Source organism: Salminus brasiliensis, chromosome 9, assembly GCF_030463535.1.
Source record: "Salminus brasiliensis chromosome 9, fSalBra1.hap2, whole genome shotgun sequence".
Lineage (NCBI taxonomy): Eukaryota > Metazoa > Chordata > Actinopteri > Characiformes > Bryconidae > Salminus > Salminus brasiliensis.
This window is the reverse complement of record NC_132886.1, coordinates 2391934-2524433: the sequence shown is the minus strand read 5'-3', so window position 1 is coordinate 2524433 and position 132500 is coordinate 2391934. Positions and strand designations below refer to the sequence as shown.

General features: G+C 41.9%; 4 protein-coding genes across 7 annotated transcripts in view; 3 read left to right on the top strand and 1 right to left on the bottom strand.

Moving 5' to 3' along the window:
* The window catches only part of greb1l (GREB1 like retinoic acid receptor coactivator), a 76747-nt gene extending 73839 nt beyond the window's left edge, over positions 1-2908 (top strand). For all 3 annotated transcript variants that reach the window (XM_072687140.1, XM_072687137.1, XM_072687139.1), the window contains exon 34: positions 136-2908. In XM_072687140.1, coding sequence (XP_072543241.1) covers positions 136-299 — 164 coding nt within the window. In that variant the 3' untranslated portion in view covers positions 300-2908. The remainder of the gene's footprint in view (positions 1-135) is intronic.
* A 16306-nt stretch (positions 2909-19214) lies between these two features.
* Positions 19215-62909, bottom strand: abhd3 (abhydrolase domain containing 3, phospholipase). Its single transcript, XM_072687136.1, has 9 exons — positions 62698-62909; positions 59806-59969; positions 48668-48850; positions 44834-44879; positions 33136-33248; positions 31548-31721; positions 29461-29509; positions 29188-29353; positions 19215-27644 (listed from the first exon to the last, which is right to left on the bottom strand). Exons 1-9 carry the CDS (start codon positions 62845-62847, stop codon positions 27463-27465), a joined length of 1227 nt encoding a protein of 408 aa, XP_072543237.1. The 5' UTR covers positions 62848-62909; the 3' UTR covers positions 19215-27462.
* A 33953-nt stretch (positions 62910-96862) lies between these two features.
* On the top strand, positions 96863-119310 carry kiaa0232 (KIAA0232 ortholog). The gene is made up of 8 exons (XM_072687135.1): positions 96863-96927; positions 102822-103381; positions 107022-107162; positions 107377-107446; positions 107532-107619; positions 107741-111083; positions 114622-114730; positions 115727-119310. Exons 2-8 carry the CDS (start codon positions 103145-103147, stop codon positions 115741-115743), a joined length of 4005 nt encoding a protein of 1334 aa, XP_072543236.1. The 5' UTR covers positions 96863-96927; positions 102822-103144; the 3' UTR covers positions 115744-119310.
* Positions 119311-122563: 3253 nt separating this feature from the next.
* Positions 122564-132500, top strand: part of tbc1d14 (TBC1 domain family, member 14) — a 43729-nt gene continuing 33792 nt past the window's right edge. The window contains exons 1-4 of one of the 2 annotated variants that reach the window (XM_072687132.1): positions 122564-122857; positions 123279-123429; positions 130522-131167; positions 131329-131428. In XM_072687132.1, coding sequence (XP_072543233.1) covers positions 123369-123429; positions 130522-131167; positions 131329-131428 — 807 coding nt within the window. In that variant the 5' untranslated portion in view covers positions 122564-122857; positions 123279-123368. Of the gene's footprint in view, positions 122858-123084; positions 123430-130521; positions 131168-131328; positions 131429-132500 lie in introns of those variants that run through there. The other variant, XM_072687133.1, reaches the window with a different exon arrangement.

The following is a 132500-nucleotide window of genomic DNA, read 5'->3' as shown; positions in this document are numbered from 1 at the left end:
ACTGGACGGTTACTCCAACAAAAGCAGAATCAGCTTTTCTAAGACCAGTGATACCCTTTTGATACCCTTGTGTCCCAATACTTTTGTCCAGTGTGATTATTGACTAACGATTTCTGACCGTCGGTGTGTCCTCAGGTGCGACGCTGTGCGTGGTTTCTCAGGACCGCAGCTCATTGCGGCAGACGATCGTACGCTTGGAGCTGGAGGACGAATGGCAGTTCCGCCTTCGGGACGAGTTCCAGACGGCCAACTGCAGCGAGGACCGACCCCTCTACCTTCTCACCGGACGCCATATTTAGAAGATAATCCGACGGCAGACTGACCGCCACCACTGTCCACAAGTCTGAGGTGTCCGATCCTCTCCGTATAGAGCTGGAGTGGCTGCAAATTTCCCGGAGGGTCTGACTCTCACTTCAGAGGGACCACAGTTACGGTTCCCCAGTGAGGGGGAGCAGCTGATGTTCTCCGGCTCAACCTCACTGACCCTCAGCAGATCAAACTCTGCCCAGAGCAACGACTGTCCGCTGGTGGTAAATGGCCTGCAGATTGTGGTCTTCTTCGAGATCAGTTGTGGGTTGATGGACGTTTCTCCTCATCACTCTTTCTCTGATGTTCCAAACAACCTCCTATGATGGACACACCTCCTGGGACAGACTTTGGACCCCGAGGGGGTCTTGCCCACACCCACGGACTGGCCTACACACCTTCACTGCTCATATCAGACTTTAAGAAGATTGATCGTGAAGACTGTGCTTTTTTGAGATTGTTTTGGTAAAACCCAAAAAGGACACCGTTTCGTAAATGATTGTAACGTGCGGACCCGTTTGGTGTCCCCTGACTGTCCCCTGTGGACATATATACCTCATCTCAGGGTTTATTTTTTTTGCCAGACGGCAAGAAATGACTTTGTTACTACTGCTGATTCTCTCCTCTTATTGTCTTTCTTGCTTTTTAAGGTTTTGGTAGCTAAACCATACCGAGGACACCTAACCCCACCTACCGAGCACAAGCCATGCGATGTGTCCAAATGTTTGTGAACACTCCTTCTAATGAACAATGCATTCAGCTCTACCTTACTTTACGTTGCACCCATTGCTGCCGCAGCTCGTACAGCTTGTCCAGTCCCTGTAGAGAAGTATTGCCAATAGAGTAGACAGACTTGATAAACAAGGGGGGGATAAACCTGATGCCTTAATGCCAGGTGTGGGCTAGAAGGGTATAAAGCCGGTGCACCTGTGTTCTTCATCTCATACTTTTGGGATAAGTTGAGAAGTTGGGGATGAGAGGAGGAGGGGGGTCGCTGAATACAATCAAATTCTCACAGCAATGCTCCTCCACAATCTAGTAGGAAGCCTTCTAGCCTTCTTCTTCTCTGGACAGTAGAGACAGTTCCTCCAACACAAGCAGGATCAGCTCTTTTTAATAGCTTTGATTTCAGAAGAAGCAGTGAACGAGCAGGTGTCCCAATACTTTGGTCAATTTAGTTCTGCTAAACTCTCAGATGGTTCGTTTTTGTAATCAATGTGCGTCGTGCCTTTCAAAACGTGGCATCAATCAGCTCCCGAGGAATCTAGTAAATCTACGAATCGGGTGTAAAGCGTCTGTAAATCCACTGCCACGTTTATCTGTGTATGTCTGCCACAGCTCTGACCGCAACGCCAGGCTGGACGGGACGTGCCTGACAGTTGCGCTTGCTTCAGCCGCCAAAGCTGAAGACTGCATCTCACTGCCGCCAAGCTCGAGAAGACTGAACCTCCAACATTCGCTGGGAATGAACCTCGTTGGGATCGCACAGGGTCACCCGAAGTAGCTGAGATCACGTCCTGCTCCAGGACCGGTCAGGTACTGTAGGGTCAATCAGAACAGAACGTGAAATGTGAATGTTTTTACCGGTGGGACTGGTGGAATGGCTTTTTGCGGGTAGGACGTTTTGGATGTGAAAAAACAAAGTTGTTTAGAGTTTAAAGTTATGGAATGCTGATATTAATATATTTAATCTTTGTCGCTTTCGGGGTCCGAGGAGTCGCCTTTGAGCCATGTGTCCATGCCGACTCCGCGTTCTGTCTTTTTTTTTTCCAAGGCACAAAGCATCTACCTAAGATAACCCAGGAGAATTTTTTCGAGAACCTGCTCCCCAGCCTTTCGTTTGGGGTTCTCTTTTTATTTAAGATGAAAGAAACGGGTCCCGTTTTTGAGGGACTGTTATTTATTCTACAAGCTTCTCGGACTGATAATCGCGAGGGGTGTCTAGACGGCACGCTTAGTCGGCAACATCGAGGAATGCGACCCTCCAGATTGATCAGCGGAAGTCTTTGCACACGTCCGTAGAAGCTGAATTTGTGTCGTGGTTGAATTAGAACTTGTACTAGAAGAGAAGGTTGTGGGTTAGGATTGTGAACTTGCACTATACAGTCGACAGTCTTTGCATCTAGCCAGGCTGATGTCTAGCCGGGCTGGCGTCTAGCCAGGCTGATGTCTAGCCGGGCTGGCGTCTAGCCAGGCTGATGTCTAGCCGGGCTGGCGTCTAGCCGCGCTGATTGTTTTGAATGGGATGTATTGGGAACAGTATTAATTTTAATGAAGAATAAGAGAGAAAAACGACGGAATGTCCTCGTGAAGTACGACCCTGTGTTACGACCCCTAGAATGTGTCTCGTTTGTACATATAGAAAGATGTGCACATAAATTATGCAATTTGCTTCTCACAATCTTTTCATGAACACTGTCTGTCTGCTGTACGTAAACGAACCCGAGAGCACACCAAACCCTCTCTGAGCGTGTAATCGACTCGGTGGTCTACCTCATGATCTGCTGGTTTGGTTGTGGGTTTGTTAAAAGCTTGTTTCTATAATGTTCTCTTTTTGTTGTTGGAATTTCTGAATGTAATAATAAAGTGACGGTGAAATCCATCAGAGTCTAGAATTATTATTAAACTTGCGAACTTAATAAAATCGACTGGAACAGGGGAAGAAGGGCGTCTCCGTCATTCTCACTCCGGGCCGGAGCGCTGCTGCTGCTACTGCACTATGGAGGTTTGGTGGTGGAGCTGCAGGAGGAGAACCTCTCTCCAGAACTGCTGTGTCAGAAATCATGAAGTAGCAGGTGTCCCAATACTTTTGTCCCAATAATGTTTAGACAGTGTTTGTTGAACTGTTCAGCTTCTGACATCATGGCAACTAATAAACAACAATCAGAAAATCAACTGATGAGCCATCGCCAAGCAGTTCTGAATAAACCGACTGCAGCCCAACACAATTCTGTTTGAACCTGATTGTAGCCCAACACAGTTCTGTCTAAACCGACTGTTACCCAACACAGTTCTGTTTGAACCAACTGTAGTCCAACACAATTCTGTCTTAACCGACTGTAACCCAACACAGTTCTGTCTGAACCTGATTGTAGCCCAACACAGTTCTGTCTGAACCGACTGTAACCCAACACAGTTCTGTCTAAACCTGATTGTAGCCCAACACAGTTCTGTCTGAACCGACTGTAGCCCACACAATTCTGTCTGAACCGACTGTTACCCAACACAGTTCTGTTTGAACCGACAGTAGCCCAACACAGTTCTGTCTGAACCGACTGTAGCCCAACACAGTTCTGTCTGAACCGACTGTAGCCCAACAGAATTCTGTTTGAACTCGACTGTAGCCCAACACAGTTCTGTCTGAACCGACTGTAGCCCAACACAGTTCTGTCTGAACTGACTGTAGCCCAACATGATTCTGTCTGAACCAACTGTAGCCCAACACGATTCTGTCTGAACCAACTGTAGCCCAACACGATTCTGTTTGAACCCGACTGTAGCCCAACACAATTCTGTCTAAACTGACTGTAGCCCAACACAGTTCTGTCTGAACCGACTGTAGCCCAACAAAGTTCTGTCTGAACCTGACTGTAGCAGAACACAGTTCTGTTTGAACCAGCTATAGCCCAACACGATTCTGTCTGAACCGACTGTAGCCCAACACAGTTCTGTCTGAACCGACTGTAGCCCAACACGATTCTGTCTGAACCGACTGTAGCCCAACACAGTTCTGTCTGAACTGACTGTAGCCCAACACGATTCTGTCTCAACCGACTGTAGCCCAACACAGTTCTGTCTGAACTGACTGTAGCCCAACACAGTTCTGTCTGAACCAACTGTAGCCCAACACAGTTCTGTCTGAACTGACTGTAGCCCAACACAGTTCTGTCTGAACTGACTGTAGCCCAACACGATTCTGTCTGAACCGACTGTAGCCCAACACAGTTCTGTCTGAACTGACTGTAGCCCAACACGATTCTGTCTCAACCGACTGTAGCCCAACACGATTCTGTCTGAACCGACTGTAGCCCAACACAGTTCTGTCTGAACTGACTGTAGCCCAACACGATTCTGTCTCAACCGACTGTAGCCCAACACAGTTCTGTCTGAACTGACTGTAGCCCAACACGATTCTGTCTGAACTTGACTGTAGCCCAACACAGTTCTGTCTGAACCGACTGTAGCCCAACACAGTTCTGTCTGAACCGAATGTAGCCCAACACAGTTCTGTCTGAACCGAATGTAGCCTGAACCGACTGTAGCCCAACACAGTTCTGTTTGAAGCAACTGTAGCCCAACACGATTCTGTTTGAACTCGACTGTAGCCCAACACAGTTCTGTCTGAACCAACTGTAGCCCAACACGATTCTGTTTGAACTCGACTGTAGCCCAACACAGTTCTGTCTGAACCGAATGTAGCCCAAAACAATTCTGTTTGAACCGACTGTAGCCCAACACAGTTCTGTCTGAACCGACTGTAGCCCAACACAGTTCTGTCTGAACTGACTGTAGCCCAACACGATTCTGTCTGAACCGACTGTAGCCCAACACAGTTCTGTCTGAACCAACTGTAGCCCAACACGATTCTGTTTGAACTCGACTGTAGCCCAACACAGTTCTGTCTGAACCAACTGTAGCCCAACACGATTCTGTTTGAACTCGACTGTAGCCCAACACAGTTCTGTCGGAACTGAATGTAGCCCAAAACAATTCTGTTTGAACCGACTGTAGCCCAACACAGTTCTGTCTGAACCGACTGTAGCCCAACACAGTTCTGTCGGAACCGAATGTAGCCCAAAACAATTCTGTTTGAACCGACTGTAGCCCAACACAGTTCTGTCTGAACCGACTGTAGCCCAACACAGTTCTGTCTGAACTGACTGTAGCCCAACACAGTTCTGTCTGAACCAACTGTAGCCCAACACGATTCTGTTTGAACTCGAATGTAGCCCAACAAAGTTCTGTCTGAACCTGACTGTAGCAGAACACAGTTCTGTCTGAACCAACTGTAGCCCAACACGATTCTGTTTGAACCCGACTGTAGCCCAACACAATTCTGTCTAAACCGACTGTAGCCCAACACAGTTCTGTCTGAACCGACTGTAGCCCAACAGTTCTGTCTGAACCGACTGTAGCCCAACACAATTCTGTCTAAACCGACTGTAGCCCAACACAGTTCTGTCTGAACCGACTGTAGCCCAACACAGTTCTGTCTGAACCGACTGTAGCCCAACACAATTCTGTCTAAACCGACTGTAGCCCAACACAGTTCTGTCTGAACCGACTGTAGCCCAACAGTTCTGTCTGAACTTGAATGTAGCCCAACACTGTTCTGTCTGAACTGATTGTAGCCCAACACAGTTCTGTCTGAACCGACTGTAGCCCAACACGATTCTGTCTAAACCGACTGTAGCCCAACACAGTTCTGTCTAAACCGACTGTAGCCCAACACAGTTCTGTCTGAATCGACTGTAGCCCAACACGATTCTGTCTAAACCGACTGTAGCCCAACACGATTCTGTCTCAACCGACTGTAGCCCAACACAATTCTGTCTGAACCAACTGTAGCCCAACACAATTCTGTCTGAACCGACTGTAGCCTGAACCGACTGTAGCCCAACACAGTTCTGTTTGAACCAACTGTAGCCCAACACAGTTCTGTCTGAACCGAATGTAGCCCAACACAGTTCTGTCTGAACCGAATGTAGCCTGAACCGACTGTAGCCCAACACAGTTCTGTTTGAAGCAACTGTAGCCCAACACGATTCTGTCTGAACTCGACTGTAGCCCAACACAGTTCTGTCTGAACCAACTGTAGCCCAACACGATTCTGTTTGAACTCGACTGTAGCCCAACACAGTTCTGTCTGAACCGAATGTAGCCCAAAACAATTCTGCTTGAACCGACTGTAGCCCAACACAGTTCTGTCTGAACCTGACTGTAGCCCAACACAGTTCTGTCTGAACCGACTGTAGCCCAACACAGTTCTGTCTGAACTGACTGTAGCCCAACACGATTCTGTTTGAACTCGACTGTAGCCCAACACAGTTCTGTCTGAACCAACTGTAGCCTAACACAATTCTGTCTGAACCAACTGTAGCCCAACACGATTCTGTTTGAACTCGACTGTAGCCCAACACAGTTCTGTCTGAACCGACTGTAGCCCAACACAGTTCTGTCTGAACCGACTGTAGCCCAACAGAATTCTGTTTGAACTCGACTGTAGCCCAACACAGTTCTGTCTGAACCGACTGTAGCCCAACACAGTTCTGTCTGAACCGACTGTAGCCCAACAGAATTCTGTTTGAACTCGACTGTAGCCCAACACAGTTCTGTCTGAACCGACTGTAGCCCAACACAGTTCTGTCTGAACTGACTGTAGCCCAACATGATTCTGTCTGAACCAACTGTAGCCCAACACGATTCTGTCTGAACCAACTGTAGCCCAACACGATTCTGTTTGAACCCGACTGTAGCCCAACACAATTCTGTCTAAACTGACTGTAGCCCAACACAGTTCTGTCTGAACCGACTGTAGCCCAACAAAGTTCTGTCTGAACCTGACTGTAGCAGAACACAGTTCTGTTTGAACCAGCTATAGCCCAACACGATTCTGTCTGAACCGACTGTAGCCCAACACAGTTCTGTCTGAACCGACTGTAGCCCAACACGATTCTGTCTGAACCGACTGTAGCCCAACACAGTTCTGTCTGAACTGACTGTAGCCCAACACGATTCTGTCTCAACCGACTGTAGCCCAACACAGTTCTGTCTGAACTGACTGTAGCCCAACACAGTTCTGTCTGAACCAACTGTAGCCCAACACAGTTCTGTCTGAACTGACTGTAGCCCAACACAGTTCTGTCTGAACTGACTGTAGCCCAACACGATTCTGTCTGAACCGACTGTAGCCCAACACAGTTCTGTCTGAACTGACTGTAGCCCAACACGATTCTGTCTCAACCGACTGTAGCCCAACACGATTCTGTCTGAACCGACTGTAGCCCAACACAGTTCTGTCTGAACTGACTGTAGCCCAACACGATTCTGTCTCAACCGACTGTAGCCCAACACAGTTCTGTCTGAACTGACTGTAGCCCAACACGATTCTGTCTGAACTTGACTGTAGCCCAACACAGTTCTGTCTGAACCGACTGTAGCCCAACACAGTTCTGTCTGAACCGAATGTAGCCCAACACAGTTCTGTCTGAACCGAATGTAGCCTGAACCGACTGTAGCCCAACACAGTTCTGTTTGAACCAACTGTAGCCTAACACAATTCTGTCTGAACCGACTGTAGCCCAACACAGTTCTGTCTGAACTGACTGTAGCCCAACACGATTCTGTCTCAACCGACTGTAGCCCAACACAGTTCTGTCTGAACTGACTGTAGCCCAACACGATTCTGTCTGAACTTGACTGTAGCCCAACACAGTTCTGTCTGAACCGACTGTAGCCCAACAGAATTCTGTTTGAACTCGACTGTAGCCCAACACAGTTCTGTCTGAACCGACTGTAGCCCAACACAGTTCTGTCTGAACTGACTGTAGCCCAACATGATTCTGTCTGAACCAACTGTAGCCCAACACGATTCTGTCTGAACCAACTGTAGCCCAACACGATTCTGTTTGAACCCGACTGTAGCCCAACACAATTCTGTCTAAACTGACTGTAGCCCAACACAGTTCTGTCTGAACCGACTGTAGCCCAACAAAGTTCTGTCTGAACCTGACTGTAGCAGAACACAGTTCTGTTTGAACCAGCTATAGCCCAACACGATTCTGTCTGAACCGACTGTAGCCCAACACAGTTCTGTCTGAACCGACTGTAGCCCAACACGATTCTGTCTGAACCGACTGTAGCCCAACACAGTTCTGTCTGAACTGACTGTAGCCCAACACGATTCTGTCTCAACCGACTGTAGCCCAACACAGTTCTGTCTGAACTGACTGTAGCCCAACACAGTTCTGTCTGAACCAACTGTAGCCCAACACAGTTCTGTCTGAACTGACTGTAGCCCAACACAGTTCTGTCTGAACTGACTGTAGCCCAACACGATTCTGTCTGAACCGACTGTAGCCCAACACAGTTCTGTCTGAACTGACTGTAGCCCAACACGATTCTGTCTCAACCGACTGTAGCCCAACACGATTCTGTCTGAACCGACTGTAGCCCAACACAGTTCTGTCTGAACTGACTGTAGCCCAACACGATTCTGTCTCAACCGACTGTAGCCCAACACAGTTCTGTCTGAACTGACTGTAGCCCAACACGATTCTGTCTGAACTTGACTGTAGCCCAACACAGTTCTGTCTGAACCGACTGTAGCCCAACACAGTTCTGTCTGAACCGAATGTAGCCCAACACAGTTCTGTCTGAACCGAATGTAGCCTGAACCGACTGTAGCCCAACACAGTTCTGTTTGAAGCAACTGTAGCCCAACACGATTCTGTTTGAACTCGACTGTAGCCCAACACAGTTCTGTCTGAACCAACTGTAGCCCAACACGATTCTGTTTGAACTCGACTGTAGCCCAACACAGTTCTGTCTGAACCGAATGTAGCCCAAAACAATTCTGTTTGAACCGACTGTAGCCCAACACAGTTCTGTCTGAACCGACTGTAGCCCAACACAGTTCTGTCTGAACTGACTGTAGCCCAACACGATTCTGTCTTAACCGACTGTAGCCCAACACAGTTCTGTCTGAACCAACTGTAGCCCAACACGATTCTGTTTGAACTCGACTGTAGCCCAACACAGTTCTGTCTGAACCAACTGTAGCCCAACACGATTCTGTTTGAACTCGACTGTAGCCCAACACAGTTCTGTCGGAACCGAATGTAGCCCAAAACAATTCTGTTTGAACCGACTGTAGCCCAACACAGTTCTGTCTGAACCGACTGTAGCCCAACACAGTTCTGTCGGAACCGAATGTAGCCCAAAACAATTCAGTTTGAACCGACTGTAGCCCAACACAGTTCTGTCTGAACCGACTGTAGCCCAACACAGTTCTGTCTGAACTGACTGTAGCCCAACACAGTTCTGTCTGAACCAACTGTAGCCCAACACGATTCTGTTTGAACTCGAATGTAGCCCAACAAAGTTCTGTCTGAACCTGACTGTAGCAGAACACAGTTCTGTCTGAACCAACTGTAGCCCAACACGATTCTGTTTGAACCCGACTGTAGCCCAACACAATTCTGTCTAAACCGACTGTAGCCCAACACAGTTCTGTCTGAACCGACTGTAGCCCAACAGTTCTGTCTGAACCGACTGTAGCCCAACACAATTCTGTCTAAACCGACTGTAGCCCAACACAGTTCTGTCTGAACCGACTGTAGCCCAACACAGTTCTGTCTGAACCGACTGTAGCCCAACACAATTCTGTCTAAACCGACTGTAGCCCAACACAGTTCTGTCTGAACCGACTGTAGCCCAACAGTTCTGTCTGAACTTGAATGTAGCCCAACACTGTTCTGTCTGAACTGATTGTAGCCCAACACAGTTCTGTCTGAACCGACTGTAGCCCAACACGATTCTGTCTAAACCGACTGTAGCCCAACACAGTTCTGTCTAAACCGACTGTAGCCCAACACAGTTCTGTCTGAATCGACTGTAGCCCAACACGATTCTGTCTAAACCGACTGTAGCCCAACACGATTCTGTCTCAACCGACTGTAGCCCAACACAATTCTGTCTGAACCAACTGTAGCCCAACACAATTCTGTCTGAACCGACTGTAGCCTGAACCGACTGTAGCCCAACACAGTTCTGTTTGAACCAACTGTAGCCCAACACAGTTCTGTCTGAACCGAATGTAGCCCAACACAGTTCTGTCTGAACCGAATGTAGCCTGAACCGACTGTAGCCCAACACAGTTCTGTTTGAAGCAACTGTAGCCCAACACGATTCTGTCTGAACTCGACTGTAGCCCAACACAGTTCTGTCTGAACCAACTGTAGCCCAACACGATTCTGTTTGAACTCGACTGTAGCCCAACACAGTTCTGTCTGAACCGAATGTAGCCCAAAACAATTCTGCTTGAACCGACTGTAGCCCAACACAGTTCTGTCTGAACCTGACTGTAGCCCAACACAGTTCTGTCTGAACCGACTGTAGCCCAACACAGTTCTGTCTGAACTGACTGTAGCCCAACACGATTCTGTTTGAACTCGACTGTAGCCCAACACAGTTCTGTCTGAACCAACTGTAGCCTAACACAATTCTGTCTGAACCAACTGTAGCCCAACACGATTCTGTTTGAACTCGACTGTAGCCCAACACAGTTCTGTCTGAACTCGACTGTAGCCCAACACGATTCTGTCAAAACCAACTGTAAATAAAATCTCAAATTCTTAAAGTCATGAAGGACTTGATGATCTCCAGATGAGCTGGATCACGTGTGATGGGGCAGGGAATAGCTGAAAGCTTTGCACAGCCGTGGGTTTCCAGGACTGGAGAAGTTCTACTATAGACCATTAACCCCTGCTGCCCTCAGCTTCCATCATGAGGCCTGTGTGTATTTTTAGACTCTGAGATTAGGAGAGGTACTAGTCGCGGAACAGCAGCCATTAGAGGCTTCTCTATACGACACTAGACATTTATAGCACCGCTGGTTTCCCCAGACAAGACGACTGCAGCCCTGGTTCAGAAAGCCCTGGTCCGGGTTTCATGCCTTTCAGTAGGTTCTTGAGTTGTTTTTGAAGGTTTGGACTGGGTGATCTGCTGCGTTCTGAACTGATGGAGGCGACTACAGCTTGACCAAGAGACTGCGCAGCCGGTCAGGGAGGGTCTTACTGTTCCGAAAAGTGATCTGCAGGATCTGGTGATCAGAGAAATGAAATTGACTATACTACATGTCCAAATGTTTGTGGACACCCCTTCTAATGAATGCATGCACATACTTTAGGTTGCGCCCAAATGCACACACACAGCTTGTCTAGTCCCTGAGAAGTACTGCCATCTCTGGAGCAGATCAACATTATGCTGTCTAATGCCAGGCGTGGGCTAGTAGAGGGGTATAAAGCCCCCCAGCATTGAGGAGCTGTGGAGCAGTGGAAGAACTGTGTTCTCTGGAATGATGGTGGAGGAGCTCCATCCAGTACTTGGACAGTGGGACGGGTTGAATGTTCAGGCAGGCTGGGCACCTGGACGCTTGTTTACAGTGTGTATATATGTAGAATAGAGCAGTGTGGGTGAAGGCTGCTTCCACCTCTTCCTCAGCTACCTTTCTAACCTTCTTCCTGACGCACTGATCTGCTGAACTGTGAGACCTCTGGACTGATAGCAGGTCTGACCCCCATACACACACGTCCCTGTCAGGTCAGTGCGTTTACTCTATACACATCCAGTCAGGCCTAATAATAATAATAATAATAATAATAATAATAATAATAAGCTTTTAACTGATAACTTTAATACATTAAAACTGAACTGAATTTAAACTGAATCCAGTTTTATATTAAAAAGGTAAAAATAGCTCTAATAAAAATAATATATTTCTAATAATATATAACATTTTTCAAACAAAAGTGAGAGTATTAATGTATTAATACATAAAGGATAAATACAAACAAGCCCCCCCCCCCTACACACATGCTAAGATTACTAGCCTGTGAGATTAGGCTCAAGTTTTAGATTAAAGGTAAAACTAGTCCTTTAGATTTTGGGTTCAGGTTTTGGGTGAAGTTGAGGTCAGGATTAGGTTCAGGTTTTGGGTGAAGTTAAGGTCAGGCTTATTTTTGGGTGAAGTTAAGATCAGGATTAAGTTCAGGTTTTGGGTGAAGTTAAGTTCAGGATTAGTTATGGGTGAAGTTAAGATCAGGATTAAGTTCAGGTTTTGGCTGAAGTTAAGTTCAGGATTAGTTATGGGTGAAGTTAAGATCAGGATTAAGTTCAGGTTTTGGCTGAAGTTAAGTTCAGGATTAGTTATGGGTGAAGTTAAGATCAGGATTAAGTTCAGGTTTTGGCTGAAGTTAAGTTCAGGATTAGTTATGGGTGAAGTTAAGATCAGGATTAAGTTCAGGTTTTGGGTGAAGTCAAGGTCAGGCTTATTTTTGGGTGAAGTTAAGATCAGGATTAAATTCAGATTTGGGGTGAAGTTAAGGTCAGGATTAAGTTCAGGTTTGCCGTGAAGTTAAGGTCAGGATTAGGTTTGGGTTTTTGGTTAAAATTAGGCTTAGGGATAGTTTCAGGTTTTGGGTTGAAAATAATCTCAGGACTAGTTTTAATTTTGGGTTGATGTTTTGGGTTTGGGTTAAATTAAGGCAGGGATTAGTTTTATGTTTAGGGTTGAAAGGATAGGTTTAGGGTTGATGTTAAGGCTAGGATTAGGTTTAAAGTTAGAACTAGTTTGAGTTTTAGATTGTTTAGAAGTTAAGGTAAGGTTGTTAAAATATTAGTAGTTGAACTTTAGTTAAGGTCAGGATTAGTCTTGAAGGTAAAGTTCGGATTAAGATTAGGTTAAGGGTTGCTGTTAAGGTTATGATTGGGTTTAAGGATAAGGTTAAGGCTAGAATTACTTTAAGGTTTGAGTTAAAGTTCAGTCAGGATTAAGTTTAGGTTTTGGATTTAATACTGTTATATTCAGTGTAGAGTTCAGTTATTGTTAAAAGATAATTAGTTGAATGTGGTCAGGATCAGGATCAGGATTAGTCTTAGGGTTGAAGGTAAAATTCATATTAGGATTAGGTTGAGGGTTGAATTTAAGGCTAGGATTAGGTTTACGGTTGAAGTTAAGGTTATAATAATAATAATAATAATAATAATAATAATAATCATCATCATCATCATCATCATAACAATAATAGAATAATAAGGTTGAAGTTAAAGTTCAGTCAGGATTAAGTTTAGGTTTTGGATTTTATACTGTTATATTCAATGTAGAGTTCTGTTGTTGTTAAAAGGTAGTTAGTTGAATGGTGGTTCAGGTTGGGATTAGGTTTAGGGTGATGTTAAGGTTAGGATTAGTTTAAGTTTAGGATAAAAGATATCAAAGTAAAGTGTATTTATAACCACACACACTCAGTGTAGCCTCATTCAAGCAACTCGGGTACTGTGATAATCTGACCTGCTGTCATGCCACCCTGATGCCCTTTTGCCTACTTTGGGATAAAAGATATCAAAGTAAAGTCTAACCACAAAAACTAATTGGATTAAAAGCAAAGTTGAAGGATTAAACTTCAGGCACCAGCTTTGAGACGTCCTCCGCCACCCTGCCAGGTCGTCCAGCTGTGTTTTTGTTTTGTAATGGTCCGACGCTGAGAGTCAGACCGATCGTCCACAGATGGACTTTGTCTTGAGGAAACTTTGATCTCCAGAAGTGTATTTATAACCACACACACTCAGTGTAGCCTCATTCAAGCAACTCGGGTACTGTGATAATCTGACCTGCTGTCATGCCACCCTGATGCCCTTTTGCCTACTTTGGTCACTGAGATCATGGCGGGTGCTCAGTGTGTCTGCCTGAGTGGAAGGAGGGCACTGCAGTGTTCTAGATCTTTCTCCATATTGCTTCTGCAGGACCTGTAAACCAGGCCAGTTACAGTCAGACAGCTCAGGGTGAGTCATTTATGCAGATATATCACCATCAGGTTTCTGCAACTGTGTGGATGAAGAGTGTTCGACCTCTAGGGCAGCCTTACCCTCGCTGGCCTTAACAGCGCACTCCTGGCAATGACAGCTGGTGTCATGCTAACACACAACAGCGGATACAATCAAAACACAGACGAGCAAAATTCAGATTCATACTGGATTAAAATCAGTCCACAATTATTACTGTTGGACTGTAAAAAATACAGTACACTGCAGATTCATACTGGGTTAAAAACATAACAATTATTACTGTCAGTCTGAAAAAATACACTGAAGATTCATAGTGGATTAAAACATGACAAATATTATAGTCGGGCTAAAACCACACACCGCAGATTCATACTGGATTAACACATAATTATTACTGTCAGTCTGAAAAAATACACTGAAGATTCATAGTGGATTAAAAACATGACAAATATTATAGTCGGGCTAAAACCACACACTGCAAATTCATACTGGATTAACACATAATTATTACTGTCAGTCTGAAAAAATACACTGAAGATTCATAGTGGATTAAAAACATGACAAATATTATAGTCGGGCTAAAACCACACACTGCAAATTCATACTGGATTAAAATCAGTCCACAATTATCACTGTTGGACTGTACAAAATACAGAAGACTGAAGATTCATACTGGATTAAACACATGATTATTACTGTCAGGCTATAAAAACTACACACTGCAAATTCATACTGGATTATAAACATTGCAAATTGTACAGTTGGACTAAAATTACACACTGCAGATTCATTCTGGATTAAAAACATAACAATTATTACTGTCAGACTGTAAATCTACACACTGCAGATTCATACTGGATTAAAACAACAATTAAAATCACTCTGCAGTTTGTAATGTGTGGTCCTGTCTTGCCCTTCCATTGGTCTGTCATGTGCATAATAGTAGCACATGGCTCTGTTTGTGCTCTGTCCTTATCTCCGCCCCTAGCTCCGCCCAGTCACCTGTGCCTCCTTTGTAGCCCTGCCCTCTCTTTATCCTCCACAGGTGTTCCTCATTGTGTCTTGTGCTCTTATACCCCTGTTTGCAGCTGGTTTCTGCAGGTTTGTGTCTGTCCTGCTGATAAATGCGCTGAGCTCTATGATATCTGACTCTCTTAAAAGCCTAGTAAGGTAACATTGTACCTGCATCCTGCCTCCTCACCCCAAATTTACGTTTACATTTTATGGCATTTAGCTGACGCTCTTATCCAGAGTGACTTCCAGGGTTACTGGTATTACAGAGGTGGGTCAGTGTAGTGTTAGGAGTCTTGCCCAAGGACTCTTATTGGTGTAGCGCAGCATAGTCACCCAGACCGGGAATTGAACCCCAGTCTCCCATGTGGTGTGGTAGTACTGTCAGACTGTAAAACTACACACTGCAGATTCATACTGGATTAGATTACTGTCAGACTGTAAAACTACACATTGCATATTCATACTGGATTTAATTCTCTATGCAATTATTACTGTCAGACTGTGAAAACTACAAAACACTGCAGATTCATACTGAATTAAAAACATAATTATTACTGTCAGACTGTAAAACTACACAATGCAGATTCATACTGGATTAGCTTCACTATGCAATTATTACTGTCACACTGTAAACCTACACACTGCAGATTCATACTGGATTAAAAACATGACAGATATTACTGTCAGACTGTAAAACTACAAACTGCAGATTCATACTGGATTAAATCCTTTATGCAATTATTACAGTCAGACTATAAGAATGACAGAACACTGCAGATTCATACTGGATTAAATTGACTCCAGTTATTGCCATCAAACTGCAAAAACTTTGCATTCTACAGATTCATACTGGATCAGATTCCCTATGCAATTATTACTGTCAGACTGTAAACCTACACACTGCAGATTCATACTGGATTAAAAACATGACAAATATTACAGTCAGACTATAGGAATGACAGAACACTGCAGATTCATACTGGATTAAATCCTTTATGCAATTATTACAGTCAGACTATTAGAATGACAGAACACTGCAGATTCATACTGGATTAAAAACAATTATTACTGTCAGACTGCAAAGTACAAACTGCAGATTCATACTGGATTAAAAACATGACAGATATTACTGTCAGACTGTAAAACTACACACTGCAGATTCATACTGGATTAAAAACAATTATTACTGTCAGACTGCAAAGTACAAACTGCAGATTCATACTGGATTAAAAACATGACAGATATTACTGTCAGACTGTAAAACTACAAACTGCAGATTCATACTGGATTAAAAACATGACAGATATTACTGTCAGACTGTAAAACTACAAACTGCAGATTCATCAAACTGCAAAAACTTTGCATTCTACAGATTCATACTGGATTAGATTCCCTATGCAATTATTACTGTCAGACTGTAAACCTACACACTGCAGATTCATACTGGATTAAAAACATGACAAATATTACTGTCAGACTGTAAAACTACACACTGCAGATTCATACTGGATTAAATCCTTTATGCAATTATTACACTCAGACTATTAGAATGACAGAACACTGCAGATTCATACTGGATTAAATCCTTTATGCAATTATTACAGTCAGACTATTAGAATGACAGAACACTGCAGATTCATACTGGATTAAAAACAATTATTACTGTCAGACTGTAAAAGTACAAACTGCAGATTCATACTGGATTAAAAACATGACAAATATTACTGTCAGACTGTAAAACTACACAATGCAGATTCATACTGGATTAAAAACAATTATTACTGTCAGACTGCAAAGTACAAACTGCAGATTCATACTGGATTAAAAACATGACAGATATTACTGTCAGACTGTAAAACTACAAACTGCAGATTCATACTGGATTAAATCCTTTATGCAATTATTACAGTCAGACTATAAGAATGACAGAACACTGCAGATTCATACTGGATTAAACTGACTTCAGTTATTGCCATCAAACTGCAAAAACTTTGCATTCTACAGATTCATACTGGATCAGATTCCCTATGCAATTATTACTGTCAGACTGTAAACCTACAAAACACTGCTGATTTATACTGGATTAAAACATAATTATTACTGTCAGACTGTAAAACTACACACTGTAAATTCATACTGGATTTAATCATCTATGCAATTATTACAGTCAGACTATAAGAATGACAGAACACTGCAGATTCATACTGGACAAATATTGTCAGTATTTACTTTAAATAATAATAATAATAAAAAAAACGATAAACAGCTGAACTAATCCAGCTGCAAAAGGCTTAGAATATCAGGCCGGGATACAGCTGCTCTACAGCGGCTCCTGGGAAGCTGTTACATAAGCGTTGATATTCCTGAACTGCTGAGTCCTGCAAAACCAGCCAGGAGAGAATAAACCCCAGCTGGGAATCAGACTTACACTTACACTCAGAGACCGGTCCTGTCCAAGTTACTGTCCTGATTCACCAAATGTGTTCACCAAAGCTACAAATGTTAACAAATAATATACACATATACTACATGTCCAAATATTTGTGGACACCCCATCTAATGAATACATTCAGCTATTTCAAGTTACACCCATTGCTGACCTCCAATCTCCGTGGAGAGAGTACTGCCAATAGAATAGGACTCTCTGGAGCAGATCAACATCATGACCCTATTGGCTCCATGCTGCCTAATAATGCCAGGCGTGGGCTAGAGGGGTATAATACAGCCCCCCAGCATTGAGGAGCTGTGGAGCAGTGGAGGAACTGTGTTCTCTGGAGTGATGGTGGTGGTGGAGCTTCATCCAGTACTTTTAGCATGAGTTGGGGATGATGAGGTGGGGTGGTGACCAATCATCCAACACCCTGACCTCACTAATGCTGCTTTTGTTACTGAATGAAATCAATCAAATCCTCACAGCAATGCTCCTCCTCCAAAATCTAGTAGAAAGTCTTCTTCTCTGGACAGTAGAGACAGTTACTCCAACAGAAGCAGAATCAGCTCTTTTTTTATACTCTTGATTTCCGAAGAAACAGTGAACGAGCAGGTGTCCCAATACTTTTGTCAATTTAGTGTATATTAAATTGTATCGCATTGCCAGGCCCTTGCCACTACACAGCCCTAGTGTGTGTGTGTGTGTGTGTGTGTGTGTGTGTGTGTGTGTGTGTAATAAAAACAAAAAGACAGAGGCTGGTTTTAATTCCATAATTTACTTAAGACGGCAGATGCACTCATAGTCCATACAAGTACATGTGCATAACATCATCTACACAGACAGTCTGATAGGAAAACCTTATTGCTGCACATGTTAAAGAGGACGGTCCTTTACTCTCCTATAAAAGGACAGACGGACGCTGCGTCATGGACAAACAGCTGTGTTGTGCTACGAGGACGGTTGACCGGCTGCTGCTGTTAGTATTGTTAGTAGTACGCTTTCTCAAGACACTCTAAAGAACGGGACCGGCGGAGCGGCGGGAGCGGGGCGCGGTCTGCGGGAACACACTCTCGAAACGGACAGCTCAACAACCACACACTCTGAGACCGCCTCAACACAACCAGCGTGCTGCCCTCAGGTCTCCCTCAGACCAGGCCTGGGGTTCTAGCACCCCACCCCGCGTCTGACCACAAGCCGTGGTCAGGAAAACGGCCCAGCTTCACTCTGAAGCTGGTTAGACTGGTGAGACTGGTGGACCAGCTCGGCTAGATGGAGTTAGATGGGACCAACCTAACCAGTATGAGCTAGCCTGTTGACCAGAGCTGGGGTCATGACACATCCTACCCCTAGATATAAAACACTGGGGGGCAACTCGGCTGGCTAACTAGTAGCATGATAGCTAATACAGTTGAGGGGCATCAGTTTGACTGGCTAACGAGTAGCATGATAGCTAATACAGTCGAGGGGCATCAGCTCGACTGGCTAATGAGTAGCATGATAGCTAATACAGTCGAGGGGGCATCAGTTTGACTGGCTAATGAGTAGCATGCTAGCTAATACAGTCGAGGGGGCATCAGTTTGACTGGCTAACGAGTAGCATGATAGCTAATACAGTCGAGGGGGCATCAGTTTGACTGGCTAATGAGTAGCATGATAGCTAATACAGTCGAGGGGGCATCAGTTTGACTGGCTAATGAGTAGCATGATAGCTAATACAGTTGAGGGGCATCAGTTTGACTGGCTAATGAGTAGCATGATAGCTAATACAGTCGAGGGGGCATCAGTTTGACTGGCTAATGAGTAGCATGATAGCTAATACAGTCGAGGGGGCATCAGCTCGACTGGCTAATGAGTAGCATGATAGCTAATACAGTCGAGGGGGCATCAGTTTGACTGGCTAATGAGTAGCAAGATAGCTAATACAATCTAAGGGGCATCAGCTCGACTGGCTAATGAGTAGCATGATAGCTAATTCAATCTAAGGGGCATCAGTTTGACTGGCTAATGAGTAGCAAGATAGCTAATACAATCTAAGGGGCATCAGCTCGACTGGCTAATGAGTAGCATGATAGCTAATACAGTCGAGGGGGCATCAGTTTGACTGGCTAATGAGTAGCATGATAGCTAATACAGTTGAGGGGCATCAGTTTGACTGGCTAATGAGTAGCAAGATAGCTAATACAATCTAAGGGGCATCAGCTCGACTGGCTAATGAGTAGCATGATAGCTAATACAGTCGAGGGGGCATCAGTTTGACTGGCTAATGAGTAGCATGATAGCTAATACAGTTGAGGGGCATCAGTTTGACTGGCTAATGAGTAGCATGATAGCTAATACAATCTAAGGGGCATCAGCTCGACTGGCTAATGAGTAGCACGATAGCTAATTCAATCTAAGGGGCATCAGTTTGACTGGCTAATGAGTAGCACGATAGCTAATTCAATCTAAGGGGCATCAGCTCGACTGGCTAATGAGTAGCAAGATAGCTAATACAATCTAAGGGGCATCAGTTTGACTGGCTAATGAGTAGCACGATAGCTAATTCAATCTAAGGGGCATCAGCTCGACTGGCTAATGAGTAGCATGATAGCTAATACAATCTAAGGGGCATCAGTTTGACTGGCTAATGAGTAGCACGATAGCTAATACAGTTGAGGGGCATCAGCTCGACTGGCTAATGAGTAGCATGATAGCTAATTCAATCTAAGGGGCATCAGCTCGACTGGCTAATGAGTAGCATGATAGCTAATTCAATCTAAGGGGCATCAGTTTGACTGGCTAATGAGTAGCACGATAGCTAATACAGTTGAGGGGCATCAGCTCGACTGGCTAATGAGTAGCATGATAGCTAATACAATCTAAGGGGCATCAGCTCGACTGGCTAATGAGTAGCAAGATAGCTAATACAGTCGAGGGGGCATCAGTTTGACTGGATAATGAGTAGCATGATAGCTAATACAATCTAAGGGGCATCAGTTTGACTGGTTAATGAGTAGCATGATAGCTAATACAGTTGAGGGGCATCAGCTCGACTGGCTAATGAGTAGCATGATAGCTAATACAGTCGAGGGGCATCAGTTTGACTGGTTAATGAGTAGCATGATAGCTAATACAATCTAAGGGGCATCAGTTTGACTGGCTAACGAGTAGCATGATAGCTAATACAGTTGAGGGGCATCAGTTTGACTGGCTAATGAGTAGCATGATAGCTAATACAGTCGAGGGGGCATCAGTTTGACTGGCTAATGAGTAGCATGCTAGCTAATACAGTTGAGGGGCATCAGTTTGACTGGCTAATGAGTAGCATGATAGCTAATACAGTCGAGGGGCATCAGTTTGACTGGCTAATGAGTAGCATGATAGCTAATACAGTCGAGGGGCATCAGTTTGACTGGCTAATGAGTAGCAAGATAGCTAATACAATCTAAGGGGCATCAGTTTGACTGGCTAATGAGTAGCATGATAGCTTATACAGTCGAGGGGCATCAGTTTGACTGGCTAATGAGTAGCATGATAGCTAATACAGTTGAGGGGCATCAGTTTGACTGGATAATGAGTAGCATGCTAGCTAATACAGTCGAGGGGGCATCAGTTTGACTGGCTAATGAGTAGCATGATAGCTAATTCAATCTAAGGGGCATCAGCTCGACTGGCTAATGAGTAGCATGATAGCTAATTCAATCTAAGGGGCATCAGTTTGACTGGCTAAAGAGTAGCATGATAGCTAATACAGTCGAGGGGCATCAGTTTGACTGGCTAATGAGTAGCATGATAGCTAATACAATCTAAGGGGCATCAGCTCGACTGGCTAATGAGTAGCATGATAGCTAATACAATCTAAGGGGCATCAGTTTGACTGGCTAATGAGTAGCACGATAGCTAATACAGTTGAGGGGCATCAGTTTGACTGGCTAATGAGTAGCATGATAGCTAATACAATCTAAGGGGCATCAGCTCGACTGGCTAATGAGTAGCAAGATAGCTAATACAGTCGAGGGGGCATCAGTTTGACTGGCTAATGAGTAGCATGATAGCTAATACAGTCGAGGGGCATCAGTTTGACTGGCTAATGAGTAGCATGATAGCTAATTCAATCTAAGGGGCATCAGCTCGACTGGCTAATGAGTAGCATGATAGCTAATACAATCTAAGGGGCATCAGCTCGACTGGCTAATGAGTAGCAAGATAGCTAATACAGTCGAGGGGGCATCAGTTTGACTGGCTAATGAGTAGCACGATAGCTAATACAGTTGAGGGGCATCAGTTTGACTGGCTAATGAGTAGCATGATAGCTAATTCAATCTAAGGGGCATCAGCTCGACTGGCTAATGAGTAGCAAGATAGCTAATACAGTCGAGGGGGCATCAGTTTGACTGGCTAATGAGTAGCATGATAGCTAATACAGTTGAGGGGCATCAGTTTGACTGGCTAATGAGTAGCATGATAGCTAATACAGTCGAGGGGGCATCAGTTTGACTGGCTAACGAGTAGCATGATAGCTAATACAATCTAAGGGGCATCAGTTTGACTGGCTAACGAGTAGCATGATAGCTAATACAGTCGAGGGGGCATCAGTTTGACTGGCTAACGAGTAGCATGATAGCTAATACAATCTAAGGGGCATCAGTTTGACTGGCTAACGAGTAGCATGCTAGCTAAATCGTCTGGCTAACGTATTGGGTCCTAAACGTCAGAGGGGACAGGGCGTGTCCGGGGGGGTAGGATATGTCACCACACCGGCCCAAGGCATACTCGAATTACACAGCCGCTTAGGGCCCCATCACCACTAGGGGCCCCCCAAGAGCACCAAGATATCGTGATAAAAAAATACATTTGAATTAATTAAACTAAATAATGTCACAGAGCCTGGGCCCAGACGGGCTTTCCAAATGGGCCCCATCGTTACGGCCCCCTTTAATCTCACATGGGTCCCATCTAGGCCCCATATACAGTGTACAACCCAGAGGGAGGCCATGTTTAACCCCTCCTGACCCATCACTGACCCTGGTGGGCGTCCATATGTGGGGCCAATGTTGAACCTGAGGACCAAACTTTCTAGTTCCCAATCGGGCCCCCCACACAGACCCCACATGGGCACGTTAACGGGTATGTTTCTAATGAACTGTAACACAGACAGTCCCTACCAACGAACGTCCGGATAGGTCAATTACACCGTCCACATCAGAGGCTGACCCAAAATGAGCTGAACCAGCGAGGCCAGGAGAGTGTGGTCAATGAGCTCGTCGTTTTCTGCGAGAGTGCAGCCGTGGTCCCTCAAGCAGCGAGTCATGCGCTTATCATTGGGCGGCTTTTCCATCCGAGCAGCGCGAAAGATCAACACGATGCCAAGACTGATCACAAAGAACAGCAAGACCCTCCTCGCCAAACCACGCCTGCTGCCTAATGTTGCAGCAGACCTTCTCGAAGACGCTCTCTCCAAAACACGCTCTCAGCCCAGCTGGTACGAAATACAGCCTAGCGCTGCCCTGTCAAAAGTTTGCGGACACCTTGTTTGGGGACCTTCTTTTAAATGTTTGATCGATTCTCATTTTACTAGGTTTAGTGCCCCTAGAGCATCTGTGGGTTCTAATGCATCTTCATCAGCTTTTACCTAAGTAATGATCTACAGCACAGATACAGCCCATAATGTCTCTCCTACCCAAACCCAAGTCTTTATATGGAATGATGATGATGATGATGATGATGGTGGTAAAATAGTGAATAGAGAATCTGAACTAATGCAGTTCTCTTTAGGGACTACTTTCTGTAGCTGCACTACACCCTGCAGCATGTATCCCTCCACCATTTTAATGATCTGGTTCTAAAAGCAGGTTCTAGAGCCGAACTCTTCTCAGAACTCTGGTAGAACCGTGTCTCAGGCATCAGGCAGCGTCTTCATCACCATTAGGTGAAGAACTTTCTGTGAGGAGCTTTTAGTAGAGCTTCAGACGTCTGCTTCCCTTCACCTCCACTGTAGAACCACAGCTCTGACTGGGGGAGGTTATCTAGAACCTCCACTGTAGACTTCCAGCTCTGACTGGGGAAGCTTATCTAGAACCTCCACTGTAGAACTCCAGCTCTGACTGGGGGAGCTTATCTAGAACCGAGCGTTTCACACCAAACCATATTAGAAACCAGGTGTTTTGGGCTCTAATATGCTAATATGAGCATGACTAGTGGCTTACCTAGCACCAGACCAGAACTAACCAGCATAGACCAGGTTAGACTACTGGGGCTCATTTAGATCTACATCAAAGCCATTTAGCAGATGTTCTTCTCCAGAGTGACCTACAGAAGAACCCTATACCCTTATCTAGTTTATACAGATTAGAGTCCAGAAGATCCTCTAATCTTAGACTCAGTCTGGAGTACTCTCAGAAGAGGAGGGTCTTCAGTCTGGGTTTGAGGACAGTGAGCGTTCGGACACCCAGGGGAAGTTCGTTCCTCCACTTCGGTGCAGGACAGTAAAAAGTCTGGACGCTCGTCTTCCGTGGATCTTAAAGGATGGCGGGTCGAGCCGAGCCGTACTTGAAGCTGGAAGGGCTCTCAGTGCAGATCGGCTTCTGACCATCGCCATCAAGTACAGAGGGGCTGGCTGGTCCAGTCTTGGCTATGTTCTGAATCGGATGTGGGCTGCAGCAGCTACAGGAAGCTACAGTGAAGAGAGAACGCATTCTGGATTAGTTGCAGAGGCTCGCGCACAAGCCAATTGGAAACCAGGTGTCCCCAAACTTTTGACAGTAGTGTAAAACTTTTAAATCATTGTTTTTTTTTTTAAAGAAGCTGCTGATACATAATCAAAATGAAGCCGTCTCGGTTCGGCCCAAATAAACGCAGGCTGGCGTAGGGTTTTCTATAGCGCTTATTTTCGAGCTGGAGGAATCAACGTTTTGCCGAAGAGGTACGTTAACTAAAAGTAGTGCAAGATCACATTCCTGGTCAATATTTTTGAGATTATCTACTGTACATTTTTTTAAGAAAGCCAGCTGTTGCACTGCGGGAATTCGGGACGGGACAAAATGCGTGCATGCAGAACTTTCCTCTTCATCCCCAGGAGAACGCAAAAACGCTGCGATCCGATAGATACAATCTTTCCACGCTTCTCTGATTTAAAAAAATTCATCATATTTCATAGGACGGGAGCGGCTGACGGGCCGAATTAACCAGCGCCATGAAGCGGTGGAGCTGAAATCGGATGTCCCTGAGGGCTACGAAGCTACGGACGTCGAGGAACACAGAGGACAGACATGAGGAGGGAGGAGAAAACATGACGGTGAAGGTAGCTAACGCTTATGGTACCAGGTGTGGTACAGTACCAGTCAAAAGTTTGAACAATGGCACACTATTTTTCAAATGACAATCCTTAAAGCCTCATGGCAAATCTAACCGAGTATCTGACCCAGGTTGACCTTCATATCGTTGTCCTGGGTTACATTGGCTAGCGATACCAGCTGATAACGATGCATTCTCCAAAAACTAGTGGAAAGTCTTCTTCTCTGGACAGTAGAGACAGTTACTCCAACAAAAGCAGAAGAATTTCTTTTAATACCCTTGATTTTAAAAGAAGAGCAGGTGTCCCAATACTTTTGTCAATATAGTGTACAGAGACCTGTACACAGATAGACGCTGGACAGGCCTGTATGTATAACACAGTACAGATGGGCCACAAGCAGATAGACGTGCTAGAAGCACTAGAAGGGAATTATGAGGACCACTATTTCTGGAGCTTATTGGCTGTTAGCAAGTAGCTCTGATAGCCTATAAAGATTAATAGGGATAATATGTCCAGAATTAGTTCGAAATTCTAGAAATGTTTACGGCCGGGTCATCCTGGCTAGCGATACCAGTTGATACAAATGCATTTTACAGTATTTGTGTGATTTGTACAGATCAGCTGTTTCCTCCGCTACAGTCTAACCGCAGATTGGCGTACATTCAAGCTGGGTTGTCCAAACTTTCGACTGGTACCGTACCTCGAGGAGAACATTCAGCTTAACTCTCCTCCTGCGGCTCCCTGCTGATGCCCCTATTTCCCCAAGAGTACATTCTAATGAAAGTATCAGATTAGATCTGACGCTGGATCGGACCTCCACACTGCTGAGCACCCGACTCAGCTCATCCCCGAAAGTCACTGCAGTTACTGTAGAACCTGAGGAGCTCGGGTCCTCAACCTCGGGTCGCTGTTGTCGAACGGTCCTCAGTGATGCCCTGATCCAGCAGCACCTCTAGATCAAACGTGCTGGCATTAGTCTTCCGCTTTGGACTTCCAGTGGTTTCGGAAATATTCAAATGTCTGACTCTCATTTGTTTCGGGGCCTTTAAAGCTGAGGCTCCAGTCAGTGACTGCTTGCAGGCAGCAGCGGTGCCAGGGACGTTGGTTCAGGATGGGCACAACACATTCACGGGGGTGTACACCTTCAGCTGAGGTGTATTTAAGACTGTTTAACTGCAGCTACTAAAAATAATCTACTAACTCATCATCTGAGTGCAGGGAGGAGCAGCGTCAGTTTGGTTTATGGTGGAATGAAGTTTTACATAAAGTTTTAGTCATATTTTTCTAACCCTGCAGGAGCTGCACTGTTTACATGCCTGTGTCTATTACCTAATATTGTAACACAGCAGCTTTACTGAAAATGATGTGAGTTGAGACGAGGTAATTATGAGGACCACCATTTCTGGAGAGCTTAGCAAAAGTAGATTTAGATTATTATGTCTCTAATTATTAAAATATTCATTTTAACATTCATATTAAATATTAATATACATTATTACTAATCTTACTCATTTTCTACCCAATCTGGGAGGCCAATTATCCAATCCCCTCATCACTAGCGATGCCCCCAACTCTAGCAGGATGAAGACTAGCACAGGTGAAGCCGCCCACTGTCAGTGAGGAAGTGGGGAGGACGTGCCATCAAGCCACCCCTGAGAGACCCTACCCATCAAGGCCTACTGTGCTCTCTCTGACTCCGGCTGCGGATGTCGAGCAGCGTGACCCGGGATTCTACCCAGCGATCCTCAGACCGTAGTGGCGGTGCCCTAATCCACCGGACCGCTCAGAGCCCCTATTCCCCTACTGTCCTTTTAATCACGGTCTCACTTACTTCGGCCTAACCTGTTTTTATTTGATTCTTTATTCTTAATGTCATTTTATGAATTAATGCATATCTATTTCTTCAGCTATTTAATATGTTTTATATTTTAATGTGGTTAATATGGTTAATGCTTGCTCTGAGGCTTTTCTTATTCATTTATTATTGGCCTGTTTTTCTATCTGATGGCACAACTGCACAATTCACAGAGGTACCAGAAATGAGCAGTCAACTGGCTGGTAGGCGTCTGTAACTATAACAATAATGGTTACTGGTACCGTCCAGAGAGTTTCACTGTGCGGATTTAAGGGTTAATAATAATGTAATACTGAAAGTACGAGCAGCAGTTTTAGAGATCAGGGGAAAAACGGATGGGTCTAGGCCTACTGGATCCAACCGGAGCGCCGCCACTGCTTGCAGGCGAGTCTTTAATACTGCAATAACTCACAAACGCTGAGGTAACAGTACTGCTCCTCCTAAAGTGGGTGTGCTGGAATCTCCAATAATGCCTTTATATGGTTTAGGAACTCTGTCCTTCAAGTTCTAGTCCAATGCTGGGTCAGTATTTTGGGTGAACGGTGGATTCGGAGTCCACTGCGGCACCAGGTTCATATTTTTGGGGGAATCTTTCGTCTTCAGGTTCTCTAAATTTCTCTGCAATCTGTTGGTCAAACACACCATGGAATAGGGAACCTAATTTACAGTATAATGAAAACATATAACGATATCTCTCTCTCACACACACACACACACACACACACACACTCTCACACACGTCTGTAAACCAACCAACCAACAAATAAACAAACAAAACCAAAATAATGTCTGAAGGAATGGGCAAGTGTGTAGAGCTGGACGGATGACCGCAGGCCAACTGATCTGGACCTGCCGGATGGACGGACGGACCCGCGGACGGCTGGATGATGAGGACACACGGATGAATGAAAACCGCATGTGCTGTTCAGAAAGGCGTGGCCTGGGAGATGGATGTATGGTGGGCATTTTTTGCTCATGGCTGTAGGGGGCGCTGTAGGGGGCGCTGTAGAGGGCGTCTGGTCACTGCAGGTCAGTCAGCCTGCCGCCCTGCTCGATCACGGCCTTGGCGAACTGCCGGAACACTCTGTCCATGTAGGTGCTCTGGCGTGGCCACAGGCCCTCCAGGAATCCAATATGGCCGCCGTGGCAGGTGATGAGGAGCGCCAGGTTGGGGTTTTGCTTCACCACCTCTATGGGGATAGCTGTGGGACACACACACACACACACACACACACACATTACACAGCTGGGTTGTGGTGTGTTCTTGGTCTTCTGGAATCAAAATAAGGGCTCGATTCAGTTCAATATATCTGACCTCTTTATTAGGAACGCCTCAAGGAACCTGGCGTGGTCGTCTGCTGTTGTAGCCCCTGTTCTGAGGGTGACGTAAACATGACCTGAAGCTGCTGACCCCTGCTGAACTTTCAGTCTTTCAGAACTTTTCATTCTTTTACTTTTTAATGATTTTAGTTATCTTATTATTCTTACCATTATTGGTTAATTTATTGTATTATTATTATTAGAATAATAATTATTAGTATTTTTATTTCAATATATTTTATTTGATCATTATTCAAAATAAATTCATTTTATAATCATGTTTAAAAGCTTACTTTAGATGATTTATTAGTAATTAGAAGTCAATTTTATGTTTTTAAAATAAATCATGTTTTCATTTTTGTACTTTTATCTAACTCTATTTTTTATTGTTTGTCTTAATTAAATCTCATTTTTTAATTTTATTCTCTTCTAATCTCCTAATGGTCTTTTAATTGTTTTTCTCCTCCTGACTTTAGTTTAAATTATTTAAATATGTTTTTTTTTCATTCCCTGTTTATTGCACAAAGGCTACACTGAGAATGAGGGTCACCCTTAATGTCCTTCAGAGTGAAAAGAAAGGTTGACTGATTGATATCTGCATTATTCTATACTACACTGCCACATGATTGGCTGATTAGGTAACTGCATGAATGTGTAGGAGTACCTGTGTAGGTGTTCCTAATAAAGTGCTCAATGACTGTATGTGGCACTAATGGGATTACTGCAATACCAGAGGACTGAAAATATCATTAAAGTCATTAACAAACACATTTTAATACCTGGACAGTCAGTCCTAGCAGTTTCTGTGAGCCAATAGGCAAGTTTGATGCAAAATCTGGACTGCTGATTGGCTGCCTGGATTACATTTCATACAGGGGTGTGAGAAGTGAAGGTGTCCAAGGTTCCTCCTCAGTAATCTGATTGGTTGCTGAACATCTGAATTGCATAAAGTTGGTCTGGTTTGACAGACATTTGGTAGGATGTCACCACAGGATGTACCCCTGAGCACCTTCAACTCAGAACAGCTACTACTAGCTACTTCCTTAATAATCAGCAATCTGTTGCAGTCAGCACACACACACACACACACACACACACTTCCAGCACCTCACACTCATTCTCACACTGGTTTGAGCTGATCTGAGTCTGTAATTAAAGGACGGACTGATATTAAGCTTCTTCTACTGGAATCAGTCAGTCAGAAAGCCACGCCCATCATTTCTCTCCTAACCCAAACGCAGCTGGAGATCCTTCTGGTGTCCATGTGGCACTGTTCCGTGCTGGTGTATTAGCTATAGGCTCGTGTGCTACTGGGTATAAGGGTTCATCTAGGGCTGGGCGATATGCTAAAATACTAAAGGCCTCTACTACCTGTTAGCTACACTAGTCCTAATCATCGCTTTTAGTCCAGTGCGGTTTCCTCACCGTGATTGGGTGAGAAGACATCGTCGGCTGCGTTGAGGCACAGCATTGGCACCTGTACGGACTTCAGCTTGTGGATGGGACTGGCATCGCGGTAATAATCATCGTTGGTCGGGTAGCCGAACATGATCGACGTGAAGCGCTCGTCAAACTCTCGGATGGTTTTGGCCTGCGGGGGGCGGGACGGAGCAGAGTGATGATGTGAAAGTCTGCTCAGCCGAGGGTCTGACTAGGCATCCAGAAAGTGAAAAGCTGTGAATCGGCTGTTTCACGTACCTTCATCACATGGTCGATGTCATAGTTTTTTTCGAGGACAGGCCGATGTCTGGAAAAACAACAACAAAAAAAAGGGCGCTAAGGTGTCTGCGAACAAAAATGGAATCATATTTTAAACACTAAGTCAAAAGATTTGCACATGAGGCACATATTTAGCAAACGTGGCTGAGGAACTATACTGTACGTCCTGATGGCCACTCTGAAGGGCTACAGCTGCGAGCATAAAGTGCTTATGCAACGCGTTCGAGGGTTTTTTTGGTTCTCGGTTATTTCCGATGTAGTCAGCATTGTTTAAATAATCATACGCTGTCCTGACACTTATTGTCATCATCACACTATCAGACCGTTTCCATTCGGGCTCAAGTTCTGTACTGAAGCAAGGCCATAATCTCAAAAATACAATAATCTTCATTTTCGCTGCCCATCTACTTCATATAGAGCTATGGACCATGTCCTTTCTTCATCTTCCAGGTCATTTATGGACTATTATCTCCTATTCTAGTGTATAGAAGTATTTATTGAGGTGTTTATGGACTAATATCTCCTATTCTAGTGTATAGGAGTGTTTATTGAGGTGTTTATAGACTAATATCTCCTATTCTAGTGTATAGGAGTGTTTATTGAAGTGTTTATGGACTATTATCTCCTATTCTAGTGTATAGGTGTGTTTATTGAGGTGTTTATATACTAATATCTCTTGTTCTAGTGTTTAGGAGTGTTTATTGAGGTGTTTATGGACTAATATCTCCTATTCTAGTGTTTAGGAGTGTTTATTGAGGTGTTTATGGACTAATATCTCCTGTTCTAGTGTTTAGGAGTGTTTATTGAGGTGTTTATGGACTAATATCTCCTATTCTAGTGTTTATTGAGGTGTCTATAGACTAATATCTCTTGTTCTAGTGTATAGGAGTGTTTATTGAGGTGTTTATATACTAATATCTCTTGTTCTAGTGTTTAGGAGTGTTTATTGAGGTGTTTATGGACTAATATCTCCTATTCTAGTGTTTAGGAGTGTTTATTGAGGTGTTTATGGACTAATATCTCCTGTTCTAGTGTTTAGGAGTGTTTATTGAGGTGTTTATGGACTAATATCTCCTATTCTAGTGTTTATTGAGGTGTTTATAGACTAATATCTCTTGTTCTAGTGTATAGGAGTGTTTATTGAGGTGTTTATATACTAATATCTCTTGTTCTAGTGTTTAGGAGTGTTTATTGAGGTGTTTATGGACTAATATCTCCTATTCTAGTGTATATGAGTGTTTATTGAGGTGTTTATGGACTATTATCTCCTATTCTAGTGTATAGGAGTGTTTATTGAGGTGTTTATATACTAATATCTCTTGTTCTAGTGTTTAGGAGTGTTTATTGAGGTGTTTATGGACTAATATCTCCTATTCTAGTGTTTAGGAGTGTTTATTGAGGTGTTTATGGACTAATATCTCCTGTTCTAGTGTTTAGGAGTGTTTATTGAGGTGTTTATGGACTAATATCTCCTATTCTAGTGTTTATTGAGGTGTTTATAGACTAATATCTCTTGTTCTAGTGTATAGGAGTGTTTATTAAGGTGTGTATGGACCAATATCTCCTATTCTAGTGTATAGGAGTGTTTATTGAGGTGTTTATGGACTAATATCTCCTATTCTAGTGTATATGAGTGTTTATTGAGGTGTTTATAGACTAATATATCTTGTTCTAGTGTATATGAGTGTTTATTGAGGTGTTTATGGACTAATATCTCTTGTTCTAGTGTTTTGTAGTGAAATTAAATATGTATATAAATTAATTACTCAGGAAGTGTGTTCTAAAGATTAAAGCAGTTTTAACAAATAATCTTTTAAAGTCCTCACATCTAGGTATTGCCTCCCACTGTGCTAAAATCTGCTCTCAAGACCACATGCCCCCCACGCCCGCTCACCCTCACACACAGCTTCCACACTACTCTACCCAACTGCACTCTGTCTCTCACTGAACTGTGGGCCAATCAGGGAGAAGCGCCTGTCCGCCAGCCACTGTTACGTGTTAGGCTAGGCTAGACTAGGCAAAGTTAAACTAAGCTAAGCTGAGCTAATAATCCTGCAGTGTCTGACCGATGTACAGAGGCTTGCAGGCAGCTGGTGAGGTAGGAGTTGAAGAGGAAGCGATCGAGGGGTTTCTCCAGCGACGCCGTACACTCGAACACGTCCCAGCCGGCTGAGAACACCACCACCCCCTTCAGACACGTCCGACGACCTTTACGGCCCAGATAGTTAGCCAGCATCATCCTGAGAAACACAGTTGACATATTAGATGTTTTACCCCACTGTCCCTTTAAGGCCTGGGGTTTTGGGGAGAAGCAGAAAGACGCTGAATGATGAAGGGGGCTTTTTGCGTCAGGCGGAGAGAATTACGCAGGGCTGGGTGGAGGGTGCTGCTGCTGAGCTTGTAGAAATGAAACTGGAGCTTCATGAAGAGTAAAGTAGGACAGAATGAGCGCTGCTACCTACACTGAAACAATACACGCATATATAAGACATATGCAGCATTACTGTTATATATAGTAATGTATACATGTATGAGACATATTACCAATATTACATACCGGTATTTGCATATATGTAACTATCTATTTTAACAGTTAAACAATCTTTTAGATTTCTTTGATTTGCCATGTTTGCCCAATACTATGCTAGAATCTGTTTTCAACACACCGACCCAAATAACACATATTACAAATAGATACACACAGATATTTAAGACATTTAGGATATGTTACATATAGGTACTTACAGAATATATAATACCTATGGGACACATTATTACACATAAGTATGTGCAGAAATAAGAGATATGGTGCTTATTATAATTACTTATAGGTGCAGATATATAGGATACAGTGCTTATTATCATAATTACATATAGGTAGACATATATAAGATATGGGGCTTATAATTACATATCGGTACTTACAGATATATAAAATATGGGGCTTATCATTATTATTATTATTCCATATAGGTACACTTATATAAGATATGGGGCGTAGTATAATTACATATAGGTACTTACACATATATATGGCATATGGGGCTTTTTATGATTACATATAGGTACACTCACATATGTATATAAGACATATGGGGTCCTTTATGATTACATATAGGTACCTAATCATGCATATGATATGGGGCTTATTATTTTTACATATAGGTGCAGATATATAAGATACAGTGCTTATTATTACAATTACATATAGGTATACATATATAAGATATGGGGCTTATTATAGTTACATATAGGTACTTATATATATATATGACATATGGGGCTTTTTATGATTACATATAGGTAATTACAGATATATTTATGACATATGGGGCTTTTTATGATTACATATAGGTAATTACAGATATATAAAATATAGGGCTTATCATCATTATTATTATTCCATATAGGTACACTTATATAAGACATGGGGCTTATTATTATTTGTATGTATAGGTACTTACACGTATAAAAGACATTTGGGACATATAATTAGATATAGGTACCTACACATATACAAGACATATGGGACGCACTATTATTATTTATAGTAGGTACTTATGTGTATATGAGATATACTATATGAGGACATATTATTATTATTATTATTATACTGACGATGTATAAATTGTGTCTGTGTGTGATGAATCTTACCCTCCCATAGAAACCCCTGCAGCCATGATGGGGGCAGTTGGGTGGGTGTTCTGCACATGCTCAATCACCATCTCCAAATCCTCAGTGTTAGCTGCACAATACGTCCGTGGAGTCTGGAGTACAAAGAGCATGTCCATTAGACAGTGTTTCTCCAGCCAACCTCGGACAATTCCCCAACAGGACCAGCATCATACTACAGATGCCGATCAGTTCCTTATTTAACTGCTAGTGCTAGCCTCCTCATGGCTGCACAACTCAGTCTCATGGGCGAGGCAGAGAAAAGACCTCTAAACCCACTAACCGGACACCCCTCTCAAGAGCCCCTCACTCAGCCCAGTACAGTGAGTATCAGTGAGTAACGCCAGTCTGAGCTCCACAGTGCTGCTCTGAACGTATGGGAATTCACACTCTTACAACGAGTGCTTGGAGTCGGTCCACCTCTAATCTACACTGTATGTCCAAATGTTTGTGGACACTGCTTTTAATGACTGCATTCAGCTACTTTAAGCTGCACCCATTGCTGAGACTTAAACACAGCTTGTCTAGTCCCTGTGGATAAGAACTACTGCCAATAGATTAGGACTCTCTGGAGCAGATCGTAAACACGAACCTATTGGCACCATGCTGCCTAATGAGGGGTATATAAAGCCCCCCAGCATTGAGCTGAGGAGCAGTGGAAGAACTGTGTTTTCTGGAATAATAGGAAGAGTTGGGGGACATACTGACCTCACTAACACTCTAACTAACACTAACACTTGTAGCTGAATGCAGTCAAATCCTCACAGCAATGCTCATCCTCCAAAACCTAGTGGAAAGTCTTCTTCTCTGGACAGTAGAGACAGTTACTCCAACAGAAGCAGAAGAATCCCATTTTAACCCCCTTGACTTGAGCAGGTGTCCCAATACTTTTCTATGCATGTAGTGTCAGTTCTGGAGTAAAGCTGCAGTTTTGGAGATGTAAGGTTTTTTTCAGAATGCGACAATTTATTCTGACATCATCAGTTTACTGAGAAAATAAAGTCTTACAGCCCAGAACTGATTTTAATTGGATTTTTTAATAGGTCATTGATCTGAATTCCCTCCATTTCCCTCAGGGCAGGAGATGTGGAGCAAAGGTCCTCAGCGCTCTGGGAATACTTTCACTCTCAGTGTTTTCTTACTGAACCGCCGACGCAACCGATTACACAAAATCCAGGACCGGAAAGTGCCATCAGGACCTGGAATGAGAGAGCTCTGACAGAGTAACAGCATCGGTATTGAGTGTGTGTGTGTGTGTAGATGATTAATCGTTTGTACACAGTGACACCTGATACACTTGCTGATGCACTGTATCTCCAAGCTAATGGCACTATGAGATTCTCCTCCATCTCAGATACTCAGAGATCCAACATGATGAACACCTTACTGCACCTCCATCAGCACTGCACCCCATCTACACTGCACCTCCATCAGCACTGCACCTTTATATACACTGCACCTCCATCTACACTGCACCTCCATCAGCACTGCACCTCCATCAGCACTGCATCTACATTGCACCTCCATCTACACGGCACCTCCATCAGCACTGCAGTGCCATCTACACTGCACCGCCATCAGCACTGCACCTCCATCAGCACTGCACCTCCATCAGCACTGCACCTTTATCTACACTGCACTTCCATCAGCACTGCACCGCCATCAGCACTGCACCGCCATCAGCACTGCACCTCCATCAGCACTGCACCTCCATATATACTGCACCTCCATCAGCACTGCACCTCCATCAGGCTGAACTGCTGGCCACTGAGGTCCTGACGCACCTCTTTATCCCAGGCAGGGCTTGTGTAAGACGTTTTACAAAGATAAACAGCTGAGCTTTAGATCCCCCCTACCCCACCCAACGCACCCCCACCTTACTACACCCACGCCTACACAGCTGATTCAGCTCGTATGGAATTGGCAATTAGCGGATGTGCTGAGTCAGGTGTGTTGGACTGTGCAGTGCGGTGGAGCTCCAGCGCTGGTGTCGGGCCTTAATGTAACGTGCCTTCAATTCCGTTCAACACCTAAACTACTGTAAAATCATATCTAATAGGAATGATTCAGTAACCACGCTGAAATGATTCAGTAACTACTATGAAAATCTGCACTATGTGTCCAGTATGAATTCATCAGTATTCACTATATATAAAACTATAAATGATTCAGTCTAAAATGATAAAATATGGATCATTCAAGAATCTTCTACAGATTTTCAGTATCTACTATAATTCAGTATTATGTTTATGTCCATTAATTATGATTATTATTACTTCTTAAATACTGTTATTGCTCAGCAACTATTAAATATTATTCACCATCCATCCATGAATTATTTAGTATCTACTACAAATGTTTCAGTATCTATTATAAATGATTCAATATCCACTACGAACTATCCAGTACATATTCTTCCTTTTCAGCATCTATTATGAATTATTCTAATGATTTAGTATGTATTATTAATATATTCAATATCCAATATTAAAAATTTCAGTATCTACTGCAAATTGTTCAGTATTTTTATGAACTGTTCGGTATCCAGTATGAATTATTCAGTATTTATTATACATTATATGTTATTATAAGGCACACTATTATACTATTACATTATACATTACATTATTAAGCAGGTTTTTACATTATTGCATATGTTCTTACAGTATTATGCATGTCATCACATTATTAGCCACATGATTACCTTATTAGAAAAGTTATAAGACACATTATTACATTCTTATGCGAGTTATTACATTCAGACATGTTCTTACATTATTATGTTAAATTAAATTATTAGGCAAAATATTACATAATATTATAAGGCACAATATTACTACTATTAATATTATATATGTTTTTTCATTATTGCATGTTATTGCATTTTACATTATTAGGCACATGATTACAGTATTAGAAAATTTATCTAATATTAAAAAGGTCGGTATCTACTGCACTGTTCAGTATTTTTATGAACTGTTCGATATCCAGTATAAATTGTTCAGTATTTATTATACATTATTTAATAACCATAATGAATTATTCAGTATCTACTGCAAATTCTTCAATATTTATAATGAATTTTTCAGCATCTATTATGAATTATTTAGTATCAACTATAATTTTTTCAGTATCCATTACAAATTATTCAATATCCACTATGAATTATCCAGTACCTATTCTTCATGTTCAGCATCTATTACAAATTATTTAACATCCACTTTTAAATATTTAGTATGTACTATTAATTATTCAGTATACACTATGAATATTTAAGTATCTACTGCAGCATTTATGCATTTTTCAGCATCTATTATGTAACTATTTAGTATATATTATGATTTTTTTCAGAACTTATTATGAACGATTCACTATAAATGATGTAGTATCTATTATGAATTATTAAATAATCTCTATAAATATTTCAGTATCTAGGTTTGAGTCTGAAGAATCATTCACATTGTCTCTAGAGGAGAATTCTAATGGCCAATCAGAAAAGCAGCAGAGACCGTTCATAAATCCTCATGATGCTATCATGTCTAAGAATCTGCATCTCATGAATATGGTGAACGCTTCTGAGATGAGTCGGGGAGTTGGACATGAGTTGGGGTGGTGATCATCCAACACCCTGACCTCACTAACGCTCTGGAGGCTGAATGCAATCAAATCCTCACAGCATTTCTGAAGTAGAGACAGTTACTCCAACAAAATCAGGATCGACTTTTAATGTCCTTGAGTTCAGATGAAACACTGAATGAGCAGGTGTCCCAATACTTTTGGCAATGTAGAGTATGTTTGAGTGAGTAATTATATTAAACTGCAGAATAAACGTAAGTGAAGGGAGGTTTGCCATGATACGGGCCCTTTAATTTATACTCAGCCAGTCTAACACACACACACACACACACACACACACACACACACACACACACAGGCTGTCCTTCACTGTAGCGGTTAATCAGGGCCACATCAGAGCCGTTTCTGGTGAAAGCCGGAGTCTGAACACTGTGTCCAGAGCTGGAATGGGAGCAGCCCACTGCCCACTGCCCTATTAAACACAATGAAACACATTCACCCAAACTGACCACAGAGGCAGGACAGCTTACGAATGCTGAACACTCGCGAGAGGCGCAGGAAGAAAGACTGGTCCTGACGTTCGGTTTCGGAGTCTCATACTTTCACTGTTTCATCTATTTATTACTTTATATTTATTTATGAATATAATATCAATCAATAAATATAATAAATATGTATTATATTAACTCATATTAATCCATTTTTATTTTCATTTTTGTTTGTATTTACTTTAATTGTTTTTTAAATTTGTTTACAATATTTTATAATATTGTAATATAATATAATATATTTGTTTTTCTGTTTGTTTATTTCTAATGTTCTTAGATATTGTCTTAGACGTTGTTCTTAGATATTTTAATTGATTTATTTTTATTTAATATTATTTGCCCTTTTTTTTTTTGTCATTTCATTTGATCATGTATACATTCAATTTTTTTTTATATACTTTTATTTATTTTTTATTTTATTTATTGAATTAACGGCGCTTTACATATCATTTATCAAATAATATCAAATCATAAATAAAACACATCATATCATAATTATCTTTTTAAGCATAAAAAGACTTTATATAATATATAATATTATGATTTTACAAACTCACACTGCATTTCAGCTTCCTCTAAAGCAGCCGGTCAGACGGAGAGTTCACCCCGCTGGTAATGAAGGGAGGTTGGTCAGAGTTACAGGACAGTGCCTGATCTCGCTGTACAGATGTGACCCAGCAGAGCTAATGTACATGTCTCTCTCTGCAAATCCCCTCCGGCACAATGCAGGGATTAAACCTTACAGCTGCATTACGCTGAAGACCACTGGCCCTGACCGGACCCCACAGAGCTACTGCCCACAGCTGTGCTCTGAAGAACTGACTTCACTCCAATGTGTCCCTCATTTCAGCCTGAACACCTTTATCCTTTATCCTTTATCCTTTAGAACACACTGTTCACCAGCAACGCAGACCTGCCTCTCCGCTCGGGCTGGATGTCCTGGTATGGTAATGAGGTAAATCACAGCATTTAGAAACGGGGACTGTTTTAGCACTTAATATGAATATTTTCCCAAAAAATATGTAACACAAATTTGATCTTAACAATAAATTCCAAATATTATAAAAGCCAAAAATGAAAGTATTACAAATGATAAATCTGAAAATGTAATCATGTAATAAGATCTTTCATTAATGGTAAAACAATAGTATATAATACATTAATAGCCATAACCCTCTATTACATTACCAGACAGGTTATTAGATTACCAGACAGGTTATCAGATTACCAATTACCAGACAGGTTATAATATTACCAGACAGGTTATTACATTACTAGAACGGTTATTACTTTACCAGAAAGGTACATTCTCAGATAGGCTATTACATTATAAGGAACAGTATTACACTTAAGTGCATTATTACATTATTATACATGTCATTTTATTTATTAGGCCATTTATTTTATTGTAAGGCACACTATTACATTATAAAGCAGTTTTTACATTATTAGACATAACATTATTATGCATGTTATTAAATCATTAGGCACGTTATTACATTATTAGTAAAGTTATTTTATTATGAGACACTATTACATTATAGAGCAAGTTTTTACATTATTGCGTATGTCATTACAGTATTATGCATGTCATCACATTATTAGGCACATGATTACACTACATTACATTACTAGGAAAGGTATTACATTCAGACATGTTCTTGCACGTTATTAAATTATTAGGCAGGTTATTTTTATTATTAAGCACACTATTACATTATTACATTATACATTACATTATTAAGCAGGTTTTTACATTATTGCATATGTTCTTACAGTATTATGCATGTCATCACATTATTAGGAACATGATTACCTTATTAGAGAAGTTATTATAAGACACATTATTACATTATTATGCGAGTTATTACATTCAGACATGTTCTTACATTATACACGTTATTAAATTATTAGGCACAATATTACTACTATTAATATTATATATGTTTTTGTTCATTATTGCATGTTATTATTATTAGGCACATGATTACAGTATTAGAAAAGTTATTATAAGACACATGTTTACATTATTACATCAAGTCAAATCACGTTTATTATCACGTCACGTTACTCAGGTGTAAAGGTGAGTACAACTGAAGATACTTACAAAATAGAAATACTGAATATTTACACATTAACTTATACTACACACACACACACATTATACACACACTCTCTATTTACAATGAATATATCTTAGGTATTTTATAATATATATAAGATATATGTAATATATATTAGGTTATTAGCTATGTGAACACATTACTGGGAGAGTTATTAGTTATTGCATGCATCATTCTGGAGGCTATATTTCAGCAGTAAGCTGGATTTTGTGAAATCTCGACCCCAGTGAATTAAAAATGGGCGATGGGACATTTATTCACCCCACATCTACATCCCTTCCTGACAGACAGCCAGCTCTTTAATTCCTCTGACTGAACCGCACTGAACGCATGCTGAGCTGGACCTGAAGAGGCTTCACTGACCCAGCAATTTCCACTCAGGACACACACACACACATACACACACACTCACACTCAGTTAATCCTGCTGCTTCATCCGGCCGCCGCTCACACTGCCTGGGCAAAAAATCCCTCTTAACCCTTTCACACCCTTTCACGTCCAAGTGAGCCACACTTCTGGCATTAGATTTTGTGTCCAAAAGTATCCAGACACCTGACTTTCTATCAAGTGAGTCCAGCTGCTTTAAGGTATTGCTGAAACCTACAGAGAGCAGCCGTGACCACATGAGGTCACATGAGGTCACCTAAGGTTACTGAGCGTGGGCAAGAGGTGCACGGTGCTCTGGAGTTCATGGAGCTCCATGCAGTATCTTTGGGATGGGCTGGAGTGGCAGAACCGATCATCATCCAACATCAGTACCGGACCTCACTGATGCTCTCACGTGCCTGGATGCAATCCAACCCTCCTCACAGCAAACCCCCAACAGCTAGCGTCCTGCGCTGACGTCGATCAGCTGTGTCAGATATGTCTGGAGGATCATGGTCTGATCTGAACAACAACACCGCTCTAGACCCCCGCACTGTCCCCCCAGCGATGGCGTGGGCAGAGGGGTGAGGAGGTTCAGGTGATGATGGCATGGAAGCACAATCAGCTGAGAGCTCACAGGATCAAACTGACCGACTCTTGGAGGAGGTGTGTGGACAGCAGTGCTGAACTGCCTACTACACTATTTGGACAAAAGTATTGGGACGCCTGCTTATTCATTGTTTTTTCTGTAATAAATAAAATAAGTTATAGACAAAAATAATATATTGGAGGTTTTTAGGTTAAATAATCTATTATTATAGTATACGTGTGTGTGTGTGTGTGTGTGTGAGTGTGTGAGAGAGAGGGAAAGGGGGGCTGGTTTAGCTCTCACTCTCTGTGTGAGAGGTCATTTATGTAGGGCGACAGGGGAACTCTGTGTACCTGTAATTTAATCCCTAATCAACACACACACACACACACACACACATACACTGTCTGCTCACCCTCTCACACACAATTCAATGTAAATATGCAGTGTTGTTAGTAGTGTTATTAATCATCATCAATACTAGAATTATTAACATCAGCACTGATTTTAATATTCCCTGTGAAAAGGTCAGGACACCCCATGAAAACCGCACGTTCTCCACTGCACTGGGGCGAGCAGACAGTGTGTGTGTGTGTTGATGTGGGGAGAGAGCTCCACCCACTCACCCTGCTCTCTCGGGGGGCCCCGGCTGCCGATGGCTAGCAGCATGACCGGGATTCAAACCAGCGATCCTCTGTCATACTGACAGTGCCTTATTCCCTCCGCTGGACCACTTGGGGGCCTTGGAGGTTTTACAGCTGAAAAGAACAGTCATTCACAATGCAGCACTCGGGTGAAACAGGCGCCAGCACTGCCAGTCAGCGCACAGGCGCTTCATGACTCCGAGCACTGTTCAGTTCATCCTGACAGTACTACAGTAATGAGAGCTGTACCAAGACTCTGAAAGCCACAGTGGATCACATGTGGACTGAAAACGAGGTTTGTAAAGTATTTATTTAGCTCTGTTTACTCATGCAGCATCAGAGATAGCTAGCCTCTTGGCTAAAGTACAGCCTCCAAACATGGTGGAGGTAGTTTCATCATAAACAGCTCACAGTGAGAGCTAGCCAGGTTAAAGTACAGCCTCCAAACATGGTGGAGGTAGTTTCATCATCAACAGCTCACAGTGAGAGCTAGCCAGGTTAAAGTACAGCCTCCAAACATGGTGGAGGTAGTTTCATCATCAACAGCTCACAGTGAGAGCTAGCCAGGCTATAATACAGCCTCCAAACATGGTGGAGGTAGTTTCATCATCAACAGCTCACAGTGAGAGCTAGCCAGGCTAAAGTACAGCCTCAGAGATGCTGCATGAGTAAACATAGCTAAATAAATACTTTAAAAAACTCGTTTTTAGTCTAATTTCACTGTATTTCATCTCTTACGTTACATTTCCTAATTTTCCTACCTGTTCACAGTCCTCTCGCACTGGAGAGTTTGAGTGTGGGTCTGCCGCAAAGTCCAAGAGGAAACACTGTGTGATAAAAGCCCTGCTGTTCTGTTTTACAAATAGATAATTATTGGATTATTTGTAGATTCATTCTTCAATTATTGTTTATTTTTTAAATAAATTAATAATGTTTGTAATATAAATTACGCAAAAAAATAATAGTTTAAATTAAGTGCATCTCTACGTGTCTGGCAGAATGCTCTCAGAGTTCAGATATTAGTCCTGTGTTTAAATCTGAATAATAACTTCTTTACATTATAATTATTATCATCATTTCTTTACATTAATTGAGCAGCTGTTTCTGAGCAGTTGTCATTTCTGCAAGTAAATAAATAAATAAATAAATAAATAAATGCTCTAAATAGTAAATATTTTTATTTGGATTTTAGGGAAAATGTTGTCCATGGTTTATGAAATACAATGCAAATTTTAATGTCACTAAAACACACTGCCTATAAATAGTAAACCAGGGTGGTCTCTTCTCTTTTTCAGGAGCTGTATACTGCCATATAAACACTGATCCCATAAAGCTTACTGACGCCCTCCTTTTTTTTAACAAACATTTTTATTAATTTTGTTATGAAAAATTAAACAAACTTATTTTGTTAAAGCTTTTTAGATGATCTCACTTGGTACCAGATATAAAAAAGTACATCCTATAAAAAGTGGAACTCTATAAATATCCGGGTTTAGAGTCGTCGATCCAGTATTTAAGTCAGAGTTGGTATCGGTGCTCAGTACCGAGAATCTGGTATCAGTATCAGAAAGGAAACAGTAGTATCGGTGCTTCCCTACTAATATATCATCACTGCCTTGTGTCTCCATTTTTGATTTTCTCCATAAAATAAATCTGGCAGGTCTTTATACTGTATCAGAATTTCATGAATGAACGGACCAATAGAAAGGCTCCAAAATGACCTGGAGTCAAAACTGATGTCCATTGAAAGTTCAGAAGGTTTTTTCCTCCTCCTGTACAGATGCTGCTGATCTGCTCAGTAATAAACACTAATAATAACACTCCTACAGAAAGTGGTGGTGGTGGTTCTCCATCACTGTGTTCATCATTAGAAGTTCTCCTCTCTCATGGAGTCTAGTGTTATTTAGAGTTCTCCTCAGATCAACACCTGGTTTGGTGGTAAATCAGGGCTTAATGATGGTAAATCAGGTGAGCTGCTGCTGCTGCTGCTGATGGAGTTGAACACATCCTCCACGCTGTGCTGGCTGGACTGGGGGCGTCCAGGAGAACCCTGGAGGAACCGAGCTCTGTTCTTCAGACTAGCTCACCAACAAGATCTCACTACTTTCTTTCTTCAGAATGAGAAGCTCTTGTTTCTCCTTTTTACTGGATTGATGAACTCTCTCTTAATGCTGGGAGACATGATTCAGAATAATGGGATCAGGGGTCTAAAACATAAGTATAAATACACTAACGATTTACAGACACACATATCCATCTGCCCACACACACACATGCACACACACACACACACACACACCCTGTCCTGCTGCTCTGTGCTCTTACACACGTGACCGGCCCGAGTTTGTAGGTGAAACCCTCCAGAAAGGATTATCACATTGCTGCAGGGATTTTGTGTAAATGTGTGCAGTGTGTGTGTGTGTGTGTGTGTGTGTGTGTGTGTGCTGTGTATTAGAGGAGAGAACACACACTGGTACAGCACACACACTCCACTGTACCCAAAGTTCATCAGGGCCAGAGCTGGAGTCGTGATGAACTGCACAGTGCGGCGTTCCGGCAGTCCGGGGCTGTCTGAGGAGCTGAATCAGGAGGGCCAGAGCAGAAGGACAGGGGCCACAGCAGGGGTCCAATGTAACACTGACCATTTATGTAGCTCAACAGATTGACTGACCCTAAAAACTGTTAGAGAACCTTATGTAGTTGTAATGAAGTCCCAGAATTCACTCCTGTATTATTTGAATCTCCTCTTGGTGGCGTAACAGAGCATGGTGGAGATAGTTTCATCAGCAGCTCACAGTGAGAGCTAGCATCTAGGCTAAAGTACAGCCTCCAAACATGGTGGCGGTAGTTTCATTATCAACAGCTCACAGTGAGAGCTAGCCAGGCTAAAGTTCAGCCTCCAAACATGGTGGAGGTAGTTTCATCATCAACAGCTCACAGTGAGAGCTAGCCAGGCTAAAGTACAGCCTTTAAACATGGTGGAGGTAGTTTCATCATCAACAGCTCACAGTGAGAGCCAGCCAGGCTAAAGTACAGCCTCCAAACATGGTGGAGGTAGTTTCATCATCAACAGCTCACGGTGAGAGCTAGCCGGGCTAAAGTACAGCCTCCAAACATGGTGGAGGTAGTTTCATCATCAACAGCTCACGGTGAGAGCTAGCCGGGCTAAAGTACAGCCTCCACTCCTCCAACTTATTACATCTCCATCCATTGAAGGTTATCTCCTTAGACCCTGCCTCTAAGCCTGAGCTTTTCACTCTAATAACTCTCATTACCGTCATATTTAAAGTCAGTTTGATAGGCCCCAAAATAGAGCCCTGTGGGACTCCACAAGATATTTTAAACCACCCTGTTACCACATAATTAGCAATTCTTTTCATTATGATTAATAACTGCATTATGAATGGAGGGTAAGGTGGAGGGTAGACCGGAATAGGAAGGTGTTTTCCCTCTCCTGTAGGGTTGCCATGTATTGCAGTGTGTTTCCATGCATACATCAAATACACGTGTAAGATCATGCTGATAAACTCTACAAACACCCATAAGCACCATTACAGCCGCCAATCATTCTGAAGGACACAGCACTTGTGTACTATAAATACATCCCGCCTATATTTGACCTGCGCTGTGTCACGATGACAACGTTAATGCAGCCGGTCACTCATACAGAGGAGAGCCAGGTCAGACACACACACACACACTGCAGTGCAATACAGGATATTTCTCAAGTGGAAACCCGCTGCAGAGGCAAGACCTCAGTTAACCAGTACCCACAACCCCCCTGTCCCCGCTTCACTTTTCAGGAAGAAAAACACAGGAAGTTGTGGTCTTACCAGCAGCTTCTCGCCGGACACGCCCCTGTTGTTAAACACCACACATCTGAAAAACAAAAAAAAGAGTCCCATTACTACACACAAACACACACACACACAAACACACACACAGACACACAAAAAAAATATATATATATATCTCAACCTTGTTCAGTGAGTGTCTACCTGTAATTAACTCTATATAACATTAGAATAAACCCAAATAAACAGAAAGTCAGTGAGAGTGTCTACCTGTAATTAACTCTATATAACATTAGAATAAACCCAAATAAACATAAAGTCAGTGGTCAGTGAGAGCGTCTACCTGTAATTAACTCTATATAACATTAGAATAAACCCAAATAAACATAAAGTCAGTGAGTGTCTACCTGTAATTAACTCTATATAACATTAGAATAAACCCAAATAAACATAAAGTCAGTGGTCAGTGAGAGTGTCTACCTGTAATTAACTCTATATAACATTAGAATAAACCCAAATAAACATAAAGTCAGTGAGAGTGTCTACCTGTAATTAACTCTATATAACATTAGAATAAACCCAAATAAACATAAAGTCAGTGAGTGTGTCTACCTGTAATTAACTCTATATAACATTAGAATAAACCCAAATAAACATAAAGTCAGTGGTCAGTGAGAGTGTCTATCTGTAATTAACTCTATATAACATTAGAATAAACCCTAGTAAACAGAAGGTCAGTGGTCAGAGAGCTGGGCTGTGATATGAAGTTATTGAGCTTTAATGTATTTGATACAGCAGAGCTGCAGTAGATGCTGAGTGGGCTGTAGCTCCCACCCCATCTTACCCACAATTCCCTCTGTCTGTGTTTTAATCACTGTCTGAAGAGGGTCTCTCTCAGTTCAGCACCGTTTTAATGCTGGTCTCAGCTGTTTACGCCTCTCTCTCCCTTTCTCTCTCTCTCTCTGTCTCTCTCTCTCTCTCTCTCTCTCTCTATCTCTCTCTCTCTCTCTCTCTGTCTCTCTCTCTCTCTCTCTCTCCCTTTCTCTCTCTGTCTCTCTCTCTCTCTCTGTCTCTCTCTCTCTCTCCCTTTCTCTCTCTCTCCCTTTCTCTCTCTCCCTCTCTGTCTCTCTCTCTCTCTCTCTCTGTCTCTCTCTCTCTCTCCCTTTCTCTCTCTCTCTCTCTGTCTCTCTCTCTCTCTCTCTCCCTTTCTCTCTCTCTCTCTCTCTCTGTCTCTCTCTCTCTCTCTCCCTTTCTCTCTCTGTCTCTCTCTCTCTCTCTCTCCCTTTCTCTCTCTCTCTCTCTCTCTATCTCTCTCCCTTTCTCTCTCTCTCTCTCTCTCTCTCTCCCTTTCTCTCTCTCTCTCTCTCTCTCTCCCTTTCTCTCTCTCTCTCTGTCTCTCTCTCCCTCTCTGTCTCTCTCTCTCCCTTTCTCTCTCTCTCTCTTTTTCCCTCTCTCTCTCTCTCTCTCTCTCTCGTCAGTACCGCAGGCCTGTACTGTTTGATGTGGCTCTCACAGCTGCAGCAGCTCTCTCTCAGACACTGCAGGGTTTCTACAGCTACAGGTGTTATTCTGGCACACAGGTGCAGCTCTGTCACTTTCCACATACATGTGCATGTACAGAGACCACCGCTAACACACACTCAGCGGTAATGTGATAACAATGATAACAGTGCTAACAGCAATAAACGTAATAAGCAATAACAACAATAACAGTAATAACAGCAATAAAAGTAATAACCGTAATAACAGTGATAATAGTGATAATTGGGCGAATAGCAGGGTGGTCTCCACATTGACTTGTGTTTAGTAGTGTCTATGATTAGAGGTATCTCTTAATTATTAGTCTATTCAGACTAGCTGAGGTTCTTCTTGAGTAAACAGTGAAGCTCTTATGTAAGTCGCTCCGGAGAAGAGCGTCTGCTAAATGCCTTAAGTGTAAATATAGTAATAATAGTGATAATAGCAATAAGAGTAATAACAGTGATAATAGTTGTAACAGTGATAACAGTAATAAAAATAAAAGTAATAAGTGATAATAGTGATAATAGCAATAAGAGTATAACAGTGATGATAGTGATAACAGTAATAACAGTAATAAAAATAAAAGTAATAAGTGATAATAGTGATAATAGCAATGAGAGTAATAACAGTGATGATAGTGATAACAGTGATAACAGTAATAAAAATAAAAGTAATAAGTGATAATAGTGATAATAGCAATAAGAGTAATAACAGTGATGATAGTGATAACAGTAATAACAGCCATAAAAGTAATAACAGTGATAACAGTGATAACAGTAATAACAGCAATAAAAGTGATAACAGTGATAACAGTAATAACAGCAATAAAAGTAATAACAATGATAATAGTGATAACAGTAATAACAGAAATAAAAGTAATAACAGTGATAATAGTGATAACAGTAATAACAGCCATAAAAGGAATAACAGTAATAATAGTGATAACAGTAATAACAGAAATAAAAGTAATAACAGTGATAACAGTAATAAGTGATTACAGTAATAAGTGATATCAGTAATAAGTGATAACAGTAATAACAGTAATAAGTGATAACAGTAATAAGTGATAACAGTAATAACAGTGATAAGTGATATCAGTAATAAGTGATATCAGTAATACGTGATAACAGTAATAACAGTGATAAGTGATATCAGTAATAAGTGATAACAGTAATAAGTGATATCAGTAATAAGTGATATCAGTAATAACAGTGATAATAGTGATAACAGTAATAAGTGATATCAGTGATAAGTGATATCAGTAATAAGTGATATCAGTAATAAGTGATAACAGTAATAACAGTGATAAGTGATATCAGTAATAAGTGATAACAGTAATAACAGTGATAATAGTGATAACAGTAATAAGTGATATCAGTAATAAGTGATAACAGTAATAACAGTGATAAGTGATATCAGTAATAAGTGATAACAGTAATAACAGTGATAAGTGATATCAGTAATAAGTGATATCAGTAAAAAGTGATAACAGTAATAACAGTGATAATAGTGATAACAGTAATAAGTGATATCAGTAATAAGTGATAACAGTAATAACAGTGATAAGTGATATCAGTAATAAGTGATATCAGTAATAAGTGATATCAGTAATAAGTGATAACAGTAATAACAGTGATAAGTGATAACAGTAATAAGTGATATCAGTAATAAGTGATAACAGTAATAACAGTGATAAGTGATAACAGTAATAAGTGATAACAGTAATAACAGTGATAAGTGATATCAGTAATAAGTGATATCAGTAAAAAGTGATAACAGTTATAACAGTGATAATAGTGATAACAGTAATAAGTGATATCAGTAATAAGTGATAACAGTAATAACAGTGATAAGTGATATCAGTAATAAGTGATATCAGTAAAAAGTGATAACAGTAATAACAGTGATAATAGTGATATCAGTAATAAGTGATATCAGTAATAAGTGATAACAGTAATAACAGTGATAAGTGATATCAGTAATAAGTGATATCAGTAATAAGTGATATCAGTAATAAGTGATAACAGTAATAACAGTGATAATAGTGATAATTGGGCGAATAGCAGAGTGGTCTCCTTATTGACTTGTGTTTAGTAGTGTCTATGCTTAGCGCTATCTCTTAATGGATTGAGGTTAAGATTTAGGGTTGTGGCAAGGGTTTTGGGTTGGGTTTTAAGGTTGGGTAGGGCTTGAGTTTGGGTTGTGTTGTGGGGTTGAGGTTTAATTTAGGGTCGGGGTTAAGAAAGGGTTTGGGTTTTAGGGATTGAGGCTGAGGTTTAGGTTTGGGGGTTAGGGTTGTATTTTGGTGTCGGCTTGAGGTTGGCTGTGTGTTTTGGGTTGGTTCTGACCCACCTGTAGCCCAGCTCGCGGCTCTGCTGGACCATATGCAGGATGTAAGATTCTCGACTGGTTCCGGTCAGGCCGGGCAGCAGCAGGACAGTGGGACGGGTGGACGGGTCAGGGTGGGAGGAACTGGAGTCATTATCAAACCAGTCCAGAGAAATCTGCCCTCCATCTGGTGCTCTGATCAGCTCACTGCAGGACACACACACACACACACACACACAGATATAGAAGATATATAAATAATGGGTTCCTATTCTAGAAGCTTTTTGTTGCACTACATGGACAAAAGTATTGGGACACCTGCTCATTCAGTGTTTCTTCTGAAGTCAAGGGTATTAAAAAGCTGATTCTGCTTCTGTTGGAGTAACTGTCTCTACTGTCCAGAGAAGAAGACTCTCTACTAGAGATTTTGGAGAAAGAGCATTGCTGTGAGAATTTGATTGCATTCAGTGACAAAAGCGTTACTCCAACAAAAGCAGGATAAGCTCTTTTTTTAATTCCATTAAGTTCAAAAGAAACAATGGATGGGCAGATGTCCCAATACTTTTGTCCATATAGTGTAGCAGAGCGTTATTAATATTCACCCTAATGAGAGACTGTAGCTCCGCCTCCTCAGTGTATATCACAATACCTACATTTAGAGTTATTAATATTCACCCTAATGAGAGACTGTAGCTCCGCCTCCTCAGTGTATATCACAATACCTACATTTAGAGTGTTATTAATATTCACCCTAATGAGAGACTGTAGCTCCACCTCTTCAGTGTATATCACAATACCTATATTTAGAGTTTTTAATATTCACCCTAATGACAGACTGTAGCTCCGCCTCCTCAGTGTATATCACAATACCTACATTTAGAGTTATTAATATTCTCCCTAATGAGAGACTGTAGCTCCTCCTCCTCAGTGTAGATCACAATACCTACATTTAGAGAGTTACTAATATTCACCCTAATGAGAGACTGTAGCTCCGCCTCCTCAGTGTATATCACAATACCTACATTTAGAGTTATTAATATTCACCCTACTGAGAGACTGTAGCTCCGCCTCCTCAGTGTATATCACAATACCTACATTTAGAGCGTTATTAATATTCACCCTAATGAGAGACTGTAGCTCCGCCTCCTCATTGTATATCACAATACCTACATTTAGAGCGTTATTAATATTCACCCTAATGAGAGACTGTAGCTCCTCCTCCTCAGTGTATATCACAATACCTACATTTAGAGCGTTATTAATATTCCCCCTAATGAGAGACTGTAGCTCCACCTCCTCAGTGTATATCACAATACCTACATTTAGAGCGTTATTAATATTCACCCTAATGACAGACTGTAGCTCCGCCTCCTCAGTGTATATCACAATACCTACATTTAGAGCGTTATTAATATTCACCCTAATGAGAGACTGTAGCTCCGCCTCCTCATTGTATATCACAATACCTACATTTAGAGCGTTATTAATATTCACCCTAATGAGAGACTGTAGCTCCTCCTCCTCAGTGTATATCACAATACCTACATTTAGAGCGTTATTAATATTCCCCCTAATGAGAGACTGTAGCTCCACCTCCTCAGTGTATATCACAATACCTACATTTAGAGCGTTATTAATATTCACCCTAATGACAGACTGTAGCTCCGCCTCCTCAGTGTATATCACAATACCTACATTTAGAGCGTTATTAATATTCACCCTAATGAGAGACTGTAGCTCCGCCTCCTCATTGTATATCACAATACCTACATTTAGAGCGTTATTAATATTCACCCTAATGAGAGACTGTAGCTCCGCCTCCTCATTGTATATCACAATACCTACATTTAGAGTTATTAATATTCACCCTAATGAGACTGTAGCTCCTCCTCCTCAGTGTATATCACAATACCTACATTTAGAGCGTTATTAATATTCACCCTAATGACAGACTGTAGCTCCGCCTCCTCAGTGTATATCACAATACCTACATTTAGAGCGTTATTAATATTCACCCTAATGAGAGACTGTAGCTCCGCCTCCTCATTGTATATCACAATACCTACATTTAGAGCGTTATTAATATTCACCCTAATGAGAGACTGTAGCTCCTCCTCCTCAGTGTATATCACAATACCTACATTTAGAGCGTTATTAATATTCCCCCTAATGAGAGACTGTAGCTCCACCTCCTCAGTGTATATCACAATACCTACATTTAGAGCGTTATTAATATTCACCCTAATGACAGACTGTAGCTCCGCCTCCTCAGTGTATATCACAATACCTACATTTAGAGCGTTATTAATATTCACCCTAATGAGAGACTGTAGCTCCGCCTCCTCATTGTATATCACAATACCTACATTTAGAGCGTTATTAATATTCACCCTAATGAGAGACTGTAGCTCCGCCTCCTCATTGTATATCACAATACCTACATTTAGAGTTATTAATATTCACCCTAATGAGACTGTAGCTCCTCCTCCTCAGTGTATATCACAATACCTACATTTAGAGCGTTATTAATATTCACCCTAATGACAGACTGTAGCTCCGCCTCCTCAGTGTATATCACAATACCTACATTTAGAGTTATTAATATTCACCCTAATGAGACTGTAGCTCCGCCTCCTCCGTGTATATCACAATACCTACATTTAGAGCGTTATTAATATTCACCCTAATGAGAGACTGTAGCTCCTCCTCCTCAGTGTATTTCACAATACCTACATTTAGAGCGTTATTAATATTCACCCTAATGAGACTGTAGCTCCTCCTCCTCAGTGTATTTCACAATACCTATATTTAGAGCGTTATTAATATTCACCCTAATGAGAGACTGTAGCTCCTCCTCCTCAGTGTATATCACAATACCTACATTTAGAGCGTTATTAATATTCACCCTAATGAGAGACTGTAGCTCCTCCTCCTCAGTGTATATCACAATACCTACATTTAGAGTTATTAATATTCACCCTAATGAGAGACTGTAGCCTCCTCAGTGTATATCACAATACCTACATTTAGAGCGTTATTAATATTCACCCTAATGAGAGACTGTAGCTCCGCCTCCTCAGTGTATATCACAATACCTACATTTAGAGTTATTAATGTAAGTGTGTCAAAGGTCACACTGAATATAGACTGGGTGGAGTTAGCTTGACGCTGCAGCTCGGGTGGAGTGTGTGTGTGTGTGTGTGTGTATTACAGTAGACTGACACTGACTCAGCTTCTCTCAGAGTGAGGGATCATGCTAAACGAGAGTGGAATTTCAGAGGCTGTATTAAATATGCACTGCAGGATCAGCCTCCGCTCGGCTCTGAACACACACACACACACACACGCGCACGCGCACACACACACACACACACACACACACACACACACACACCGCTCATCCTCTTTACAGAGGAGAAGGTTTTAGCCACACTGTCTCATCAGCACTTCTACTTCCTTTAGCAGGGCCTCTGACGTACACACCGCTCACCTCCCTCAAAGCAGCTCTCAGTGAGAGAACCCCTCATCTTCATCAGCAGAACCCGGGTCAGGACAACCCCCAAGAGCATGAGGGGCAGAGGAACAAAGACTCATGAGGAAGGACACCAATTAAAACTCAAAAAAGGTTGAGGTAGAACCAATAGAACTCTGAAAGAACCTGGTTCCTCTCAGTGGTTCTTTCTAAAGAGTGGTTCTCTAAAAAACATAATGAAGAAGCACTACAAAGGAACAGGGTTCAGAAAAGAACAAGCAAGAACATCTGAGAGGAACCAAGACTAAAAAAAAGGCTTTCTAGGAACATGATGAGGAACCACTGGGAAGAATACAGGCTCAAACGTAGAGCATGATGAGAGACGAAAAAAAAAGGTAGGTTCTCCTTTTGAGTCTAGGAACATGACAAAGTACCACTGAGAGGAACCAGGACTCAAACTAAGAGCATAAAGAGGAACCAAGACCAAAAGGAGAACCTACCTGAGAAAATGCGTGAGAAGAAACCATAAGGAACCAAGACTTACAATGACAAGATTTTAAGAACATCCAAAAAAAAAACAACAGAAAGGAACCAAGGCTCAAACTAAGAACATGAAGAGGAACCACTGAAAGGAACCAAGACTCAAAAGGAGAACCTACCTAAGAACACAGTAAGGAACCACTGAAAGCAACCAAGACTCAAAAGGAGAACTTACCTAAGAGCATGATAAGGAACCACTGAAAGGAACCAATACTCAAGGGGAGAACCTACCTAAGAGCACGATAAAGAACCACTGAAAGGAACCAATACTCAAGAGAAGAACCTACCTAAGAGCACAATAAGGAACCACTGAAAGGAACCAATACTCAAGAGAAGAACCTACCTAAGAGCACAATAAGGAACCAATACTCAAGAGAAGAACCTACCTAAGAGCACAATAAGGAACCACTGAAAGGAACCAATACTCAAGAGAAGAACCTACCTAAGAGCACAATAAGGAACCACTGAAAGGAACCAATACTTAAGAGGAGAACCTACCTAAGAGCATCATAAGGAACCACTGACAGAAACCAAGGCTCTTTAAGAGCACGATAAGGAACCAATGAAAGGAACCAAGACTCAAGAGGAGAACCTACCTAAGAGCATGATAAGGAACCATTGAAAGGACCCAAGACTTAAACGTAGAACCTTTTTAAGAGCACAGTCCTCCCTAAACCGTCTGATCTTCTGACCCTGAACCCGATGGTCTTCAGGGTGGAGCAGAAGTAAAGACCTGGCCTCGCTGTTCCAGCACTGCTCCCTCAGTACAGACACCATCTGCTGTGTTCTAGCAGCGTACAGATTTAACACAGACCCCCCCAACTGAGTGTGTGTGTGTGTGTGTGTGTGTGTGTGTGTGTGTCAAGTCAAGTCAAGTCAAGTCAGATTTATTTGTGTAGCTTTTTACAACAGTTGTCGTCACAAAGCAGCTTTACATAATTAGTACTTAATAAAGGACAGAGACAGAGAAGAAAGAAGAAATAACATGAAGGATCAAAGACCCCCAGTGAGGAGCCAACGGCGACAGTGGCAAGGAGAACCTCCCTCAGAGCTGAAGGAAGAAACCTTGGGAGGAACCAAGACTCACAAGGGAGACCCGACCCGTCCTCCTCTGATCAGAAGTATTTATTAATTAATGATAAAAATTACTAAACCAGATACAGCAGATAGTTAATAGTGGTGATATTAATAGTGTCAGACAGACACGAGTCCATCTAGGTTTCAGCACGGCCACCAAACAGGCAGCAGCGGCAGGCAGGAGAGCCGCCGGTCCGCCATGGGTGGCCGGACTGGTAGGTGGCAGCTGGTTTGACGCAGGTAGAGGGGACCTCAGCGGGCAGTCTTCCAGCAGGTCAGGCTGGGTGGCCGTTTACTCAGAGAAGGTAAAAAGAGAAAGAGAGAGTTAGTACTGAGAGGAATTTTAGCATCAGAGTGTGTCTGACGACTCCGGCAGGTCTGATTATCACAGCATAATTAAAAGGAGAGAGCCAGAAGGTAACACGGACACGGGCACACCCTGAGAACACCAGCATCTATCTGCTCCACCGTCAACAAACCTGAGTGATCGCGTGTAAGCAGCGAGACGACAGCTCCAGCATCTCAGTGTACTACAATTCCCTGTGTCCTCGAACCCCTGGACCTGCAGCCCTTATCTAAGATACATTAATTACCAAAAGCTAAACTAAACATATACGTTTTCAGCTTAGATTTAAAGATTAAGACTGAGTCTGAGTCCCCAACATTATCTGGAAGGTTATTCCAGAGCTGGGGGGCTTTATAAGAAAAGGCTCCTCCCCCTGCTGAGGTTTTCTGAATTTTGGGAACGAGTAAGAGGCCAGCACCCTGAGATCTAAACGAGTAAGAGGCCAGCACCCTGAGATCTAAACGAGTAAGAGGCCAGCACCCTGAGATCTAAACGAGTAAGAGGCCAGCACCCTGAGATCTAAACGAGTAAGAGGCCAGCACCCTGAGATCTAAACGAGTAAGAGGCCAGCACCCTGAGATCTAAACGAGTAAAAGGCCAGCACCCTGAGATCTAAGTAGTCTTGATGGTTCGTAATATACTATAAGATCCCGCAGGTGCTCAGGAGCGAGGCCATGTAGGGCTTTATACGTTAATAGAAGAATTTTGTAATCGATACGGGATTTAACTGGGAGCCAATGAAGTGCTGCTAGAACTGGACTGATATGGTCAGATGTTCTAGTTTTTTGTGTGTACCGGGTTAGATAAGCTGACCGAGCTAGCGTCTGCCTCTCGGTTCTGCGCTCACCGTCGGATCTGTTTCAGAGCAGATGTCATGAATTCACACCCGAGTGTGAGACAGTGCCAGCCTCGCACACACACACACACACACACACACACACTGTGCCAGGCTTTGGTAGATGACATCACACATTCTCTGTCTCCCTGCACGTGTCGAGTGTGAGGAGAGGACGTTCAGCTGCTGCAGCCGATCACACAGTTGCCCTTCAGCAGCACAGAACCTTCAGCCACTCAGAGCAGAGCGGAGCTCCACACAGACAGCCCTGCTGAGCACCTTCATCATCATCATCATCATCAGTCATCACACTGCTGAGTTCACAACCACAAACTGCTTAATAGTCCTAATTAATTCATTCCTGTCCAATTACTTTTGCCTGTGGTAATAGACTGTGGCTGTAATTCAGTAAATGCAGTACTTTTGGTTAAACCCACTGTAAAACATTAACACTCTTAGCGAGCGGGATCCTCTTAAAATGAGTCTAAATATAAAATAATATCAAATAAATGAATCTAATTTAATATTATATATAATAACCTACTATTTTATTATGTATAGATTACTGTACTAATATTAATAGTGTTGCACCGATACAGATACTGTACCAATACTCATCTCAAATCCACAGAGATGGGGAACAGCGCCCAAAATATAATTATTATATATTATTACATTATTAATATTATGAACCAAGACCCACACTAAGAACATGAACAGGAACCACTGAAAGGAACCAAGACTCAGAAGAAGAACCTTAGAGCACGATAAGGAACAACTGAAAGGAACCAAGACTCAAAAGGAGAACCTACCTAAGAGCACGATAAGGAACCACTGAAAGGAACCAAGACTCAAAAGGAGAACCTACCTTAGAGCACGATAAGGAACCACTGAAAGAAACCAAAACTCAAAAGGAGAACCTACCTAAGAGCGTGATAGGGAACCACTGAAAGGAACCAAAACTCAGAAGGAGAACCTATGAGCATGATAAGGAACCACTGAAAAGAACCAAGACTCAAAAGGAGAACCTACCTTAGAGCATGATAAGGAACCACTGAAAGAAACCAAAACTCAAAAGGAGAACCTACCTAAGAGCATGATAGGGAACCACTGAAAGGAACCAAGACTCAGAAGGAGAACCTATGAGCATGATAAGGAACCACTGAAAGGAACCAAGACTCAAAAGGAGAACCTACCTAAGAGCACAATAAGGAACCAATGAAAGGAACCAAGACTCAAAAGGAGAATCTACCTGAGAGCACAATAAGGAACCAATGAAAGGAACCAAAACTCAAAAGGAGAACCTACCTAACAACATGATAAGAAACCACTGAAAGGGTTTTATTATGAGGAATTATTAATTATTAATATATTATTATTTTTTACTCGTTGTTCATCCCCAATTAGGGGCCAGCAATTACCCAACCCTGTTCATACCCCTCTCGTCACCCCAGTGATGGAGGACCAACACACGCCCCCTCCGACGTATGCTCAAGCATAGTGACAGTGCCTCAGTCCGCTGGACCAGTCGGGCCTCACAACATAATTCAAAAGACATTGTGTCCCTGTCCAAATACTTTTGGACCTGACTGTAAAGGACAGTGTGATGTGAACTGGTTCACAGAAATTCAAGCAGAAGCCAAACCCGGGCAGGTCTGAGGGAACAAGCGGAGGGTAATCCGCAGGCTCTCCGGAGCGTCTCTGGCATGACGTGGCATGACGTGATTCGGGTGTCGGATTTCTCGGGTCTGCGCCCGGAGGAAGATACGTTACAGCATCAAACCACTTAAACCCGCTTAATTATTGAAAGCTGCCCCCAGAGCTCATCTGAACGAGAGCAGCGTGCTGTCCCCCTTCCAGCCCCCGGCTAAGTCCTGAGGACAAGCTCAGGAGATTAACTTCTGAGGGAAAAGCACTAAATGTTGTAGCTCAGGTGATTTAATGCACCACCTGCAGCTGCTGCGTCCCGACACCACCCTGCATACCGTGGCTCTAGGGCCGGCTCACGAGCCAAGCAACCAGTGAACCTGCAGCCATGACCGATCACCTACACTCCATCCCACACAGAGAGGGCTTATACCACAACGCTGGCTAAAAGGCTTCGGTCGCCATGACTACAACACAGATACAGACCATAATTTCTCTCCTATCCAAACCCACCAGTGCAGCTAAACGAGTCTTCTGAGTTTTATATGGAGTGATGATGATGATGATGATGATGATGATGGTAAAATAGTGAATAGAGAATCTCCACTAATCCAGTTCTCTTTAGGGACTACTTTCTGTAGCTGCACTACACCCTGCAGCATGTATCCCTCCACCATTTTAATGATCTGGTTCTAAAAGCAGGTTCTAGAGCCGAACTCTTCTCAGAACTCTGGTAGAACCGTGTCTCAGGCATCAGGCAGCGTCTTCATCACCATTAGGTGAAGAACTTTCTGTGAGGAGCTTTTATTATTAGAGCTTCAGACGTCTGCTTCCCTTCACCTCCACTGTAGAACCACAGCTCTGACTGGGGGAGGTTATCTAGGACCTCCACTGTAGAACTCCAGCTCTGACTGGGGGAGCTTATCTAGAACCTCCACTGTAGAACTCCAGCTCTGACTGGGAGAGGTTATCTAGAACCTCCACCGTAGAAGTCCAGCTCTGACTAGGGGAGCTTATCTAGAACCTCCACTGTAGAACAGCTCTGACTGGGAGAGGTTATCTAGAACCTCCACTGTAGAACAGCTCTGACTGGGAGAGGTTATCTAGAACCTCCACTGTAGAACTCCAGCTCTGACTGGGGGAGGTTATCTAGAACCTCCAGTGTAAAACTCCAGCTCTGACTGGGGGAGGTTATCTAGAACCCAGCTTTTCACACCAAACCCCCTTTCTGAACCCGACTGTAACCAGTAAACATGTAAAATAATTGATAAAATTCATCTTTAAATGTATTATTCACTAAAACTAAGTGTTTAGTTCACTCTGGCTTCAAAGATATTTCAGTAGTTATGCAAATACATCACATTCTTATTTGCATAATGACTAAAATTATTCTAATGATATTATCCTGCTCCATCACACTACAGCCAATCCCCCAGCCCCTGCAGTAACAGTCCACATTAGAACTGATTGGTCCCTATTTAGACACACTGGACCATGAGGTGATGTGATCCTAAAATCAGCGCTGGCCAATGAAAAGCATGCATCTCCAAATTGGTGACTTTACAGGAGGAGGCAGAGCTCTTCACTCTGAATGGAAGTCAAGGTAAAATAAGAGTTTATTTCAGGTCATCCAGGATTATTTAGACCAGGGCTGCTCAATCCTGGTCCTGGAGATCTACCACCCTAAAGAGGGGTGGGGCTAAACTCTGCAGGGTGGTAGATCTCCGGGACCAGGATTCAGGAGCTGATTTAACAGTGTACAGAAGCAGCTGCAAGCTTCAGATTATGGAGAAAAATTTATGTTTTTCATATATTACCCGTTAGGCAAAAACCTTCCATTAGAGCTGGGCGATATGGAAAAAATTGATATCACGATATTTAAGGACATTTTTTATGATATTCGATATTTATCGCAATACAAAACACACCAACAGCGTCATTTTTAAAAACTGCTATTCAAATACTCTCCCATACTGAGTACCATGATTTTTACTCAAAATATGCTTCACTCCACTCAATTAAATATTCAGATCATCTCTTTAAGTGCTCTTTAAGCACTGACGATATTCACAATACACTCATAAACGCATATTGTGAACCACGATAACATAATTTATCACGATACGATAAAATATTGTCATATTGCCCAGCTCTACTTCCTGTTCTTTATATGATATCAGAGTTTTAAAATGAATGAACCAATAGAAATGCTGCAAAATGACTTATATAAGATGCTGACGCTCTGCTCAGTGTTCTGAGTAGGGATGCACCGATCTGGCTTTTTTAGTTCTGATACCGATACGATACATAAACTTTGCATATCTGTCGATACTCAATACCGATTAAATTCCTTTGCTGAATTAATAAACCGTATACCGCACCATGTGGAAGAGGCCTAAGGCATTAGGATTCACTTAAACATTACCTTACTAACTTTATAAAACAAAATATATAAAATTAACACAATTTATATTTATTTATAACAATTTATATCAATCATTAAACAAGTAACTTGGCTAAACATCCAAGCAGTAATCAAACATGTAAACGTTTCGTTCAGTCTCACACCGACCAATTAAAGTGAAAGGATCGGCTTCATGGGTCGGCCTAATTATCCGATACCCGATCCAGCTAATTTTGTTAATATCGGGACCAATATCCGATCCTAATATCGGATCGGTGCATCTCTAGTTCTGATACACACTGCACTCATCACACCAAGTGCCCTCCATCTCTGTAGACTATAAGCTCATCAGCCAATCACAGCACAGCAGAGAACTGCTCTCTGCTCATCAGTCTGAAGAGCCCCTCTACAGAGCCAGACTGGACCTGGTTGTCGGCCCCCTGGTGGATCATCCACACACTGCACACACCAGAAAAATACATACAGATTTCTAAGCTTAAAAGTTTAAAAATGTAAAAAAAAAAAAAAAGTCAAATATTGTTTAAAAATGTCAAATGTAAAAAATGTTTAGTTTCTAAATGTTTTCATTTGATTCAACTGTTATATAAAATGTAATTAAATAATTGGTCAGCCGGTAAAATAAACAGTCCAGTTAAAAAATAATTTTCTGGCAATGACTTGATGTTTCAGGCTTTAAAGGGTTAAACTCTCTTAACGGCCTGGCTTTGCGTACTAGAGTGACGGTAATTCCCGAGGCTGACCAGTGAGGCCTGAGTGAGGTCAGGGCAGTCATTTCAGAAACACAGTGATGTGTGAGGAGAGCAAACCGTGAAACACTCACTTCCTGTAGGACACCCAGGGTTTGGCGGTAACGAAGGGTCGGAGGAGAGTCTGTGCCCGGCTCTCCCAGCACCAGAACGGGGGGTAATATGTCTCCGTCACCACGGGACAGTGATCCCTCAGGAATTCATAAAACTTCTTCCCTCCTGCGATCAGCTTTGGCTTCTGGAAGACAGAGGTGGGAGAGGAGGGAAGGGGCATCAGTGAAAACACTCCAGCTGGGACAGGGCAGTGATTCTCTACACAGCAGACGCCGGCTCAGCACAGCTCCCCAGAACAGCTTCTACAAGCGAGCTGGGGTTCACACAGCTGACCAACAGACCAGGTTTAGAGAGAATCTGATACATCACAAGCAAACACCAAAAACCACGACACCTAGATAAAAACAGCTAGATAATAAAAATCAGCTAGATATAAAAAATCAGCTAGATATAAAAAAATCAGCTAGAGATAAAAAAAAATCAGCTAGATATAAAAAAATCAGCTAGAGATAAAAAAAATCAGCTAGATATAAAAAATCAGCTAGAGATAAAAAAATCAGCTAGATATAAAAAATCAGCTAGAGATAAAAAAATCAGCTAGATATAAAAAATCAGCTAGAGATAATAAACAGTAAGAGATAAAAAATCAGCTAGAGATAAAAAACATCAGCTAGATATAATAAATCAGCTAGAGAAAAAAATCAGCTAGAGATAAAAAACAGTAAGAGATAATAAATCAGCTAGAGATAATAAAAATCAGCTAGAGATAAAAAATCTGCTAGATATAAAAAATCAGCTAGAGATAAAAAAATCAGCTAGATATAAAAAAAATCAGCTAGAGATAAAAAATCTGCTAGATATAAAAAATCAGCTAGAGATAAAAAAAATCAGCTAGATATAAAAAATCAGCTAGAGATAAAAAAAATCAGCTAGATATAAAAAATCAGCTAGAGATAAAAAAAATCAGCTAGATATAAAAAATCAGCTAGAGATAATAAACAGTAAGAGATAAAAAATCAGCTAGAGATAAAAAATCAGCTAGAGATAAAAAACAGTAAGAGATAATAAATCAGCTAGATATAAAAAACAGTAAGAGATACAAAATAAGCCAGATACAAATAATTAATTAGAAAAAATTCAGCCAGATATAAAAATCGGCTAGATATAAAAAAACAGCTAGATAATTAAAAATCTGTTAAAAAAGATATCAGATAGATTAAAAAAATCAGTAAGAGATAAAAAAAATCAGCTAGTAGGAAAAATTAATTAGCTACACATAAAAAAATCAGCTAGATAATAAAATCAGTTAGATATAACAAACTGCTAGATATAAAAAAGTCAGTGAGAGATAAAAAAAATCTGCAGGTACAAAAAATCAGCTAGATATAAAAAATCAGCCAGATAACAAAATCAGCCAGATATAAAAACAATCAGCTAGAGATAAAAAAAACAGCCAGATAGAAATATGGTAAATACAAAATATCACAAATAAAAACAGCTTTCTTTCAAAAATTTTAAACTGAAGTATAATGGATGTTACAAGTAAAATAAAACTACTTTTAATTCTAAATAAATCTAAATCAACTTTTGATATGTCTATATGTCCGTCTGTCTATCTATAGGTATATCTGCATGTCTATCTATAGGTATATCTGCATGTCTATCTATAGGTATATCTGCATGTCTATCTATAGGTATTTCTGCATGTCTATCTATAGGTATATCTGCATGTCTATCTATAGGTAAATCTGCATGTCTATCTATAGGTATATCTGCATGTCTATCTATAGGCATTTCTGCATGTCTATCTATAGGCATTTCTGCATGTCTATCTATAGGTATATCTGCATGTCTATCTATAGACATTTCTGCATGTCTATCTATAGGTATATCTGCATGTCTATCTATAGGTATATCTGCATGTCTATCTATAGGTATATCTGCATGTCTATCTACCTGTCCTTTAGATTTATTATAAAAAATGACTATTCTCATTATCGACACACTCCGGTCAGCGCTGGGGTCTCTGAGTCCCCAAACAATGAAGAAATAACAAAAGAGGCTCATAAGCATGCCTTCATTAGAAGAGGTGTCCACAAACTTTTGTCCTGCAGTTCTGAGAGAGAGAGGGGTCACAGTGCTACAGGCCCTCGGGGTTCAAGGGGTTAATTCAGAGAAGACAGTTTTTGCTTTGTCATGAAAAAAACCCTCACTCGCCGCAAGGGGCGCCACAGAGCAGCGCTATAAGCCCGCCCAGGAGGGCAGAAAAAGGGCAGTAACACACACACAAAGGACACGGTAATGAACCTGCCATACAGCACCCCCCCCCCCAAACAGGTCAGCCCCCATTCATTCAGCAGGACCGGCACGAGCCCGGCCTGCCAGCCTGGACCACCCTCATCGAGCAGCACGGTCACATCCACCACCAATCAATAAGACCCATCAACATGCACGCGGGTTATAGCTTTTCAGATCAGGAATATTAATAAATAACTAATGGGGTTCAATTTTAGGCAATACATGCAAGCATTCGTGCAGGGAAGCTGGGATGAGGGCTAAAATGCAAAACGCCGGGGCTCTCGGAGACACCCTGCAGTCTGGGGACGGCTGGAGAAAAAAAACAGAGCACCGAAAGCCGCACGAGGTGGTTTGGGAAGGTGATGCAAAGGGAAACAAGGTGATATGCACGAGGAAAGGTGGTGTTAAAGGCATGCAATGCAATGCAATGCAAAGTAATTCCAATGCAAAGCAATGCAAAGCAATGCAATGTCATGCACAGCACAGCACTGCATGACATGACATGACATTGCATTGCATTGCATTGCACTGCACGCCATTGCATTGCACTGCACGCCATTGCATTGCTTTTCATTGCAATAGCATCGCGCGTGCACGTGCTGCAGTCTTCCTACCTTGGCTATGGAGGTGAGGTAGTAGCACGCGTAGGCGGCCCCGAAGCCCAGCGCCAACGCCAGCCCCACGCTCGAGCCCTGCAGACCCACCGCAACCTGGTTCTCCACGTACACTCCGAGAACATCCCAGCCCAGATCCAGGGAGATCATGGCCACTGATGCTGCTGCTGCTGCCCGGGAGGATGCGGACAGACCGGGCGAGAGAGAGACGGGCGGACGCGCGAGTGATGAAGCTGCTGGAGAGCCGGGGGTTTATATATGTGTACGGCGGAGTGACGGTAGAGGGCGCTGCTGTGCTGCGCTGTTTATTTATTTATTTATTAAATATTATTTAACCAGTTATTCACAATATTTTACATTTAAAATGTGTTTATAAATAAACAGACACAAGACTTTTGTGTTGAAATGTAAATTTATAGAATAAAAGTCATGAGTGCGTATTAAAAAGCCTTAAATCACTCGATTATGCAGATATTTATTAAATATAGCTCTAAATAAACGCCTTAGCTTTTGTTTCAGAATGTAATAATATTGCACAAATGTGAGGAGTGATTATTACAATGTGAAGCTTTAATTATTTACATTCATTTATTTAGTAAGTGTCATTATTATTATTTTTTTTAAATCTTTAAAATAAAACTGATAAAAAACTTAAAAAATAAGACTTTAATTGTAAAATTAAAGAATAAAAGTATTGAGTGCATATGACAGTTTGAAGATTTAATTCATTCACTGAATTGAGATAATTCAACAAAATATGTTAAATAAATGGTTTTTTTAGTTTTTACAAATCTGGCTTGTTTTGAAATTTTCTTAAATAAAAGTCATGATTGCATCACACCATACACAAGACATTTTACTGTACATATGTCACTTATTATTATTATTATTATTATGATTGTAATTATTTTTATTATTCAATTATTTTTTATTAAATAAACACTATAAATAAACACTCTATAAATAAACACCATAAATAAACACTCAATAAATAAACACTATAAATAAACACTCTATAAATAAACACCATAAATAAACACTCAATAAATAAACACTATAAATAAACACTCTATAAATAAACACCATAAATAAACACTCAATAAATAAACACTATAAATAAACACTCAATAAATAAACACTATAAATAAACACTCAATAAATAAACACTATAAATAAACACTATAAATAAACACTCAATAAATAAACACTATAAATAAACACTCTATAAATAAACACTATAAAAACTCTATAAATAAACACTCTATAAATAAACACTATAAATACACACACTATATAAATAAACACTCAATAAATAAACAATATAAATAAACACTCAATAAATAAACACTCAATAAATAAACACTCTATAGAGAAATGTAAATGTGTGCAGGTATATAAATGATATAAATATAGTTCAGTGGCATACCTGTGATGAAAAATATATGAAATTATTAGAATGAGTTATTGCACACATATTGAATATTTACAGTGTGGTTATTACTGCACATTACAGTTTACTGTGTATTATTCTTTGCTTTATCCTTCTGTTTTTTATAGAACATCAAAATATCCTTTTTATATGATCTCCTTATTTTACATATGCGTATGATCTGCTTCAGGTGGGCGGGCCGTTATTAAAGCACTTAGTGTCAGAGGTACCTCTGTGTGTGTGTGACTCTGTATCTGACCAATAGCGTCGGGCTGGACTTCCTGTTCAGTTGATTTAAATAGAAAAGGTCTAAACTGTTTAGACTGAAATCAGACTGAACTGAAATCAGACTGAACTGAAATCAGACTGAAATCAGACTGAACTGAAATCAGACTGAACTGAAATCAGACTGAACTGAAATCAGACTGAAATCAGACTGAACTGAAATCAGACTGAAATCAGACTGAACTGAAATCAGACTGAACTGAAATCAGACTGAACTGAAATCAGACTGAAATCAGACTGAACTGAAATCAGACTGAACTGAAATCAGACTGAAATCAGACTGAACTGAAATCAGACTGAAATCAGACTGAACTGAAATCAGACTGAACTGAAATCAGACTGAAATCTGTCTGAAATCATACTGAACTGAAATCAGACTGAAATCAGACTGAACTGAAATCAGACTAAACTGAAATCAGAACAGCAGCCACAGAGAGCCATCTGAACAGAGGTGCCCAAACTTTTGCACAGGGCTGTGTGTGTGTGGACAGTGTGTTTATTTACTGCCAGTGTTACACACTTCTCACACCACCAACCATAGATCTCAATACAGGATCAATACAGGAACCAGCAGTGCTGACCAATAGAAACGCTTCATCAGAGATCAGCGTGAGTCACTGTGGCGCCCTCTACAGGCTGAGTTCAGTAAAGCAACTGTCAAAATGTGGGAATTTTAATTAGTTAAGTTGTAATTTAACCTAAATAACTTAAATAACACATTCACTAATCTAATTTAGACTAAGACTGAGATGCTCAATCAATATGTTAAATATTTGAGGAACAATAATAATAAACAATAACTAATAAATATAATTGTATGGTTTATAATTATATACTAGTAACTGCTTTTTTTAATCACTACTTTTTAATATTGATATCAGCCATAACATTAGAACCACTGCCAGGTGAAGTGACTTACACTGATGATCTGGGTCCAGTGGTTCCTGTAAAGGGGTGGATCTACATATTAGGCAGTGAGTGAACAGTCAGGTCTTGAAGATGCTGAAGGTGATGAAGCAGGAAAAATGGGCAAGCATAAGAATCTGAGACACTTTGACCAGAACCAAACTGTGATGTTCTAGATAATGACTGGGTCAGAACATCTCCACCAAGGCAATTCAATTCAATTCAGGTTTATATATATATTATATATAATTATAATTATTTATATCAAATATAATAATAATTATATAAATATAATGATATATATCATTTAACGAGAGAAAAATGGCGTAGGTGGAAGAAGGAAGTTTTTAACTATGTGTCACATGTTTGCACCATGCGAGAGGTCAGAGCTGAAACAACCCCGTGGGTATTTACAGTGGTGCCGGGTCTGACTGAGAACCCACCTGGATTTACAGTGATATCAGCATCTTTGCATTTATCAACATTAGGACATAAGAGTAAGACCTCAGTTTCATCTGAATCGTGGGTTAAAGTCTTTGATGTAGGCCCTGTCCTCAGCCCAGGCCCTGGAACAGCTGGACCCTCACAGATCCTGCTGTACATGGAGGGCAGGGGCGGAGCCAATCGCTGGGCAACTGGGCGGGACCAAACTGGTGGCGACATATATCAGCCAAATCACCCATCTCTACATCTCCTTTCTGAACAAATTACATCATTCCAGGGTTAAATAGTCAGGCACTGTGTTTATAAAGAACATAATCCATAATATTCACACTATATTACACTTATATTAAATATAATAGATATGAAATGATATTTTAAAACCTGTAGCTGCGCTGGTTCTGTAATATACACTGGGTTTGAATGTGCAACATTTTGAAGTAAAACCCTTCTCTCATTGGCTCCCAGTATCATCTATTTGCATAGTGGGTGTGCCCCCATCCCTTCACTCTTTGTCTGTATGTAATCGTTCCCCCCAGGCTACCTTCTCTGGCCTCATTGCTGACGGCTATAAGAGCAGGTTAATATTTTCTGAAGCTGCTGAGTGTGACTCGGTCAGTCTTGCGCTACCACAGGATTATACTGTCAGCGTTTTGTCAGATTATTAATATTAGTCAGTTAAGAGTAGAAAAAATAAGACTTAAAAAATGAGAGCAACATGTCAATTTTCGACTTTCGACTTTTGCAACCATTTGTGTAAGAATAAACACACTATAAATAAACACTCTATTAAATAAATGTTAAAATAAAGTTAAAGGAGGTTAAATAGGTACATGTTTATAAACCATATGAATATAGTTCACTGGCATAGCGGTAATACCTGTGATAATAAATATGTGAAATAATTTTCTTTGCTTTATACTTTTATTTTTTCTAGAACATCAACATATCCTTTTTATATGATATACTTATTTTACATATCCTTATTATCTGTTTCATGTGGGCGTTATTAAAGCATTTCAGTGCCAGTGGTACAGATTATTAATATTAGGCAGTTAAAGGTAGAAAAAATAACTTTTCAAAACTGAAAAAATGAGAGGCAACAGGCCAATATGAATGTAAGTTGTTTATTTTAGAAAATATATGAAATATATTCCATATATCAAATTTTAGCCTGCCCAAAGGTATTAAATTTTTTACCGCCTGTAGCCGTTCCCCCAAGGCTACCTTCTCTTGGGTGTACATTTATTTTATATAAGAAATGGCCAATGAGAATAATAAGCCAGCAGGCCAACAAGAGTTTTTAAGGTGGTGAGACTAAATTTTACATTTAAGGTTGCCAAACGTCATTCTGTAATGTCTTCTTCTTATTATTTATTACTTATTATTATCACTTATTATTCAGAGATCTTTAAAAGGCTGGTGATTGGTTGAGGTAAAGGTGATGTAGCTGAAATTACGACTCTGTGAGTTCAACAATATAATATAATGTATTATAATATCATAAAGCAAACACATCGGGCCCTATTTTGGCAAGCCCTCTTTAGGCAAGCCGTCAGCTGTGCACCATGCAGCTTGATTTAGGGGGCGTGTCGGTGTGTCTTTGCTATGGTAACGATGGGAAAATTTCGCCTTGCTTGGCTCGAAACGCTACAAAGTCACGTACTGAGTCTCTTAATGAATCAGGGGTGTGTTTTATTTTTGGGCGTAACGGGAGGTAATAAACCAATCAGTGTGTCGCTCGCCATCCCTTTAAGAGCCAGCTGCGGTCAGACTGACTTTGGCGGGTTGCTATATCAGTGGTGTAAAGCATGGGGGGGGGGTTGGTGTTGGGGGGTGAACTAGCATCGGGCTGCAAAAACAGAAAACTGCTCTGTGGTTGGCTTTGAGGCCCACTGTGGGGGGAGTAGGAATAAGTGAGTGTGTGTGTGTGTGTGTGTGTGTGTGTGTGTGTGTGTGTGTGTGTGTGTGTGTGTCTTCAGCAGGTATTTCAGAGAATGAGAGCCGGTTGTGGTCAATTGTGATGTCTTTGTGTGTGTGTGTGTGTGTGTGTGTGTGTGATATACTGGGGATGCTAGCTCAGAGCTGAGACTGAGCTGGGCAGTACAGGATGCAGCCTGGGTCTGTCCTGCTGTTGGGGGTGTTTATTACCTGCTCCTGGTACTGTGGTAAGTCCAGCAACATACATCTACCACACACACACACACACACACACACACACACACACACACACACTCACTTCTGACCATCTAATCTCAAACTACTACTCTAATTCTGTTGTTTACAGTTTATGCAGTGTACTGCATAATCGATAATCGGAATATGCTGCAGAAATACTAGTCTGATGATTAGTAATATTAGTAATAATAATAGTCAATAATAACAGTGGCTTGTTAAAAACAGGCTCGGACCCGGACAGTAGCTTTGTCGGTTTCTTACATAGCATACTTTTTTAAAGAGCAGCAATACAGCTCTGGGTTTCTATGTGACACAACATGAATAATAATAATAATAATAATAATAACAATAAACAATTATAATTATTATAAAAAAAACAATAATAATAATAATACAAATAGAGGCCATGCATCTCAAAGTACTTGAAATTAAATGAGAAAGTTGAGTTATTTCACTTTTAATAGAACTTGATATAAAAAGATTTAATTTCAGGTATTTTCAGGTTTCTATTGATCCATTCATCAACTTCTGATACAGTATAAAGAACAACTGCCAGATTCACATTATGGAGAAAAGCAAAGTGTCATCGACTAGTCTGATTATTAGTAATATTAGTAATAATAACAGCAATAACAGTCAATACAGTTGTCTTTGGCTCGCTCAGAACAGGCTCGAACCCGGATCTCCGTGAAGCTGCTTTGTAACAGCATTCTTAAAAAAAAGAGCTGTATAAATACATTTAAACATAAATATTAATAATAGTAGTATTAATAATAGCAATAACTATAATATTAGTATTAATAAAAGAAATAATTATAATATTAGTATTAATAATAGCAATAACTATAATATTAGTATTAATAAAAGAAATAATTATAATATTAGTATTAATAATAGCAATAACTATAATATTAGTATTAATAAAAGAAATTATTATAATATTAGTATTAATAATAGCAATAATTGCAATATTAGGGGTGGTACACTGGTATGGTTTGACTCGGGTTGACCTGGTTAGATATCAGTGGAGGTTAATGAAGCTGCTACACAGGGTTCTTAGATCAGTGCCATAGAAGAATCATTGGTTCCTTAAAGAACCGTGTCTGTAATGGATAAGTGTGAGGGTGAAGACGTGGTTGCTCTACAGCATCAATCAAACAGCCCTTTGTAGCAGCTTCATTATTTGGGGTGTATCTGCTGGGCCTGGTTTGGGTATGTTCTGTCCTCATGTCTGATATTAATACACCTCCTGTTCCTCTCTAGACTCCAGTGCGGACTTTTCCGTCATCCAGACTCCTTCCAGGCTCTCGGTGAAGGAAGGGCAGGCTGTTAGCCTCCAGTGCTGCTGGAGTAAAAACATAACTGATGTGAAAGTGAAGTGGTATAAAGACAACTACCTCATTCAACCCAACCAGACTCATGAACGCTTTCGTAGTGAAGCCCTGAATACGACCTGTGCAGTGTTCTCTATCAGACACTCCTGCACTAATGATACAGGGCTGTACATCTGTGGAGTTACACAAGACATTCCCAGACTGGTTACTGTGGAAGGGAGTGGGACGACTGTGAGCCTGGAGGAGGGAAGGGGTGAGTTTCAGACTCATAATACTGTGAGTAGCAGAAGCAGATTCTCTAGTGTTTAGTGGTGGTAGAGCAGGTGTGGGCTCTGATGTTTGCTGCATTTGGCCGTGTAGTTAACAGTCTTCTTTAAAAGCTCAGTTTCAGCTCTTCTGGTATAAAGGAGGTATTCCAGGTCGTGGCTGTATCGGTTCCTTACAAAGCATCATTTCTTATAGAGCAGCAACACAGCTCTGGGTTTCTGTGTGACACAACATGAATAATAATAATAATAATAATAATAATACAAATAGATGGACATGCATCTCAAAGTACTTCTAATTAAATGAGAAAGTTGAGTTATTTTACTTTTAACGAAAGTCGATATGAAAAGATTTAATTTCAGGTAATTTTGGAGCATTTCTACTGGTCCATTCATCAGAAAAAGGAGATACAAGGTTTTGCGTGACAGTACTATATATATATATATATATATATATATATATATATATATATATATATATATATGCGAAGTTATATAAATAATAAATACAGAAATTACCATAAATTATTAAATATTATTAAATAATTGCTTATAATTCTAACTGTTAATGATATTATTAGTAGGTGAAGTAACAAATGTAGTTGTTAAAAATAATATGATGTGATGTGTTTATTAATAAAAAAATAAAAAAATAAACAAATTCTTGTTTTGGAGAATTTGTATTGGTCCATTGATCATGAAATTCTGCTGAATATATAAAAAACAACAACAGCCAGATTCATTTATTATATATATTTACTTTTATTATTATCATTATTGTTTTTATTGTATTATTTTTAGTAGTACTAGTAACAAAACCAGTTGTTTTATTGTTATTGTTATTGGTATTATTATTATTAATAATAATAGGTGGTTTAAAATAAATGAATGAATAAATAAATACAGAAATATGTTTCTGCTAAAGTGGGTGAATTATAAAGAGATCTACAGTTAGATCATGACAGGTAGATAAAGTAACTACTGTAATACAGTTTCCTTTCAATCATATTTTTAAAATACTGTTTTTACTTTGAACTTTAGTGACTCCAATAATTACTTTGCAATAAATACTTTATGTTCAAATCAGCTACAAAGGCTAAAATCTTAATGCATTATTAGTATGAAAATACATAATATAATTAAAAGTTAATGATCTTATTATTCATTTTATATTATTAAATTAATGACGTTAACGTCTGTCTGTCCTTTGTCAAATGTCCTTATCTAACATGAGAGCGGTCCTGATGTGCACAATTGTCCAAACCTAGCCATTAAATTACTTCCTCTGCTACAGAGCCACTGTAAGCGGTTTAACCAGTGACTTATGTCTTAAAAAAGGATTTAAGATTTGCTTAATCTTGTCTTTGGTATTTTTAAGCATTTTAAGGTTTAAAGTTTTATTTAAATTTTTAGTTTTGGTTAAGTTTAAAGTGTTACATTTTAGTTAAAATTTTAGTTTTATTTTAGTTTTAAGTTTTCATTTTGAAGTTTTAAGTTTAAGTTTTAAGTTTTACATTTTAAGTTTGAATTATTCACTTAAAGTTTTAAAGTTTTAGTTTTTAGTTTAAATGTTTTTCGTTTTAAGTTTTGAATTTGAATTTTTATGTTTTAAAGTTTTAAGGTTTTACAGTTTCATTTAAAATTTTTAGTTTTAAGTTTTAAAGTTGTAGTCTTAATTTTTAGTTTTATGTTTTAGACTTTTAAAATAAAATTAGCCACTTACCTTTCAGATTAAAAATAGGTTTGTTCTAAAACATTTTTATAAATGTCTGCAAAAACATGTACCATGTCTGTTATCCTTCACACCTCCTCCCCCCTCTATGGCTGGTAATGGTAGGTCTGATTAGTATCAGTAACCAGTTCTTGCTCTGTTCTCGCTCTGTTCTCAGGCCTAAAAAGCTCCACTGCAGCTCTAGAAGAAGCTCAGAACTTAAGTAGCTTTTGAGCTTTTAATTTTAAAGACTTCAATTTCACTACAACAATCTTTACTGGAGAATAGGGTTGGAATACTTTACACATCTTTGATAATAATGTAATTATGAAAAATATAATATAAAAAACAACTCAAGGAAAAGTTGTTGTTTTCTCTGTCTGTCAGAGTTTCCTTCAGTTACCACAGAGCCTTTTGATGGTGTAGGGCTTTTTATTTGCCTCATTATTTTTAAGCTTGGGCAGTTTGCCACTTACTTTTGTGCCATTTTGACCAGTGATGTATTTCTTTGTTATTTCAGTCAGTGTTCCCTGGTTCAATTTGCTGAAGTTTTCATTTTTTTAAGTTTTAAGTTTTATGTTTTAAAGTTTTAAAGTTTAAAAATTTTAAAGTTTTATTTTTAATTTTTAGTTTTAAGTTTTTAAGTTTTAAGTTTTAAGTTTTAAGTTTTTAAGTTTTAAGTTTTAAGTTTTAAGTTTTAAAGTTTTATATTTCATTTTTAGTTTTAAGTTTTGAAGTTTTAGTCATAACCTTTAGTTTTAAGTTTTTAATTTTTTTTATAAAGTTAGCCACTTACAGGCCTTTGTAAAGTTATACATTTCTAAAGATACTTTTATGTTCTTTGTCATTTAAAGTGTATTGACACACCTTCCTCTAGAATGCTTTGTAGAAATGTGATTTCTAGCTCCACACTAAAGTTAGCACATGTTATCTGTCCTGAATTGTTATAAATATTTGTAAACCCACTGCACAGATGAGCGCAATTGCCCAATGTGGCCAGTGGGAGGCCTTAGTGCACTAAGGCCTTGACTCAAATGGAAAGTTATACATCCTATTTTAAAGAGCTGGCTTAATTATTTATTTCATTTATAAGGTTCTTTAAGTGATGCCATCAGTCTCCAACCCTGCTCCCGGAGAGCTACCTTCCCACAAACTGTGGAACCAGCCTTAATCCGGTCAACCTGATCCAAATAAGTACTGTCTTCAGAAGACATCGTTCTCTTAGATTTAGATTGGAGTTAAAACTGTAGGAAAGGAGCTCTCCAGGGGAAGAATTGGAGGCCACTGCCAGAGAAGAACCACCTTTGGTCCCATACAGAACCATGTTTGTAATGGAAATGTGCGAACAGTGTGAACAGTTGAGAGTTACATTATTCTTATTACATTATTACATCATTATTAGTATATTTATTTATTTTAAACAGAGCCATCCACAACATCAAAAGATGAGAGATCTCATAAACCAGTTGGTTCTGAAGGTAAGCCATTATTTCTAAAGTATTTGGATTTAGAGTATTTGGAAGTACAGGAACTGAAGCACTAACACAATGGATACCTTTTTTTAAGACCTTTAAAAATGAAGGGTTATGGTTGCTGTCATCAATACATTTACATTAACTGCGCTCTTACACAAGCACTCTTATAGATGTAGAGTGGGGGACACGGCTAAGCCCTCTTAACATCCTGCTAGTGATCATGATGGGCTACAGCTGGTAGCTTGACTGTGCCACATAAAAAGGGTCTGACTGACTGCACTCATTGTATTGACCAATACTTCAACACATCCAATGGGAAAGTCCTTAGAGCTCATAGCAGATCTGATATTGATGATTATAGATTTACACTAGTCTGGAACATCTCCTGGAGCTGTTTCTAAACAACTGCACATGCCAAGACCATCAGTTCAAATGATTATACATCCAGTCCAGTAAGTTATTAAGGAGTGTAGCCATGATGTCAAATTCTGGAAGAAGACCTAAACTACCACCCTCGGGTAAAAAGAAGCTCTTTTAGAGGGTCAGGAACAACCCACGTTTATGCATGAAGACCAGAACCAGCCTGTTCTGCAACAGCTTCTTCCCCCAGACCATCAGGATGCTGAGCAGCCAGTAGCAGTGCATCACTTTGTTGCCCATTACACACATTATAGTCACAGCACACCCTTACAGACATTATTTGTAAATTAACAAGCCAATTGTTATTTTAAGTATTATGCTAATAACAAATTACATTTATTGTTTATTTTACAGAAGAAATAATATTAATTCTACTAATATTTTCTTCGCTTTTTAAATGTTTTTTTAATAAAACATAAAATGACTTAATTGTTGTAATTGTTAGTTGTAATTAAACATGTAGTAATTAAACATGCAGATAAAAATATAAAGGTAATTATAATATATAGTAAAATTATAAGTTTGAGTTGAATGTACTTAGAACAACAGAAATATAATATTTTATAATAACTCATAAAGTCGTAATATTTTAATTGAATCTTAAACAACATTAAGAAAAGTGGTATTTCTTCAGTCCTTAAATTCCCTAATTGGCTGAACACTAATTTAATCATTTCTGAAGCTCCATGTGACTCCAGTCAGCTGTGCTGTTTTACTAATATGCACTGACCTGACTGATTCTTTGTGCAGTACAGCCTCTGAGTTAAACCTGCATCTCTCCCATTGGCTTCTGGCACCATCTATTTGCATACAGGGTGTGTGCTCCAAGCCCCATCTGTGTGTTGTCATTTCCCAAGGGCTACATTATCTTGGGTATCTTTGGGGTATCCAGCCTCAGTGTTGGAGCAGGAGCAAGAGCAAGTCACCATTCCTGTATGTGGCAGTGTGCCAGCCTTCACTCTCGGGCAGTCACAGAGTTACTCTGTCAGTGTTTGGTAGGCGATTGATCACCTTTACACCTGAGTTGACGGGACGTGACAAGACACCTGCTGAAGACCTCTGGTCTGTGTTGGTGGTCTCACCAGCCTGATCACAGTAGCACCTGTATGCATATTTCTGCTCTTAAATAGAAAGGTGCTTCAGAAGGTTCTTTGAGAGATGTCATAGAACAAGTGGTCAAATGGTCTCCAACCCTAGTCCTGGAGAGCTCCCTTCCCACAGACTGTGTGTAAGGCCCTTGTTTTTTGGCTTTCCCCGGGGCAATCCAAGGACCCATATAAGGAGCCAGGATTCCAGGAGGACTTCCCTCGTTAGAGGACCTCCTGCCATCAGGAAGAAGGTACCGCAGCATCCTGTCCAACATGACCAGACTCTGCAATAGCTTCTTCCCCCAAGCCATCAGACTTCTTAACTCCAGAGACTGAACCCAGACAATATAGGAAGCATTTTGCACTAATAACATTACTACCTCACTGGACTCAATATTTATTACACACTGCATAATTTGCACACTACCCCCAATTATTTATTATTCTCTGTCTGTACTGTGTTGTGTTGTCTGTCCGCACTTGTATTGTGTTGCACTTGTGTCTTGTATGCACTGTGTCTATGTTGCACCATGGTCCTGGAGGAACGTTGTTTCGTTTCACTGTGTACTCTGTATGTAGCTGAAATGACAATAAAACCCACTTGACTTGACTTGACATGCAAGACTCAGTCAGCACCATGAATTAGCTCTGTTACAGCCTCTGTATCACTGCATTTCATAGTCTGCTCAGAGGAAAAGCACTCTAGACTTGGTGTTTCCTGTCCTGTCTCATTAGTGGTAACCTTGACCTTTTGTTTTGCCTCTTGGGTTTTTTGTTTGTCTTGCCTTAGGGAATGTCTCCCTGTTTTGCCGAAGCTCTGCTTTGTGTTTTGGTTTTCCCTTTGTTCCCTCCTGAGCTCGGCTCAGTTGACTTAGTTGTTTTTTCCTTCCCCTTTATGTTCCGATGTTTTGCCCTTTTGTCCCGCTCAGCTTCCTCCCAGTCCCAGGTGTTTGCTTTGCCATTTTACACTTTGCTTTCCAGTTCTGTCCCTCAGTTTGCTGCAGCTCTGTTTATCTTCTCTTTGGTTGTTTCTTGTTACCTTTTGTTACCGTTACTGTTATTAAAGTCTTGCATCGTCCATCCCTGCAAGTGTTTCCCTGTTTTCACTGCCACGCCTGACCTGGCATGACACTGTGGAACCAACCTTTTTCTGGTCAATGTGATTCAACTGATTATTGTCTTCAGAAATCCTTGGTTGGCTTAGATTTAGAACTGTAGAAAAGCAGCTCTCCAGGAGAAGAATTAGAGACCACTGCAATAGAAGAACCACTTTTGGTTCCACACAGAACCATGTTTGTAATGAGTGTGAACATTTTTGTAAATATCTAAAGAACCTTAACTGGATGTAAAGGCCTTTCACTGGTTTGCCTTTCACCAGCTCTTCACAGGTTTTTAAAAGAGTGCATGCTAAAGGTTTATTCCTTTATTTGTCTTTTTTACAGGCGATGAAGATCCAGACACTTTGTCAGATGAGTCGGTCAGCTACGTCATCCGGTGCCTGCCCTTCATCACTCTGCTTTTAGTGGTGTATTATCTAAACAGAGACCCCAAAAAGAGCAAACAGCCAAAAGCAAGTGAGTCTCTACCTCAGGAAAATACATGCAAACAACATTGCATACACATCCGCAGAGCAGGCTAGAAAAAGTAAGTGATGCATCTAGAAGTTGCTGGATTTCTACACTAATCACTAATACAAATGTGGTCTGGTTGCTATCCAGGTCAAAATGACAAACAAATACAATCTGACTAAACTAATAACACACACAGCATTGGTACTGTTCATGCCTTTCTATTGAGCACACTAAGTAAACACCTTCAGTGCAGGCTAGAAAAAGTAAGTGAACCCTTGAGTTTAGTGACCTGATTTAGCTTTAGCAGCATCACCTACACCAAACATTTCCTACAGCTGCAGGAGGTATTTTGGACCATTCAGATTTGCAGATGTCTTTTAATTCACCCTTGTTAGGTCACACCACAGCATCTCGGCAGGGTTAAGGTCAGGACTTACTTGCATGCTTTGGGTCATTGTCTGGTTGCATCACCCAGCATCTCTCAATGTGCACCTTTGAATTCAATGTTCTGTGATCACAATGTGTCCAGGCCCTAAGGCAGCAAAGCATCCCAAACAATGATGCCTTCTCCACCATGCTTCACAGCTGGCATGAGGTTTTGGTATTGGTGTGCAGTGTTGGATTTTAGACTTCAGGTTTGCTCACAAAGAAAGCCTTCACCAGATTCATTCATACACAAAACAAAAACAGCTCTCATGATGCTTAAAACTGAATGACAACAGAAACATCATTAATGAATAATTATAATAATTGATTAATGAATAATTAATTTAATGTGTACCAGTGGTAGATGTTTAACAAGTGATCTGTGAAACCAGTTGCTGTGTCTCTGTTTGTAAGGAAGACGGAATATCCTCAACCCAGAAGAGCAGGAGAGAGTGCTGGAAGAGGGGGATGAAGAACCAGAAGATGAACTAGAGCTAGAAGAGTGGGATGAAGAACCAGAAGAAGAACTAGAGCTGGACGAGTGGGATGAAGAACCAGAAGAAGAACTAGAGCTGGAAGAGGAGAACGAAGAACAAGGACAAGACCGAGAGCTGGAAGAGGGGGGTGAAGAACCAGGACAGGAATGAGAACTGCAAGAGGGAGGAGAGGAACCAGGACAAGAACCAGAGCTGGAAGAGGAGAACGAAGAACAAGTACAAGAATGAAAACTGTGAGAGGGAGGAGAGGAACCAGGACAAGAACTAGAGCTGGAAGAGGGGGTGAGGGAACCAGGACAAGAAGAGGGGGGTGAGGGAACCAGGACAAGAATTAGAGCTGGAAGAGGGGGGGGGGGTGAGGGAACCAGGACAAGAACCAGAGCTGGAAGAGGGGGGTGAGGGAACCAGGACAAGAATTAGAGCTGGAAGAGGGGGGGGGGTGAGGGAACCAGGACAAGAACCGGAGCTGGAAGAGGGGGATGAAGAACCAGGACAAAAATGAGAACTGTGAGAGGGAGTAGAGGAACCAGGACAAGGTACCAGAGCTAGAAGAGGGCAGTAAGGAACTAAGACAAGAACCAGAGCTAGAAGAGGGGGATGAAGAACCAAGACATGAACCAGAGCTAGAAGAGAGGGGAGAAGAACCAGCTAGAACAGGTGGGTGAGAAACCAGGGAAACAACAAGATCAGAAATAGGGGGATGAGGAACAAGGACAATATTGAGAACTGGAAAAGGGGGGTAAAGAACCATGACAAGAACCAGAGCTGGAAGAAGGGGATGAAGAACCAGGACAAGAACTAGAGCTGGAAGAAGGGGTGAAGAACCAGGACAAGAACCAGAGCTGGAAGAAGGGGATGAAGAACCAGGACAAGAACTAGAGCTGGAAGAAGGGGTGAAGAACCAGGACAAGAACCAGAGCTGGAAGAAGGGGGGTGAAGAACCAGGACAAGAACAAGAGCTGGAAGAGAGGGGATAAAGAACCAAGACAAGAACTAGAGCCGGAAGAGGGGAATGAAGAACCAGCTAGAACAGGTGAGTGAGAAACCAGGGAAACAACAAGATCAGAAAGAGGGGGATGAGGAACCAGGACAAGAATGAGAACTGGACGTTAGGGGCGAAGAACCAGGACAAGAACTAGATCAGATAGAGGTGGATGAGAACCAGGAGAAGACTGGACATCAGACAAACCTGGTGAAAGGAAAGTAGCTGATGACTGTATGAGGGATTAAGGTGAAACTGTATCTCTGCTGAATGATTGAGCAAATAATCAATAAACCGATCTATTTGCTCTGCACAATTTAGTGTTTCCTGCTTTACACTCAGGTGTGATAACACAGCGAAGACACAAGCTACCCGAGACTACGTTTATCCCAGGTTATCATAACCCACTGGGAACCCACTGCATAGATGAGCGCAATAGCCCAAAGTGGCCAATGGGGGGCCCTAGTGCACTAACACTAACAGAACATCAGCATACAGGCCTTTACAGTGACCTGTTAACATGAAAACACCCTATTGTTTAAGAGATGATTTACTAGTTTTGAAATCTGAATTATTATAATAATAATTATTATTACATTATTTATTTATTTTAATCACAGTCAAATCTTGTACCTCTCAGAAGTCCCAGGTTAGTAGTGGACTTTAGCGTTATTGTCATTATACTAATACAGAGTTGTACTAATACAGGCAGTTCAAAGAAATCTGTGAAATATTGTCACTGAATGCAATCAAATCCTCACAGTGATGCTGTGCTGTGAGAAACTATGAATGAGCAGGTGTCCCAATACTTTTGTCCTTTGTACCGGCTTTCTAGTTAAGTTCTGCGTGGTTCAACACCTGACTGATATTGACCTGACTGCCCTGACCTATCTAGAACCTCCAGAAGTACTAGAGTGAAATTTGTGCTCATTAAACTGGCCCCTCCCACCGGACATCAGACTGTGATTGGTTGATTGATGTTGGTAGAGTATCTGACAGCCTTCAGTTTAAGAGCTGGTTTAGCTGTACCTGCTCAAACACAATCCTGATTGGATCATTTCAGTACAACCATCATTTTATGGACTATTAATAATAATTTGTTAATAATTCCCAGATTATGATAATAATTAGATGATCTGAGGGTCTAGGAGGTCCTGAAGGTTCCTCACAGGTAACTTGATGGTAACTGGTCCAGGTTCAGGGCTTCTGTGATCGCCTGGCTGAAAGTCTGAGGTGATTACAGAGCTTCAACTTCACACTGCTAAGGTCAGCATTTCTTTTTGAGTCTGTGTGTGTATATGTGTGTGTGTGTGTGTGTGTGTGTGTGTGTGTGTGTGTGTGTGTGTACCTACGTAATTCCTCCTCAGCCTGTGTGTGTGAGTGTGAACGGAAGGAGGCCCAGTGGTTGACAAGTTCTCAGTATCAGCCTAGAAAGGTGGAGTCAAAGTGAGGCAGGGTGTTAAGTGTGTGTGTGTGTGTGTGTGTGTGTGTGTGTGTGTGTGTGTGTGTGTGAAGCTGAAGCTTCACTCTGTTAGATCAGAGTATGTCGGGCGATCAGAGATGCAGCCTCTCTCTCTTTTGCTAAGCGGCCTCTTCATTTCCTCCCTCTGTTCTACCTCGGGTAAGTCCAATCACACACACACACACACACAGATGTGCACCATCTCCGATATATCAAATATCCAGTGTCCGCCCCGAGCTGAAACCAGCTCAGAACAAACACAACCACCACACCAACTCTCAGACTATACAGAAAACAGCCCTGAGCAAAAGTTTGGGCAACCCTGGGTAGATTACATGGATTCTTACCAGTGCAGATTTCGGTGGATAGGGTGGGACATGTCCCCATCACTTTTGGGGACGGTTTATTATCATTATGTTGTTTCCCATTTAGAATATATTTAAAATATTTACAGTAATGTTTAGAATATAGAAAGAACTCTGGTGACAGACGACCCAAAAAATGTTGTTTTTTAAATGATTAAACTGCAGAAACAAATTGCTAAAAAGTCAAAATTATTTTGCGTTTTTCACTTTTTCACTCCATCAAGTAAATCTGGCTGTTGTTCTTTACATTATATCAGAATTTCATGAGTAATGGACCAATAGAAATGCAACAAAATGACTGAATGATAAAATATTTTACATTGACTTCCATTGAAGTGTAAGAAGGTTTTTTCCTGCTCCTCTAAAGCTGCAGTTTGAAGCTACAATTTTCCTGACAGTGATGAAATCTATGACATTTTTGCTGTGAGAGTTTGTGAGAATATGGTGATTCTTCTTCACCTAATTGTATGTATAAATTGGTAGTGTAAGTGTAAATGAGTGAGTCACATCCTCTGCAGAGACACACTTCTACACATTTTAATACCCAAAAACTTATTACAGATACACAAAAATAAAACATACAGTCCAAACATGAATCAGCCGGTTCGATTTATAAACTGAAACTACGCCCACATTAAATACATTTATTTTTTGCCAAAATAAAAAAGTAGAAAACCAGATTACATAAAATGGACAAAATTCATGAAATAAATCTATTTATTTACAAAGAAAATTTCATTTCAAACAAATGACCTCACTGAAATTCTTCCTTTCTATTACACTGATCACTGAATTTAATTTCTATGTTCATACTTTTATTTTTTGTTGTTGAACGGAAATGCGTGCAATGACTGCTTTAAGTTTTCGGATTCTAAGTGTGCAAAAGAAATGGCACATTAAATCTAAAAAGTCTTATTTTGTTTTATTTTGTCACAATCTGTTCAATTCAGTAAACATGTAGAAATTAAGTCTGAACTGCATAATTTGCAGAAAATGTTATATTTTAGTTTCCTTAATCTTCAATCTTTTACACTTAACACATGAACAGCGTGTTATTTCAACATTTTGCTGGCTAATTTAACTAGGGAAGATCTTTTTCAGGGGATTGACTGTGAAAACTGGAGAGTCTGAGATCCCTGATTAAGGGTTTGAAGGGTTCTGTAAATGTTTTATGGGTGATTCTCATTAAGGCAGCTGTGAAAGTAGACTACTAGAGTTCAGTATTTCTCCAACCACACTGAAATACACTGCACCAGTTCTTCAGTACTTAATAAATTCTGAGTTTGAACAGTTCTGACTGGGTAAGGTAATCATATCTCCAAAATTATGACCTTACAGGAGAAAGCAAAGTCATGTTGTTCCACACAGATCTTTATCTGTTCAATTCTGTTTTCATTATTGTTTGTTTTTAATGTCTTTGTTTGGTCTCTGCTGGTCTGTATATTAGAAAATAACAACTCTTCCATACAGGTTATATGTTGAGTTTGTTTTTAAAATTGATTATTAGAGATCTCATGGCACTTAGTAGTCTTTCTAGTAGTTTTTTTGTCCAATCAATCAATGTTTAATCAATGTTTAATTCGCTTTTCATAATTAAGTAATTAAATTAATCTATATATTTTTTTCTCTACATTAAAATATTTTCTTTAGTCCTGTCCTCATGTCTGATATTAATACACCTCCTGTTCCTCTCTAGACTCCAGTGCAGACTTTTCCGTCATCCAGACTCCTTCCAGGCTCTCGGTGAAGGAAGGGCAGGCTGTTAGCCTCCAGTGCTGCTGGAGTAAAAACATATCTGGTGTGAAAGTGAAGTGGTATAAAGACAACTACCTCATTCAACCCAACCAGACTGATGAACGCTTTCGTAGTGAAGCCCTGAATACGACCTGTGCAGTGTTCTCCATCAGACACTCCTGCACTAATGATACAGGGCTGTACATCTGTGGAGTTACACAAGACATTCCCAGACTGGTTACTGTGGAAGGGAGTGGGACGACTGTGAGCCTGGAGGAGGGAGGAGGTGAGTTTCAGTTTCTAATGCTTTATTTTCCAGCCCTGCTTTTGGGCATGAAACTGTTCCCCTGTTCTAACACTCCTGCTTCAACTCCTTATTATTAAAATGGTCATTTTCTCAAAAATCCCGTAACAGAAAGTTTCTGTGCCAATTAACGGGTCCTTTCTAAAACATTTACATCATATGAGTCTGTACGTCTAACTTTGAAACCAGTAATGGCACTGCTCATAGAACCTTTATCATGCTAGAACTGTCTATAACTGGTTATAACTATCTAGAACTGACTGTAACTGACTATACTTGTGTATAATTAGCCAAAACGGACTATAACTGGCTATAACTATCTAGAACTGTCTATACCTGGTTACCTGATCTATTCTTGTAAAACAGACTATAACTGGATATACTTGTCTATACTTATCTATAACTGGTTATAACTATCTTTAACTGCCTAGAACTAGACACACTTGTCTATAACTATCTCTAACTGGTTATACTTGTCTATACCTATCTATAACAGGTTAGAACTATCTATAACTGACTATAACTATCTATACTTGTCTATAGCTGCCTATAAGTGGTTGTAACTATGTTGAACTGGATAGAACTGGTCATAGCTATCTAGAACTGACTATTACTTTTACTCGCCATAACTGACTATAACTGGTTATAACTGTCCATACCTGACTATAAATGGTTATACACACATGGACAAAATTGTTGGTACCCCTCGGTTAATGAAAGAAAAACCCACAATGGTCACAGAAATAACTTGAATGTGACAAAAGTAATAATAAATAAAACTTAAACAATGAAAGTCAGACAATGCTTTTCAGCCATGCTTCAACAGAATTATTCAAAAAAATAAACTCATGAAATAGGCCTGGACAGAAATGATGGTACCCTTAACTAAACATTTTGTTGCACAACCTTTTGAGGCAATCACTGCAGTCAAACGATTCCTGTAACTGTCAATGAGACTTCTGCACCTCTCAGCAGGTATTTTGGCCTACTCCTCATGAGCAAACTGCTGCAGTTGTCTCAGGTTTGAAGGTTGCCTTTTCCAGACTGCATGTTTCAGCTCCTTCCAAAGATGCTCAATAGGATTTAGGTCAGGGCTCATAGAAGGCCACTTCAGAATAGTCCAAAGTTTTCCTCTTAGCCATTCTTGGGTGTTTTTAGCTGTGTGTTTTGGGTCATCATCCTGTTGCAAGACCCATGACCTGTGACTGAGACCAAGCTTTCTGACACTGGGCAGCATATTTCTCTCTAGAATCCCTTGATAGTCTTGAGATTTCATTGTACCCTGCACAGATTCAAGACACCCTGTGCCAGATGCAGCAAAGCAGCCCCAGAACATCACAGAGCCTCCTCCATGTTTCACAGTAGGGACAGTGTTCTTTTCTTGATACGCTTCATTTTTCCGTCTGTGAACATAGAGCTGATATGCCTTGGCAAAAAGTTCCCTTTTTGTCTCATCTGTCCATAGGACATTCTCCCAGAAACTTTGGGGCTTGTCAACATGTAGTTTTCAACAATGGTGTCCTCCTTCTCCCATGAAGTCCACTTTGGCTCAAATAATGACGGATGGTGCGATCTGACACTGATGTTCCTTGAGCTTTAGGTTCACCTTTAATCTTTTTAGAAATTTTTCTGGGCTCTTTTGTTACCATTTGTATTATCCATCTCTTTGATTTGTCATCAATTTTCCTCCTGCAGCCACGTCCAGGGAGGTTGGCTACAGTCCCATTGATCTTAAATTTCTGAATATTATGTGCTACTGTAGTCACAGGAACATCAAGCTGCTTGAAGATGGTCTTATAACCTTTACCTTTAACATGCTTGTCTATAATTTTCTTTCTAATCTCCTGGGACAACTCTTTCCTTTGCTTCCTCTGGTCCATGTTGAGTGTGGCTTACACCGTGTCACCAAACAGCACAGTGACTACCTGTAGCCTTATATATAGGCCCACTGACTGATTACAAGATTGTAGACACCTGTGATGCTAATTAGTGCACACACCTTGATTTAACATGTCCCTTTGGTCACATAATTTTAGGGGTACCATCATTTTTATCCAGGCCTGTTAATAATAATTCTGTTTTTATTTATTTTTTATTTATTATTACTTTTGTCAGATTCAAATTCTTTCTGTGACCATTGAGGGTTTTTCTTTCATTAACCGAGGGGTACCAACAATTTTGTCCATGTGTGTACTTGTCTATAACTATCTACAACTGGTTATAACTATTTATAACTGACTATAACTGGCTAGAATTGGTTATAGCTACCTATACCTGACTACAACTGATTATACTTGTCTATGACTGACTGTAACTGGTTATAACTGACTATAACTAGCTCTAATTGTCTATAACTGTCTATTAGTGGTTATTAGTGATTATTACTGCAGACTCTTTCCAAATCCACTGCATCATTGATATTTCTACACTCTGTCAGTGTTGGGCATGAAACTGTTCCCCTGCTCTAACACTCCTGCTTCAACTCCTTATTATTAAAATGGTCATTTTCTCAAAAATCCCATAATGGAAAGTTTCTATGCCAGTTAACGGGTCCTTTCTAAAACATTTACATAATATGAGTCTGTACGTCTAACTTTGAAACCAGTAATAGCACTGCTCATAGAACCTTTATGATGCCTTTATTTCTAGTGTAGATGAACATAGCTACAGTATGAGTTTAACGAAACTGCATGGTAGACTATAACTGTAAAATGTGGAGGTAAAGGTGTGGTTACAGGCGACTACAGATGAAAACCACAGAGAGTGTCTTTAAGAAAATCTTCAGAAATTCTTACAGTTTCAGAAGAGACCATTTTGGGTATTAACTTTTTAGTTTTTTTTTTTTTGGAGAATATTTTTTTGTTTTTAAGATATATCATCTTTTCTAGGGAAAACTTTGTGAATTCAGCCACTGAAGGGCTGTTTTGGTGTAAAAAAAAAAAAAGAAGAAAAAAAATATAAAAAAAATATTGAACAAATAGGAATATTGTCATCATATCATATTATATCATAATAACAGTTACAGTAAACAAGAGAAAGCTTTTTTTGACTGATTGATGATAAATACAGCTTATCTCCACACAGTCATACAGAACGGAAACACTAAACTGCGTCATGGTTTTGGGGATTTGTCAGGGTCCTGTTGGGCTGGACAGTGAACATCCTGCCTCAGTGAAAGCTGTTTATCTCTGTGCTCTGATGATGTACTACCATCAACCATACACAGGGTAAAACCGCCATTTCCAACAGTGCTCAGAACTGACACACGTCACAAACTTTGATTTTAGCAGATCAACTTTAGGTTGTATTAAAAACCCAGTTATTAAAACATCTCATCTTTTATAGAAACTCCATTTGATTGCCTGAACACTTGATGTTGGTGCTCAGTGATAAGGGTACAGATGGCCTGTCTATATTATTGTATATGATGGAACGGGAATTGATTGGACAGTTTACTCCAGCTCTAATCAGTGTGTCTTGAACGGGCTGTTTTGACCTGCATTGAGAGCAACTGCATTTTTTGTTTTTGTACTTGCAGCAGTCACAGTTTCAGTCCCGACACCCTCAACATCTGCAGAGTTTTCGCTGGTGCCAATAGTGGGGGTGTCCGTGCCTTGCACTGTGATCCTGATCTGCCTCTGTATGTCTCTGGCTGTGTGGAGAACCTGCAGAAAAACAGGTACGTCCAGAGACCTATATACTCCATATACATCATACTCGAGAGTAAAAGTGAAGATCAATGTAATTCTACAAAAATCTTCTTAAGAATTTTATTTTGTTAGTAGATTTTATATATTTTAAAATCCCACCTTTTTAGGTCCCAGAGGACATGTCCTGGTAAAAGAGGACAAATAGTCCCCAACCAAAATAGCACATATTGCAGTGCAGTGAAAAATCCATAGTTCACACTCCGGGCCTGAAAACTCAAAACAATACCTATCAAGAAAGGGGCGGAGCTTAACCAAGTTCAAAAAACAAAGTGTTGGTGTTTGTTTATGCAGATTAACCTGTTTCAAAGTATTTCAAAGTCTACGTCAGCAGTGATCTTCAGTTTCCTACCTGGCAGAAGTTCAAAAGAGCCCTGTCTAATCTTCTCGCAGTGAGGCGAGATCAAAGAGCCGTCAGTTATAATTTGCTGTAAATGAGAACCTTCTCGCCAACGTCTCAAGAACCTCTCTTTCCACATAGAGTAACTTTTTGGACATTATGTACAGGTTCTACCCGTTAGTTTGGCTGAGAACCGAGCATCCATACAGGGTTTGGAACCCTTTAGGTTTAGGAGGAGCCTCTAAACAAAGCCTACAGATTTACATACATTAACGAATATATGGATGAAACACTCACATACACTGAACTGGCTTATTAATAACACACTAAGGTGTATTACTCAGTAACTACAGGGGCGTCTGTACAGACTGGTGGGGCTATTCTCTGCTAATAGAAGCGTGTAATAACACTTTTGGCCTGTTTAAGTGGTTAATTTCACTAGTTTTAGTAAGAATTGTGTTCGTTACACCGTTTACTTATTTTGTTGACATGATTAGACAACTGGCAGTTGGTCTAATTGGTCTTATTTTACATAATGGACTAATAGAAATGCTCAAAAATGGAAAGCAAGCTTTTTAAAAGCTTTATTCTTCTGCTGTAAAGCTGCTTTTTGGAGATACAGTGATTTGCAACCATTTGCCACAATTTAATTATTCAAATTTGTAGCTGTGGAATACTTTGGCAAGCAGAATTTACACCATTCCCCCACCCCTATGCCAGAATTTGGTCAATTTTTTGGGCAGAAAGCATGTTTACTGTCTGAAGTGCTTCTTTGCTATGAGCTACGAGACAAAGCTAACCTATGCAAACAGACGAAAGCATGCTAGCACCACTAAAACAGGAGTAGCCCCCATCTAGCAGCTTGTGGTTCATTGTCAGAAACCACACAATCAGCCTGTTAGAGATTACTGAGCACCTCCACCTACAGTTTGAGGAGCTCTATTAGCCTCATAGCTCCAGCAAACTAAATGTGACTGATTGACTAAATTTAGGGTAAAGATTAGATTTCTTTTATTTTGTCAAACGATGATTTTGAGGAATGTATAAATGTCACAAAGCCATTTTATCAAATTTACTGCACAATCGCACTGGCTCTGGAAGGCCTGGAGGCTGCTCTGCTCTGCAGGAATTTATATTTACCTTTATGGCATTTAGCAGACGCTCTTATCCAGAGAGACTTACAAGGTTACTCGTATTACAGAGGTCAGAGCACCAATGTAGCGTTCGGAGTCTTGCCCAAGGACTCTTACTGGTGTAGCGCAGGATAGCCTCCCAGTCCAGGAATCAACCCCCAGTCAAGTAATGGCCGTTACTGGCGTTATCCAGCGCGCCACACCAACCAACCAAAATATGCATCAACAGTAATGTATGGATGCTAGAAATGTACGCTATACTGTCCCGATAACTGTGCTTCCACGATTGATCTTGTGGTTGTAGAGCGGGTGGTCATACGGGAGGGCCCTCCGAGTGAAGGGGAGGAGCCTGAGAACAGCGAGGGCGATGACAGCTCGAGGAACTCCAGAGGCTCCACCCAATGGGTAAGAGGCATCTCTCAAACACAGCCAGAAACGTCCACAATACGTCCATATAAATATACCATTTATAATATCAGTATTGGGTTATTATGAAGTATCATACAGTCATTTCAGTGTTTAATGAATTCCTTTACCAACCAAATGCGATTGCTTATCAAAATTTGCGATTTTCAGAGAAATCATTTAATCATTTAATGGATCTCAGAAGTGATATGTCAGTTAACGAGTCCGCTACTGCTGTTATTACTGCATAAACACAAGAGATGTGATCATTCCTACAACCACGTATGTCTTTAAAATGCGACTTTTCTGAGTTTTAAGCATTTTAAGGTGTAATTTGATGTATAAACAGTAAGTGCGTGGCTTCAGTCGGGGTGAAAATGCTCAGATGTTGTTTAACAAGCCTATTTACCACCCTGTTATTTTACAGCTACAGCAAGTTTCCCTTTACAGAGTGCTGGTGTAAAAAAAAAAAAGATGAGCTATACTCTGATTGGCTGGTTTACAGCATGTAACAAGATCGACTTAGCACAGCTTAGCCTAGCCTAGCCTAGCCTAGCTAAGCACTGCAATGAAAATGACACTGAGAAAAACTCTTGTGATAATTTCTGTTTCTCTTACTGTCCCCTCTGTGTCCTCTCAGTGTGCTGTTAGCTGATTATCTGAGTTAGCTTTTAGCTTCCCTGTGCGGATACATCTAACCGCGCTTCCTACAGTTAGCCTAGCTTTAGCTTTTAGTCTTTTTAGGCCTGCTTTCATATTGTCCTGAGGTAGCCATTGCGTTAGGCCTTCTCCGGTGGACAGGGTGTAAGGAGATCCAGCGCCCGTGGAGCAGAGAGGGTAAAGGGTCTTGCTCAAGGGTGCAACAGTGGCAGCTTGCCGAGCCCGGGAATCACCCAAAACACCCAAAACTGATCAAACGGAATAATCCCGTCCTCTGACGGCCCCCCTGGACAGGGTCTTCCCCCACCCCTGCCTATTAGCATAAGATCACCTATGAGAACAAGACCAGACCAGATCAGACATGGGGAGAGACATTAGTCATGATCATCACACTGAAGCTTAACGGACTCTAGGTGTGTGTGTGTGTGTGTGTGTGTGTGTGTGTGTGTGTGTGTGTGTGATCCTGCAGTGTGTGGACGCTAATCTGAGCTCTGTCTGTGTTTCCTTCAGTACATGGTTCCGGTGTACGAGTCCTACTTTGATCTTCAGAGGAACGATGAGGAACAGACATCAAACAAAGAGCCGTCAGCCAAGTCGGACCAGAGTGACAGTCTGGGTAAAAATGCTAAAGCAGCTAACAACAAGTAGCTGAGCTCGCACACCTCGTGCTAGCATCAGGCTAGCATCGTGCTAACGGCCTGACCGCTCGCTTTAGGCCTTTCATCTGCAGAGGCTAGCAGCTAATGCTGTTTTTAATCCTCTGTGTTTTGGGCTTTTTTGGTTCTGATTCCTCTTTTTGCTGTTTATCAGACTCCTGTGTTTAACGCTGTGTTTAGCGCTGAGTCTCTCTCTCAGTTATTTAACGCATCTTTAATAATAAGAGCTTGTCCAAGAATGCTAACAATGCTCTTACACCCCCCCCCCCCACCTCTCTCTCTACTAACTATCTCTCTACACATCTGTAGTTGAAGGTCGGTTCTCTGTTTCTTTTATTCTGTCCATTTTTAATGATTTCCCCAATAATGCCAACAGAAACTAGGAGGCTGTTCAACCCAAAAGTCTTTTTTCTCTTAGTTTTGATCCTTTCATTCATGTTTAAATAATAATAATAAAATATATACAATAAATAAATATTTTTATGCTTTATTAAAATAAAAACATTTAATTTCTATTAAACACATTTAAAAAAAAATATTTGTAAAAATGTTTAACACAGACCTCATTATATTATTATTATTATTATTATTAGCAAACATTTAGCATGGTAAAAACACATTTCAGATACAGATAAACAGTAAAGAGGCAGTTGGGTTATTTTATATTTATCTTGTTTTTTATAAACCAAGAACTAAAACAGATGTATTTTAAAATATTTTAATAAACCTATATTTATCAGCCCAGTTCATGTTTACCCCAAATATATGTTAAAACACATTTATTTTTAAATGTATGGGGAAATATTAAATATGATATGCAGCACATCTTAAATTTGACTGTTAACATTTAAACAAAATATAAAATATTTTAAAATATATTTAATAAAATCCCATTTGTCAAATATGTTTAAAAATACATTTAAGATGGTGACACATAATAAATAAATAAATAAATAAATAATAAGATTTAGACCAATCCCCCCCCCCCCCCCCTCTCTTTACAGAATCTAACAGGCCATCAACTTATGTAATCTAAAAAGACCAAAAAACTTGTATCTCCCAAACAGCAGCTTTACAGGAAGAGGTAAAACTCTAAAACTCCTAACATTTAATGGAAGTCAATGCTAAAAGGTTTTATTCTATTTACTTTTGGAGCATTTCTATTGGTCGATTCATCTCGAAATTCTGACTCAACGTACAGAAGAACAGTCAGAGTGGCATTATCTCAAAGGGCTTCTTTTTTTCTCTTTATGTAGTTCCTCTCTCTGTGTCTCGCTCTCTTTACCACATGTCAGAGTTGTGTAAGGTGTAAGGGATTGTGTGTGTGTATGTGTGTGTGTGTGTGTGTGTGTGTGTGTGTGTGTGTTGAATGTAACCTTCAGATCGTCACGTTCTTTTCTCTCTCTGTGTTTATCAGCAGGGCTCATCTCTGCTGAGCATCAATGGAATAAAGTGTGTTCAGTGAGAGACTGTTGACTAATAGAATAAAAAAGTGTGTGTGTGTATGTGTGTGTGTGTGTGTGTGTGTGTGTATGTGTGTGTTTCTTTTGTTTACATTTGTTGTAAATGTTATTAATAAAATAACTGTAATAACTGAACTGGCTGTGTTTGGAGTGTCACTGCTGGACGCTGAGTGTGTGTCTGAAGTGTGTGTAGGGGTGTGTATTCAGGTCACCAGCATCGGTTTTGAAGGTCAGTGGACGGAAATGGAAAGTTGTGTATTGCGTCTGTGAGTCCGGAGCAGTTCTCTTCAGTTCTAGGTCATTTAACCTCATATATAGAACCGTCTTGCATTTCACAAACAGTGTTCTGACCGCAAGCGGCGCCGCAGTCGAGCAGCAAGCGGCACTGCAAGGCAGGGGTAGATACAGTAACGCAGGAACCCTAATCTAACACCCAGCCGCAGGCTCAGAGCCCTTCATCACAGCAGTGAGCTCAGGCCCTCGAGATCTACAGTTCATACAGGCACAGAGTTCTACACACTATACGGACAAAAGTATTGGGACACCCCCTGATTCAGTGTTTCTTCTGAAATCAAGGGTATTAAAAGAGCTGATCCTGCTTCGGTGGGAGTAACTGTCTCTACTGTCCAGAGAAGAAGACCTTCTACTTTACTAGATTTGATAAGATCTGGGGATGAGGTGGGGATGATGAGGTGGAGTGGTGATCATCCATCCAACATCCTGAGCTCACTAACACTCTTGACGCTGAATGCAATCAATTAAATCCTCACAGCAATGCTCCTCCTCCAAAATCTAGTAGAAAGTCTTCTTCTCTGGACAATAGAGACAGTTACTCCAGCAAACGCAGGATCAGCTCTTTAATACCACTGATTTTAGAGTAATCACTGAATGAGCAGGTGTCCCAATACTTTTGTCCATATAATCTATGTAGCATATCATAAAAATGGCAAAATAATATAATACAAATACATGAATTTGAGGGGTGCAAACACTAATGCCATGACACACGGTTTGGTACAGGTCAGGGTTGAGGACATGAGACCCATTTTAATGATCTGATTTTAAAAGCAGGTTCTAGAGCCGAACTCTTCTCAGAACTCTGGTAGAACAGTGTCTCAGGCATCAGGCAGCGTCTTCATCACCATTAGGTGAAGAACTTTCTGTGAGGAGCTTTTAGTAGAGCTTCAGACGTCTGCTTCCCTTCACCTCCACTGTAGAACCACAGCTCTGACTGGGGGAGCTTATCTAGAACCTCCACTGTAGAACTCCGGTTCTGACTGGGGGAGGTTATCTAGAACCTCCACTGTAGAACTCCAGCTCTAACTGAGGAGCTTATCTAGAACCTCCACTGTAGAACTCCAGCTCTGACTGGGGGAGGTTATCTAGAACCGAGCGTTTATCTGCAGGTTCTAAACACAATAATTATGATAACTGTAATAACAATAGCCGACCACTGTTCCTACGACAGCAGCCGTGCTGCCGCAGGCATGTTTATCTGATCGCCTGATGCCGTCTGATGCAGCTGGTGTGTGTGTGTGTGTGTGTGTGTGTGTGTGTGTGTGTGTGTGTGTGTGTGTGCAGTTCTGTTTGAGGTTTTGAGGCCTTCAGCACTTCAACAGCAGCACTTCACTCTTACAAGAAAACAAACAGCCAGTGTTCAAGGCCAGCATCCAGCAGCCCCCAGCACTCAGCCCCCCCAGCTCTGCTCTCAGACATCCGCGTGAGAGCAGTGACCACAGCAGGCCACTGACAGAACACCTGACCTACTCAAACACACCAGCTCCAATGAGTTCCTCAACTCCACCAGCCGCTTGTTCTTCGGGTTAGTCGTAGTGGCTGACGGTGTAAGAGTGGGGGTGGGTGGTGCTTGTTTTTCACTGAAGCTGTAGAGGAGGAGAGGGAGTGTGTTATGATGAGTCCTGTATTTCATCACAGTCTGCTGGTAGTTTACAATAACACACAACCTCGACTTCTACTGCTTTCATACAACAGTTCAGAAAATGAACAAATTACTGAATAAATTATTGTTAGCGTTTCCCTCCGCCAGATCAGAGCTCCTTAACACGCAGACTAATACTTCATAGTGGATACTGAATAATTCATAGTGGATACTGAATAATTTATAGTAGATACTGAATAATTCATAGTGGATACTAAATAATTCATAGTGGATAATAAATAAATCATAGTGAGCACTGAATAATTAATAGTGGATACTGAATAATTCATAGTGGATACTAAATAATTCATAGTGGGTACTGAATAATTCATAGTAGATACTAAAAAATCATAGTGGATACTGAATAATTAATTGTGGGCACTGAATAATTCATAGTGGATAGTGAATAATTCATAGTGGATACTGATTTATTTATAGTAGATACTGAATAATTCATAGTGGATAGTGAATAATTCATAGTGGATACTGATTTATTTATAGTAGATACTAAATAATTCATAGTGGATAGGGAATAAATAGCAGTGGGCACTGAATAATTCATAGTGGATAGTAAATAATTCATAGTGTATACTGATTTATTTATAGTAGATACTGAATAATTCATAGTGGATAGTGAATAATATATAGTAGATACTGAATAATTCATAGTGGATAGGGAATAATTAATAGTGGGCACTGAATAATTCATAGTGGATAGTGAATAATTCATAGTGTATACTGATTTATTTATAGTAGATACTAAATAGTTTATAGTAGATGTTGCATAATGCATTGTAGATACCTAAGAATTCATTGTGGATAGTGAATAATTCATAGTAGATAATGAATAATGCTATTTGTTAAATATTAAAATTGATTAAATAATTCATAGTGGATTTTGAATAACTCATAAAAGAAGAGAATCATGGTATTCATAGATAATCAATAGATGTGACAGTATAAGAGGCTTTCACTGTTTACAGGTCAGTAGCTGGTGAATCGCTGAATAACACACCTGCAGTTTAAGGGGTTAAAACAGAGATGCTATCTATAGCATTTAGACCTGATCAGGGTTCTTGGCCAAGCATGCCGGTTTTCTGTGGTGTCAGAAGGGGGCGCAGTGGAGTAATCTGCTGTAATCTTGTTTTGGATGGAACAGGTTTAGCTCTGTCGGGTGGAGGCCAGAGAAAGGTCATCCTCTGAACTTTAAACACACTCCCTCATGCCGGCCCTGACTCTTCACTAATGCACGTCCTCTGTTTGTTAGTTCTCTTAGGTGACGGCTCTGCTCTTCTTCATCATGTTTAGCTCGTCTTCTGACTCACCTGAGGCTTGACCTTATGGTCCTAAAAGTTTCAGGTCTCCAGTGCAATACAGGAATTTCCCCCTCAGTCCAGTTCTCTCCAGGTTTGGTGTGGAATGGCTCATTATGGAGAGGAAAATACTCCATAGTCTGAATGCTGAGACGTGCATTACAGTTTTAACGCTCAGTTTTTAACAGAGTTTATCTATTTTTGTCACACCAGTCCACCAACACACCAACCCACCAACACACCAGCCCAACAATTCTTCAATGGAACAAGCAGACACAAACACTGTTAATCAAAATGTACTCTCTCTACTGAATGACACTTTATATTCATAGCATATACTACATATTAAATAGTGGATACTGAATAACTCATGGTGGATTCAGAATAATTTATAGTGGATACTGAAAAATTCATAGTATATACTAAATAATTCAGAGTGGATTCTAAAAAAATCATATATGTTACTGAGTGATACATAGTGGATACTGAATAATTTATAGTATATACTAAATACTTCATAGTAGACTGAAAAATTCATAGTGGATACTGAATAATTCATTGTGGATAGTGAATAATGTATAGTGTATATACTAAATACTTCATTGTAGACTAGATCATTCATACTTGACTGAATAGGTCATATTGGATACAAAATAATTCAGAGTGGATTCTAAAAAAACACATATTTGTTACTGAGTAATACACAGTGGATACTGAATAATTCATAGTGGATACTGAGTAAAACATAGTGAATACTAAATAATTCATATCGGATAGTGAATAATGTATAGTATATACTAAATACTTCATAGTATCAATCAAATCAAATCAAATCAAATCAAATCTAAACTAAACCTTAACTTAATGAAATAAAGTGCAAAAGTGCAAAAAAATAAAATGAAATAAAATAAAATAAGTTACATTTAAGTTGAATTTAAGATAAAAAAAATAAAATATAAAAATATGAAAATATAGAAATATAGAAATATAAGAAGCAAAAAATTCATATCGGATTCTGAATAAGTCATAGTGGATAGTGAATAATTCATTGTGGATAGTGAATAATTCATTGTGGATAGTGAATATTTAATGTATATACTAAATACTTAATAGGAGACACTGAATAATTCATTGTGGATTCTAAATAAGCCATAGTAGACATTAAACAATTCATATTTGTTACTGAGTAATTCATAGTAGTAATTCACACTACTCAGCAGTGGATAATGAATAAGTCCTAGTGGACACTGAATAATTCATAGTAGATAGTAGTAGATTGATTCCCACAGTAGAGAATTCTTAGTGAATCCTGAATAACTAATAGTAGAGACTAAATATATTTCATAGTGGTTACTGGATAATTCATAATGGACACTATATAATTTATAATAGACGCTGAATAATTTGTGGCAGATACTGTAGACTTCTTGAATTGAATAATGAATAGTAGATGAATTTCAGAGTGTAGTTCATTAGTGTAGAGGTTCAGAGAGGGTTCGGATGATCTCTCAGGAATGAAAAGAATTCAAAGCCAGCATGCTGAGCACCTACCTGGCCTGTATATCTGGATGCTTTTACTTTCACTTCTCATTTCTTTCACCTCATTTGACAGTGGACTGAAGTCACTCTTACATTTGATTGTATATATATATATATATATATATATATATATATATATATATATATATATATATGTATATATATATATGTGTGTGTAAAAGCACCATATTAAGCTAATGTAGATCCTGAAGTATGTTTCCAGGGATCCTCCATTCAGCAGATCCTGAGAGTAAATTACAGATTCCTTTTCTTTAGATCAAAATCTGAATAGCCTTCGTCGTGTGTCAGACCTTTAACTACGTTGGTACTCTTGCTATGTAGTGAGTAACAGACCAAACATCTGGCCAGGCTGGTTCAGCTTCAAGCAGTGCACATAGTTTGTGTGGATTCAAGAACGCTACCAAACAGACTAACCTCTGGCCCAGCCAGAGTAACCTCTTCTGCTTCCAAACCAAACAGAGGCGGAAGTGTGGCCGATCAGGAGCTCCTGCTGGTGTCAGAGTGCTGGGTAATCATGCTGCAGCGGGACGGCGGGACTGTAGCCGCTTTCGCACCACTTTCCATGGATTTGCCTATCAGTGAACAATAATTACAGTCAAAAGCTGAAAGGAAATCATATTTACATACAAGATCCGCTCAAGGCCTGCCTCAGACACACCCTGAGCTGAGTGGGGTGGGCCGTATGACCGTCAACATCTCAGCACATGACCTCCATGTCTGCATAGGTTTATGGTTGAGATCTAAACAGAGTCAGATTGGTCTGATTGGAGGGAAACGCACCAACTCTGTAACTCAACTGATGGAATCAGACGTCGGTCGCCATGACTACAACACAGATAATAGCCCATAATTCTCTAATCTTCTATCCAAACCCACTAGTGAAGCTACACAACTCTCCTAAGTTATATATGAAATGATGATGATGATGATGAAGATGGTAAAACAGTGGAGAATCTTAACTAACCCAGTTTTCTTTAGGGACTACTTTTTGCCGCACTACACCCTAAAGGCAGCACGTATCCCTCCACCATTTTAATGATATGCGATTAAAACACCCCAAATTTGGTAGAACAGTGTCTCAGACATCCAGCAGTGTATTCATAGCCATGTGGCGTAATCATAATTTCTCTAAGGGAGCTTTTAGAGGTTCGGCTGTTAACAACTGTGACTCTTATAACAACCTTAAAATAAAGGATAAAAAGGATAAAGGATAAAGGTGCACGTATTCGTCACTGTACAGTGTGGACTGTACAGCGAAATGTGTCCTCCGCATTTAACCCATCTGGTAGTGAACACACACTCACACACACACACGTGTTAGGGGCAGTGAGTACACACACACACCCAGAGCGGTGGGCAGCCAACTCCAGCGCCCGGGGAGCAGAGAGGGTAAAGGGCCTTGCTCAAGGGCCCAACAGTGGCAGCTTGCCGAGCCCGGGAATCGAACCCACAACCCTGTTATCGATATCCCGGCGCTCTAACCGCTGAGCCACCACTGCCCCATAATAATCTCATTCATTTAATTCTGCATGTTGGGAATTCTGTGGAAATGCCCTTAAAGTGATGTAAAAGGATGTGACGTCCTAAACCAACAGGGTTTAAGGCCTTATACAGGACATGCTGACTGAGAGCTGTGTTTGAAAGACCTGCCAACTCACATCACATTCAGGAAGGTGGCACTTATATCAATCATAATGATAATCCGTTATCATACCGTCTTCTCAGATCTGCTTATTTATTTATATTTATTTATCTGCTCTTATTATGATCTGCAAATATCTGCAGATATCTCATATATATATATATATTGCACTTTACATTAACAATGCAGTTTAAATAGAATAGCAGAATGAGTCTATGTCCATTGAGTCACAACAAATAACCATTACTAAACACTCAAAACACTTCAAACACAGGCCTATATTCATACACATCCAATAATAATACCCTCTTAAGTAGTCTAAGAGCTTATTTCGGCTCTAATGTCATAAAAGAGTCGTGAGTTTCAGCGTCAGTTTCACAACACGCACTACTTAGTGCTCTGATGCAATCGGGCGCGGCGGAGGAACACGCCCCCTCATTAGTAGGGCGGTCGGCCTTCGGCTTGTTGCCGTGGAGACGGCGGAGTGAGAGGCGCGCAGCGGGAGCGAAGTCGCCGCTTCTGCTCCTTTTAACGGCAGGTAAAAATGTCCCTTTTATTAAAACCCGCTCCTTTTCACCGACTCTGTAACCGCGTCTTTGCTAAACGCTTCACTCCTCGACTGCGGGGTCGTCCGGCGGGCGTGTCCGAGCGGAGCCGCAGCCGCAGCCGGAGCCGCAGCGCTCCGTGGAATACGACGTCGCTAGCTGAGCTAAGCTAACGGCGGTGGGCTGGTACCCGGATGTTGCTAGCGGGTTGCTACTCCGTGCGGCTATCGATCAGGTTTGACGTCTCGCGGCGTTTATTGGGGCTTTTAGGCCGATTTGTAGTGTCGTGATCGAAGCAGACGAGGACTGGGAGTGTATCTGCGGCGTTTGGGGGGATTAGCGGGCCCTGACTTAGCTAGATAGATAGATTGCTAATGCTAACGCTAATGCTAATGCTAACGCTAATGCTAACGCTAATGTCGTTCAAATCAAAATAGCTAGCTAAGCTAAGCTAGGACGGCTTATTATGGTTATTTATCCAACTAACTCAATTAAAATGTATAAATTTCCGTTGTTTTAATTAACTAATGAGTGTTTTTCAGTGTTTAATGGAGGCAGAGGTGGAATTAGCGTAAGTTAAAGGCGCTCGAGCTGTGCTTCCCTCGCGTTTAGCTGCGTCAGCCCGATGAAGTGCAGCCAGAAACCCCAAATATATCTAAATAACCCCCCCAGTGACCGTGACAGCGGCCTGTGTCGACCATATAACGCAAGATGCACTCAATTAGCACGAGGTTGTCCTCCTAGATGGTGACCAGCTTCTTAAAAATGCCAGCTAGTGCAGGGGGAGATTGGCTCAGCCTGTGGCCGGGTCACCATAACACTGGCCATATCTCTCATATCTCTCATGTTCTGGACCTTCTAATGCTGTGCTTATTTATGTGTCAGCCGTCTAACGTGGACCTGCAAGGCTGTGTGTCCCGTTTAATCAGCCTGCCCGGTTGGTTTCTGCATTAGTCAGCTTGTTTCCCTTTTCAGACTGAGTGTGTTTTTATTGTACCCCAACAAAACAGCACCAGAGACACTCGTGTTTTATATCTGGGGACGAATTTCAGCCCTGTGAGTGTGAGTGTGTGTGTGTGAGTGTGTGTGTGTGAGTGTGTGTGTGTGAGTGTGTGTGTGTGTGTGTGTGTGTGTGTGTGTGTGTGTGTGAGTGTGAGTGTGTGTGAGTGTGTGTGTGTGTGAGTGTGTGTGTGTGTGTGTGAGTGTGTGTGTGTGTGTGTGAGTGTGTGTGTGTGTGTGTGTTCGCTGTGGCACGTTTGCTCTGTTTTTGACAGGGACAGCTGCTGTAGACCAGATCAATCACTGTACAATCACACTGATTTACACTCCCCATATAGTGATCAGCTCCTGAACACACTCCTGTACGAGCACGGCTAGGGCTTGCGAAGACTTTGGCACGTGTTTTAAACATTGTTATTATTGTTATTATTATTAAGTATGTCATGAGAGAATTTTTGCGAAGACCAATCCTTAGATTTCAAGTTGGACCCGCCTGTCTGGTTAAGGCGTTGGAATAGCTGGTGACCAAGCTGAGCTGACTGGTTTATTTCTGTGTCATTAAACTGGTCTGCCTTCATACTTTTGATATATATATATATATATAATATACACACACACGCACAGATCAGTCAGCCATAACATTAGCACCACTGCCAGCTGATCTTGGTCTACAGTGGCTCCTGTCCAGAGGTGGATCTACATCTACGTATTAGTCAGTGAGTGAACTGTCAGGTCTTGAAGATGATGAGGGTGATGAAGGTGTTAAAGCAGGAAATATGGACAAGCCTAAGAATCTGAGACAGTTTGACAAGAACCAAACTGTGAGGTTCTAGATAATGACTTGGTTAGAACATCTCCAGAACATCAGGCTGCAGGTCTTGAGGGGTGTTCCTGGTATGCAGTGGGCAGTACCTACTAAAAGTGCTCCGTGAAAGGACAACCGGTGAATCAGGGTCGTGGGCCTGTCATAGGCATGAGGTTCGTTGCCTCACAATTACAGGACTTAAAGGATCTGCTGCTAATGTTAGTCTGGTGACAGATACCACAGCAGGCAGGTGGTACTAATGTTATGGCTTATATATATATTAATTAGTCTTGGCTGATATTGATGCTGTCTAATGGAAAACATGTACCTCTATTTTTGTCTGTTTTTAATATTCTGCATGGTTTAAACCCTGAAGCTGCTTCTGTACACTGTCTAAATAATTATGGATGAATGGACCAATAGAAATGCTGTAAATTACCTGGAATATATATACATTTTTTTTTTTAAAGAAAATTTTCCATTTCCCTATAAAGTCACAGTTTCCACGTTTTTCATTGGGTTATATATAGAAATATGATATATAAAAGAAAGATCTGGTCCAAATAGTAATATTTTATTATATCATGATAAATTTTGTTGTGGTACACTATATTTTTTTAGGCATGTCGAGGGTATCAATGCATTTTTCATTACAAACCGCGTAAACAGGCTGATTTTAATATAAGAATGTATTTAATATGAGAATCTGCCTGTACTGATGATTTTGTCTGTGTTAACGTGTATCGCGATTAGTAATAGAGTACCATGAAAGTATCTTTAAATATTCTGATAGTTTTATATAGAATAAATGCTAATGCATTTCTGTATTGATGTTAGAAGCTGGTCCGTGCCAATTAATACGCTCACATATTGGTTTGGATCGGACATGTAGCCAGTTTATGATCATGTTGGCACATTTGCTCTGTTTCTGAACCTTTTATATGCTTTGTTTTTTGTGTAGGGTCTTTATTTGAGTTTTGCAAAACGTAATCCTCATAAACTGCCAATTTAACCAGCCTCCTGACTGTATTCTCAGATCTGTGACTTTTTAGCTTAGCTGGTCACCAAGCTGAGTTGGCCAGTTTATTTCTGCATCAGTCTGCCTTCATACTTCTGATCATAACTTACCTGCCACCACTTACATAACTTAGAAAGTAGGCATGTAATAGTCCTGTAGGCTTTCCAGGTTGAACTGTGTGCTAAATTCTGTCTGCTGCTACCCCAATCTTCCTAGCTGTTATATTACGTAACACAAACCCGGCTCAGTCTGTACAGCGGGTGTGTAAGACTTGTGCTGGACTTACCGAGATGCCCCTGATGGGTGTCTGAAAAGTGTCCGAGCCGGACTAACATTAGTTAATCTATAAATAACTCAGCACCGTAATGGCTACGAGCGCCTGCAAGGTTGCTGTATGTGTGTTCAATCAACAGTATGGAAGGACACACACACACACACACACACACTCTCTCTCACACACACAAGGGCACAGGGCTTTACTGTGTGGTTCTGTTTATTTATTTATAATCTCCGCTTTACAGACGGCTCAGTCAGAGGCTTGAGTACAGAGCAGGCCTGACGGCTGCAAAATCAGGTTACTTTTATTTTCTTGTTGAAATTGAAAGCAGAATGAAGTGCCCTACAGATCGGTTCCCTTTTGGTGCACAGTCAAGTTCCTTATCAGGCTTCACTGGTGTCTGTGAGCGCTTCACCCAAAAACATGTCTGCCTCACGTGTGACAGACACGCCCTCCACTGACAGCTACACAGCCCTCCTGTTCAGGAGCCCTGCAGGAAACAGATACTCTGGTATGGGGAAGTGTGAGCTTCTCTATCGGGTAGCCTCTCTCTCTCTCTCTCTCTCTCTCTCTCTTTATATGATACCCATGTAGATTCTGACTGATACTAATCCAATATATTTTCTATTTTAAAAGATAAATCTTCAGTTTTTCGGTTTGTTGGAGGCTTCTTTACTCCTTGTGGTTCTGCTTTGCTCTTGGGCTGAGCTTGCTATGACAGTCTGACCTGGTTGAACGATTTAGATGGCTGATTTCTAATAATTCGGAGATCTTTTTAAGCCCCCTATCCTAGACTCCTCTGCACCTACAACCTTCTTTCTGAAGGCCTCGGAGAGCTCTTTAGATCTGGACATGGTAATCTTCTTCACCCCTCACTTCAAACACCAAGAGCAGACCAAACTGAGGGCCTGTTTACGCCTGGCGTTTACATGTGTTTTGAATCCAGATAGTATCTGGATCTACTTTGACCGGATTCTGTTTACACTACTCAGTATAATGCATCCCCAGTGTGACCGGGTCAGATTTCAAAGCTGGACAACTCGTACATCACTTCCGTTTTACTGACGCTTTTCTCAGAGCTGTCTTTCTCAGTGTGGTGGACCGATGGAGGGTTCTCACATTCCTGTGACCGATAGGGACGTCCCGACTGGGGATAATGTCAGTTTATGAGCCCCTAAGGACACCAGACCAAGACTTGGAACTGGATCAGGATTAATGTAGTCGATACCCAGTCCGATTAGATTTGCCTCGATGGGCACTGATCCACTTAACCCAAACTCTGTAATATTCCCATCATCTACCGGTAAATAAGCACAAGTGTGAACACACACACAGTTGTTGTTGTGTGTGTTTTTTTTTTTTGTTTTTTCCTTTAATTTTTTTGGTGAGGTAATTTTGGTTGTCTGACAATTTACACCTTTTTTTTATTAAAGTCCTCTTACAAGATTTAAGTTTTTGTCAATTTAAGAGTTTGTCATGTGCACAGCAGAAACCAGCAGTTCCTCCATTTACCGATCTTACCGATTGATCTTATAAATATCACTATAAAAAGAGAGAAACCGAATAAGTATCTTATATATATATATATATATATATATATTAGTTTTTGTTATTGTAAATGGTGCATGATGTAGGTGTCCTCTGCTCTGATTGGATGCCCTGTATTTAAAAAGTAGCCCAGGCTCAAGCACTGTGAGTGGGCGGAGCTAAACTACAGTAGGCAGAATATGTAGATACGAGGAACTCAAAGCAGCTTAGTGATCCCCATGTACAGCTTAATGCAGAAGTTTGTGCACCCCTGATAAAACTGCCCCTGTTTTTGAAGTGTAAATAAGTCACATCTTTTACAGAGACATACTTCTGCACATTGCAGTGCATAATTACGGGTTGTTTACTGGAAATTGCCTTATGCATGTGACTGTTGGAGGTGGTGTATATTATTAAAACTTTAACCATGTGTATATTTTGTCACTGTCATGCAAATAAGCGGCTGCTTTATCGGACAAGGAAAAACCTTAAGTTTCATTAGAAGCCAATGTAAAAAAGAATAATTCCAAGTAAGTTGGAGCTTTTCTATTGGTCCATTCATCATGAAATTAGTGCAACGTGAAAAACTGCCATGTCAAAGTCAAAAGCACAGAGCATAAGAGCTTTTTAAATGATGCTTGCCACTTAAGTCAAGCGTCTAAAAGTAGACCATCATTCTCAGACTACTCAAACACTTGGCTAGGTAAGGGTTGTGTGCAGGATTATAATGTGTAATAGAATCAGTTTACAAATGGCATAATTTCCAAAATTTCACAATTTACATAATTTACAGACACAGTTTTATGATTTCCAGACAGTACACAATATACATAGCCTATGCCAGGGCCTTTATATACAGTGTGCTTAACTTCACTGCAGAATAGCAGTATGCAGCACCATACAGATTAAATATTGTGTGACCACAGCAGAAATTAATAATGGTGCAGTAATGCAGTAACTGTAGAGTAAGAGTAATAATAGTATTTCAGTAATATAGCTGCTCTGGAGAATGTGCAATTCAGCCTAGTCTTTGTTAAATGCAAGGGTTTAACAAGCCTGAAATGCTGTACCAACACCAAGGTGACCATCCTGAACAAGCACCTGCTTCTTGTGTCTTGTGGCTTGTCAGTTTATATTGGCTATATTGAACCCCCTGCCTGTACAACTTTCAGACTCTGGAGCTCAGCAACAGTTTAAGATGTAATGATCGGAGGTTTAATCACAGTTCTAAGATTACTAACTCTTTCTTTCTTTTGAACAGGTGATTCCTGTAGCCAGCTGTCCTTCAACATGAAGATCTCTGATTGAAACCGAGCACACTCCGTGTTCTCCTGTAAGCTGCCAGCCATCAGCTGTCCTAACCATGCCTGAAGATTAGAGCCCCTCTCCTTGCTAATAGCATTTAAATAAAATCTGTTTAAAAAAAAAAAAAAAAAAAAAAATCTACATGTACCTTCATGTAGGCCCCTCCTTGTCCGTCCCACTGGAGTGAGTCCTCTCCCTACCAGGCCGCCCTCCGTCACCCTCTCGAACCTACCCGAGAGAATGCCCTTGCACCTGAGAATGGCTCCCACCTAAAGTTCCATGCGTCCAGTCAGCGGAGAGTCGTCCGGTCCTGCCCCCCCTGAGAGCGTATCGCGGCCCTTCCCCGTGCTGGGCTCGCTGCCCCCGTCGGAGATGTCCCTGCTGCAGTCTCTGGGCCCAGTGCAGAGCTGGCTGGGCCAGGAGCTGGAGAAATGTGGCATAGACGCTATGATCTACACCCGATACGTCCTCAGCCTCCTGCTGCATGATAGCTACGACTACGACCTGCAGGACCAGGTATGGATGTTTAATTTTTTTTTTCAGGTTCAAAGCTCAGGTAGCTCTATTGTAACAAAATAAAGGAATTACGAGTTTTTAGCCCCGTAATCCCATCACTCCACCCCCCTGTCTCTCAGCAGTGAGAGAGTTTCTACAGTAGAAGATCCAGATCTGATCAGAGCAGATAAAGCAGGTGAACATGAATCCAGTAAAAAGGAGAAACAAGAGCTTCTCATTCTGAAGAAAGTAGTGAGATCTTGTCAGTGAGCTAGTCTGAAGATCTGAAGAGAACTCTAAATAATACTAGACTCCATGAGGAGAACTTTGGAGATGTTCTAATGATGAACACAGTGATGGAGAACCACCACCACTTTCTGTAGGAGTGTTATTATTAGTGTTTATTCTGATATTAGTGTTTTATTGACCAGAGGAGGAGCATGTCTGTTCAAGTAGAGCTGCATATATTTAAAGGTATGTATAATTGGTGGTCACTCTAGATGTTTTGGTTCTTCAGCATATTGCAGTGTTTGCACAATTGCACAAGCTTCGCCAAACAGCTAAAACACGGCAGTAAAATGTGTAAAACCATTTATTGTGGATAATAAGGAATTTTTAACATCAGCATTTTGCTCACAATAAACTAGTGTGACTAAGCTGCAGCCAAATGCTCATCTGCAGTCACAGAAACACTACTGGTACTTTTGAATTACAAATGAGTATGTAAAATGTATTTAAATACACTAAATGGACTAAAGTATTGGGACACTTGCTCATTCTTTGAAATCTGGGGTATTATCTCTTGCTTCTGTTGGAGTAACTGTCTCTACTGTCCAGAGAAGAAGACTTTCTACTAGAATTTAGAGGAGCATTGCTGTGAGGATTTGATTGCATTCAGCTACAAGAGCATTAGTAAGGTCAATATGTTGAATGATGATCACCACCCCACTTCATCCCCTCCAACTCATCCTAAAAGTATTGAAAGGAGCTCCACCACCATCATTCCAGAGAGCACAGCTCTTCCACTGCTCCACAGCTCCTCAATGCTGGGGGGCTTTATACCCCTCTAGCCCACGCCTGGCGTTAGCCACGCCTGGCATGATGCCTTTATGTTGATCTGCTCCACTAGGTGCCTTCTGCTCCTGAGTCCTATTCTATTGGCAGTACATCTCTACAGGAACTAGACGAGCTGTGTCAGCAATGGGTGTAACTTTTTTGAAAGTAGCTGAATGTATTCGTTAGAAGGGGTGTCTACAAACATTTGGACATGGTGTTTGTAAAAGCCAGACGAGAGAACAGATAGCAGTGACTGTCTGTCTTCCACAGAAGGCTGAAGATATTCATAAAGCTGTTCACTGTCGGATTAACCCACTTCCTGTGAATGATCTGCAGTTGTGAACAGCACTGATCTTCATCTTTTTGTTTAGTTTAGTTTAGTAGTGTAGTTTAGTTAAGGTGTTCTGCAAGATGACTGACTATTGCACTCCCTGCCCCATGCAACGCCTGAGCTGCACTTTGACGATTCTGCTCATGTTCATTTGATTTCGATGCATTGATGCTTCTCTATTAACTCTGAAGATGGTATCGGATAAGCCGAGGCTGCTGCGTTAAGAATAACCACTTACAGGAAGGTCTTGCATGTTTATCTCAGAAACACAGATATGGATTATTTAACTGCTGGAGTGGCTCTGAATTATATTTTATATATATATATATATATTTTTTTTTATATTTATATGCAGTTAGTTAAAAATGAGGTTGCATTGCTTTATTTTTATATTTGAGACCCTTATTTTGTCAAAGCCCAGTGCATATTGTGCTGTTCTGTATATTCAGGATCGCAGGAGATATTAATACAATAAGTCACACAAATTATTACAGTATATTTACAGTATCTGGTCACCGAGTCAGGGGAAAACTTTGGTCTTTAAACAATGCAGTAGTGTTAAATATCACAGTCAATAGCATGTCTGTTCACCATCATGCATTTACACCCCTCCACAGTGCACATCTTCAGGTCCATACATCTCAAATTTACAAAGTTTATTAATGTGATTGCACCCCACATTTTAGCCAGAAGTTTGAGGACAGAGCTCTGTTGGCCTAAACATATTTGATGCGCTTTTGCTCTTTCAATTTTTCTTATAAAGTATCTTACATTTTGGCCAAGTTCTAGATTCCAGCTCTACCTCAGTCTGAAAAGTGCAGTTTAGAGTAGAATAGAGCTGCACAGGATATCGTTTCAGCATCGGCATTGCAATGCGCACATGCACAGTGGACACGTCGCGTGACGTGCAATGTCATGGAAGGCGAATTGCATCATACATGTTGTGTAACAGCAGCTTACAGCTTACTTGATGCAAAAGAACAATTTTGCATTGTTCTTATTTTCCATGCCAGATCTACCAGAGGCAGATTATACCTGCCCTATATCGTTTATTTTACTCAAATGATCTATACAAAGAGGCGTTATTAAGATCATGACTTCTGGCGAAATCTGGTAAATTCCTGCATCCTTTTTTTTTTAATATAATATAATAATCTGTCCTAGTATGTAAGCAGTGAAATTTGAGTAGTTTGCTGATGCACCAGTAGTTATTGTCAAGACTGGAGCGTGAGTTTAGTGAGTTAACAGAGTGCAAGTGTGTGGATCTGCAGTTAGAACCTGTATAAATGCTCAGTGGCCACTGAGGTGGCAGTGTTTTGTAATCAAAACATCAAGTAACATTTATTATTAATAGCATAGCACCGATACCGTATTGGTATCAGCACTGATACTGGCACTTACACACAGTAGCTTTATCTGTATCCCACCATCTGTATGGTAATTGAGCGCAGCGAAACCATATAGGTTACTGGCGCTTATTACATATTTTTTATTTCGCTTATTTATTTATTTTACATAGAACATTTTTTGTTTTGCAGATTTTATTATAAAAAACAAATGTTTAAACAACCAGTAAAATTCGGTCAGAGACGTTTCTCAACATTAACCAGACGTTTAATGAACTTTGAGCTCTTTCTGTCTCCTTCTTTGGTTCTGAAAGCAGAAGTTGACTTTCAGCAGCTTGTTTAAAGAGCAGACACTGAAGTGTAGCAGCTTTTCACTCAGAGGCGTGAAGCTGAATGTGAAATCGCTGCAGAAGCTCTTTCTGTTTCTGAACTGGTGTTTTTACACGGCTCTGAAATGTGAATTTAAACAGCAGTTAAAAGCTGGTTGGTGAAGCTGAGCCAGATTCTGCTTCCCCACCTGCCCGTGTTTCTGCACTGTGGCCATTTTTATTATTTCAGCTCTGAAACTTTTCAAATCTGCAGTTCCTCAACCAGTAAACTCTGCTCTTAAAGCTTATTTGGGCTCATATATTAAAAAGGTTCAGCCTAAATCAAGTGGAACTCTTTAAATATCAGGATTTAGAGGTGTCCAGTATGGTATTGGTATCTGCAGATACTTATAAATCTGGAAAGGGGGGAAAAAGGTGGTATCAGTGCATCCCTAGTTATTATGATTTGGTCAAGGGTGCAGAAACTAGACTTAAACAGCTGTGAATATTTGATCATGTTCTTCCGTCGAACTGTAGAGAGATGACTAAGGACCTGGAGCAGAGCTGTGGTGTTGTGTTCTAATGAAACTGCACATGTGTTTTTCTGACTGTCCGCACAGGAAAACGACATCTTCCTGGGTTGGGAGAAGGGAGCAGGGAAGAAGTGGGGGAAGAGCAGGAGGAAGGCAGGGACGGACCTTAGTCTGGAGGAGATGAAGAAGCAAGCCGCTGTGCAATGCCTGCGTTCTGCCTCTGACGAAGTAAGACCCTGTTCATATGTCAGAAGAGAACTACCCCTGTTCTCATTGTGTCTTATATGAAATGTGAAGTACACGTTTAATCTGTTTTACCGTATGATCCAGCCCTACTCCTGCACCTTGTCTGTTACTGACCCTGCTTAACCTGAAGTCAAGGGATGTATTTTTGGGGTTGTCTTAACTATTGGCTGATTTGGTGTATGTTTTGTTTTTCCAGAACTCTGGAATCGAAAGCTTGGTTGAGGAGCTTTGCTCCAAACTTAAAGAAATTCAGAATAAACAAAAGGGTTTGTGGCTTTTTCCTCTTTGATTTGAAATGCATTGTGCGTTGCTCATTGAACTAACACACTACTGTGCTTCATTATCCTACAGAAAAAGACAAGCAAACAAGTAAGAAGTCTGATGGATCTCGGTCTCCTGAATTAGCTGAATCCCCTTCCTCTAAAGATCAGGTGGAAATGTAAGGAGTTTCTTTCGTCTAATATTTGGAAAATATATTCTGAGGAATCTGGTAGCACCTTTACAAGTGCAGCATGATTGTGGGTCTTAAAATTCAAAGCATCTTCTTTCCCTCCCCAAAGGTACTACGAAGCCTTTCCACCTCTCTCTGAGAAATCCGTTTGTCTCCAAGAGATCATGACGGTGTGGAACAAGGCTAAAGCATGCACGTATTCCAGCTCCTCCTCATCTGCTGCCCCTCAGACAAGCACGGACACATCTTCCCCAAAAGACTGCACCAGCGAAGGCGAGATCTTCAAGGACAAAGGGCCCGATGCATTTAGCACCACCGCAACTACCGAGAAGGCTCAACAGCGGCGCAGCAAGAAGGAAAAAGAGAACCGATACCACGTGGGTGCGACTGGGGTATCCGATGACCAGGCTGCCTCCCAAAACAAGAGGCAGGCCAGAAACCGATCTGATTTAGGGCACCGTCCCCGATCCTGGTCCTCTGGCTCAAGTGAGGGTGGCTCGAGCTCCAGCGGTAACCAAGACTCAAAAACCTCTAATAGCAAAGGAGTTCGGGTTCGACACAAGTCTCGCGAGGTTGGCAGCAGAAGCAAAAAGGGGCGCAACAGTGGGCAAGTCAAACTGGCCCTGAAGGCTATTGACAAGGAAGAGCGTAGAAACACAGGTAGCAGTTGCGGCGCCACCGAAGGCCCTTCAAAGCAACAGCAGCACTACACGAAAAAAGGCAAGAGGCCGTTGAGGGAGATTCGTAAAGATCCCAGCTGGGCTCAGGTGAGGGAGTCTGGAGGTGAGGCTTGTAACAATAAGGAATATATGGAAGAACCCCTTTGGTATACCGAGCCCATCTCTGAGTATTTTGTCCCGTTAAGCCAGAGTAAACTGGAGACAAAGTACCGAAGCAAACCAGACTCCCTCAATGACCTGGCCACGTCCATTGACATGGACTGTCTGTCGGAGAGGGTGCAAGGGATCTGCATCGCCAACTCCTTGTTTCAAAGGGCGTACCTTGCAGCAGGTACTTTTGTGGACGGGCACTTCGTCGAAGTGCCTGGCGAAGGAAATGAGGAGGCCACTGAACTAAACGGGACCTCAAGCTGCCCTCCTCCCGAGGATGGTCAAGATTTAGATGATGAGCATCTGTCTGAATTCACTCACTTCTATGAAGTCGATATATATCAATCCATATTGGATCCTAGTGCCTCAGATGCAGTACAAGAGAGCCGGATCTTAAACATGATTCGGCAAAAGAGCAGCGAGCCGAGAGACGTCGAGGCAGGGTGTCGCATAGTTTTAGATGGCCTTGAGCTGCAAGGGGAAAGTGCAATAATGGTGGATTCTCTGGGAGCTTCAGGAGCTGACGTGACCCTCACGCAGGATATGGAAAACATAGCTCACGTGTGGGAGTGCTGCTCATCTTCTAGTTCTGAGGATTTAGAAGGAGAAAGCTGTGCGGGCGACTCTCCGGTTAGGCTCTCCCCTGTGCTGGGCGGCGTGCCGTTTAACCTCAGCAGGCTGCCTGGGGCTCTCGGGGAGCCTCCTCTTCAAGAAACCGGTGCCCTGAACTCCTGCTTCTCGCTCTTTGAGCTGCAGTGCGACAGTTCTGCTTTCCCCTTTCCCTGCGACTCGCTTGCGTCGAGTCGCGACAACGTAGATTCAAGTAGCTGTCTAGATCCCCTCGGAAACAAACAGTCCCGCTTGCTAATTTGGACCAAAAACAGTGCCTTCGATGAAACCGAACACTGCTCTAACCTCTCGACGAGGACTTGCAGCCCGTGGTCCCACTCGGAGGAGACGCGTTCGGACAGCGAGCAAGTAGGTGCTCAGGTGGACGAGTCGGCTCCGTTCGGCAGCGAAGAGGTCGGCCACATAATTCCTCCGCTCCCGGCTTCCTATCTGGAGGAAGAACTTCTGGATTTTTTGCAGGAGAACCCAAGTCACCAGCAAGACGAAATGAGTGTAGGCACGGTGTCCAACCAGACCTTCAACAAGGTGTCTAAACTGGAGTCTGTTTGTGGAATAGCGTTGGAGCAGGCCGAGAGCAAGCAGTACAACGCCGTTTTGTTTGCAGATGACGCGAACCAACAAAACGATGATTACAGCTCAGGAATAATAAAAGACATTTGGATGGCCATTGGAGACCGAGATTGCGTCTTGGCGCTCGGAGTGGAGAAGGCAGGAGAGACCCTGTTTTCAGAGGAGACGCCCAGCTACCAGTGCTGCTGTCTTGATGTCGAGGTGAAGGGCGAGCCTATCCAGAAGAAGGCTGTGCAGCGTTCCGAGTACCACCTGTGGGAGGGTCAGAAAGAGGACCAGGGGCTGGCCAAAGGTAAGCTCTCCAAGATAGACGGAGGGGATTATACCACACCTGCCAGACCTTGGGACGCTAATTCGGAGAAGGACAATACGTCATTTATTCTTGGCGGGGTGTACGGAGAGCTAAAGACCCTAAGTAATGATAAGGAATGGGCTGTGGTTCCGCCTGACGACGCCTGCAGCAGCCTGTTGCAGTGCGCAGCAGCTTCCTCCTCCGATGTGGTGACCATCGCGGGGACGGACGCGTTCATGAACACGGGCAGTTGCTTTGCTCCTGGGCATAAGCCTCTGTGGAGACCTTTGGTGTCCTTTGGACAGAACGATCAGGCAAGCAAAGGGACGGGGGACGGACTGAATAAGGGATTTTCCGTTATCTTCCATGAAGATTTACTCGGATCCTGCGGAGGCTACTGCGGAGAGGAGCAGGGACTGGATTACCCGTTTTCGTCCTTGGATCTGAATAACCCTTTTTCCCAAGTCCTGCATGTGGAATGCTCCTTCGAACCCGAAGACATGGCTTCGTTCAGCCCAGGCTTCAAGCCGAAGTCTATACTGTGCTCGGAGTCAACGGACAGCGAGCCCTTCTGTCCGCGGTTGTACGGCATCAACCGCACTCAGTATCGGGCCATCCGCATATCCCCGAGGACTCACTTTCGGCCAATATCTGCCTCTGAACTGTCTCCGGGTTGGTGCAGCGTGTCCGACGCGGAGTCTGAGAAGGAGGAAACGAGTCTTCCCGTTCCCGGTCAGACGGACGTCTTCGACGATCCGCAGGCAGACCTCAAACCCCTGGAGGAAGATGCGGAGTGCGAAGGCCCTTACTACGGGAAGTCCGAACTGGAATCTGGTAAATTCTTACCCAGATTAAAGAAGTCCGGCATGGAGAAGAGTGCCCAGACTTCTCTGGATTCGCAGGAAGGTGGGGGTACGTCTCTGCCAACCGCAGAGCCGGAGATTTGCTTAGATTGTGAAATTGCGGAAGTGTCTGCTGTGGCATCAGAGGTCAGCTCTCGTGTGGAGGTGCCTACAGATACGCTTCAGGAAGAAGAGTCTTGCATAGAAAGAGAGACTTGCAGGTGTGTTGGGACAAGCCAGGTTCCAGAGTTTGGGAAGTCCTACAACATGGTTCAAGAGTTGCATGAGGTAAGAAGTGAGCATGTGACTGTGCAAGTGGTTAATTTGGGTGCTGTCACGTTATGGTTATGGTTGCGAGACGTGATCAATGACCCTTAATGTGACCGTATGTAGTTTTAGGACCAGTAGGAGTGTTGAGGTTGGGAACTGTGATTGGGAAATTTGTGATTAACATTAAAATGTGATTGGAGGGAAAGGAGAACTGTGTCCGGGTGTTGCATAATCTACTGAAGAGATTAAAGCTAGGAGGCAGGATAAGTGTGGCACATGACATGCCCTGGCCGCAGTAGGGTGTTGATTGGTTGCTGTGCCGTTGCATTTGATACCGTAATCTCATCATTTGTTGATGTTTTAATACATCAATACATTGATCTGTTTTAAGATTTTTAGTATTGATTTATTGATCCATTTGAGATCCATTCATGAGTAAAGGTCAGAGAGCTTCAGAGTTTTTCTGAGGGCCAGGTTTTTCTTAAGCTTGCTTTGCACTTCTTTGGCTTGTTGATTCGTTCGGACCTAAGAAACGATAGCAACAGCTGTCAGATGGAAATGGAAGCTCCTGAGTCCAACTTTCCATGGAAACTTTCCTCTTTTCCAGCTATTGATGTGTCACTGAGGACCTTGTTCTCACACCAAGATGCAAAAAGGGTTCTATGTTGAACAGCAGACGGTTCTAGAAATACCATCTACTGGAGGTTTTCCATAGTGTATATGAAGAACAGTGTAATCATGTAAAGAACCATATAAGCAACTTCTTACTATTCAATATAGAACCATTACATTTCCTAAAAGACCCTTAAAGGACCCCCCCCCCCTTTTTTTTCATTTATTTATTTTTTGAAGAGTGTACTGGTACCTTTTTAATGAATTCATTGGAAGCTCATAGTAACACCTAACCACCCAGGATTAACGGTCAGCTTCAGTCTGCCGTCCACTGTTTTCTGCTCTTTGAAGGCTGAGCTGCATCTCTCGATCCAGGCAGACTTCCCTTTTTGTTCTGCTTGTTCTGGTCAAGCCACTCTCCTGCAAGACACGAGTCACTTTGTCACGATCAATAAGTGCAGAGAGCACAGGCGAATTTGGCCTGGTTGGTTTTGTAGTTTAACTCTAAGAATAAAGAGCACAGTTACAGTTGCTTTTTAACGGCTGCTAGGATTATTGCTAATCAGATTAGCCTACATCTTGGCTGCCCAACCCTACTGTTGAGTATCTGCTGCCATGCAGTGTTTCCAACCTTATTTCAACAGCGTTTCTCAACTCCCGAGTCTAGAGCCCAGCCTACACCACCTAGTTTTCCTTCTCTGACACACCGGAGTCATGCCGTTTGCTAATTACCAAGTCTGGGGTGTTGGTTGGTGGGTGGGTGAAGAAAATGGGTATTGCAGGTAAGGGCTTTAGGACTGGAATTGGGAAATGCTGGTTGAGCACACCTAACACAGCTAATCCAGTTAATCAGGGCCTTCAGTAGCCCAATTTAGAGCCCTAGCTTCAGCAGCATTGAAAAGGAACTGTGCGTGTCTCCAGAAATGTTTGTGAACACCCTTTCTAATGAACGCACTCCGCTACTTTTAGTTTCCCCTGTAGAGAAGTACTGCCAATAGAATAGGACTCTCTAGAGCAGATCATCATGAAGCTAATGGCACCATGCTGCCTAATTCCAGCCGTGGCATAGAGGAGTGTATATGAAGCCCCCGGCATTGAGGAGCTGTGGAGCAGTGGAAGAACTGTTCTCTGGAATGATGGTGGAGGAGCTCCATCCAGTACCTAGTTTGGGATGAGGTGGGGTGGTGATCATCATCCAACATCCAATCAAATCCTCACTGCAGTGCTTCTACAGAATCTAGTAGAAAGTCTTCTTCTCTGGAAAGTAGAGACAGTTACTCCAGCAACAGCAGGAGAAACCCGACAGATCAAATCAGATTAATATCCTGATCAGGAGAATTTGCCCCACACGTGAGATTAGAGGTCCTCCTGTTTAGTTCATGGATCAAAACTGACCAATAGTGGTTTTAGCACATTTTATTTTATCTCATGTAATTTGTGCAGAATGTAAACGTAGTTCTTCAGCTTGGAAGAAGTGATCGGATGACTTGGAGCTTGGAGCCGAGCCTGGGGGATTGGGATGAGTGTGTTTACTGTGATGCCGACCTACAAAGCCAAGACTGGACCAGCCAGCCTTTTCTGTCCTGCACCGAAGTGGAGGATCGAACTTCGCCTGGGTGTCCGAACAGCAGAGTCCAACACTCGCTGTCCTCAAACCCAGTCTGAAGACCCTCCTCTTCTGAGAGGACTCAGTGTGCAGAGTGTAGAGGATTGAGTCTCCAGACTGAGTCTAAGATTAGAGGATCTTCTGGACTCTAGTCTTTATAAACTAGATAAGGGTCTTTTCTGAGTGACCGTGAAGCTCTTCTGTAAGAACTCTGGAGAAGAACGTCTGATAAAGGCCTAAAGGTGTAAATTCTTGTCTGCCCGTGTCATTCAAGTGTCCTTCAGATTGGTTATGTGGTTCAGTTTTGTTGATATTAAAGCTGATCTTTTTGGTGCAGTGATGGCGGTTCAGTGGTTCAGCTGTAGCAGGACAGTGTTCAGAGATGGTGAATCAGCATTTAGAGACAGGCGGTGATGCGGCGGTGATGCAGCGACTGTGCTCACCCTGCTCTGGAGTGATCTGATGCAACTCTTACTTCATTACTGAGCCCTTTGCTTTTCTGTCTGCATTCTTCTTCTAATCTAGGCACGAGGCATTGATCCTAAGCCTCTCTGGAATGTCCTTCGCTCTTATTGTCTTCCTTATCCTGCAAATCCAAATTCCTGATCACTGACCCTTTACCACTTGGTTGACTTCAGGTAGTGATGGTTGTAGTTGAAGCCGAGTCTGTAAATGCCAGCCTAGGCGCACTCAGAACCTCAGAACCTGTTTAAGTTCATACTGGGTACAAAATATAAATCAGTAAAAAAAATAATGGTAATAAAAAGAATAAAATAATAAAATAAATAGTATTTTACGGTTTTATGTTTGTATATAATATAGTGTGTGTGTGTGTGTGTGTGTGTGTGTGTGTGTGTGTGTGTATATATATATATATATATATATCTATCAAGCCTTTTTCAGTTCGAGGTAGACCTACTGTATAAACTCATGTAGATGGGTCAACATTCAGTCATATCCATTTGATGCACTGATGTAGAAATCGGGACAAATTCCACCTGAATTGGCCTTACTGGTGAATGATCATTTCTAGAGGGTAAATAAATTAAACAAATTCAGAGGAACTGAGGATCTTTCCAGGCAGTAGTCCAGAGTCGCCCAATCCCTCTGCTCTTCTGGCCCTAAATACGTTAAATATCGTCTTCAGAAATTGCTCAGTTTTTGTTATTTTTAAAAAATAATTTTAGCAACAGTAATTCTGGATGCATTTCTTATAGAAAATATCATTAAATATCAGCAAAGGATTTAAATTCATTTGGAGACCAAATTTAAAAGAGTTAAACCCTGCAGGCGTTCATTTCTCTAATGCATCATTGTGTTATCTGCTTGTTTTGTCAGTTTCCCCTGTTGAGTTTTGGAGAGCAGAGTATGACGAGAAGCCAGCAGGAGGAGTGCTGGTGGCAGAACACACTCTGCTCCCCCATGTTTTCAGGATCTCGATGCACAGGTAAGAGCGCCAGATAGCAGCCCAAGACCCTAATAGAGCCCCATTACATCTGCGCTTAGTCATAATCAATGACCCTTTAATCCAGTATGAATCTGCAGTGCGTAGTGTTTTACAGTGTGCCTGTAGTAAATGTGGCGTGATTTAAATCCAGTATGAATCTGTAGTTTGTGTAGTCCTCAGATTCATACTGGATATAAAATCCCTCCAGAATTAATAAAGTGTGTAGTGTTTTACATTAATAACTGTAATGATTCTAGTCCAGTATGAATCTGCAGTGTGTGTGTGTAGTGTTTTACAGTCTGACCGTAGTAACTGTGGCCTGATTCTAGTCCAGTATGAATCTGCAGTGTGTGTGTGTGTGTGTAGGGTTTTACAGTCTGACCGTAATAACTGTGGCCTGATTCTAGTCCAGTATGAATCTGCAGTGTGTGTGTAGGGTTTTACAGTCTGACTGTAGTAACTGTGGCCTGATTCTAGTCCAGTATGAATCTGCAGTGTGTAGATTTCTACAGGCTGAGATTAACAGCTGTGGAGTGATGGTCTTATGTAACTGGCTAAGCTCCCTCAGTAATGGTGGCACTGTTCCAATCCACCTGCCGTTAATTGAATAATGTCCTGTGACACTCAGGTAAACATCTGGGCCATGAATGTGGGGCGGTGAGACAGATGCTTTACCTCATTCCAGTTGGCCAATCAAGTGCTGAGAAATTAGATTAGATTATCCTCCCTCCTCTGGGGAACTGACCTCTGCTACAGAAGGGCTAGATATTCATTCCAGTAGAACTGGTCTTGGGATTACAGCGCCCTCTCCTGGACAGTTTGGGAAGGAAACAAAAACACTAAAGCACAATTACAATGTGTTGATTGCTTTTGTGTGTGGGGGAAATGATCATTTATTTATTTATTACTAATACTAAAATAGGCACATCACAACATTTTTGTATTGTTAATTAATAATTATTAATGATCAATTCTGCTCTGTCTTTCTGTCTCCAGGCAGCAGTAACATATGAGTTTGCTGCTCGACGCAGAGGCGCGTCCCGGCGGTCTTCTCCTCCTCTGCTTTCAGTTTTCCTTAATAAACTCAGCGGAGGAGGAGGAGGATGAGGAGGGCCTTCATCAGAACAGCAGCAGCAGCAGCAGCTCCATGGGCCCGCGGCATCCAGAGAGAGGCCTCCTCAGCCAAGCCGACCCCCTCTTTGATACTCACTCAGTTTCACTTCACCTCACCTCAGCCCTCTGTCAGCACCGTCAACCAAAAAACGAACAGAATGGAGGGGGGGCTGTGTGAGGGCATTTCTTCTAGATTTGTTTGAAGTCTGTGTATTCCAACAGCGTTAATCCGTTTTGATGAACACAGTCAGTTTAGGTGATAAGAATGATCTTTAGTTGACAGTACAGAGTCAGGTGATAACCGTGATCTTTTACTTGAACCCCATGTAAGTTTTTTTCCTAATCTCCTTTTCCTTTCCTTTTTCTTTTCTTTTCTTTTTTTGGACCTAGGATAACTAGAGCTGTGGTGTCCCACTGATTGTGCATGTGGCTGTCACGCTAGTCCTTACTCCTAACAGTGTAACTGCTCTATGACCTCACCGTAACGTCCACGAAAAACAGGTTGGAATAGAGAAGAAAAAAAATAGAGCCCCATGACCTCATCCTCTCGTTTTCGTCCTTATTCCTGTAGGCCTTTTATTCCGAGAGCGCGTAGAGCGCAGCGCTGCGGCGAGGCAAGGCGAGGCGAGACTCTGCGCGTTCCTTCCCAGTCGCCCGAGCGACCCCGAACGCAGCCGCAGGCCGACGGGCCGACCCGGTTTCATGGGTCTGTCCCATGAAACCTTTCCCTTGTTAACACTCGGAGCACGTCGTCGTTGGTTAGTGGGGTGAAAAAAAAAAAAGCACAAATTTCCCTTAAAATAAAATACAATAAAATAAATATAATAAATAATGCTGCCATGCAAAAACCTGGTATCTCCAGTTTTGTTTAGTTTTTTTTACTGTGAGACCATATGAATCTGGCTGCTGTTCTTTACGTTGCATCAGAGTTTCATGATAATTGGACCAATAGAAATGCTCCAAAATGACCTGGAATCTAATCTTTTTACACTGAAGGTTTTTGCATGACAGCTACATACATATATACGTGTGTGTGTGTGCGTGTGTGCGTATATATAATAAATACAAATTATATGAACATAATTTTATTTATTATTATTATTATTAATAAAATATTAAGAATGATCTGGGGAAATGAGAAGGTTTGCCATTGAAAAGTTATGATTTTAGCGTTTCTCAGTTTAAGTTCTTAATATCTCTTAAGAAAGTCTCTAATTTGTGTTTGTTTGAAACTGTAGCACAAACCCCTCGGTGCTATAGACGCTTTACTCACACTTCTGTAGCGCTCGTTACAGTCGAGCGTCGTGGCCATGATTTCTTGTAGGCTTTGTTGTGAAGTTCCATGTTGAACTTGCGTGCGTGACACCGGTATCGGTATTGACTAACGAAGTTCTGAAGTAAAGTAAGATGGTCGGCTGCTGATGGTCGGCTGCTGATGGTCGGCTGCTGATGGCCGGCTGCTGATGGCCGGCTGCTGATGGCCGGCTGCTGATGGCCGGCTGCTGATGGCCGGCTGCAGTAGCAGTACTTGGCTTTATTGATTAGGAGGGTATTCGCTTAATGGCCTTCTGTTCTCCCGTAGTGTTTTCCTCTGTCCGTTGAGGTGCGGTCGGTTTTGGTTTTGGTTTGGTGTTTTAATTTTATTTTTATTTATTTTCCCCTCCTTTCCCAGCAGTAGCATGAATGATGAACAGCTGGAGGTTGGGGAGGATTTTACAGAAGCAGAATTGGGAGTGTAGACACTACGTACGATTCGTCTGGATCTGCAGTCGGCTTAAAATGTGTTCACGTACGAGAATTTCAGGTGTGGTGTTTTTGTTTTAAAAGTTATTTTTCTTTTTTTCTTTTCTTTGTGTTCTGTAGCACATCTACACTTTCTACAGAGTGAGAATATTAACGTGTGCTTAAAGTCGTCTGAACGCCAGAGTCGTGAGTTCTGTATCTCGGCCGACCGGCGCGTCTTCACATCGGCCGGATTTTTATTATCGGTTGTGGCCTGAAACCAAATTAGAATTGGGCCAATGTGTGCTTGCTTGTTTTCTATTGAGCTTCTAGGAAAAAAATGGGACGTTTGATTTAGTTTGGGAGTCTGAATGAGAATAACGACCCCTTTCCCCTTTTCTCGTAATCGTCGTTGCAGTTCTCCGCACACTACGTACAAAATCGCAGACAGGTAGAGAGACGTCTGCAGTTCAGTCGGAAACCGGTCAGTCTGTCCTAAACGAGCCAAGGAGGGACGGGTCGAGCCGTGTAACGTCTCGAACCTTAAACTCAACTAGAGAAATACGCCCGCATGGTTTCTTTAGTCCGAATCTGTGCGTTTTACTTTATGATTGTGCCCCCTGGTGGCTGCAGGAGTGTACTGGAAACTGATGGATAAGACATTGTTGGTATTTCAGTTCATTTGTTGGTTTGTTGGTTGGTTTGTTTTCCAGCCTGAGCCACCGTAGAGAACCAGGTTCACTGGTAATTCAGCCGAATACGGTTATTTATTAAAGCACTCTAATGAATAATAATAATATTTGAGCTTCCTTTAGTAAAGCATTATTAATCAGCACTGAAGATGCTGTTAGTGTTTCCAAAACACTTCCTCCCCGAGCCCCCCTTGGCACTCAGCCGCTGTTTTTCCACAGATGGTACCTGTATTTATAACTCAGTCTAAATAAGCATTATTATTATTATTATTATTATTATTATTATTTATTATTATTATTATTTCTCATAGAGAATTAAACAAAAACAGGGTTTATTGAGGAGAGGTTTCCCGAATGGACAGTTTCAGAAAATGAAAATGCTGCATGAGGTCATTGAGGTTAATATGGTCATTTAATTTCAGAGTTCTGCTTTGCTTAAACTGCAAAAAAAAAAAGTTTTAACAATATAAGAAACCTACAAACGAGTGTAAGTTTTATTTTCTTTTGCTTTTAAGTATTGTGTGTGTGTGTGTGTGTGTGTGTGTGTGTGTGTGTGTGTGTGTGTGTGTGTGTGTGAGAGTATATGTGGGTCCTCACAGATGAGCGTCCGTTAAAAACAGTCAGACTGATGAGAGTGGGCGTCCCGGTGGAGCGAGGTGCTCGTTTGCGTGGGAGACGGGGTTTAGTGTAGGTCTTTACTCCTTTCAGTTCAGTGGCCTTTGTTTGCGTCCTGGGAGGAAGAGGCCGCCGAGCTGGACGAGCTTTAACGCAGAGCTGGGATCGTTCTTCTCCAAGCGCAGAGAACCTGAAGGTTCTTCTCTTGTCCCTCCATTCTCGTCTGTAACCGTCTTTTACATCCAGCCCGGCCATTCACCCACTCATCCCACCACTCTCTCTCTCTGTCCTCTCCAACACTGTTCTGAGTCACCACCTCAGCGCCACCCACCCCAGAACCCCCCAAAATGAGGAAACTCGTTCTAATTCCGTATTCATCTCCAGCAGGTTTCGTTTCATTGTTGAGTTTCTAAATCTCTAATAAAGGATTGAGTATAACGGCCTGTGTGTGATGGGTGGTTTGTTTACAGGCACACGTCCAACATTAAGCCCACTGGGGAACCTCGATGGCCTTCTAGGTTCTAGGAAGGATGGAGGCGGGTAAACTCTACAGTACGCTCTTAGATTGGGGAGGAGGTTCTACTAGGGGTTCTTTGAGCAGTGCTGTAGAAAAGCCACCTTGGGTTCACCTTGGCCAGCCATGTTGGTATGGGAGGATGGGACTTTCTCGAGGTTCTTCACCATGTTCCTCGCACCAGTCAGCCAAAACATTATCACCATCTGCCTGACGTTGTGTCGGTCAAGCCACGGAGTCCACAAGACCGTCCTGGAAGTTGTGAGGTGGTTCTTAAATTCTCCAGTTGTCCCTTCTTGGAACACTTTTGGTGTTCTTTTGATGTTCTGACCCAGTCATTATCTAGAACATCACAGTTTGGTTCTTGTCAAACTGTCTCTGATTTTTACGCTTGTCCATTTTTCCTGCTCCGACTCCTCACTCTCAAGAACTGGTTCTAATGTTATGGCTGATGGGCCAGTCTGATGTCCATTGGGTGGAACCAGACCATCAAAAGGTCTTCGAGGTCCTTCATGTAAGTGCTGTGTGTAGATCATAGAGAACATTGACTCAGTACTTCATGGTTCTGAGACTTGTGGTCTCCCCACAGAGGAACCTTTGTCCAGTAATGTCTGAAACTACTCGGACAGTACCGGGTTCCTGGGTTCTGTAAAGGAGAACAGTGTGTATAAAGCCCATGCCTACAGTAGCGGTCTTCACGGGCTTGAAAGAAAGTAAGGCTGGAGCCCAACCCGTACCTGTGAGTTTAAGACCTGAACGGATCCGCCCCAACTGGTACTGGTCAACATAATACCAGAAGTCCAGAGAGGGTGAGAATGGGTCTGCTGCTTGACCCAGTCCTGATCGCGTCGGCCCAAATCCCAGCGTTTTAGGTTCTCAGGTTGGGTTGCTAACCTCCAAACGTCCATACACCCATCAGCCATAACATTATAACCACTGTCAGGTGAAGTGAAGAAGACTGATGATCTGGGTCCAGTGGCACCGGTCGAGAGGTGGATCTACATATTAGCGAATGAACAGTCCGTTCTTGAAGGTGATGAAGCAGGAAAATGGACAAGCGTAAGAATCTGAGACACTTTGACAAAAACCAGACTGTGATGTTCTAGATAACGACTGGGTCAGAACATCAGACAGGTCTTGTGGGGTGTTCCCGGTATGCAGTGGTCAGTACCTACCAAAAGTGCTGCAAGGAAGGATGACCAGTGAACCAGCGACAGGGCCAGGGGCGCCTGAGACTGTTTGACGCTCATGGAGGTCAGGTGTTGATAGGAAGGGATCTAGGGAACGCAGTGTGATAAAGGGAAGGGATCTAGGGAACGTCAGATCTCGAAAGGAAGAAAGCTAGGCAGAGTCAGGTGTTGAAGGGAAGGGATCTAGGGAGAGTCAGGTGTTGATGAGAAGGGATCTAGGGAGAGTCAGGTGTTGATGAGAAGGGATCTAGGGAGAGTCAGGTGTTGATGAGAAGGGATCTAGGGAGAGTCAGGTGTTGATGAGAAGGGATCTAGGGAGACTCAGGTGTTGAAGGGAAGGGATCTAGGGAGACTCAGGTGTTGAAGGGAAGGGATCTAGGGAGACTCAGGTGTTGAAGGGAAGGGATCTAGGGAGACTCAGGTGTTGATGAGAAGGGATCTAGGGAGACTCAGGTGTTGATGAGAAGGGATCTAGGGAGACTCAGGTGTTGAAGGGAAGGGATCTAGGGAGACTCAGGTGTTGATGAGAAGGGATCTAGGGAGACTCAGGTGTTGATGAGAAGGGATCTAGGGAGACTCAGGTGTTGATGAGAAGGGATCTAGGGAGAGTCAGGTGTTGAAGGGAAGGGATCTAGGGAACGCTGTGTGATAAAGGGAAGGGATCTAGGGAACGCCGTGTGATAAAGGGAAGGGATCTAGGTAAAGTCAGATCTCGAAAGGAAGAAAGCTAGGGAAAGTCAGGTGTTGAAGGGAAGGAATCTAGAAGGTAAAGAATCTAGGGAAAGTCAGGTGACGAAGGGAAAGAGGGATCTAGGGTAGCTAGGGAAAGTCACGTGCTGAAAGGAACGGAACTAGGGAAAGTCAGGTGTTAAGGATAAGGAATCTAGGGGAGAGTCAGGCATTGAAGGGAAAGAGGGTAGGGATAATGTTAAACAAGGGGGCTACAAAAGTGAGCTGTTGAGGAAAATGAGGCTAAAGGAAATCAAGTGTTGAAAGGAAGGAAGCTAGAAAATCAAGTGGTGAAGGGAAGAAATCTAGGGAGAGTCAGGTGAGGCAGGAAATGAATCTAGGGAAAGTCAGGTGTTGCGGGAAATGAATCTAGGGAAAGTCAGGTGAGGCGGGAAATGAATCTAGGGAAAGTCAGGTGAGGCAGGAAATGAATCTAGGGAAAGTCAGGTGAGGCAGGAAATGAATCTAGGGAAAGTCAGGTGAGGCAGGAAATGAATCTAGGGAAAGTCAGGTGAGGCAGGAAATGAATCTAGGGAAAGTCAGGTGATGCAGGAAATGAATCTAGGGAAAGTCAGGTGAGGCAGGAAATGAATCTAGGGAAAGTCAGGTGTTGCAGGAAATGAATCTAGGGAAAGTCAGGTGAGGCAGGAAATGAATCTAGGGAAAGTCAGGTGTTGCAGGAAATGAATCTAGGGAAAGTCAGGTGAGGCAGGAAATGAATCTAGGGAAAGTCAGGTGATGCAGGAAATGAATCTAGGGAAAGTCAGGTGAGGCAGGAAATGAATCTAGGGAAAGTCAGGTGAGGCAGGAAATGAATCTAGGGAAAGTCAGGTGAGGCAGGAAATGAATCTAGGGAAAGTCAGGTGAGGCAGGAAATGAATCTAGGGAAAGTCAGGTGAGGCAGGAAATGAATCTAGGGAAAGTCAGGTGAGGCAGGAAATGAATCTAGGGAGAGTCAGGTGAGGCAGGAAATGAATCTAGGGAAAGTCAGGTGATGCAGGAAATGAATCTAGGGAAAGTCAGGTGATGCGGGAAATGAATCTAGGGAAAGTCAGGTGAGGCAGGAAATGAATCTAGGGAAAGTCAGGTGAGGCAGGAAATGAATCTAGGGAAAGTCAGGTGAGGCAGGAAATGAATCTAGGGAAAGTCAGGTGAGGCAGGAAATGAATCTAGGGAAAGTCAGGTGAGGCAGGAAATGAATCTAGGGGAAGTCAGTAGGGACCGTGCGGGTATGTCTGAATTGGAGCGGCTCCCTCTCGCGTTTCACTAAACTCCGTACTGCAGTTTTAGCGCTGGAGTCGGAGTGTCAGAAGCACACAGTGCCGCTGTAGAGGACCGGCAGGCTGTCCGGGGACGGGCTGCTCTCTGCATTAAACACCAAAAACAGCGGTAACGCCGGCTTTTCGGCGCGCGCGCAGCTTAGCTAGCTACAGGAGTTAGCAGCGCATCTCTCGCGCAGCCTGAACTTCCTCATAACAACGCGCGCGGGTCCGGAGCTGGAGCCGCGCGCAGGCCGCCTGTCTCCGCTCCAGAGGACGGAGGCGGTGTGGAGGTGAGGAGAGTGGCAGGTGCCGGGTGGGGGGTGAGGTAGAAGGGCCCCTCAGGTCGGCAGGTCGAGGCTCGGACACACACTTGTTGGGAAGTTTGTTGTAAAATGGCGGCGGCGGCTGCAGGTAGATCACCTCCGGTGTTTTAGGGGCTCGGGGGGTTTTAGGGGGGTTTCAGGGAGGTTTTGGGGAGGTTTGGGGAGGTTTGGGACGCTTGCACGCGCCTCGGTAACACACCGAGCCCGTGTTTGACGTTGTGGTGCCGGTGTAACACCGCGGGTTGAAGTGAAGGTGCAGCTGAGTGTACTAGCCTAACGTTAACGGCTGCTGCCTGCCTGCCCTCCTGCACGTTTCCCCTCCTGCCCTCAGGGTCAGTGCGACGCCGCGGTGTCCTCACCAGGTTCTCACTTATTTGTGTGTTTTAAGAGGGGTGAAGACAGACAGGTGAGGCGCCATCGTGATGAAACCAGTTAGAAGGACCTCAGCATCCACCTGCAGCAGCTCGGCCTGGAGAAGATGGCTCAGATAACAGCGAGAGAGCAGGTAGAGGCCAGGGGGACCCCAGACGCCAGGCCTGGTGAGTACTGGAGCGACAGGTGGGTACGAACAGTACCTGCGTTCCTCCGAACTCAAGCAGCCATGGTTATGTCCAAATACTTGTGGACACCCTTTCTGATGAATGCATTTAATGCTACTTTAAGCTGCACCTATTGCTGATATGCAAATGCACATGCACACACACCTGTTGTTGGCACCATGCTGTAAAGAGGGGTGTATAAAGACCCCCAGCAGCGTCGAGCTGTGGAGCAGTGGAAGGTCTGGTGGTGGAGCTCCATCCAGTACTTTTAATGGGATGAGTTGGGGAGGATGAGGTGGGGTGGTGATCATCATCATCATCCAACATCCTGACCTCACGAAAGCTCTTATGGCTGAATGTGATCAATCAAATCCTCACAGCAATGCTCTGCTTTGCTCTTTTTTTAATAGCCCTGATTTCAGAAGAGACTGAAGTGAATGAGCAGGTGTCCCAATACTTTTGTCCGAGTTTTGCGGCTTTTTATTTAAATGTCAATAAGAAGAAGAATGATGAATGAAGTCAGACGAATGGAAGTGAACTTTTTAGACACTGTTTAGTCCTCCTGGAGTGTGTGACAGGGTATAACTTGATTATTGATTATTGATTATTGATTATTGCTTTAGGATCTTTCAGAATATTAGGTCTGGTCCAGCAGCTGTGCTGAGTGTATAGCTCTGTAATGATAACAGCAGGTGTGAGCAGTGACACTGTAACTACTGTTCATCTGATAGACACCTGTCTTTTACTCTGACTGGCAGTTTGACCATGGGGGCATGTGGTCAGTGAGAGTGTCTACCTGTAATTAACTCTATATAACATTAGAATAAACCCAAATAAACATAAAGTCAGTGGTCAGTGAGAGTGTCTACCTGTAATTAACTCTATATAACATTAGAATAAACCCAAATAAACATAAAGTCAGTGGTCAGTGAGAGTGTCTACCTGTAATTAACTCTATATAACATTAGAATAAACCCAAATAAACATAAAGTCAGTGGTCAGTGAGAGTGTCTACCTGTAATTAACTCTATATAACATTAGAATAAACCCAAATAAACATAAAGTCAGTGGTCAGTGAGAGTGTCTACCTGTAATTAACTCTATATAACATTAGAATAAACCCAAATAATCATAGTCAGTGGTCAGTGAGAGTGTCTACCTGTAATTAACTCTATATAACATTAGAATAAACCCAAATAATCATAGTCAGTGGTCAGTGAGAGTGTCTACCTGTAATTAACTCTATATAACATTAGAATAAACCCAAATAAACATAAAGTCAGTGGTCAGTGAGAGCGTCTACCTGTAATTAACTCTATATAACATTAGAATAAACCCAAATAATCATAGTCAGTGGTCAGTGAGAGTGTCTACCTGTAATTAACTCTATATAACATTAGAATAAACCCAAATAAACATAAAGTCAGTGGTCAGTGAGAGCGTCTACCTGTAATTAACTCTATATAACATTAGAATAAACCCAAATAATCATAGTCAGTGGTCAGTGAGAGTGTCTACCTGTAATTAACTCTATATAACATTAGAATAAACCCAAAAAATCATAAAGCCAGTGGTCAGTGAGAGTGTCTACCTGTAATTAACTCTATATAACATTAGAATAAACCCAAATAAACATAAAGTCAGTGGTCAGTGAGAGTGTCTACCTGTAATTAACTCTATATAACATTAGAATAAACCCAAATAAACATAAAGTCAGTGGTCAGTGAGAGTGTCTACCTGTAATTAACTCTATATAACATTAGAATAAACCCAAAAAATCATAAAGCCAGTGGTCAGTGAGAGTGTCTACCTGTAATTAACTCTATATAACATTAGAATAAACCCAAAAAATCATAAAGCCAGTGGTCAGTGAGAGTGTCTACCTGTAATTAACTCTATATAACATTAGAATAAACCCAAAAAATCATAAAGTCAGTGGTCAGTGAGAGTATCTACCTGTAATTAACTCTATATAACATTAGAAACAAATTAATAAAATAAGAATACTTGTTAAAACCAGTGAATGAACATTAATTTTATATAAAAATGTGCAGAAGTGTTTATCTGCAGAGGACGTGACCCGCCCCCATGTCACAGCGGTGTCCTTCCTGTGCCCCTCCGTGACTGCCCCGCCCCTAACAACAGTTCCTCCCCTCCAAGCCATAGCCCCGCCTCTCACCCCCTCCCCTCCCCCCCAGTCTCTGCAGTGGTGGCTCAGGCTTTTCCAGGCTTCTCTCTCCAGTTTAAAGAGGCCTGATTATGAACCTGTGATGATTAAGAGTGAAGTCACTGGTCAGATGAGGCTGATGGAGAAGGTTCAGATGTTTGCAGTCAGGTTCAAGCAGCCTGGCTGAGGTCTTACTGAGCTCTGTAGAAGGAGAAGTGTGTGCTGGAGCACAAAACCCAGTATTACCAAACTCGTGTTGCTCTGTGCAGCAATGCGTGTGAGAGAAGTGTGTAAGTGTCAGATGAGCAGAGATGTGTCGTTTCCTGCAGTGAAGAGAGAAGAGTGCGATGAGTGGCCGCTAGCTTTCAGCCGTCATAGACCGATCAGAGCCATGCGTGAAGAGGCCACGGAGTATCTTCAGGGTTTTCCTCCTATTTTATTTAGATATTTTTTGAATGTTGCTTCATTAAGTGGTTTATGAGGTGGGGTTTAGGAAGGCAACACAAATGTTCAGCATCTGGAGTCCTCAGGACAGGGCCAAGGAGCCTCTGCTTCAGCTTCAGCTTCGGTTTGGTAAGACCTCCGGTGGTTCAGCAATACTAAACCAGTACTTTACCTTATATTTGCGTAGCACCTTAAGCTACAGTTGCGTTCGTTATTATTCAACCCCCACTCTGCAGATTAGGTTCATCAGCTGTTTGCGCCAAACCAATCAAACCAGACTCAATCAAATTATAATAATAATTTAAAGTGCTTTCTCCAGATTCAGCCCAAAATACTACTTTTAATTAAACTCCTTCACCACAAGCAACCGTCTGCTGCAACCGTCTTCCTCAACTCCCACCAAAGACTGTCTATGAGGATCAAGTCAGGCGACTGTGACAACCACTCCAAAATCTCCCAGGACTTCTTCTGAAACCAAGCCTTGATGGACTGTGAGGTATGCTTGGGGTCATTGTCCTGTTGCAAGGTCCAATAACACCCAAGCTCCAGCTTCTTCACAAAAGGCATGATGTTCTCTCTTGGGCTTCCTGACACTTGATTGACTCAATTTTGCCCTCTCTCGATACGCTGCAGGCTTTCCAGAGCCAGGGGAAGCAAAGCAGCCCCAGAGCATCACTGACCCACCGCCATGCTTCACTGTAGACAAGGTGTTCTTTTTGTTTTAGCGTAGGCTTCATTCTTCAAGCCCAAAAAGCTCCAGGAGTGGAGTGATGAAACCGAACTGGACGTTTTCCAAGTCCACTAAGGCTTGGTTTTAGGTTCTTAAGGTTCTGGAGTGGGCCTCTTTCTGACCTGAACCACATGGGATTTGAAGAAGGTGGTTGCAGCAGCAAACCCAAGAGTTTTCATGAACTGGAGAGCTGCTACCAGAAGCTGGAGTCTGGCTGTGCATCACGTTAACATCGGGTCAGAACAGCAGAAGGGCTCTCTACTAAGCACGAGCTGATGAAGATGCTTGTGATGAAAGGGATGAATAATTTGTGGCTACAGTCTTTATATACGAGTAGAAGCGCTTTAAGAAACAGGAAGCAGGGCAGTGCAGCTAGAACTGGAGTGATGTGCTCTCTCTTCCTAGTTCTGGTCAAACGTCTGGCTGGAGAGTTCTGAATCAGCCGTAGTTTCTCAGTTGACGTTTTCGGGAGAGCTGTAATCAGAGCATTGCAGTAGTCCAGTCTACTGGAAATAAGTTTCAGAGGTTCAGAGATTGCACATACAGATACAGAAATGCCCGATCACATCAAACAATAAGGATATAAACCTATGAAACATGTGGATTCAAAAAAATATTAAAATATACATCGCTAATATTCACTATTAAACAAAATGGAAATAGAAAGTGTGCAATGTGCAACACATCGCAGTGCAATGAGCGCTACATAATATTCTGTATTAATGTTGAATGACCAATGCAAAGTACACACTCCGGTCCACTGTACAGACCATCAGTCTGCACAACATCACGCTGGCCTAACAGAACTGTACACTGCGGTAATCGTATTTGCTTCTTCACGCTTAAAGAGTTATTATACCCCACAAATACGCGATGACCGTGCATTACCTGACATTCAAACTCTGATTCAGCTGCTCTTTGATGTCAGTTTGCCGAAGCTCGCTGGTTTCCACCGCCTTTGATGTTGATATGCTGATAACGCTGGTTTTCTGAGCCCCCCGGTGAGGCAGGTGTGAAGTTGATAGACCCTCATTGTTTTAAGGTAACGAAGTCACCATTTTTCCGCTCCTATTCCCCAGACAGTTCCATATGTAATAGCCTGTGGTAAATCTAAAGTATGTTTATGTATTATTCTGTTCTATGTATATTTGCTGTGTCTGTCAGTTCTGTCTACTGGTCTAGCGTAATTATTTGGTGCTATATTTGCCCATTGGAGCCTGGAGAAACGCAGTCTCGTTTAGTTGTGCGCTCCGGCTGTATCGTCTAAATGACAATTCTGACTTTGGTCCAGGACCCGAATAGCCTACTGGACGAACCCTGGACTCCTATCAGAACACGCTCTACTTCTCCCAGTTGCGATTCCAAAGGCTTTAAGTGTTCATATGTTATATTTCCTTCGTCTGCATTGGAACAACACAAGCCAGCAGAGCAGAGAAATCTGAAGTCACATCCGATATCGTTCCACACAGAACTCTTCAAATGGATTGGACAGAATTAGTGGCACCTATTTGTGTTGAGTTCCTGGTTACGCACTGAGCATGGAGAAAAGAAAGAGTCCAGAGATCTCTCCAGAGATCTTAATGTTCCTGTGTTGACTGTGTTCACACGTCATTAAGAAGTTTACAGTTCATGGAACTGTAGCTAACCTCCCTGGACGTGGATGCAGAAGAACGAATATAAGTGCTCGCACTGTTCGTCACCTTCTGAACAAAACGGGGAGCTATGGTAGGAGACCCTGAAGGACCTTACTGTTGACACAGAGACTAGAGTTAGCCAGAACTCACCCGAGGAAGCCGCAGTCCTCCTGGGAGACCAGATGAGCTTTTTGGGAAGGCACATCGTTGTAGTATTAGCAGAAAATGAAATGAGGCCTTTGTAGAAAAGAACACGGCCCCTGCAGTCATACATGGTGGAGGTTCAGGGATGTTTTGGGGTTGTTTTGCTGCTTCTGCCACTGGAGCCCAAAGCTTAGGACTAACAAAGACTTTTGGACTGCAATGTAGGGCCCAGTGTCAGAAATCTGGGTCTCAGTCAGAGGTCATGGGTCTTCTAGCAGGACAATGACTCCAAGCATATAAGTTCTGAAGTGGCCAGCAATGAGAGACTTGAAGCAGTTGGCTCCAAAAGAAGAGTGGTCCAGAATTCCAGTTGAGAGGTGCGAGAAACGGGCATGGTTACAGGAAACGGCTTGTTATCGTTTCCTAAGAGTGTGAATAATTGTGCCCATTTCTGGAGTTCTGTGTGGAATTATATTAGATTTAACTTTATCTGCTGATTTGTGTTCCAGTACATTATGGGGTATGGGTGAGTATGAATGGGTTAAGGGTGGGTATGGGTGAGTGTGGATGGCTAAGGGTTGGTATGGGTGAGTATGGATGGGGTATGGGTGAGTGTGGATGGCTAAGGGTGGGTAAGGGTGAGAATGGATGGGGTAAGGGTGAGTATGGATGGGGTATGGGTGGGTATGGGTGAGTGTGGATGGCTAAGGGTTGGTATGGGTGAGTATGGATGGGGTATGGGTGAGTGTGGATGGCGAAGGGTGGGTAAGGGTGAGAATGGATGGGGTAAGGGTGAGTATGGATGGGGTATGGGTGGGTATGGGTGAGTGTGGATGGCTAAGGGTTGGTATGAGTATGGAACTGGATGCACTATAGGACGTATAGATGGTGTATGGGTTGATATTAGGTTGCTGGATGGGATCGTCAGGGGAAATGTGAATATGGTGTGATCCTGTAACAGATCTATATTGGCTTACACTCCAGATTTCAGTTCTGGACAAAGAAGAAATGGTGTGTTTGTGCCGTCTCTGCGCTCCAGGCTCTGTGAAGGTACGGGGGTGGCTCTGAGATTCTGGAGCTGCACCACCTTAATGTGCAGGAGTTTTTTACTCACCACTCCTCGCCCTGAGCTCAGTCATTATAGCTTTGTGTGGCAGTTAACTGAAACTGGATTTTCGAGTCCATGCTTTGTAGACGACAGAGGAGTGGAATTAATGAGGTTGATGAACACCCTCACTGTCAGCTTTCTTCATCTTCACATTCACCCAGCTCAGCTCACAGCCTGACGCCACATCAGAACAGGGTGTGGAGCTCTCGCGTTGGTCTTGGTTGTAACAGTGCCAGACTGTCTCTACTGTCCAGAGAAGAAGACTTTCTACTAGATTTTGGAGAAGCATTGCTGTGAGGATTTGATTGCATTGAGCTACAAGAGCTTTAGTGAGGTCAGGATGTTGCATGGATGATGATCACCACCCCACCTCATCATCCACAACTTTAAGTACTGGATGGAGCTCCACCACCATCATTCCAGAGAACACAGCTCTTCCACTGCTTCACAGCTTCTCGATGCTGGGGGGCTTTATACCCCTCTAGCCCACACCTAGAGGCTATAGGCAGCATGGAGCCAATAAATGTCCAGAGAGTCCTATTCTATTGGAAGTACTTTTCTAGAGGGACTAGGTAGCTGGATGCATTCATTAGATGGGGTGTCCACAAACATTTGGACATGTAGTTGGTTATGGTTTTAGGAAAAAGTGTAGTTAACGCCAGTCTTATGTTTTTGAAATCAATCAATTAAAAACTAGATTAAATCAATAAAAGTGATGAAAGGTACCGGAGGGGATCACCACATAATGCTAATTGGTGTACGTAAGCTTCCATTACTTGTTAGCTGCATTAGCCTTGTAGCTTCAGTGTAAAACTAAAGACACCGAGACTTGCGTTAAGTCTAACTAGGACACATGTCTCTGCAGGTCCACACGCTGCTGAAAATGGCTCTCCGCTTGGACCGTGCACTCCGGACCACCCGAGCGCCGTCCCCAGCTACAGTCCTGCCTTGCTGTCCAGCGTCCCCTGTGATGAGGATGACCAGCACAGCCTGGCCTCACAGGACTCCGGGATCCCCACGCTGGAGGTAAACCCCTCCGAACATGTCCACGTCCACACCTTCGGTCCAAACGACGAGGGTCCGGCCACGCTGACGCTGGAGTCCGCAGACGGCACCTTGCACAAATCCTCCACCTTCCCCCGCAGCGGCTCAGAGTGGCGCCTCTTCAGCCCTCCCGGCGGCGTGCGTGCAGGGGGCGGAGCTTTGAACCGCAGCGACGACATCTCCGTCTGCAGCGTGTCCAGCCTGAGCACAGAGCTGTCCACCACGCTGTCCCTTAGCAACGATGACATCATCGACTTTGTGGTGACGTCGGACTCCAGCGCCGTTGTCACCTTTGAAGACGGAGGTGGTGGCGGCGGTGGAGCTGGGCGGTTCTCGGACGCGCCGCTTACGCCCTCCGGCGACCTGCAGCTGCCCCACCACCATCACCACCACCACCACCAGGGGACATCAACACCTGAGCACTTTAGACAGAGGAGGACGAGTCCCATCATGAGCTTCCTCAACAGGTAATACAGCTTTTAGCTCCGCCCATTCACACTGGAGCTAGTGTTTCAGCCCAGTATGAGGCAGCCAATCAGAACGGAGCTTATTTGCATAAAGCTTATATGAAGGTGAGGTAATAGAAACAAAGGGGTGGAAAAATAAATTCTCTCTCTCTCTGGTCTAGAAATCTCTTTTCTAAGAAGCTGAAGGAGGGTCACGCTGTGGATGGTCACCGAGAGCTGGGCTGGAAGCTGTTTGGTCGAGTGCCTAACAAAGCGCTGAAGGTGAGGAACCGAACTGAACCGAACTGCTCCCCAGTTTATTGGTGACGAGCTGAACCTGAGGGTTTCGGAAGGCTGTGTAAAGGCCGCAGAGCTCACTGGGGGCGCTGGAGTGAATTCTGAGCAGGGTCACCTCTCTGCCGTTAGCTTACATGGCGTAATTCCTCAGTGGAGAGAGATTGCAACACGTGTGTGATTGTGCTTGTGCTGTATTTGAATGTAGAAACCTCCTGGACTCCCCCTGCTGGCCACTGGTGTTATCACACTGCTTTAACACTGCACAGTGTCCATACGGTAGGTCCGGGGTTCTTAAAATGAGGGAACAGTGATGTTTATGGAGCTCTAACACAGGGTCAGACATGCATCAGGCTGTAAATAGCCTGGATCAGTCCCAGGCCCAACCCAGAGTCAGGAGGGTCAGGAAATCCCTACATCCCTGCTCTCTTCGTTTGCTTTACACATCTGTCCGTCCGTCCGTCCGTCTGTCCGTCCTTTCTTTGTTTTCTCCCCCTCTTCTTTCTCTATCAGTATATCAGTGTCGGTAACTGTATCAGGTGGGATCAGGTGACTTCAGTTTCCAGCCACATTCAGCTCCATAGTAACGTGGGTGGGTGGGGGTAGGTGTGTGAAACGGAGTAGCTGTGAGTTGAGCAGCAGGGAGGGGGTCTGTCAGTGTTAAAGGTGCTGCAGGTTCTGAGCTCTGTGTTAATGTAGTATAAATAAAGTTCCTTTCAGAGCTGATGAGGAGGTGTGAGTAGAATACAGTCATTAAATTAAAGTTATTATATTTATTATTATTATTATAATTATACAATTGTGTAAATAGAAGGTATAGAAGGTATAGGGCAAGCGAGTGAAAAAAGGAGTGAATGTGCATCAACATACCCCTGAATAAATGTGTGGGTGGGTGGTTAGGGGTATTAAGGGTATGAATGGGTGTGGGTAGAAGTATTTAGGGGTATGGATGGGTAGGGATATTGTGCCCTATGGTGTGGATGAATGGGTGTGGGTAGGGGTATTTGGGGCTATGGGTGGGTAAGGGTCCGGAGAGATATGGGTGAATGGGTGTAGTTTG

What these genes read in the sequence shown, in the direction of transcription:
- abhd3 (XM_072687136.1), bottom strand. Translation starts at nt 62,847, where the DNA reads ATGATCTCCCTGGATCTGGGCTGGGATGTTCTCGGAGTGTACGTGGAG. An exon ending in TGTCCGGCGAGAAGCTGCTG is followed by an intron (nt 33,249 to 44,833) that starts GTAAGACCACAA and finishes TTTGTACTCCAG; the next exon opens with ACTCCACGGACGTATTGTGC. An exon ending in CTGCAAGCCTCTGTACATCG is followed by an intron (nt 29,510 to 31,547) that starts GTCAGACACTGC and finishes TTGTTTTTCCAG; the next exon opens with ACATCGGCCTGTCCTCGAAA.
- kiaa0232 (XM_072687135.1), top strand. Translation starts at nt 103,145, where the DNA reads ATGCGTCCAGTCAGCGGAGAGTCGTCCGGTCCTGCCCCCCCTGAGAGC. An exon ending in TCTAAAGATCAGGTGGAAAT is followed by an intron (nt 107,620 to 107,740) that starts GTAAGGAGTTTC and finishes CCCTCCCCAAAG; the next exon opens with GTACTACGAAGCCTTTCCAC. An exon ending in TGGTTCAAGAGTTGCATGAG is followed by an intron (nt 111,084 to 114,621) that starts GTAAGAAGTGAG and finishes TTGTTTTGTCAG; the next exon opens with TTTCCCCTGTTGAGTTTTGG.